This window comes from Clupea harengus, chromosome 22 (assembly GCF_900700415.2).
Source record: "Clupea harengus chromosome 22, Ch_v2.0.2, whole genome shotgun sequence".
In the NCBI taxonomy this organism is placed as follows: Eukaryota; Metazoa; Chordata; class Actinopteri; order Clupeiformes; family Clupeidae; genus Clupea; species Clupea harengus.
Window position 1 is genome coordinate 7,131,729 of NC_045173.1, and position 118,799 is coordinate 7,250,527.

A 118,799-nucleotide genomic window follows, 5' to 3' on the forward strand; every position below is an offset into this window, starting at 1 on the left:
ATGCCTCATTGGGTGCACATCATCTAACATGTGTGGAGGGTGGAGTGGTTAGAGATGTACGTAATTGTGTGTGCATGGGGGGAGGAGGGCAATATCCATGTGCTCTCTATTAAGACAACAAGTCTGCAGATTGAGACCAGAGGTTGGTGTGCATGCATTCAGGTTTCTGAGTGTATGTGTGTGTGTATCCCTGCCTGTGATCAGTTGACTGTGTGTGTGTGTGTGTGTGTGTATCCCTGCCTGTGATCAGTGGACTGTGTGTGTGTGTGTGTGTGTGTGTGTGTGTGTGTGTGTGTATCCCTGCATGTGATCAGTGGACTGTGTATGTGTGATGTCTAAGGCAGAGAACTCACAGAGGTGCAACTGACTGTCAAAATGAATAAACATGTTTAAAATTGTATGTATGCCACCATGCTCTACTGGAAACTCTACGGTGTCATTTGTCTTTAGGCTGTCTCTGTGTCTCTGTGTCCCCTTTTTATACTCAGTTCAATGCTGTTTATTCACGCAGCTATGAATTTTTAACTGTTTTGAGAGCAACACACCAACTTCATACCAATTGTTTTGTTGTACACATCCCCATTGATTGTATGCATTGATTCATGGTGATACCTAGAGAGGAAGACCTCACACCCAATACAGTAAGCCCTTTCAGCAGAGTTTGACCCAGAAAGGAGGAGGAATATGCTCAGACTATTATTGGGGAATATAAGTTCTTAGTTTTTAGTTCTTTGGTGATATGGGTGATATCTGAATGCAGATATGCTTGTTGCGTGCTGTGTCTGTGTATAGGGTGCAAGTGTTCAAATACGGTGCACACCTGCATAAACAAACATGACACCATAAATATGTCTTCCCATCCTACACATCCCTCATACCTACACCCTGACTGATGCTAATGAGACATGACAGCTAGCCAACCCTTTCATGCAAGCACACATAAATCATAATGTCATAAATCCACCCTGACAATTCCTTTGGTCCTCTCAGAACTAGTGGGAATGTGTGGGTGTGGGTATGGGTATGGGTATGTGTGTGTGTGTGTGTGTGTGTGTGTGTGTGTGTGTGCGTGTGTGTGTATGTGTGTGTGCGTGTGTGTGTGTGTGTGTGTGTGTGTGGGGGGGGGGTTGTGTGTGTGTCACAAGTCACAACTCTCCGGAGTGACAAAAATACCACTCTCCTGTTTCTTAGCAACAGTGTTCTCACTTCTGAGACATTAATCGTTCTTAACGTAACATTTTTAACATCTTTCTTAGGGTCGCTGTCAGGTATTTTTGTGCCCATGAGTGTCTGTGTTCTTATGTTTGTGGGTGCATGCCTGTCTTCTTGAATGCAGTTTCCATGGTTACTGGTACAGTAGGACAATTGCTGTGGTTACTCTAGGTTAGCGTTGGCATGGCTGGCGGCAGCTGTCAAAGCAGTTTAGCCTCACAGACAGATCATAGAGGTGACCAGAACGGCCTCTCTCTCTCTCTCTCTCTCTCTCTCTCTCTCTTTCTCTCTTTCTCTCTTTCTCTCTCTCTCTCTCTCGCTCTCTTTCTCTCAAACTCTTTAACTCCTCTGTATCTTTCATTCCTCCCTATCTTGCAACCTCTTCTTCTTCACCACCATGTGCTTTTTCTCCCTTACACAGAAAGGGTCCATGTGTGTCATATGTGTCCATGTGTGTCCAAGTATTTCATATGTGCATCTGTCTCTTGCTTATCTTATTGTATCATTTGGGTTTATCATCATTTTAGTCTTTCTGATGTGTTTGGGCGGTTTCTGCTTTACTGGAACACACACACACACACACACACACACTTACTCAGACACACACACACTTACTCAGACACACACACACACACACACACACACACACACACACACACACACTAACTCAGACACACACACACACGCACACACACACTAACTCAGACACACACACACACCCACACACTTACTCAGACACACACACACACACACACACACACACACACACACACACTAACTCAGACACACACACACACCCACACACTTACTCAGACACACACACACACACACAATTACTCAGGCACACACACACACACACACACACACTCACATACACACTTACTCAGACACACACACATACACACACACACACACACACACACACTTACTCAGACACACACACATACACACACACACACACACACACACTTACTCAGACACACACACACACACTTACTCAGACACACACACACAGGGAGAGGAGGGAGGTTGTTCAGAAGGGGGAGGCTGGCCACATTAATCTATTGGGCCTGGAACTGTCCAGGCTACTGACCCTGAGCTCTGATACTCTATCCACTGTGTGTCCCACTCCACTAGATTAGTGCACCCACTCTGCCACAGATGCTTAGAGCTTTAAAATGCTATTTAATCTCCTAAAAGTATAACTCATCTCTCTCCTTTTCTCTCTCACTTCTTTCTTTCTCTCTCTCTCTCTCTTTCTCCTTTAATCATTTATTCTTTTCTTCTTTCTCCCTGTTCCTTTTTCTTTCTATCTTCGTCTTCTGTTGCCACTCTCATTTACCCTCATGTACCAGAGTATGTGGGTTGTATTTCAGCTAGATATTTCTCATGCTTTTGTAATGTGTAAGGAGTGTTGTGTGCCTATAGTTTTCACAGGTATGTGTGGTAGTGTATATTTGTGTGTAGGTATGGTCATGTCCGGTCCACTGTGGCCTTACATTTGAACTTGCCTGAGCAAGAGTTTTGCTCCATTCAAAGAATGACTCTGAAAAGCTCTATATCCTCTTAACTGTAGCATTCAAACGAGTATCATGCAGAGTGGAGCAAACCCATGGAGTTTAAGTAATGCTGCAATTATTTCTGAAAAACGTTTCGGAAATCCTCCCGAGGCTCCAAATGCTCTCATTAGAGTTGGCGTGGGATGACAGGCCATTTCTGCTGCACATACTGTGAGCATGTACGTGTCTGAAAGGGAATTGATTGGTCTTATTTTAGCCGTTGACTGGTTGGTGTTAGAAGCAGCTTCAGACAGGGAAAAAGCACCTGTAATCAGATTTGACCAGCGGGACAGCTGTTAGTGCTGGCAAAAAAGCCTTTGAAGGGCCTCAGTAGAGATTCTCTCTCTCCTAACCATGCCATCTCAAATGTTTCTCCATTTGATTTATTTAATACAAGCTTGTGGGGAAAACATTATTCCGCAGAAGTAGTGAAACTAATGGAAGTAACAAATCTTATAAACTAAGGGCTATCATTCATGTAACTTGATAGTAGACGCTCTGATTTATAGTTGCAATTTGGATGTACCAGCTTTTGTACAAAGAGGCGCAGTAAGCGTAGATGGAAAAATAATAAATCGAATTTTTCTCTTTGATATTTGATTTATGACTGTGGAGGAGAGTCACATCAGCCAAGACCTCACAGAAGACTGAATCGGCTCCTACGAGAGGACTATGAGAGGGTTTAGAATTCATCAAATGAAGAGTATAAAGAACACTTGCATCTTCACTACTACACTACTACTAGTAGTGGTAGTAGAACTACTACTTCAATAACAGGAATATTATTAGATATTATTAGATATATAGATTAGATATTATTAGAAATAAATATAAAACAAAATATATATATATTTATGAGTGCAGCTGCTCTGCCACCTAGCATACTGTACGTAAATGTTTAATTCTCAACTGCATATAGATTTGGGCACCTGGACTAGCCCACTGACCTGCCAAAGTTATGATGACTGAAAAGGACTGGGCAGAGCCCACTGCATTAGCACACCGATTAGATATTTGACAAATGTGTCCTAAACTTTCAGAAGGTAAGCAGAAAGCAGGAGAAAAGGTTCCTTTGAAGGTTTGTTTGCCATGTTTCCTGGGGTTGTTTCAGGGGGATGTCATTTCCTTTGAAATATGGAGAGGGTGATATGATGGAAATGAGAACAGCTCAAAATGTCAGGGACAAGATGGGCACTGCATCACCGCAGAGGGCTGAGAGCATGATTTCTCCTCCGACTTTCACCTTTGAAGATCTCCAAGCTGTCACGCTAAACATGTCGGGTTAACGCTTTACTTGATCCTTGGCAGATGCCTTGTCCTGTCCTCAGTCATCATCACAGTTCATGTCCAGTGATTTGACAGTCATGTTACCCTTGTTATTGGGAATTATAATGATTGTTCTCAGAATTTGAGATACGATAACAGCTTATGTGTCTTGAGTTGCTACTAAGCGGGCATAGTGTCATACTGTCATATCAACAACCAACTATGGTGACATGACACTGTTGCATCACTGGACACTGGAGTGTTTTGAAGCAGGCCTCAAGTAAAGTGATGTCAAAAGTGAAATATTGCTGGTAGGAATGTGACAGCTAGACACAACTGAAATGAAGGTTTGTTGAAAACCACTGGTGCATTGATGGGTGTCATGACGTGCCAGGAAGGGTAAAGAGGTAGTATTACTTGTTTTAGCCACACTATGATATTTCAAAGAAAGTGTGTGCCATTAAGGTGCTGCTTGTTATGTGACTGCCAAGGGCCCAGACATACATCAAGAGCAGAATGGACACTTCAATGGTGAGAAGGGACTCAGAGGCTTTCAGGATAATGGAGCTTGTCGAGTCTAAGGAGAGGAGAGGCCTTTCAGGCAGGGCTGGACTGGGACACAAAAGGACCCTGGCATGTTGGCCCAGACAGCCTACACAGTTGATCACAGCACGCCCATTTGTGCTTCCCTCAGATATGTGACAGTGTAGGCTACCCACTGTACCATCTACCCAAACCACACAGCTCTGCAGTAATTAAGTAAAAGATCTAAGATTTTTAATTAGGGGAAAGATAATTGAATATTAACATATCGGGTCCAGAATTATTAGAGTCCCTGATTAGGATGTGCAAAGAGCATCTTTATCAAGAAGCTGCATTATTCAAATAATACCACTGTAGGTAATGGACAGGTTGTTGTGGAAGGTATCAATACTAGATATTCCCCAGTGTCCCTTTCCATGAGCAAACTAATCAAAGCTTAGAATGGGATGAAAGCGTAGCATGGGGCAATGTTACTTGTTTGTTTGGGATCTTGAACTCTTGAGGTTAAATAATGTTTAATGACTGTTATGCCCATGACACAATTTTCCCAGACACATATGTAGGTCGTAGAAGAAGAGGGAAAAGAGCTCTGCCACCCAACAGCCTAATAAATCAATGAACAAAGCATCAATGACTGCTGCCTATTTTGTTTATGCTAATGGTTAACAGTGGGCCAATTATGTTCTTCTATATATGACAATATATTATCGAAAATATTTTAAATCAATGAACAAAGCATCAATGACTGCTGCCTATTTTTTTATGCTAATAACGGTGGGCCATTACTGTTCTTCATACAACCATATATTAGATAAGCTATTTTGAGCCCATTGAAACACAGAGAGCCAACTCATAGCTAGCTGCCATGCTGCATTGTACAATAACCCACACACACATCTTCTACCCGCTCACCGAGCACAACAGCATCAGCGGTGGTGCTGCTGCTTCAGAGGATCCTGACACAAACATGACAGCAGGCAGCAGAGTCTGGCTTGTTTTGTGCACAATTTCTTAGCACCAAGCTTGCATTTCGCTCATACATTTTGTCACACTAATATTGTGACACCTAGTAGGACGTGATTGGATCAGCCAGTGTCAGTTATAAAAAAAACAACCAATGGGGCGCTCTATCTACTTTCTGGGCCAGTCAAAAAAATAAACGATTTCAAGAAAATGTAATTAAAGTCTGATTCTCTCATCCCAAAATGTGTACTGGCCCACCGGGAAAGTGCCCAGTATGCCAGATGGCTAGTCCGCCCATGCTTTTGGGTAATACTATGCCAAATCACCTAAAATCTGAAAGATTTCCCACATGACCCCATAGATTTTTTTTTCTCCCCCTCAGTTTTTTTTTATTTTTCTTTAGAAGTGGTCCTTTGAAATGTCAAGGTTTGTCCTGATCTAAATATAGTGTGATTGAATATAAAAATGTTATTCATTGAAGTCACCAGGCCACAAAGTTTAAATAGTTGGACATAACAAACGAACAACGAACATGTGAACTGAAATAAACTACATTTCAGTATCGTAGGTAATTGCCAACATTGACATTTCACCCTTTTTTTATACCCCTTAAGATTTGGGGCATTTGATTTCTTGTATTATTTTAGACGTTCACCATAGCTCCAAATACCAATGTTGTCCTTCTGCTGTAATAAAAACATGTAGATACTTAATACGATGTGTACTAATATTTATAGTTAGTGGAAGGAATTCCTACTACAATTGAGATCAGATTGCATGGACTCAACTTCACAATTCTTTGTAATTGTTGAAGATATGTTAATCTGCACTCAGTTAGTCACAGTAGAACATTTCATCCTGATATCCTCAACGGTCTGAAAACTCTACATCACACTTTAGACAGTGTGAGTGGGAACTTTCGCATGAGGGAACCTTCATTGAAATCCATATATTTTTGTTAAATTTTTGATATTGGGCTCTGTGCCCGTATGTGGAGTACGGGTATACATGATCATAATTTGGGGAGAAACTGAGGGGATCATGTGGGCACCTCTGATTTGAGTGTTTGGGCATGGAATGACCTTTTTGATCTGCCACCAACAAGCCTTGTAATGATGAAATATGTTCTATTCCTCCTTGAAGATTTTGGAAAGAATCCTGTAGGTTCTGTATCAGAGAGACTAAAAGAGACTAAAAAGAATCCTGTAGGTTTTGTATCAGAGATACTATAAGCGACTAAAAAGCGCCAAGTAGCCTGATGAAACATTTGACTGTGAGATAAAAGCATCAGATGGGAGTCTAATCTAAAGGGACTTGTCATTGCATAATAGTCACTGAATTTCCCTCACCAGGTCAGAGGGATTCTACAAGCTACAGTTTCCGCTCTTGCATAGAGATCATGGCCTGCAGAAGTGACCCATCAGTTGCCTGCACACAAAAATTTGACATATCATACATGACTCCGGTTCTTTGCCTTTATGATTCATGCTGCCTTGGTAGCAGTCTGGAGGACGATTATGTTTCCAGAGCAGAACTCAAGGAGTCATATACCTCTGGGAGCTGATATAAGACTACAGCAGGACCTGGTAAAGCAGAACTTTTCTGAACTCCCAAATTACAGCAATACATCATCACTGGGGAAAGGTCTACTTTGTGCTTTCTTTTTCCTCACTGGGGAAAGGTCTACTTTGTGCTTTCTTTTTCCTCACTGGGGTAAGGTCTACTATGTGCTGTCTTGTTTAAAGACATAATGAAGGTGAGCACCTCTGATGCAGGACGGGATGGAGTATAGGCCCAGCCCAGGCACTCTCATGATTAACCAATGGGTCTTAACGCTCGACCATCAGTGCAGACACCTCCTGCAGGCTGTGCAACACATTACAAATCAAGTACGCCACATCAGCACCACCTCAGGGAGATAAAAAAACATGGCAAACCTGCCAGCGCTGGGCAGGTGTGACTGCTCATGTGCTCTTAATAGGATGAACAAGATCCTAAGCTCATAAGACCCATTCTGGATTGTCTCAGAGACTGCTTCAGTAGGAAGGAAGCTGTGTAACCCTAAATATGCTACTAATCAATAAGAAACCTATTTGATCTAATCATGTAATGTCTGAAGTGTACCATTTAGGAGTGAACAGCTTCTTAAAGCTCCATCTGCGACATCTGCTGTAAAATGGCACCTTAGTAGGAAGGTTGAGCTGACATTTCACCAGCTCTCAGGAGATGGATCTGAGGAGGAGGAGGTAGGTGCGGTGAGGCTGGATGAATTGTGCCTGTGTTGAAAGAGTCACCACAGGAAATGTGAGGTATTTCACATCTCTACTGAAAGAAATCCATCATCGACTCCATGTGGAGCATAGAGCTGCTTTATGTGAGGGATTCCTCTTCCTTTGAATTTGTCACATTCCCTAAATGCAGTAAACCACAATTTAAACATTGTGGCAAAAACAGTCAAGTGTTACTATGGACTTAAGCACTCTGCCATGCAGGGTAAATGAAAACAGTAAATGTAACACACTCAAATGAAATAATAACATTATCATAGCATGTATTTTTAGTGTAATACTGAGCCTCTGATAGCAACAACATACAACTATGCATGTAAGCTTCTCATTTGGATTTGGATTCAAGGGTCTGTAAGCCTGTGTGGTTATTTGGCTGAGGCACGAGACATTAGACTCTCCAGACTGTAGAGTGGTTCCATGGCCTTGTGCATTCATTTCTCCTTGGGGCATAAATCCTCTTGGCAGTCTGTGTGGTGTGTGTATTTATGCGTTTACTTCACTTTGTTTGCAGCCCAGCATTTTTCACAGTTAATATATATTCATAAAGATGACGATTACACTTGAATAATCTGGATGTGATTTTCATGGGGGGCAGGGTGGGAAGGGTGCATTAAATATCTGTTGTGAAATCATGTTTTATTAAATCAAGCAGAAGGCAACAGAATCAGCTTCCCAGATTTCAAAATTAAAAATGGATATGGCACGAAAAAAATCAGTGGCTTATCAGCTGATGTTCAGGTGAGACTCGTCATCTCTTGTCACTTTATTGAACACGGGGATCCATGTAAACCAGCCTTTCATCTACATTTACAGCTCCCTACCACAAACTGAGACTTCCCCCACTGAACATCATTCAACACCTCAGCTCCTCTACATATTCAACGGAAGGAAACGGCATGAGAAGTATTGTGAGTGAAGGATAAATATAAATATGACAACAAATGTAATATGACAGGTTCAGGAAAACAAAAGAAGAGCCCATCTTCCTTTAACTGTTATGATTCAGTTGACATGGACAGCAATATCAAGCACCATTAATGCAGTGACGTAATGTTACATTTCCCATATAAAGGTCATTTGTAAATTTTGACTTTTTGTTTTATTCATTCTTAATTTCCTAATATTCATTCCTAATCCTTAATTTCCCATGTAGTGATGCACGGGCCATGGCTCAATGCACAAATGATTGCTTGAATAAGAGCAGTTTTTAATCCTCTTGGGCTAATCCAATGTAATCAGTGTAGTCCAAAACATTCATTAATGAAACTGACTTCAGGCTGTTGCAACAAGGTTTCGTATGAGCTGCCACTAATAGGCTCCAGCAAACAATAGCATAATACACTGATTGCAAGGCAAAGTCTATACCCTAGCAATAGCATCAAATTGTTCTCATAGCCTAAAGCCCGAATTATAGATCTGCGTCGGTGTCCGTCCGTTTTACGGATGGGCGGGGAAACGGATTCGGACGTACTGTTTTTGATTTATACTTCTCCGACGGCTGTGGGTGTTGAAAACAATTCACCGCCAGAACAGTAGGTGGAGCAGCGGTTTTTTGGTCGAGAGAGATAGAATTCGTTTGGTTTGAGAGATAGAATTCGTCGATTGTTGTATCTCCCTCCTCCCAGCCGTCACATCATCAAGAGCAACAGGGTCTTTGAGACACACTACATTACAATGGATGGTCTGTCTAACGCTATATATTCACTTGAAAAGGCAAACTCATCTCCATCATGGTAGGTATTATTTGTGTGAAAAATAGTAGCAATCTATAACAAAATGATATGCTTATCTTACATACACTATAGAAACTATTAAAAACGATTCAATGAAATGAATACTATCTTATTTTCTTTGGTATTTTTTGTCATATTCAGATTTGTAATGATGATTGCTGGGTAATATGTATGCTGTTGTCCAATGTCAAGTCTCTATTTGATCATGTGACGAGACGATATGATAGTTTAGGCGCAACATCTGAACGTCAAGACCAACAAGCTGACTGGGCAAATAAATATCTGTGACAACGTGATTACAGGAGGCAAACTGGTATCAGGGAAGAAGTTAAAAATAAACTGTCATCTGGAGACCCAAACTCTCTCTCTCCCTCTCTCTCTCTCACACACACACACAACATCATTCAATCCCTCACATTTCCAACAGTAAACTTTTAAATATTAATGTATTAAAATATTTCATTACCTACATCATCTTTGCATAGTCTTACTAGTGGTAGTCTCTTCTTGTTGACCAACAAAAAAGTTTTAGGGGTGTAATCTAAACAAACCCACGGTTACCACAGGGAAAACACTTGAAGGCTAAAACCGCAAAACCAATTTGATGATTAGATGGCTGATAGTCTGCACTATATAAGTTATAAATTATAGGCAATTATAAAAGCCTATCAGGTGCAGAGAGATGTGTGATACTTTATAGCTTAGTAATGCAGATTTTTGACAGCCAAGATGTGTGACAAGATCTGAGGACTGTACTCCGAAATGGAGTATAGCCTACTCAAATTTAACTCAAAGCTTATCAATGGAAGTCGGGGTTGACAAATTAGTCTAAAATTGCCTAAATTAGTCTTAAACAGTAGGTTACGATGGCGATTAAGATGTCAGTTAGTTGACTTGATGTTACTTAAAGCAACATTATGTAACAATTTAAAAATGTATTTATTATTTTTTTATTTTTTTTAAGTAACAGCTTTAAACTCATTTTGGTGGTACACTGACTTATAATACAGAGAATGACGCCTGTGCCACTGCCACAGCACACCTGGCACGCCTGATGGTGCACTATGTAACTTTGGTGGACAGGGCGCGACACCTCTCATGAGAACTTTGTAATGCTTTATGGCACCACCTCAACAACTAGATCCTTCTGCTAGCTATAAGAAGAAGCTAGCGCAGTATTTTCTGTATGGACATCATGGCAGAGCTGTCAAAGAAACTGAGGAAGACATTGTTGAAGGAAGCAAGGAAGAGAAAAAAAGAGAGTAACCAAGCAAGAGACCAAACAAGAGTCATTCTTGGACTGGCTTTTACTCATTCGCGAGAGCTAAAAGAGACAAAGTCTCGGATGCAAGTCATACCTGGCCTTCTTTCTGTTGGACCGGTAATAACTTATTAGCTGTCTTGCTATGTGTTGCGATTGCTTGAGGATTTGCTGTGTTAAGAAAGTTGTCGACTTGCACATTTTTCATCATAACCATCCCTGCCAATGTTATTTATGAAAGAATGGACATATGCTGTAACCTTATCTGTGTTATCCCTGTCTCATGGAGATTTGTAGTTCTTCCCAGAGGCCCAAAGTCATCAACCTCAGTCCTGTCAGATTAGCATCCAAATAAATGAATCTCACGTCAGTCTTTGTCAATCTCATACCAATAAGCCTGGGAAGTTTGCAACCTTAAAAACCTAACTCAGCTAGCTTGTAATACTATTCAATGTATGTTATGCACAATATGTGCCTTTATCATGTCGCCAACAACATTTTATTAGATTACACATACTCCACATTCAAACACTAAGAAAGCAATATGTATCGACTAAAAAAGGCACCAATATTTCAGCAAAACTAAAGTTTGTCATTCTTTGTTGGTGTTAATGTCTGATCACTTTATTAAAGTCATATTTGTGTAAAATCTTGTAATATTATTCTACCTCGTCAGTCGACATGCTTCTTTGGCTTCTGCTGTCGTCTTTTCCGGTTCCATATCCTTCTAATCCTAAACTGATTTTATAGTTGTCGTTCCCGTCCTCCCGCACAGTGGCGCTCGCCAAAAATTGCGCCATTGCTGCTGGTGCACTCTGGTGTCATTTCGGCACGTTGCGCAAAGTGAACAAGCAGGAGACACGAGTCATAGCTCTGTCTGTATCTGTGCATCTCTATGACCCTTCAATACAGGAGCATCGAGATTCCCAGACGGTACAGAGGGAGATTACTGCAACAATTGTACAAACGTTTGTGTGGTTTACTGTCATATATACCAATGTACCAATGGCTATTTTTCACTGTAGAAATGCACTATGATAATTCATGGCTATGAAGTGTTGAAATAAGCCTCAACACCACACAGCACATGCTGCCCAAAGCTGCCATAACACTGAAACCTGTAGATTGTTCTATGTGTCCAAAAGCTCACTCACATGAACTCACTCCAGAAGCTTTGAAACACCCAAAGGAAAGTCAGATTTAAAATAATGTCAGTATAGTTCACTATTACATGCTTAAATACCGTAATTTCCAGACTACCGTATTAATGTGGTTTATACATTGATTTTGTAACATTTCTGCAGCCCTACGATTAATACTTGGGTGCGGCCTATACATGGGAATGCATTTTTCCCCCTGGAAGTTAGTAACGTGCACAGTAACTCTGCCAGGTAAAATGGGTCTCTCTCCCTCTTTCACATTCGAATCCCATTAAAAACAACATGGAGTAGAGCTAATTTTCATTCACACTCAGTCTTCCATAACAATAAAGAAATGGGTGTGAGTATTCCCTCCTAACTGTAGCCTATCTAATCAGGTCTCTTCACAGTTGGCAGCTGCTAACGTGTGTTAAAATGAACTCATGCTAAATGCTGCATAGGCACCCCGAGGGTCTCTACCTTTTCCTATTATAATTTCCAGGACACTGTTTGTCATGCCAATGGACTTCTACCAAGTAACACCTTTTGCTGCATAACCTGAAGCAAAGTTTAATTTCTCAAAATCAGCTCACAAAAGGCAGTCTTGGGTTCAGAATGGGACATCAGTGGAGCAAGGGCTTACTCTGATGTCAATGTAGTGAATGAAGGCCCCCCTTTCCTTCTCGAACACGTTAATTCAGTGGTTGCCAGGAGATCTAGTAACGATTCGACTTAAACATTTAGTGTCCATTCCCACACAGCACTATAATAAACGCTTACTGAATACATAGTTTTCACTGTGAGTAGGAATGAGGTAGCCTATGTGTGCGTATGTGCGAGGATAGGGTGTAGCATCTTTGCTTGAAATGCAACTTCTAAATGGCTAGTAGCACTTGCACCACAACTACATGGCATTTAGTTTCACGTGACAGTATGATGTAACATTGAATAAACTGCAGTTAATACACGGATAAGGTCAAAACACTGGCTTATTTTATAAGATTGCATAAAATACTGTAATGTAATATGCAGTGTGGTTCATCATTTAACTTTAATTAATTATAAGAAGAATAATTACAACGTACTGCAATGTATCATTCGAATCAGACCCAGTGGCGTAGCGTGGGCTGTGCGGGGTGTGCGGACCGCACAGGGCGGCCAATTGAATGGGGGCGGCCAATACTATAATTGTATTACTTTCTTGTGATTTATTTTGTTGTAATTTTTTGATAATAGTTGTTTTCCCTAATGGCCGAATTTAGAATATGGTGCTGTTTTGTAGTGGCGCTAGTTAGCTAGCATAACTAGGTAACCATAGCAACCAGCTCAAAGTGGATACGTTTGTCCTCACCGCCTTCTTTACCATGCATTTAACAAATTAATAGCCCTCATTTGCTAACAGGTGGGTCGTTAGCAGCTGTTTTGTCACTCAGAAAATGAAATGTGCAAGATTTTACTTCTATTCTCCTTACAAAGTGCTAATTATTATTATTTTTCGAACTGTATATATCTGTACACAGAACAAGATTCAAGGTTTCTGGGGGTGTTCTTTTTATGACGCTAGGACAAAGACTTGCGGAGCTTCAAAGTCATATATTGACAACAATAACAAAAATTCGCACCAGTAGGAAATCCTCCTTGAAAGGGGGCAGCGAATTTGGCTACCGCACAGGGCGGCCAAAACACCCGCTACGCCACTGATTCAGACCTGCCAATATTGGAGAGGATGTAGCCAGCTAAAGTTTTGTCTATCATGGAATGGCCTGCCCAATCACCCAATTAAACTGCTCTGGAAGTAACTGGACCACATGTCCTGAAACAGTGTCCAACCAGTGAGAACCATCTTTGGATGAAAGCCTGACTGTTCAGATCTGTTTAGGAAAAGATACATCATTCTATTGAGGATACGGTTATAATAAGTAGGCCTACTTCATCTTTCCGGCAATGAATTCATGACAGGAATTTTTCTGTAATTCTATATCAGCTGAAGTGCTTTAAGATGCTTAACTGATGCCTGTGTAAAGCTATCCACTGACTTCTCTTCAGAAGCAGTTGGAAGGATATGCAGCCAGGTGTACTGATGTTGAGCTCTGTGCTGCGGATGGTCTGCAAAATGATACATCCGAATTTCAAGTATTTAGATGAATGTTTTGCCTTGGAGGACACCTACCACCTATTTTAGAAAAGTGTCCGTGAGCCGTTTTGACAACTTAAGACTATGTTGTCTTAGTAACTACTTGAGATACAAGTCTAATATTTGGTGTGCAAGCCGTCTGGGTATTTTACAGTGTCACCCATGTGAGACACCTCTGTCATACCTGTCAAATGACGGTGGCCAATTTTTATGACCTTCCTGGAGGGACAGCAGGAGGTGCAAACCCAATTTTTCTATTTGTTGCAATAGTCTGCCACCCTGTAGAGTGCTTAGAAGTGTTCAATCTAACTCTTCTCTTTTACTGTCTCCTCAGGACAAATAAATGAAAATGTCACTAACCTCAGGAGCTAAAATGGTCATGTGGGTCAGGTGCTACAGGGCTGAAAATGTAATAGGATAGACAGGAGGCATTGCCCTTACATGTATACAAACATTGGAATGGTAAAAAGAGAAATATTTTTGAAAATATATGTCATGTGTTTCCATACAAGCATGTGTACAGACAAGGTCTAAAATGGTAATCTTGTGTGGATCAAGCTTTAAGAAGACATGTATTTAATGTAATGGCATGCCTGTCCCAACTTAAATACCCCCATATAAATACCCCCATTTACACAGCATGTATATGATATTAACCCTAACATTATATTATAAATTATGATATTATATTATTTTTTATTATATGTATATATTTATTATCACAAATATGAGCCCAAAAAGTACCAACACAGAACTACCTTTTTTAGGGATGGGGTGGGGAGGCAAGGACAACCAACAGCCAAAATCAAATCTATTGTACACGTGGGGTCCTGCATATATTTTTCTTAGGATTTCATTTCTCTAGATTAAAATGAATATTGACTTTTATTTTCAAATGGTGAGGGCTCCTTTCTGGGTTTAAAAAAATTCACAAATGCTTCTTTCTCAAATCTACAGTCCAGTTTTGGCAAAATAAGCTTGCAGTCACCCGTGTCATTTAACAGGTATGACAGATGGCAGGTTTCTGAGACATGGATGACATTGGCAAGTACCCAGACTGCTTGCACACCAAATATTAGGCTTGTAACTCAAGTAGTTACTGAGACAACATAGTCTAAAGTCAAAATGGCTCATGGCCACATTTAAAAAAAATAGGGGCTAGGTGTACTTTGAGCTGTAGAAGCACACAGTATCAGGGAATGAAGACAATATGAGGGAGAAAAGCAGGAAGGTTTTCCTAAATTGGCTCATGTGACCAGGAATGGCTCTGTTTTTTTAGTAGGATACTCAATGTTTATTGTAGTGGAATAAAGCCACTATTTTTTCGCTTCAAACTGCCTATCTCAGTTGTAAAGTCTCTCCTATGTGTATGACTGTGTGTGTGTGTGTGTCGGTGTATGTGTGTGTGTGTGTGTATGTGTATGACTGTGTGTTCGTGTGTGTGTGTATGTGTGTGTCTGTGTGCGTGTCTATGTGTATGTGTGTGTGTCTCTGTGTGTGTGTGTGTGTGTCTGTCTGTGTCTGTGTGTGTGTGTGTGTTTGTGTGTGTCTGTGTGACATTTAAAGAACAGTGAGTAAAGAGGGCAGAAGTCATCCTGTAGTAAAAGGTCATGTGATCAAAAGACTGGTGACAGGAGAAGAGACTGCATTGAAGCAGCTGTTTTATGAGCATGTGTTTGTTCTGCCCAAGTGCTTTTGCAGGACCAACCTAGATCAGGGCATATTGTGACAAATCATTTTATTGGACATCAAGTGTAAAGTCTACAGTGTCAGGACCAGTGTAATTGGCACATAGACAAGTATACTAAAGAAATATTTTAAAAAAATCACAAGCAAATATTTTAATAGAAAATACTGACCAAGATACAATGTAAACAGACCACCATTCAATTTCTGATCTAATTGACTATGTATGTCTTCAAAGAGAGAAAAGACTTTGTAAATAGATACCTACCCCATAGTCCCTCTCCCTGATGGTAAAATAAGACATTTGATTAGAATTGTTTGCGCCAAGTATGGAGATCGGCTGTGTGTGTGTGTGCGTGTGTGTGTGTGCGTGCTGTCAGTTATTATTACATGTGTTTTGATATGTCTCCTGTCTGTGGTCTTTAGCATGTCCAGCGGCTTTTTGAGGAACATGAAAAAAAGCAGTCAGTACAAACACAAATTTGTGGATCATTCAAAACAGCACACAGCCCAGCATGACAAAAGCTAATAAAACAAAACAGCACAAAGCAAGTCATCAAAAAGAAACGCAGAAATGAAACATCAGCGGTAAGAGGGACAAAAAGAACGAAAATGAGAAGCATATGCAATCTTTGGTGGAATGTAAAAATGATGTACCTTTTCACTAGATCTATATACATTTTTTTTCACGAATAAGCCCAACTACTGTAGATACAAATATCTGAAATGATCTTGCTAAGTGTGTAAAAAAACGAGCACAGTCCAGTTTTACAAAACAATCTTGACTACTTCTCAAAGGCACAATCTGTGTTGTGTGCTCCTGCCAACCCCACCTCTCTGTGTCAATGGGTTGTGAGAAGATTGTGGGTAGCACCACCAGCACATCACATCCAAGATCAGTCTAGTCTGTCCAAACAGTAAATGATAGCCTTTGCTTTCTGCCTTAAACAGGGGATTGGGCCTCTTCACATGGAACTGCCCACCTAGACTCCAACTCTGATGCCGGCCGCTTCAAAAGAGCCGCTCTGTTATGTACTGTTTCATATCAAAGAAATGACCTCCGTTGACTCAGGATCCTACAACATTACTCACACAGACACACACACACACACACATACACACACACACACACACACACACACACACACACACACACAAAAACACTTCAAGCCCGGATCAGATCCTGGGTCATTTGCAAGCACAGCTTCTTAAAGAACTGGTTAATGCACAGTGACATTTTCCTCTACGGTGTTCTTCTGACATTTGAAAACTCAAACTATTGTATATATATATATATATGAATAATAACACATACATTTGCAAGCTTCAGTATTTTTTTGGCTAGGTGAACAGCACGTGACCACACTGTACAGAGAAACTAAGCTATGATCATCGTAGAGCTGCATGTTTCTATAACCCAGATGCTTAAATACTTGTTTACAACCATTTCAATATGATTATAATGCTTGCAGAGTCCAAACATCAGAAGCTGCATCATGAAAAGCATTTTTTTCAAGTCAAACAGTCTTCATGGGGGAAAGCACACACATTCACTTCTTTTTAAAGCTACATTATAGTTTCTGTCTGTTATGTCTTGGCAAGTAATGCATAACATCTCCAGAAGATCGACATTAAAACTCATATATTACCCTATACTTACACCTGGATGTGGTTATACAGTTTATGTATGCAGTTACACCGTTTTCTGTAATGCTTGTGTTGAGGTAATCACAGAAACCTTTAAGTGGTTTAAGTGAGAGCTAAACAATTTGGTTCTATTTCAGAATAAAAACACTGCTAACACACAACATACAAAACAATCTTAATATCTTCAATTTGACATTCAGCAAGCTGGTAAGTAAAAGAGCACTGTTGTTTTCCATGAGACGGCGGAAGGGAGACATTCCTGGCCTCCTCTCCACTACCCCTCATTTTTTTCTTTTCAGTGTCAAAACAAATTAAGTCAAGGGAACACAGAATAAGTGTTGACAGTAACATATTCACCACCACGTCTCACACTCATCTCTCTCTCACACACACACACACACACTCATACTCACACACACTCATGCAAGCAGACAGGCAAAGACAGGATGAGTGACATGAATCGCACAGCAGAAGTCATCAATGGCACTCACTCCCGCTGGTGGCAATTAACAGGAGAAATTCGCCTTCAATCAATGTATGCGCTGATGTGTTCCTGACAAACCTCATGTTCCTGACACAGAGTCAGAGTGAGGATGCTTCTGACTGACTCAATCTATCAACAACTCTCACGTCCATGCTGTTGTTCCATATCTATATCGCCCCCTAGATCTGAATGCTAGCACTTTCACTGATGTCTTGAGCCCTCTCTCCCCTCTCCTCACATGAAGTGTCTCGCACCTCCAATCAGACCACGTAATTATGAGTCATTCCGAGGTCAAAGTCTGATGTGGAGTTTACTAAGTTAATCTTTCTGAAGTGCTGCAACTCTCGCAACAAAAGTACACACACGCCTACCTGTACACACACAAACGGTCACCCAAAAAGTTTAAAAAGCGTAGTCTGTCTGGCCTCAGATGTCAAGGCTGCCGAGTTTGAGGGAGGTGCGGGAGACCTCGGTGTGCATGGTGGACATGGCCACCGTGTCGTACTCCTCCTGGGGCTGGCCCCGGCTCAGCCGACACAGAGAGAAGCCGCGGAGGTCCTTCTGGAAGTTGCGGTTGAGGAAGCCGTAGAAGACGGGGTTGACCCCGGCCGAGGCCATGGCCAGCAGGTGGCAGAGGGAGAAGAGCGGGTCGTGCGTGCAGTTCATGACCACCTCGTGGTGCCAGTCGATGATGGCGTTGAAGACGTTGAGTGGCAGCCAGCAGACGGCGAAGGCCACCACGATGCTGAAGAGCATGATGTTGATGCGCCGCATCTCGCTGTTGCGCTGCCGGCTCTCGCGGATGCGCTCCATCATGTTGCGCCGCCGTCGTAGACGTGCGTAGATCTGCAGGTGTGGACACACACACACACACACATGTAAAACAAATCTATCATGTGGAGAGGCATGTCCAGGACATCTTGTTTACCTGAGACACATAATACAGACAGATGCAGTGTCTGTGTCTTTTTCTGAACTGAACTAATACAAGGAGCATCGCCAGGAGGGCCCACATCAGAAATAACTCGCCATCTTTATTTGAATGATTAAGTGTGCCGATGTGTGTGTGTGTATTCTTCCATAACAGCATGTACAAAGGACCCAACCATACAGCCTTTTCCTCCCCCTCCCTCGCTCAATTTCTTTCACTCATCTCTCCTTCTCCATCGCTCTCCCTTCCAGATATGGAGTCGGATACGGTCTATGGTCAGATGGTGGAAAGAGAGGAAAATCTCTCAGTCTACACCCACTTTTAGAGAAAGCCAATCTCCTCTTGGGAGTCAGACTGACCATTGAATGTCAACTTAATGTCAGTGTGTATGCGCACATGTGTGTGTGTGTGTAGTAGTCTGTGTGTGTGAGTGAGTGAGTGTAAGTCTGTGTGTGCCTGTAAGTGACTATGATGTCGCGGATGTATTAATAGTCCTGAATGTGCCGTAGCACAGTGAGAAGGGAGATCTTGTCTCTGGTGTGCCTGTCACACAAATTGATTGACAAGCTGTATATCCTCTCCTGGTAGTCCCAGTGCGTTGACTCCTGCTGTGAGCATGAATATTCATGTTATGAGTATTTAAATAGATGAATATTCATCCATCTTGTTTTTAAGAGTTAACAAGTCCGCACCCAGCAGTTCCAAGCCCCACACAGACACACTCCGCTGCTGCTCTTGACTCTTTTACTACTCTTGTTGGATGATGTTGGTGTTCAACAACATTCTGATGACCTGGAAAATGTCCCTATAGCCCAAGCTTCACTCCCAAAAGAGAGAGACACACACACACACACACACATATATATTCACTACCTCTTTAACACCCCTACAAACCAACTCCTTTACATATCCATTTCCAGCAGGGCAAATTCAGAATGTGAATTTGTGTGAGTGTGTGTGAATACCCTTGGTAAACCCGTAACTGGTCATCTGTAAAATAATTGTTTCTCTTCCACTTACTTGAAACATTAAAATTCAGAGCGCTTTGCAGTCATAGAAACAGCACTGTGGACCCATTATACGGTATGGTTTATCTGATTTCACTGGACTCTATTGTGCCCTGTCCGTTTGTTCCAAGGAGGTGAAGTAGGAAGGGCGACTCCCCTCTAATGGATTTGAAGGTTGATTATCCAAGGGCTTAGAGATGTTTTCATCCTCTATCAGGGTCTCTCTGTCACTGCTGATTTGGGTTGGGATTGGTTTTCTGTGTCATTACAGCATCTTGTTCTGTGTTTTGTGTGTGTGGCGCTTGGTCAATGCTAAATGTATGTGACAGCTCATCCTAGCTGCTGGTCATCTGTGGTTACAATGCTACACCACCATGAAGTGTGTGTGTGTGTGTGTGTGTGTGTGTGTGTGTGTGTGTGTGTGTGTGTGTGTGTGTGTGTGTGCGTGTGTGTGTGTTTGTTTGTCTGGAGTGTGTGTAAGTGTGTGTTGAGCATGATTCCCTCCACGAGTTGCACCTGACTTAACCTTGTAAAACTAAATAAAACAGCCTAAGCCAAAGCTCCTACCTTAATAACATGTACCACTACTATTTGAGTAAGTGAATAAGTGAGTGGGTGAGCTACAGAGGGAGTGAGAGTTGTGGCTGTGTCTTGCTTAGGTTGTTTTCTGGTACATTCCACCATTATCATTATTATCCCCTGTGTTAAGAAGAGGTAAACAGAATAGACAGCTCCCTCTTATCTCCCCCACTGTCTGTCTGTTTCCCCTCTCCCACTACTGTCTTTTGCTTTTATAATTGGCAGCCATAGTGCAGTTTGTGTGTGTGTGTGTGTGTGTGTGTGTGTGTGTGTGTGAGAGAGAGAGAGAGAGAGAGAGAGAGGGAGAGAGAGACATGTTTGGCTCTCACTGTTCTCTTGAAGTAACAGAATGGAAAAGTTTTTTCATTCCTGTATAAAGGATAAGAGATATAGCCGTGTTTATCCTCAGGTTCAGGGCTGCGTATCTGTGTGTCTACGTGCTTACGGGAACAAAAAGTCAGCTCATAACAGATATTTGGTTTCATATGGGTTTCAAAGGAAACAAATGGAGGAATGTACAGTATCTCCCTGGTCTGAACTGCTACTCTAGCTTAGGTTGACCAATAATAGCATTGTTTCTCCTCTTCCTTCCTTTTGCACTCTCTCTTGTCATCATACTTTAGTTCTTTGTTCCTCTCTGTTGGCTTTCTATTCTAAATATTTACACTTTTTAATGCCCTTCCATCTTGTTGTAAAGGTCATGTGCGTGCACATGTGCGTGCGTGTGTGTGTGTGTGCGTGCGTGTGTGTGTGACTGTATAAACGAGAGTGAACGAGAGAGGCCGTTTGTGTTTCCATGTGTGAATGTGTAGTTCCGTAGTTACCTTGTAGTAGCAGACAAAAATGAACAGGAGTGGTGTGATGTACTGGAGGAAAAGCATGGAAGTGGTGTAAGACAGTTTGAAGCTTCTGGAAGGCCAGGCCTCCACACACACCACCTTCCCACGGAACTGTTCACTCATCTCCGGTGGCAGCTGAGTCAGTGGGGTGTCCGTTACCATGGAGAACAGCAGGAAGGGGGCGGCTGTTGCCAATCCCAGGGTCCAGATGGCAGCGATGCCAAAGCAGGCATGGCGTGTCGTGGGTCTCCAGCCGCGGGGATGCAGGATCAACTGATGCCTCTCCATGGCGATGAGAACCAGTGAGAAGATGGAGACGGTCACCGAGCAACACTGCACCAGTCCATTGAGCTTGCACAGAATCACACCGAACACCCAGTGGTCCATGAAGGTGTAGACAAAGGTAAAGGGCAGGCACACCAGCGCCATCAACAAGTCTGACAGTGACAGGTTCGCAATCAAAATGTTGGTAACATTGTGCATCTCTCGCTGTCGGATGATGGCAAGGATAAGAGCCAGGTTGCCCACCACACCCAGCAAAGCCACGGCACTGTAGGCTATTGCCATGATGACAAACAGGGTCTTGCTGCTGTCACACTCATCACTGCCATAAGCTGCGCTTGCTGACAGGTTAGCAAAGGAGCAGTTGCGCTCCTCTAAGGCTGTGGAGCAGTTGCGGGGAGGGGGTGGGAGAGGAGGGAGGAGAATAGGGTATGCCATGCTGGTAGCTGACTGGGTAATGCAGCTTGTGGATGGGGTCACGTCATGATCTTTCACCTCGCAATCTCAGCACGGCAAACTGTCAAAATAAAAATGCACATATCAGACCTCACCAACATGGAAATGACACTGCGGAGGAGACAAACACGCAGCACAGATCACAGGCAGTTCTAGAAGGATAGAGTGTCTCTTACTGATGACTAAACCTTCCTTCTGACAGTGCTACCACGGTCATAATTAGTTCACTATCACTAATGACATCATTATGCATGAGTAGGTGAATGAGTGGCAGATGCCCTAAAACTACAGAGGAACAAACATAAACACACACACGCACGCACACACACACACACACACACACACACACACACACACACACACACACACACACACACACACACACACACACACACACACACACACACACACACACACACACACACACACACAATCTTGTGCATTTTAGAGATGCTCTTGTGCTCTCTCTCCCATGTAATACACATATGCACACAAAGCAATCCCTGTGATAGCTTTCAAAAGCCTTTTCTAGTGGGCTTAGGAAGCTGTGTCATCAGAGCTCAGCATTTTTTATCACAGCACAATGCACTTAAACTGAGAGTTCCTCACCATGCTTCACAGTACTGCAGTCTTTTGCATTCCTCTTAAACCACACAGATTCTTTAACACGTCTAATTTTGCAGCAAATCATTCTACAGACGCCACACAGATAAGACACAAATAGAGAGAGAGCCTAATTTGGTTACATCCTATGTCATGCCACATCATACAAAAACATTCAATATTAATACTGGAGTCACTACTTTCCATGAGTCCCATACAGAGAATTGAGTGTCACTGGCATCAGGTGTGTCACCAACCTTGTTGTGGTCTTTGGAATAAAGACCACATTAGCAACATTGCGACAAACATAGTCCACTCTGGAGCCAATGAAACAAGAAGATTATTTTTCATGACATAATGCTCAGAATGAATGACATCCCTCTCCTGGCGGATAATTACAGACTGACTGTGCTATCTAGCTTGAATCCCTACACACATATGCACACCCCCACACACCCAGTTCCTCTCAGCTCAGTCATGCTGTTAGGGGACTGACTGGCTACATAATTCTTTGATGCTTCAGAGACTTTGCCTGCCATGAGCTAAACACACACACACACACACACACACACACACACACACACACACACACACACACACACACAGAGAGAGAGAGAGCGAGAGAGATATGATAACAGTCAATGACCACAGAGACAGATGGAAATGCAGACTATGTTTGCTGTGGTTTATTAATTAGCCATAATCATCATCAGTGATATTAGGCCAGTCATTGGGAGTGTTCACTTTCTCTTCTGCGCCTCTTTCTGTAGCTTGTGGGTGGTTTATGACTCCTCCAGTGGAAAAATAGGCATTAGCGCGCCAAGGAGATATGCACCTTGTTAAGTTTCAGATAGGAGCTGGGATGGGAAAGGGATGAGGGAAAGTGGTTCAAAGCTATGAACCATGTCCAAAAAGTCAACGGAATTGAGTGTTCGATGATAAGGAAAGGGGGACAGGACTCGTTAAAAAAAATATATATTATTATATCACTGCAGTCATAGTGGTAGAGACGAAACTGCATGTTCAATTGCTCCAGCTACTAAAAAACAAGAGCTCAGATTAGGCTTGACATGCTGAAACAGGGACTGTTGATGAGTTTGTGCCGTCATTGTCATTGTGCCGTTTGAAACACAGCGCTGGGAAACATCTAGGCATAAAGACTAATTGTGCGGTGTGATTCATTTAGGAAGTCTGTCGGAATAAAAGTCAAACGGTTTCTTATTGTTTAAACGTCTCGTTTCGGGGTCTCTATAGTGTCCGCTACCTTACTCACATTTTCATTTTGCATCAGTATGATACAAGTGTGAGAGAGAGAGAGCACAGCAGGTTCTGGGCTAACATTCAGCATTAAACAGGTCATGACTTTTTTGAAGCATATTTAAAGCTGCTTATACAGTCCCAGTGGAGCTGCACTAGTGAATCGCATACAGTGTATGAAGACATTATATACGAGCGCAAACAAACATTTTGTAATTTAGAACATGGTAAACATAACATACATGCAAGGTCTAAAAACTGGTTAAAAATGGTCGTGTTTGGTATGTCACCTCGGATGCATTTGGTATACTGTATGATGAAACACTGAAGTGGTGATTTGTAGCCAAGTTCATAATATTTTCACTCGGTTACGCGCAACTCATAAGACGCGCGTCTCCACGGTTCCTGATTCCATCTGAGCGTGAAATTCACCACTTTATCACACTTATGTCTGAACTCAACCTCTGGTTGAGTCGTAAAAGTTTAGAGCGAAATGTTCTCATTCATTCTCCATGTCCACTGGTAAACAGGTCAAAGTACAGAACACTTCCTTTTCTCCACCATCCTTTTCGTTGGTTTATTCCTAACTGGACATTCACCACAGTTTTAAACTGAAATGTCTATCTTTCGATTTACTACACACAGGCGAGATGTTTCCTCGGTTTAAATGAAGACAGTCTATGTATCCCAAACCATCCTGACAGAAAGAGTGCACATTCTTTGCGCTTACTGGTTTAACACTACCAGACATAAAGGGAGCAAGCTGGATGGAGCTACACTACTTTGACAATAGCCAGAAAGATTATAATAGATAGAGAGAAAACGAGAAAAAACGCACACCACCGCTTCATGTGACAAAGAGAGATCACTTCAGACTTACCTTTACGCACAGCGGCGCAGTCATCTCCCCGGAACAAATGCATAGACACCAGGACAGGCGTTGTGCATGTTCCAACCACACTGCACACACGAGCGCGCGCGCGCACGCAAACATACACAGAGAGAGAGAGAGAGGGGGGGGGGGGTGAAGAGAGCATCTACAGCTAAACTGAGTCCTCGTCACTCTTGTTATATGGCGTTATTCTCACCCTGACGATCTCGCAGCAGAAAGTCGTGATGGTTGCAGGAGTCGGAAAATAATAGCCTACCAGGAACTTTTGCGCTTCGCAATTAAGGTCGCTCACTTCCTCTACAAATCATAGATAATCAGCTGCACTAATGTATTAACCGTTGCCATTTTTATTGAGTCCACAGCGCCACTTACTGGTAACACTCCAGATAGCAAGCTTCTTGTCCGCTCTCGGACCACCATCATCTTTAGTATAACTGGGTGTGGATATTAAGAAAATAATATAAAATGTAGTGAAGTTCACGGTACTAGAAGGCTCTCAAGATGAAACATGACTTGCTCAATTAAAGACTTTCATTACGCACTGGTAACATCTATACAAATATTAGGTGTTGGTAAAAATGACAAAGTAGTATAAATGAGTAAAGAAAATTATTTTGAAAGCGAGTGCAAAACTGTGGGACGTTTATTTGTAACTCACAAGCAGACCTCCTGAAAATCGATGAGTAAAAAGCCAGCAGACCGCCAACAATATTTTCAGTAGACTAGCCTGTCTTCAAATAGACTGTGCACTGTAATTTTTACCACTCTTTGGCTAACTGAAATAGACCCAGATGAATCCCCATTAGTGTCAGAGTATAAAGTTAATACAAAATTATGAAAAGAGAAGAAGGTATGGCAACAGTTTGGAGGGATTTCTTTAATGTTAACAAACCTTATCTCTAGTCCAGCCAAATAAGTCTTGATTTACTGTCAATTCATTGTGTTCACTTGGTCTATTTTAACCTAAAGGGTTTCATAGGTTACAGCCAACTCACCATTTCAAATGTCAGCAAGCATCTTCTCGTCCCTGCAAGGCCCTATGTGCCACCACACACACAACAAAATTGTAACATTTTACTCAGACTTGCCGTGGTGTATATGGGCCATTCTACCAAATTGGTGCAAACTGCTGTCTCGCAAAAAAAAAAAAATTGTTGTCATGTGTGTTTCAATGTTCAGAACTGTGTTCACCACGTGTTAACAGGAATCTTTTTAGGTCGGCTCAACATGATCTGAAATGGTCACTACCAAAACAGTCTCAACTGAAACATGTGCGAGGTTATGACACAATTGTTTCAGTAGTGACAAAATATGTAATGTCCATTATTTTGTGAACATAAACTAAATTTCTGAATACGGTTAAGCAAATCAACAGTAATCTAGTATAAACTCAATGTCAGTAAAACATCTGTAATGTTTAAGTGAGCACGTAACATTACTGCAGATGGTAGACACAGGTTTGTCATTTCTGAGTGTAAAAGTACATTGAAATAAAAATACAAGTGGAAGGATTATCTGCAACTAGACTACATTGTAGCTGTCATTAATAAAAGGTTTTGAGCAGGTTTAGTCAGGCTCAGATTAGTACTGTTTTTGCCACCGCTTTCTAATTAGTATTATTGATTTCTTAAAACATATTAATAATGTTAAGTTATATGATTAACTTCTGGAGTTATACAGGAAAGACATAAGACATATTGTAGATCACCAACATGCCAAAGCAAAATTGAAAAACTTAAGCAGAGAGACTGAGAGAATATTGTATATGCTGTATTTCTAGTGGCATATAAAAAGTAAACTAGCATAAACGATGCACCATGAAAAGGTCTTTAAATGATTCTTGAAAATGTTAAGGTTTTTGTTAGAATGGACAGAAATAGGTATTTCATTCCACCACTAAGGACCCACAAGTGAAATAAAGTCTTGATTGAGATCTTTTACTGCATCTGAATGATAGAATAAAAACAGGTAGGTGCCAATCCAGTGCCTGTGGCAAGAGGCAGATATTAGAATTTAGCTTTAGCAGCAACCAGAAGGCAATAAAGGGTAATCAGCAGTACATGTGTCCTCTTTGGCTAATCAAAGACCAGGTGCACCTCCATATTCTGGATAACCAGCAATGGCTCTCACCACCCATGCAGGAAGGCCTGCTAGAATACCATTCATGACCTCGAGACGTAAGCCACATGCTCAGAGAAACTAATCCAGTCATCAATCATGACACCCAAGTTTCTTGCAGCTTTAGTTGGGGTCAATGATGTTGAGCCAAGTTGGATGCTAATATTATGTAGGATAGCCAGATTGGCTGGGAATGCCAGGATCTCAGCCAAAGATTAAGATGAAGGTAACGATCATTCATCCAAACTGAACTATCATCTGAGATATCATGCTGAGATTCAAGCCACAATTTGGAGTTATCTGGGATGAAGGACAAGTACAGTTAGGGGGTCATCTACATATCAATGGTAAGAGAACCAATAAGGAGTGGATAATCTCGCCCTAACAAGGTCGTGTAAAGAAAAGAAGGATTCCAAGGACCAAGACCTGAGGTACACCAGTGGAGAGGTGGTGGAATTTGGACACTTGTCCCTGCCAACACATATGAAATGATCATCCTGTGAGATAAGATGCCCACATGCTCCAAAATGGCCACATCAGACAGTGTAGACATGAGACTTTTGTGATTTACCGAGTCAAACACTGGTGAACAGTATAGTAATACAAGAACTGTTGACAGGGTGGAAGCTCTTGTCTGTAGAATGACCACACTTAAAACTAGGCCAATTAGGGTCCAGTAAATTACTCTGTGTGGTAATGAGATACTCACAATCTTTTCAAGAATCTTTGATAAAAAAGGGAGAAGGGGACAGGCCTGTAATTCTTCACATCAGACAGGTTAAGTGAAACTTTCTTAAGTAATGGAGTAACCCAAGCCGGTTTGAATGCGTAAAAATTGTAGGATTTGAGTAATCAACTCAAATGTTATGATAGTGTTTGGTGCAATGTATAGCCTATTTAATCTAATTAGTTAGTCTTATTTATCCCTCAGAAACTGTGAAATCAGTATGATCATCGTTATGCTCTGTATGAAGAAATATTGGACTATGGAATATGATGAAGCCTTTGCATTTAATTGAAAAATGTGTTAAAATGATAAATGTCCTTCACCTGTCAAAAACTTTTAATAAAGTAGCACAACATTTCATTATTGAATTTCAAAATTCATCATTATTTCATAGATGTTAAGAAAATCTTCATTATTATTGCCCTTCTTATAATATAGTCCAGCATTAGCCTACTGTATTTTGGTAGTGACACATTTTGGGAGGAGAAAAATATTCCAAAACCGTCAAAAAATGTAATATGAGTGTACGATTAGGCTACTAAAAATGAACTGTACGATTAGGCTACTAGAAATGTGTACCTTAGATATTATACAATGTAGGCATATCAAACTTTTTTCAAGTTGTTTCCAACTCTGAATTTGAACCAATTCTGTAGAATGGCCCATAAAACTACATTTTAGCCGTACGATGAGCTTTTACACATTTAATAATTATGTTGAAAATGTAGGCTGTTTTAATGTTTTTGGTAATTTGATAGCTAATTTATTTATTTATCGTAGGTATAAATACAGCTGGGCTAGGAACATTTGACTTAGAAGAGTGGACAACCCGGACCCTTTGAGGTGGTACTCCGAGATGTTGTTGTAGTTAAACTGTCTTGTAAAGAGAGCCATCAGTACGATTATGGTCTTTGACAAACGTTATTATTCTTTTGTTTGACCTTTGTCCTTCAGTTTGCAAGTCCATGCATTTGAAAGGAGCTATGGATTACAAAGGAGGCACACATCAAGTTGTGGGTATAAAGTTATTGTTTCTTCACTATGGCTAACCTGCTACAGCATAGACAGTCACGTCTTTTCTTATCAAGCCTTCTCAGTCATCTGACATTCTCATGTGACCATTAAGACTATTCCTTGATCGAATGCAGGAGCAGTAAGAACTTAAACCACTGAAAAGACAATATGAAGATTGTTACAGAACAGAATAGATCTGTCTTGCAGTAGCGGCGGCCGCATTGTATGAAGGTATTATTGTAGCAAAACAACTGAGCACCTGTGACAGTGGAATTTGTAGCTTCGTTGTAGAAAATAGTAACACATTTGTATCCGTAAAGGAGTCACAGAGAGACAATTATTTTCTCCCCCACAAACACAACAGATTCGCTTTTTTCAAATACTTCATTGCAGGTGCACAAATCCTAGCGCCTTTTCCAAACGACCCCCCCGTAACCTGAAATGTTCTTCAATTTCTAGAATGTTAGCAGGTATCCAGTTTTACACCAGATGTAACCATTCTAGCTTTCCCAGTCTGTTCTCAGTCCCCTCTAAAGGCATAACTAAATACCAAAAGTAATCAATGGACGTTTACCAATAACTTCTAACTAATAACTAGGTTGGGTCCTTCTCGGGGGCTTTTTTACTCCTCATATAAATGCTGTACTTGAGGCTGTGTGTCTTATGGCTTGTTATGGTTCCGTGCATTCTGGGGAATTCCCTGCCAAACTCTTTTGTCTGGGGCTAGATTCAGGCACTTCTGTGGTTCTGATATGCTGTGATCTTTTTGAAAATCTAGGCAAGTTTAAACTGTGCATAATTCAAACAAATAAACTTTGCAACCAGATGTTTAGGGACAGTTATATTGAAGTCATATATGCATGTCATTTGTATTTTTCTCTAAATCTTCTGCTGGAATACGTGCAAAAACATACTGAACCACACTGACACTGTTTTGGGCACTTGAGGTAATTCTCTAAGGCTACGTTTACACGGAGCCTGGATTGCCTGAATCCGGAAACATTTTTGGATCCGGTACCTTTTTTTTATCGCGTTCACGCAGAGCCCTGTTAAGAAAAATCTGCCTTCACACGGAAACGCTGGAGCGGAGCGGAGCGGAGTGGTTGAATCTGCTGTAAAGACGCTATGGAACATGTGCATAAAGTGACAGAAGTCGAGATCCAACTAGCAATCTTCCGATTGCTGAACGACTTCTCTACCACCTGAAATCACTGTTACCACAGCATTCAAACAGGCTTAGTTAGAATCGCGCACCTCCCCGCCCTCGTTTCAGTTAAGTTACCGTTTTGAAACTTCCGTCTATAATTTAAAAAAAAATCATGTCAGATTTGCCTCTATAGGCTATTGCTGACACTTTTAAAAAACGGTTTTGAACAATGGTCTGATGCAAATAGATTAAACAGTGATAGATTAAAGTGTGGCTTGTTAATGTCAACCCTTTCCTAACCAGCTTCTTAACAAAATCGATTTAGTTTATGTTGTTGCTGTTATGAAGTGACTCAGCGGGCTTCACGTGGGGCAATTAAGTCATCGGGTTAGAAAGTGTGCGGATCGGGCGTCTACACGAACACGGATCCGCTGGCGGGTTTGAATCTACCCACTCTGGAGACCTGATTCAAAAGGTTGCGGATTCAGTGACCCAATCCGCCGGGCTCGTGTAAACGAGAGGCCGATCCGACAACATTTCTTTCCGGATTCAGGCAATCCAGGCTCCGTGTAAAGGGCCTCTACGATCTTGGGTATGCTATAAGCATAAAAGTTCTTAATCAATCCATTCATATGATGAAATACGGCCATCTAACAATTAGGACCCTGTCATTGTAGTATCAGAAGGTATCAATGGTAGGGCTAATGGCCGTAAACCATTTATATGCAGAGGGCCTGTTAACACCCCGGCCCATCACACATCAACACAAAGTCAAAGCCAAGCCATGTCTTTAGGAGAAGAGAAGACTGCTATTTCACAGAAATCTCCACTCTGTTTGCCGTATACTTTATATATCTGCACATACAAACGTACATTTTTGAATCAAAATACTCTCCAGAACAGTCCAAATGCATTCTACTGTATGGAGTAGGCATAAAGTAGATAGATAGATAGATAGATAGATAGATGGATACTTTATTAATCCCGAGGGAAATTTAGGTCATCCAGTAGCTTATACACTTATACACCTCACCGACATACATACATAAATCACATATACATAGGGAAACATATATACATACACATAGGGAGAACATTTTCACACAAAGTGTTTCCAGATACAGGCCCTATTGTACTGAGTGCAATGATTTTGACAGTGTCTGTGTCCAGGAGGAAAGTGATCTTAAGTAAATAGCCCAAGGGCTCAAACTAGCACACAGGGAACTATCCTGACTTTTTTCCTGACTCCTGACGGGGCGTACGCCAAAGACCCTTTAAACCTTTCTACTGAAATGTTATCTTGCAACATGTAAAATTCCATCGAGGATTAAAATAGTTTATTTCACTCCTGCTTTCTGAGTATTTCTGCTGGAATGGTCATGGTGTGGAGGATTCAAGGTTGTCCAGCAAAACTTGATGTGAACTTTTGCATAGAACTTCTATACAAAGGGACAATGACAAGTAATGTCACTGGAAAATAAAAAGCAATGAGAATATGTACAAATGTTATTTGTCTTGTTTCGTAAAGCTATAGTAATAAGCAGTCGCTGTTTGATTTATTTTGTCTGCTTTCTGTTGGCAAAACACTAACACATTACCAGTATTTAAAATATTCAGAAGTCAGACTCGTTTATGGTTTTCATAAAATAGAGCATTTAACTTCATACAGGACTAATTGACTAAAAATATTCACTGCAAAATGAGTTTTAAAGTGTCAGATAAGGCAAGTCTGAATGATGGAAGGTAAAACTGAAAATAATAAATGCGCTCTGGGGGGTAGACATAGGCTATACTGTCAAAAATCTACACGTTTTTCTCTGTGAAAATGTAATGTACTGTCACACACGTGTAAATACAACTATAAATTCAAGGTGCACAGTTGCTTTGCTACAGTAATCAGTCCCCCCAAGGTTTTTGCAATCTTGCGTTTTCACAAATTCATGTAAAGGAGGGAGGGACTGCCTAATACCTTCATAGCATTGCCTTAGCTGCTATACAGACCCATTGCCTTAGCTGCTATACAGACCACACATACATGACCCATTTGATGGCTTAGACATATAAAGAGGCTGAATGTGCCATAATTTGCAAGGTTGTGATGGATATCCTGTCAGTCAGAGCTGTTAAATATTGTTTTGAAACCTGAACTCACTATTGAATCTTTTGGTTTGGGTAACATGACAATGTTCAGTTTTCTATGTTTTCAGCCTTTATGTCTTTGAACAGTAAAAACATTCCATGCGTTTCTTGACGTCTGTATGTGTCTTTGTTTTGGCTTGCGCATGAAGAATAACTCCTCTACAGACATCTCTCAAAGTGTGGAGGACGACCCACTGATTGAGGGACCTTTGATCTCTCAGGATACTCTCGAGTCAGCCATCAAGAGGGAATTTCTGAAGTTACCTACTTCCTGGACAGCTGGATTACTGCTTTTCTTACATGTGAGACATTCAGGCAATCAGTGATGCCCTTACTCTCTTTGTTAATGCATACCAGGCAACTCACACCAACAATGGTGCAAGACTTCTTGCAATTTCCCTTAACTGTTTCTCGCGTTTTTTCATCCCACAGTGGAATTGGTTCCAAATTAGTTCCCGTTATTGTCATGGTTGCTAATTTCTAATAAGTGTATACAGTTTCCCCTCATAGTGCCATAGGACCGTGTGAGCCCCCTGCTCCTGCCCTTAAATCTTCTTATCTGTGGTTGTGTGTTTGTTTGGCCTCCACAGGTAGCCTTTGTGTGTTTGTCCCTGGTGGTGTGTGTGTTGTGTGGACTGCTAGAGGGACATCGTGCAGAGTGTGCATCTTTGCTGCAGGGCGTGGACAGCAAGAAGGTGGTGCTGCTTAGTAAAGTGGCGTTATGGATGGTATCGTACATACACCAATGCTATGTGGAGCACCACAACACAGCGGCCAGACGCAGGGGCTACCTGCTCTTCTACCGACAGACACGTGCCATTGCTCTCCTGCCACTGCTCATACAGTCCTTAGGTAAGACACGGGCACACATAATCTTAAATGTTTTGTATCCAACAGCACTCATGAACATGACCCACACAGACACAAGTAAACAAGCCCACTTTTGGGCCTCTTTCCCTCGAAGGAAATTGTTCAATTGATTTTGTGTAATGTACATCTGCTGCCTGTGGACAAGGATCACATAGAGTTTGGGCCCGGTCTTTGACAGTTCTCATTGTGGTCCCTAGAGGGCGATATCCTACTACATAACAGCATAGCTTGATCAGGTTGTGACTAAGTAACATGTATAGCATTGAGTGAGGTAGACTTTCAGTGAAAATGGTTAACTGGTTTCAGGCATCTGAATATTTCTGGTTAGAATAAGGAGTGCCATAGCCAACAATCCTACAAATACATTTTAGTGGAAGTTACCATTAACAAAAGACTGACCCTCAAACACTCTGTCTGTGTCTTATCTTCTTTCTCTCTGTGTGTATGTGTAGGAAACGTGTTTCTGTTGCTGCTGCTGGCGCTGACCACAGTGCTGGATGGGGTCGAGAAGCAGCTGTCTGTGTATCTGCTGCTGGGAATTCTGAGTCTGGAGCTGTTGCTGTCAGTCACCTTTCTGATGGCTTATATAGGTACACACACATACACACACACACACACACACACACACACACACACACACACATATATACTCTCTCTCTCCCTTTCTCTCACAGGTAGTACATGCACACACAAACACTTTAGCTGCTATATCTAAGTGGCAGCTATGATGAGGGCTAATTTAATTCTCCAAACGCTGAAGGAAAGGTGCTTCAATGCTTCCTTTCCTTTCTTATCTCCTTTAGCATAGAGTACACTGGACCATCTTTTTTACGAATTATTATATATTATTAAATTATACATGGTAGATATAAGTGTGTGTGTTTCATATATCATTATTCAATAAAAAAAAACATCAAGGGCAGTTAATTTACTTATGGGAACTACACAACCTTCTCATTTAAATGTTGGTTTTGTGCAAAACCTCCTTCTAGAGGTTGTCTACAAAGGCGATTTGTTTATTACTGTACCCAGACAGTTAGCTTTACATTTGAATGGAGACCCAAAGTTTGTCTGTCTATCATTCTCACATACACCACCACTGTTTCCCTTCCCTCCTTTGGCATGCACTGATCCTTTAAGTCAAGCACAAGCCAGCTTTTGTTTTTCATTGGTCATTAGGCTCATCCTCGCCAAAGGCAAATTCAAGAGGTAACTCCACCCAGACACACACACACACACACAGTTCAACATATAACTCCGCCCTCAAATGCCATGCCATTGTCCTGTTGATGAGAAGGGATTCTATAACACACACACACACACACACACACACACTTCATATCTCTCTTTGGATTCTTAAGCAGATTAGTCAGGCTTGACAAGATACTCCCTTAGCATACACCTTTAAACTCTCTCTCTTTGTGTGTGTGTGTGTGTGTGTGTGTGTGTGTGTGTGTGTGTGTTGTTTTTTTTGTATACCAGAATCCCTTCCCGTGAAAAGTGCAAGAGATATCTTTAGAGCATTTGTGAGTGTAGGCACAGCTAGCATTCGGAAGCGGTCTCTAATGACCACTTAAATGAACTGAGTGGATTTGTTTCTGCTAGCTGTGTGACTAGTGTGATTATAGTGTCACCATGTGAATGTCTTATTGTGTGTGTTTTGGATTGGGAATCGCAGTAGTCTGTGAAGTTTGTCAAGAAGCAGCTCTGACCTGAGAACAGATCCTGCTGATTTGGAGCCTTTGTACTGGGACATTAGTCTGATCTGTGCCCAGCAGATGGAGAACTCTTCAGCCCATTGACTTGATTCTCTCCATCGTCCTTCATCCCCAATGCTTTACAGTATATGTTCCCTTGTCACTCTGCTCACAATTCTTTGAAGTTCTTTTGAGATTGTGTGTGTCTTTTGAAGAGGGAAGGTGATTTCTCCCTCTACTCTGCGTACTGCACTCATTTAAACATGAATGCCTCAGCTCTTTTGCCCCTCCACATCAAAGAGCTTTAGTGCCCATCAAAGGGTTAAACACAGGGAGGGAGAGAGAAGGACAGAAAGAGAGAAAGAGAGAGAGGAAGAAATGCATTGTGAACTAATTTGGAATGAAGCATCATTCTCATTGTCAGAGACCTGCCCCTGAACAAGGCAAGAAAAATCCACTGCAGTTGAGTTTGAATGCATACGCACACACACCCACACATACAAATGCAATCTCCATTCCACTGTATTAAGATGTGGATATGTAAGTACAAGTATGCATGTGTGTGTGTGTGTGTGTGTGTTTGTTTGCTCTGTCATTGATGGAGTAGTCTGGGTTCTTTGAGCTTCTTAGCAGGTGAGCACAGCTGTGGGGTGAGGGGGGGCAGAGACGAGAGGGAGGGAGGGAGGGAGGGAGGGAAGGGTGTGGAGGATGAGTGGGCATAGGGTTACTGAAACGGGAGAGAGGGCAAAACAAAGGGATGTAAGAGAGGAGAGGGATATAGCCCAGACATCACCATGATTCTGTCGCTCTTTTAGAGTAGAGCAGAAGATTGTAGAACATCCAGTGGAATGTCTGGCATGCCTTGATGTAAGCCCATGTAGAGCTGCTTTCTGACACCAGGTCTTGGAAACCAAAGACTTAGACCCCCAGCCTTTATTCCTTTTTACTTGATCTGCAACCGGCTCACCATTACTGGATTAAATGTAGCTAAATAATACAGTCAGGCTGTAGAACATCTTGCAATGGTGTTTAATTGGATAATGGGATGTATTACATTATATTTCATTTTTAACTGTGAAGAGTGATCCATCAGTCCATCCTGTAGTGTGTTAAGGGGATGAGTCTTGAGCCTCTGGAGCAGCGGATGCCATGATCAATTGTACGTGGACCAGCATTGCACTCAAACGTGTACATGGGTTGCTGACTGAAAGTATGGTGACTAAACACTTGAGGTGGCATTTTAGTAGAAAAAGAAGTACTGTAACCGGTATAGGTATGTTCTCTGGAATGTTTCAGGAACCACTAAAGAATCTATGTGATTGATGATGTGGGAGCATCTGTTTGGTTGACACACTAATGGGTGCAAGTCATAAGATCAATTACTACAACCCACTTCAGGATGAAGTTCAGGTAGCAAACTATTCTGATTCTACAAGACTATACTGAAAATACAGCAATGATAATCAATTGTTTGCCTTTGTGTGTGTCTGTGTGTGTGTGAGAGAGAGGCCGAGAGACCGAGAGAGAGGAAGAGGAGGAGAAATAGAGATTAGAGTTATTATCACTTTGTGTTTATGGTGTCATTGACTGAGTGAGGTGCCAATGTTTTTTAAAGATATGAGGAATGTAGCACATCCTCTTTAAACAACTCCCTCCAACCCTTTATCTCACCTGCTTGGTGGCTTGTTCTGTGCCCTCCTACCTCCCTGACACTAACATTCCACTTTCTCATGGTGTGGTGAAAAATCTACCAAATTACCCTCAATAACAGGATAACGCAACATTCTAAAGAAAACACAACAAATTAATCTACAACCAGTCAAACATGTTCTGGTGTATATGTAGATGTATACATATATACACACACACAATATGTTTCATTGGACTGCTCATCTCCTGTTGTTGACCTAAAATATTATATTATTTTTGCCTAATGTTAGGGTGTGTGTGAAGGATATGATCTGTCTTGTTTTGCTAAATAGTAAAGGGAGGGAGGGGGGGGGGGGGGCTGTATTAATGTGTAAAACAGAAGTCGAGTGGAGTGTGTGTGTTTGTGTATGCTTGTGAGAATGAGAGATAAAGACTTGAAGATAAAATGTGTGTCGAGATGGTGTGAGAATAGAACACTAGATGTGCAGGATGCTGCAGCTACGGTGCTGTTTTCCACACCTACTAAACACACACATCCACACTGCTAAAGCCCAGGGTGCCTCTGGCCTGGCCTGGCCACCACAAGAACACTTGAGTGTGTCTCCGGAGGAAGAGTGGGCAGTGTGAGGGGAGACATTAGGAGAGTGGCCCTTTACAACCTTCTGAGGACAGAAGGAAGGAGGGGGTCATCCTGTCATTCAAAATTAGTGTTTTGCATCAGGCCCTAGCATGCTTACTTCAAACGTTACACCATTAACTGCCAGCATTAATAGTCTTGACTTTGTCCTTACGTGGGGGAGAGAGACATTCCTTATGTCTATAATGTTTCTTTGTTTTCTCTTTTCTTGAATACATTTTTGTGTGTGTGTTTCGGTTGTAGTGAAGGTGGTGAGATTCAACACTGAGAAACTTAGTCCTGACATCAATCAAGAGGAGCACTTCCACAACTACCTGAGCAGTGGCAGCATTGCACACACAGAGACCGGCTTCAGGTAAAACACACTCACCACACTCACTAGCTGTCCAGCTGCAGGACCTTTACACACACACACACACACACACACACACACACAGGGGCTTCAGTATACAAACACATACTTTCTACAAGCTTCTAGCAGTGGCCTACATTCAGCAGCACAAGAACTCATACATATGAATCTATTAAATATTATTGAGAATGTGATCAAACTGATATTTTAATCATCATCCCATTAATATTATTAAAATCTCCATATTAAATTATACTTTATACCTGTACGTCATTATATCTGTAATTCTGATTCGACATCTCGTATTCTTACCCGGACATTCCTGGTTGACATCTGCATGACTCTGTCTCTGTAGCCACCTCTATCTGCCCTCCTCTATCTGCCCATCTCGGCGTCTTTGCTCTGCCATTAGCATCTGCAAAGAGGGCGCACACACATGCACACACTGTAAGCCCTTGGGTCTCACCGAAGGCCCTGTAACCAGAAGCCAGTGGGTCAGTTTCCTCAAAGAAACACCACATTTCCACCCACCACACTTGAGGCCCCTGGGTGTGTTTTTATCTGTTTTATCACAGTTTTTCTTAATCTTTATTGACTCTTCGTGTGTGTGACACAGGGATGGTTCGAGTCTTGAGGAGGTGGTAGAGAAGCAGGCGGATCTGATAGAGTACCTGAAGCAGCACAACACTCTGCTGAGCAAGAGAATCCTCTCACTCACTGCTCAGCAGATCAGAGACTGACACCAGGCCTCTCCACTGCCTGCTACTGCACCGCTTTTAGCTGACCGTGTGTGCGTGTGCGTGTGCGTGTGCGTGTGCGTGTGCGTGTGTGTCATTAAAGTGCGCATCCACGCCCGCATAATGTTTGCATGAAATAAAACTGCTTGTGTGTCAGTTGAGTAAGCACATTGTGTTTGTGTCGGGTGTGTGTGTTTGTATTGAGAGTGAGGGAGATAGTGAGAGCGAGAGTCAGGCCACTGCAGCCATGGCTGACTGATCAGAGGGGTCTTTAGTGGCAAATGACCCCAAGTAACCTTTCCTTAACGATACTCTCGCATTACTATGCCAACTGCTCCCTAACAACACAATGGTTGGAGCCAGGAAGGAATCATGTTCAATCAGCTAAATCAGTTCCATTACTCCTCTCTGGTCAGAGATTGGTATTGTGGTATGGGTCTAATGTTGTTTTTATTTTTCTATTTTACTAAAGTATACGATTTTGTTTCTACGATAATGGACTGTTGTTTGTCATGTATGTAAGATTTATCTGTGTGTGTGTGGAGAAGACCCCAAGAGCCTTGGGAGCAATCTTGATTGTAGTTTTCTTCCAGTTTCTGACCACTGTTAAACTGGTCTTATATAAGTATTCCATTGGATACTGAAGACTGGTTAAAATAATGTTGTGAGTGAATTAATGTGAATAAAGATCATTTGGGGTGTCTTTATGAAATGTCTATTTCATACTTGTGTCATTGGTGTTCATTATTTAAAGGGAAACTTTAGGATTTTTCAACCTGGGTCCTATTTTATTTATTTTTTTTAGATCTTTTGGGTCCAAACTTTTACTAGGGACAGAAACCATCATAATCGGTCCAGTATTTTGTTGAAACGCTTAAACTGACAACTGCAAAACGGTTATGCAATGGAAGCCTATGGAGAAAGCATGCACGTCAAAGTAAACCGCTTGTTGTAAACACTGACAGACTCGTAAATGTTATTTTATCTTCGATTGTCGAAGTGCACTCTACTCTGAGAACTCACTCCAGCAACACACGGTAGGCCAGTCGACTACGGGTAATGAATGGGGTGCAACGTCAGAGACCGTAAGAAGCTTGAGTTAAAGCACTGACTGTACGAAGTCATTTTCTACATTTTTTTTTTAAATTTTTTTTTTTTTACAGTTGTTGATGTAAACAGACACAGTTATGTCTCTATGGGGATCCTTTACATGTTGTCAGACCCTTATGATAATATTTACGAGCCTGTTGACTAAAACAAGCACTTTGATGCTTGCATGTTGTTCCATAGGATTCCATTGTTTAGCCTGTTGCGGTTTTTAACTCAATACTGGGCCAATTTTTATAGATTTTGTTCCTAGTCAAAAATGTTACCCAAAAAGATCGAAAATAGCGTTGAAAAATAAAAGTTTCTCTTTAAGTCCTTCAAATAGTTTAATGCGGGGGTTCTTAAACTTTTTGGGGCCAGGGACTGATTACAGGGTAGAAAATGTTCCAAGGACCACCCTCATAACACAGATTAAGCATATGCTTACTGCCATTTGTACTTTGTGTCATTGGAACTATTTGTATTCTAAAACTTTTCGACCTAAATATACCATACTTATTTATAGTGAAGAACACAATAATAATTTGGGTGCTTTGTAGATGTCGCTATAGCCTGGCTGATTTCATGCTTCCCTTGCCAGCACCTGAAGCCACATGACGTATTTAGGTCTCCTGTTGCTGTTCTCAATAAAACCAATCTTAGCGTGACTTGATGTGGACTGACTCAAATATTTCGCCATGCTCGCCAGTAGGCTAGCTATCTAATAAGCCAAGCTAAGCAGCAGCAGGAACAATGTGTTGTGCTATACGTGAAGTGAGTGATTCATCATGACAGATTGAGCTAATGTGTCTCAATCATATCCGTTTTTTATTGGCCAATGGACACAATAACCTTGTTCTATTGGTGCACATGGTCCCCATTTGTAGACATGCATTTTTCAATGATGTAGCACAATTTGATCATTTATAGCTAATTCTTTTTGGACCCAAAATGGTCCAAAAATAATTAGCTATAAATGATCAAATAATAAAAAAAAAAAAAGAATGGTTTAAGGGTTTACATGGACCTGGACTGGATGACTCTCTGAGGAGGTTGCAGTAAGACTACCACACTTTCTCCTGAGTTGGAAGTGGGGAAACGTAGAAACGTTTGAAAGCTAATTCTTGTGTATCATTCAAGTTTTTCTAAGTCTAAGCACCGTTTACTGCTCCAAGAGGCCATCAGTGAGCCTTAGCACTGCAATCAGCAGAGGACATCAATGGAGAACTCAGAGCACCTCCAGAGCCTAAGACTCAGGACAGGCAGCAGCCGGACCCAAATACACGTTCTAGTACATGACTGACAGTCTCTCTGTGCCACCCCCCATGGAGTCACTAACGAACACATTATTTTACTCTGCTGATACTGTGCTCTACATCCTATCACATGCTAAGGCTTTGATTACCACACAAATTCGGCTTACAGATGTTGTTGATGTTTGAACTATGAGAAGCTTAAAGAAGGAAACATTTCGTTTTCACAAAGTTCAGACTTCAGTATACACACTATTTAATATTCATTAATAAAACATTTGAAGTGCAGGACTAACAAATAAACACATTTCAAATAATACTTTACAAAATGTCATTCTCATGTTTAAAAGTATTTACAGCAGCTATGAGTAATGACAGCTTAAGAACACTGTATACTTATATGAGAGTACAGCTCGATACAGATGGTGGCAAAGGATCATTATCAGTAGAAACAGACATTTGAGAGACTGAGACAGACACACAGCAGTGCAGCTTCTTGGCATATCTCCTCTCAGCACAGGATTTCCTAGAAGCCGAGTGTGACAGTGGGTCTCGATATTCCATTGTTTCTAGAAGTTCGCTTTCCACAGATTGTCTCTTTTTTTTCCAGAAGTGTCACCTGGAAAAGAAAAAGATTAAGTTGTGGTAACAGCCATTCTGTGTTTGTGTGTGTGTTTGAATGTGCATCTAGTTAAGGTTGGCAGACCCTAACTCAGTGTGTGGGGTCAGAGCAGAGGTTAAAGGCCACGACTTCAGTGGGGGAGTATGGCAACAGTGCAGCGGCTCCACAGGGCTGCCGTCACAATTACGGTGATTTATTTCACACACTCACACACTCAGGCTCCCTAATCACTCACATACACCTTAGGCATTAAAACTGCCACTAGTCCCTCTTCCTCACATTGCCTTAGACTTCTGCCCCCACATCACCTCCTGTGTATGTGTGACCACTGCTTCACCTCATAACTCACATGTTTGTCTTTGTTTAAAGCTGGACTGAGGGAGTTTGTGTGTGTGTGTCTGGTCCCAGCTGCTGGTTTATGGCCGTGTAACCTTGATCTTTGCTCTCTACTGCATGGAAAGGCCCCCTTAAACAGCCAATGACTCCTTCACAGATGCCCATATACTTACAAACATTAGATCTAAAGAAACACACATTCACACACTAGTTGGAACTGATTGTTTATCATTAATTTAATAACTTCTAACAAAGCTACGGAGGCATACCAGCCCCCCTCAAGTCCTGCAATAAGGACCCATACTATGTGTGTCACTACAGTAACAAAGACATTCCTGCCATTGTGTGTCTGGGTTTTGTTTGTTTCTTATTAGCAGAAGGGCTTTAGGAATGTAACTCAGTTTACCACTCCAATGCAATTTGAAGTGTGTGTGTGTGCAAGTATGTTTACTCACTACCGCAGAGAAAGTCTCAGAGTGTAATTACCCAACATTGTGTGTGTGCGTGTGTGTGTGTGTGTGTATGTATGTGTGTGTGCATCTGAGGCTGGATGCTCAGTGAACTGAAACTTTTATTTATAAATCAGGCCTAATGTCTTTGGATACAGGCACTCCTGGAGAATGTACTTTGTATCGCCACACTGACACACGTTGCAGAAAAGGGTTGATGATTTTCAAAGAAAGCGGCAGCAATAAGTGAGTTAAATGACGCATCGCGTTACACACTATAAGCAACTTTCAGTGTCTTACCTCAGGGGAACGGCACACGTGAATGCAGTGGTAGGCACCGATTGTGCGGACAATGGTGTCGTCGGAATTTTCTGCGCATATTCAGGGTAACTGTAAAATGATCAGAATGAATAAGCGTTACATTCTGGAAAGCTACAAGACATTTAATACGGACAGGATTTAGGCTTAACAACCGTTATTTCTTAGGGGTTACTGGTGACCACATGGGTTGTCTGGGTGTGTGAGGATGGAATTCAAGAACCATAACCGGGTGGGACCGCTCTTCCCACAGGTAACAGGCAGTCTATAGCCTCCTCCAATATACCAATTACGTCTTGTGCTGATAACGAATTTTCAGCCACTCCCTGTGCAACTGGCAATTTAGCACTGTTCCTCCCTCTGAGCAAGATTTGAGCTACCGTGACCAACAGGAAACGATAAAATCGGATGACTTTATGACCGCCACCGCTCTGAAATTCCGCTCCTGGGACCACCTCTCCGTGCGTGCGCTCTCTCTCCCTCTCTCGGTCTTTCTCTCCGTAGCTGGAGCAGTATTATGCTAATGTAGACCGTAGCGCAACCTTCATTACCATTGTGTTAAACATCATGACTAACAAAAGGTTCTCACAGCCGGTCAGCCCGGGGGCAGAGATTACCGGTGGAGCCGTAAAGGTGGCGATGGTTTCAGATGTAGATTTTGATTTTGAAGCCTAAGGACACAATTTAAGGTCTCTTTTTAGCTCCATAGGTGCCGACTCTGTGCGTTGCATCGAGGCGCATCCGTCACCTGCGCTGTCCAGATATTGCCTATCGCGAGTTTGTAGTTCAGACCTCGAACTCTAGTCACGCTACACAACAAGCATTTAGCCTGGCACAATAAACACATAAAATGCATTAAGGTAATGCAGTGTGTTTTACCACAGCGAGTGGAGCGCGAGGCAAATATGTCTGGGCGTGAATTTAACAATATTAAACAATCTGGGCCTAACTGTAGGTTTCGAGAAAAATAACTCTATACATACAACTAGGCTATTTCGCAAGAGTATACTGCACTTAACAACTGTCACATAAATTAGGGGACTGTGAATCAGTCATGGTTTTCAAGATGCTTACCTTTTCTTTGTGGTCTCGCCGACAGCAACATCGACATCGACAGTAGCAGTAGAAGAAGAAGGATTGGGTTGAAAAGCCTCATCTTGATGCCGAAGGTCAGGTGTTCACCCGGTAAATCCCACAGTTGCTGTTACCACGAGAAAGGTAACTCAGATGGCAGAGTTTTTTGTCTCTTCAACAGGGGTAAATTCCAGAATTAGTTACTCTTGTATTAATTAACTGAATTCGATAACTCCCCTTTTTGTAAGTTTTGAGTTCAGTGTCTTCCCACGTTAATGCTCAGTAAAAAGATGACCAGCATTAGTACTCTGTCCCTCTTTCCTGGTTTGCAGCTTGGTCCTTGTCCCTCTTCTTATCTACTTCTTTGGTCTTGTATCCTCTCCTCTCTTTCTTTTTACCAGCTGACAGATGACCCAAACTGAGTATGAAAGACCAGAGTGGACAAAGCCGTTTTCCCCCCTCTTTAAATACCACTGAAGAGGGAGGGAGAGAGGTAGGAGGGGAAGAAGAGGCAGAGACAGGGAGGGGTATGTAAAATACCCCCCATTCATTCACTCACACACACACACACACACACACACACACACACACACACACACACACACACACACACACACACACACGCACACACACACAGACACACACACACAGTGAGAGAGAGAGAGACACTTTGCATTGCACATATTGACCCCACATGTAGCAGGCAATAGAGCAGGAAGCTTACTCTCTACTCCCCCACCCAAATGGCTGTTCCTTATGTGTCTCCATGAGGATTGTGTAGTGTGTGTCTGCATGCTTTTTGGCCTTTAGGACTTTTGGAGCCTCCTTCTTACTCAAATTCAGTCCCTCTCTCTCTGCATGTGTGTGGGTGTGCTTTGGTCCTTTATTCACCTGTGAGATGTTAAGTGGCTGTTAAGTGATGGCTGTTGTTGGTGCATCTGTGAACACTTGAACACTTTCAGCTAATGAGGTGATGCCTTTTGTGATCCACTACACTCCTGTGTATGTGTGTGTGCGCGTGTGTGTCTGTGTGTGCGTGTGTTTGTGCGTGTGTGTGTGCGCGCGTGTGTGTCGGTCAGCGTGCGTGTGTGTGAACCACAGGGGCTATCCAGGCTACTCTGGTGGTGATGATGGTTGGGAGTGAACATCTGGACTCTCTCTCTCTCTCTCTCTCTCTCTCTCTCTCTCACACACACAAAAAATATATATAGACACACATAACCAGTCCAAAGAGCTGGTTCACATTTGTTGACTTAATGAACTAAAGTCTGAGTATAAATGTTAATCCACACCCATCCTGTATTCACTGACATACTAACATACCAACTGTACAACCAAATACAGACACACACACACACACACACACACACACACAGACACACACACACAACTATTTCTACAAGTGTAGTAAAAAATGTTTAGCCTAATGTTTTGCCCATATAATCACATGGTCTTGCTGTCCATGAATGATTCAGTCTCAGCGAAACTGATAGTGTGTGGGTGTGTTTATCTGGAATAGAGAAAGACTGCAGGTAAGTGACTTTATGTTTTGTACACACACTAATGTGCACAAGTTGTGAATAGACTAATTAGGACCCACTATAAGACAATGAGTAAAACTAGCATACTATGCTAATTCTCCACAAAACCTGCCATACAGACTAACAAATAGTGCGGGTGTGTGTGCATATATGTTTGTATGTCAGAGAAAGAGAGAATATGTAAACCCACTCAGCACTGAAAGAATGCCAGTGAGAGAGTTAGTCTAAGCTCTTAGACTGCTTAAGTGTGAGTGGAAAGCCATGTGATGTGTGTATTTGTGTATGTTCGAATGCCATTGGAGAAGTGAAATACACGTATATACCTTCTGTTCGGTTCTATGTTATTGTATGAAGCCACCATTGTTGATGTGGTCATTGTTGGAGTGTTACTGCTCTGATTGGCATCTTCAGACTGCAGTGACGTCCAGCACGGCAGGTGTGCAGGATAATGAGGGCAGTTTGTCATTAGAGCCTGTTAGACTGAGTTTGATGAATAAACCATTAAGACATTTTTCAGCAAGTACCTGAAATATAAACATTTGTCTCATAACAAGCGGGTGCCCGTTGGCAGATAAGACTCCAGTGTTTTCTTGTAAAACAAATGCTTATTCAGGTATTTCAATGACTGGAGTTTGTTGTATCTACAGCAGAAGCTCCAACTCTTAAACCTGTGATTAAACCAATATGGAGTTTAGACGTATCTTGGCTCATACATTACAGTGTAGGGAATGAGATCTGCATTCATCTTTTTTAAACTTTTTTTTACAGAAGGGTCAGGGATTAAGGTAGAAGGGCATTCCATATTTGAAGACACACACACAAGCACACGCACACACACACACACACAGACACACACACATTCATTTATTTTCTATGCAGGATTACAAGCCCAGCAGGCAGCTAATGGATCACACACCACCAGTCTAATGCTTACAGCCCAGAATCTGCACTTAACCCCCTGAGTGTCTGAGCACTATGTGGCCTGGTGGAGAGGGAGGCCAGGACAGACAGAAGGGTGAGCCTGTGTGCTTATTATGGGTCTATGAGTCCCTTTTGTTACTTAGATGGGCGCACAAATGAGTTTCTGTCTTCTGTGTGTCTGGTTCTAGGTCTGTCTGCTGCCTCTATGTCTGTCTGTCTGTCTGTGTTTGTGTGTGTGTGTGTGTGTGTGTGTGTCTCTCTGTTTCTGTGTGAGGATGTCTGTGTGTGACAGAGAGATACTGCTCTCAGAGAGGTTATTTACTGCTTTATAATGTTTGCAGAAATGTTCTACCCTAACTTCACACATTTCACACATTCCTCGTGGATCTGGTGTCTTTGTGTGTGTTTTAGTGTGTGTGTGTATGTGTGTGTTAGAGAGAGGGAGAATGAGAGATTCTAATGCAGTAACTGTCTAAAAGCTTCATGTTAACATACATTGTTACCCTTTTGTGTCCTCTTTTATTTCTCACATTTAAATATGCTAATTTGCCACCATTGTCATTCACCACCTGGTATCCATGGCTACTAGTACCTATACACTCAATCCCCTTTATTTGTTACGTTGTTTTTCTGAGAGACAGAGAACTACACACGTCACATTTTGTGTCTCATATCTTTACTTCGTAGAGTGATGAAATAAGATGTTAGCTATACATTTGTGGCTTTGACATATGAAGTCTTGTAATGTTTGCCTTCTCTGGGATTAGACGTCATTACAGAGATTAACCTGCTTGCTCCAATAACCCTACTGCTCAAGAGCAAAGGTCTCTGGCTCACATACACACACATACACAGCACACGACAGCTGTTATATACACACGCATAAACAGCACACAACATACATGTTACATGTATTCCCTTGATCTGAATTGGCCTTGATCATCATTCATTGGTTTCTGGACACGGGTAAGAATTTAGGTCAGTGGTGTTGAAAATGGAGTGGACCACAGACCATAAAATGTGACACCTAAACAGCCCCCCTCCCATTCTTTGGTTCAATTAAGGGGTTTAATACCACATTCTAGCCAAAGAGGCCTCAAGACTAGTCATCGGTGGAGCAAGTGTTGCAAAACAGAATCTCTCTGTTTATCTATCTGACAAGTTAGAAATTGTCAGTTAAAATTCAGTAGATGTAATCCTTGAACATAGACAATATGTGCCACACACACATACACAGATGATGCCATCTAGTTCAAGACTAATAGACTGTAATGCTGGCTTTGGTTGATTTCTCCCAATTGCATTGACACATACCTGTACCTCTACCATTCTTTTGCACAGGTCCTTTCTTCCTTCAGTTTTATTGTTCTTTCCCCCTCTGGCAATGTGTATGTTTTGTGTATCTAATGATAGCCTAACATAAAGTTTATAGGTGTTATACTTATTGCCAAGTCCATTGGGTTATAAAGGCACGTTATTGCTGGTCAAGAGGAGGAAGCAGGAAGTGATGAGGGTTCACTTCCAGGTTGTAATGTCCTGAGAGAGATAAGGGGTGACCAGCCTCCTCGCCTCCTGTGACCGAGATAACAGCTCCACCCCCTTCCTGCTCATGGGCCAGAGTTTACAACTCTTTCAATCCCTCAGTCAGGAAGTTCTGCAACCCCCTACTATGCTATTAAAATCTGATCCACAACCTACAATGCATCACTCAAAACAGATCTCCCACCTCTAGCAACAACAGATTTAAACCAGTGTCTGCATTTCCAGCAAAACAGATTCAACCCACATGTCAAACTAAATCTGTATCTTATTCGTTGGCTGTGAAACAACTTCAGGTGGAATGTTAACAATTCGACTGAAAATGTCCCTTGCTTAGAAACATTGCCACCTCCTGGTCATCTTTGAAGAAATTGATGCACTGGAATGGCCAGCATTGCATTCCAGCAATGTATAGGTAGGTGGAGAGGCAGGTAAAGAGGTAAAATGCAAATTGTATCTTCTCTAAGAAAAATAATGTTTTGGATAAGTTTCCCTCTTCAGATGTACAAAAAAAAAGAATGAAATCTGGAAAAAGTTTGGGTTCACCACAGCAGACTGCTGTTAAGGTTTCAATAATGAGGGGAAACCGTGGATGTGCAATTATCTCCATGGGGGTTGAAAGTAGTTGTTACAACTTCCCTTGGGGTAATACTGTCTCCATAAATCTTTTTTTTAATCAGACATTTGATTTGTTCATTTATCAGGGCCTGATTTAGGATACACAGAAATAGAACCATATTCATTTGAACGTGACTCAGAATAAGCTACATTTCTCAGCTTGGTATTTTTTTTACCAAGAATGGCACACTTACCCTGTGTGGCCCACCTCTCACACAGTTAGCAAATATTTGTTGTCCTGTCCATGGCCTACTTTCATAAGGTTTCATGCGAACAGACCATAGATCTTTATTGGTTCACGATTTTCCATTCTATAAGCTAAAAAGGATACTAACTTGGCAATGATAGGACATTTTCCAAAGAATCCTCATTCCTGAGCACATATGTATGTATGGCTGCTAACAGGCAGGAATTTCAGAGTATCACAGGAATAAAGATATTTAATACTTATAATTCACAGTATCATACATTGAATATCAACGGCATTCAGCTGGAAAAATCCAGTAGACAAATTAGGTCATTCAAGTATCCATTTGTTTTAAGCTGCATGTGTTCCTTACCCCAAAGACTACATATTGTTATGGTCTTGAAAAGTTGTCATATAGTAGTTAAAAGTACGTTTCTCTGGTACGAACACCTGTTGAAGTCAGGAGCACATGCAGCCACATTTGTAGAGACTTCTGTGCAACTTCAAGTTCAGACATCATTCATCTGAGCCTGGCGTCTGAGGAGCTAGCGCGGTGAAATGTTTCTGTGCGGTTAGTCTTTTCCACAGTGGGTGGGTGGCAGATGGATCAGGATGCTCATTGTAGTTGTGGAAGCAGTTGTTTCCTCGCTGTCTGCTTTCGTTTTCGTCTTCTTTCTCCTGCTCTTCAGATGCGCCTTTGAAAACTCCTCACTCAGATATGGCTCTGAAAAACAATATATACTCTTTACTTACCAAAAACTTTGAGTTTGAAATCTCTGGAAGATATGGCATGACTACTTCATTCATGGCTATATGCACATGTGAGTATGTAGTGGAATTTTTTGTTTTTGAAACTACACACCTTCTTTCCTCAACGTAAACTGGCATATTACAGCAATGGTGAACATGGAGAACACAAAGAATGCGATGAAGATGAAGACCAACTCAAACTTGGTGAAAGGCAGCTCCATAACACATACAAATACACAAACGTACACACACACACATGCACATACACCCACACAGCAGGGACGCTGTACCTAGAAACAAAAAGTGTGCATGATTAGCCAAAGGAAGATCTTCAAAGTTTGACATGGGTCTACACATGAATAATAACTTGTGGATGTTATAATGGCCAATGTAATTACATGGGATCTTTACAGCTGAGTGCTGAAGTCACGGACAAACATGATTGTTATCTATATTTACTATAAAGATCATTCATTTGGAAGGTGTAGTGACTGCCATTCGAACTTGGAGAAAAACAAATCATAGATTAAGAGAATAAATAAACAGAAAATACAAACAACATCATAGTAATGGTGTGAGGTCTTAGTACAAAGATGCACCTACATCGCACTGCACCTTAATCTAAATTTCCGGAACCTCCATGGCTACTGAAATAAGATAAAATAAAAGAGCAAATTTCAAACATTTTCTTTCTAAGAAAGTAAGTCTTGCTAATCAAAATACGCAAAACAACATGTTATGCAACAATTCTTAATTTTGGTAAGGGTAGCTCTGTCACATAGCTTTCACTATGGAGCACTCAAAATTGTATATTTCATTTTCTGCAAATAGAGTATTTTTTGGGCTAACGGTGGAAACCCATGACACCGTTACGAGCGACGCGATATTCTAATCCCATGCATTTCAACGGGAGCCAATCCATTGTGACGTAGACCACCTTTTTGGGGCGACGCGACTGATAAAAGTTGAAAAATGTTGAATCCTATGCAAATGAGGAGCGATTTTTCCCGCAGCGGCCAATCAGAATGTTTGGTGTCGTCTCTGACAGTTTCAAAATGCTATTTCCACACGTTACAACACGCCCACTCAAAGTGATGGAAGCGTATCGCGTCGCTGTCATGGGTTTGCACCGTTATTATTCTCTCTTTAGCATTATGTTGCACACTTGGTAGTGACCTTGAATATATACCTTCTGGTAGAAAAACTAGAGAACGTTTGCACATCCAACCCAAGTTTGAATCAGGTGTTAGAGGAAACGTTACATAATAACGTTACATAACGTTCAAATCGCATCCTCACAGACCCTTCCCACCCTGCCCATTATCTGTTCCCGCTACTCCCGTCAGGGAAAAGGTTCAGATCAACAAAAGCGCGCACCTCCAGAATGGCAAAGAGCTTTTACCCTCGTGCAATAAGGCTTCTCAACAGCTCACCCAAAACCAACCCACCTCCCCCCCGGCCCGCCCTCATAGACTGCACTCTTAACACTCCACCCTGCAACTATTGATGCACCTCAATGTATATATTTTTTTTTTTTTTCTTTTTTTTTTTAATTTACTCAGGGATATTTATTTATCTATTCATTGATTGTTATTTATTATTATTTAGCTGTGGCAGTTAATGTCCACAGCAATTTAAATTTTTAGCTGTCTGTTGCTGCCTCTACTGTCTCGTTGTTTTTGTGACAATGACAAATAAAGTACTTTGAACTTTTGAACTTTGATAATAAACGTTTTGGGATCAAATAAAGTACAGTAGCCTATTAATCAATTTTGGGGCAGACACCTTAAAGTAACAGTATGTAGCAATTGTACTTTAGGGTTAGGGTTAGCAATTTTACCTTAAAATAACAGCTTAAATGACGTTTAATTTGGAGAATGGCCTCTGTGCCATTGCCATACCAGGACCATCTGGCATATTACTGCGCCATGTAAGTTTCTGGAAGCCGCCTGAGTACTACTCTCTGCTGGACTAGTAAGTAACTTATTTGCGGTCTTGCTTTGTCTTGTGTTGCACTTGCTTGATGTTTGACTGTGTTAGGAAAGTTGTTGACTCACTAGTTTGTCATAGTGTCAAAGTAAGCACATTTCAACAGGTTTCGCCGCTAGCATCTCGTTAGCGATTAGTAATTCCTGTTGTGCTGCTTTAAGATGCCTGCACAATGCGCCCTGCGTGTGTAATAACTTGTGCTACAAGATAATTATTTTCTGCATTCTGGCACTTCCGAGGCTCTATGCTAAACTCACCAAAGTTAAGAGCACCGTGGCTGAGTGTAACCTGACTTTCAAGATCTACAACCTGTCCAACTAGCTGAAGCAAACTAGCATGAAGAGCCGAAGGAATATGCTGTTGCCTATCTTTTCATTGACATTAGCACAAGAGCTAAATCCAGATGCACCGTGTAGATTCAAAATGAGTCGATAGACTGCAGAGGCTTTCCCCAATCGTGAGACAAGACATCCTGAGAACGAAGAGTGGAGTGTCCCTTGGGAAGTTATCTGACCCTGAATCAGTAGGCTGTGTTAAAGGTCACACATTACTATCAAGTAGCCCGCACAGTTGCTGCATTCAAGCTATCTTTAAAAAGGCTGAACGGAGTAGACAGAAATATATTTCTCCATCCTCACCTCCAACCCCATGGTGTCCATGCTGTAGCTTGCACTTGACTGCTCAGTTGCGCTGTGAGATTGCAAGCGAAATGAGGGTAGGAGGCCGACCAGCAAAGATAAGTGCTTTTTAAAATACTTGCTAGGTCAGACATACAGGTACGGAGTGATATATTTGAATATTGCAGGGAAAGGTTAGACGAACGTCCCCATTGACCTTTCAGAACTGTATGCTACTGTAAGCCTGAAACAAAGTTTTGACATATTTGTCACATGCAGATGATCCTGCCCCCTCCCTCCGTGACGAAATGTTGACATATTTTACACATGCAGATGTCATGTGCTGTTGTAAACAATGCAACTAGTGGAAGCGGCAGGATGCTCAGTGTTGCCAGATTGGAAATGGCGAAGTATTCGTGTATAATGAGACTCACCCTAAGATCACCTCAACTAGTAATGAATAGCAGCTTTGCTCAATAAAATGAAATGATATGAAGAATTATATATATGAATGAATATCTATCTATCTCTCTATCTATATATATAAATATACCTTGTAGGGTGACCAGACGTCCTCTTTTATCCGGACATCTTTTTGAGACCTAAAAAATGCCTCCGGCAGGGATTTCAAACACGTCCGGGATTTTGCCTCGTCGGATATTTGTGGTTCTCTGGGTCCTTCACAAACTAGTTTTACGCCCTTACAAGTTTTGGAAGGGGTATCTCCCTTACGTTCCACCTTCTTGCACGAGGTCTGACTGTAGACAGAACTGTCATTGGTCGACTGCCCTCTCAGTGTTGCCAGTTGCACGGTAATTATCCTCCAAAGACGACATTTTGAGCATTTGGTACGATACTTCGCTATTTCCAATCTGGCAACACTGAGCACCTTGCCGCTTCCACTAGTTGCATCGTTTACAACAGCACATGACATCTGCATGTGTAAAACATTTTGTCGCGGGGGGGGGGGGGGGCAGGGTCATCTGCATGTGAAAAATATGTCAAAACTTCGTTGCGGGGGGAGGGGGCGGGGTCATCTGTATGCTATACACTACCACGCCCCCCCGCGACGAAGTGTCCTCTTTTTCACAAACTCAAATATGATCACCCTACCTTACAGTCTACCCCAATAGTACTTCAGTGTACTTAATATAAGTACACCTTTTAGCACTAATACTTAAATTGATATTTAGTATATTCAGATAAAATATACTACCCCAAACATATCAAGAAGTATTTTATTAGTTATTTCACTCATGCTTTGAATACTTGGAATATAGCCTAAATTCATTTTGAAAGCATTTTCATGGGCCTATGCTATTATGAAGTTCAGTTGTAGTGGATTTTCAACACAGCCAGAGCTCACTTTGTCAGCTACTGCATCTCATGATGCAATGCCGTGATTCCAAATGTTTCACATTTTTCAAAAACATGGCGGACAGAAGCACTGGTTTCTGGTGATGTTTTACTGGAGTAACATATTTATTGCTTTCTGTCCATTAGCTCCTGCAAATAATTTAGCATATATTTTAAAATATTTGTTAATATTTATTAATTAAATTTTTTACTTGGGTGACTTGTCATAAGTTTGATATGGTAATTATACTGGGTCCTTATAGGAGTGTAGTAAAATAATAATAACAGGGTACCCTAATAAAACAGCCCAGATAATTTAAGTATACAGGGTTGCCATGGATGAACTTAATGCACGTATCAAATTCCAACGGGACATCAGGAACTGCTGTGTATTGGCATTCGTCGAGACGTGGCTCGTCCCGGAGATCTCCGATACGGCAGTTACACCGTCGGGATTCAGCATATACCGTCAGGACAGAACAGCTGATTCAGGCAAGCACAGGGGCAGTGTTGTGGTTAACTTTCTATGGGCTACGGATATAGCAGTTCTAGCATCTCAATGCTCTCCGGTCCTTGAGCTTCTAACTGTAAAAATCAGACCCTTCTATCTACCACGGGAGTTTACTGCAGTCATTGTTAGTGTAGTCTACATCCCCCCCTAGGCTGATAAGGCTACTGCTTTGGATGAACTGTATGGGATTATAAATGGTCTGGAGAATGTGCACCCGGAGGCAGCCTTCATTGTTGTTGGAGATTTCAACAGAGCCAACATGAAGAAAGTCATGCCTAAATACCATCAGCACATAGACTTCTTCACACGTGGAGACCAGACCCTCCACCACTGTTATACAGCATTCCGGGACAGTTAAACCCCTCCACCGTCCTGCTTTTGGAAAGGCTGACCACAGCTCCATTCTTCTCCTCCCCGCATATAGGCAAAAGCTCAAACAGGTCAGACCTGTTGCGAGGACAGACCATCAATGGAGTGACGAGAGTGTGGCTACTCTCCAGGACTGTTTTGACACCACTGACTGGCTGATGTTTCGGGAGGCAGCAGATGGGGACATAAATGAATATACGGATACTGTTTCCAGCTACATCCAACACTGCATCGATGATGTCTTTCCCCAATCAGAAGCCCTGGGTTGACGCCACGGTCCAGGCCAACCTGAGAGCCCGGTCTGCGGCCTTTAACTCCGGGGATCCTGATCTGTACTGGAAAGGCCAGATACAACCTTTTGAAGGCCATCAAAGCAGCAAAGAGGGCTTACAGAACTAAGGTGGAGTCCAGTTACTATGGCTCTGACCCCAGGCACATGTGGAATAGACTAAGAGCCATCACTGACTATAAAGGGAGGAGTTACAGTGAGATCCAGTCCTCTGTCCTACATCCAGACGAGCTGAATGCCTTTTACGCTCGCTTTGAGAGGGACAGTGACCCCCCTGCAGTGGAGTTACCTGAAGGCCTAGCCAGTGGTGTGCCTACATTAACTGTAGCTGAGGTGAGGCACTGCTTCAAAAAGATCAACCCTCGCAAGGCACCTGGCCCAGATGGCATATCAGGTAGGGCCCTCAGGGGTTGCGCTGACCAGCTAGCAGGGGTCTTCAGCGACATCTTTAACCTCTCCCTCAGCATGTCTGTACTCCCCACCTGCTTCAAAAGGACCAACATCGTCCCTGTGCCCAAGAAGACCAAGGCCATCTGCATGAATGACTATCGCCCGGTAGCACTGACCTCTGTCATAATGAAGTGCTTCGAGCGGCTAGTTAAATCATTTATCTGCTCCTTGCTGTCTCCCACCCTGGACCCTATGCAGTTTGCATACCGGTCCAATAGGTCTACAGATCGCCCTCACTATGCACACTGCTTTGTTTATTGTATGTGTAATTTATGTTCAGAGTACTTATATGTTATGCTATGTTATTTTATGTTATGCTATGCTATGGTAGGTTGTTGTGCGGTGTCTTGTCCTAAGAATTTCAGTGCCCAGTCTGACTCTGTTTTTCTGTGCATCTGACAAATAAATACTTGAACTACTTGAACTTGTACTTGCATGCACTTGTGGTAAATGTACTAAAGGTGTGCCATTTTAGAGTACTATTTATGTACTTAGTATACTATTGAGATGTCGTTAGTGCTATTAAAGATATACTTATATATAACTTTACACTAGTTCTGTACTGAACTGTACTTTGTTTCAGCTTGGAGTGTATTTGAATTCACTATAGTATATAGGAAATATATTTATAATTCAATCAGAATGTGTGGGTATCACATTATAAAGATATTTAACTTATAAAAGATTCAAATATACTCTAAGGTGAAATCAAGTACATTTATATAAAGTACAGAATTAGTCAAAAAAGATGTACTTAAGTATATTTAAGTGCATCTTAATGGTGTCTTAAAAGGTCTTCATCTTAAGTAGCACTAATGATATATGATTAGTATACTAAGTACATAATTAGTATTCAAAAATAGCACACTTTTAGTTCACTAATCATGAGTGCATGGAAGTATACTTTAGGTGTACTTCAGTGTACTTTTTTTTTACCTGGGTGTGTATGTATGAGTGTGAATAGAGTAAGTGTTATAGTCACATAGAAACACCACATGATCAGCGCTGTAATGATTCCGTCATGTTGACAGGATGCAGGTGCAGGTAGAATTTATTCCACACCTGTAGAAGTTGTTAGTGGAGGCATGACAAGCACATACAGATTCACAGACATCCAAGACCAAACATACATACACAAAAGGGCACAGAAACATACCTGAATGGTAGTCAATTATTTGGTAGTCAGCTTATTGCAGTTCCAGTCCTGAAGCTTTCCCCTATAATGAATGAGAGACATATTAAGGATATAGCTAGTAAAGGATATGTCTGTGTCTTGTTCCTAACACTGCGTCAACTGCTTTGTGGTGTGGTACGTGATCTACAGCCAAAGTACACTTACTACTCCCATACTCAAGGACAATCAACTACGTCACACCCAAAGATAAAAGCAACAGAAATAAAACAGCTCTGCCACGGGTACACATACTGTACACATGTTGTCTTAAGCATATAGACTCCAACAACTCCCTAATTGTGCAAACCACACATACACATTGTGCCCCCCCCCCCATTCATGAGCACTGGGAGCAGTCCAGGTTATGCCACCAGCAACACAGAACGCTAACACAGGTCGCTAACACAGGAACAATGACCAAGAAAGCCCCACCCCATGCTTCACCTACAGTAGCTCACACCTGCACTGGCTCCTCACACAGGTGCTCACAGTGGTCTGTGTGGGGAAAGAGAAACCGGAGGGAAGAGAGACTATCATATGGTATCATATAAACCTGATCAAACAAATGGGGTTTGGCTACAGCTTTATGACGATTTAACTCGTCAGACAGGAAAATAGACTCCGTGTCCGAGTACACATAAACATTTGGTTATTTGTACTTGGCTTTTATGCACACAGGACATGCAAGGCAACAGGATTTTGATGCATGATAGTCTAAGATGTATTGCCATATATGATTTATTTTGAGAATAATAACTTGTGGATATGTGTGTACAAACTCTCACCTGTGGAGTATGTGCAGTTTTCCTCTATAACTCCGACCAGTGTGAATAGGCTGAAGACCATCAAAGAAAACACTATGGTATAGAACTCCAGCTCAGTGGACAGAGAACCCATCTGTTACTACACACACACACACACACACACACACTCATCAGTCCCACTATAACTAGATCACTAACTCATTTTAAGACCACTAACCACACAGAGGTTTGAGAATACTAGATGAATCAGTGCCTTACTTACAATGTTTTTTTTCTCACTTTAGAGCTTTCTTGTCAGAGAAATACCCATCTGCGTCACTTTACATATTTGCCCCATACCACAAACCACATTTACTGTTTTCGGCAAAACATTCCATTTAGCGATGAGAGCATGCATACCTTAAATGTGCTGGACACTTAATACATCAGTAGATGCATCAGTAGTAGTACAATACTAGTATAGACTCCGCTGTGGCTCTAGTTCACACATGCACAGAAAAAAGTAACTTACATATGAACAATCAGCAACATTCCCATCCAGATGAAGTTCATGTAAAAAATACCTGTTCTTTCACAGAAGCACTTGTCTTTGAGTTTGTGTGTAACATGATATAGTCCACAAGTCATCCAAACTGGCAGAGCTCAAATTGCAATAGGGATTAGTTTCCGAATGATGAAGAGGTTTCTGGCATACTAACACTCCACTTTCCTAACCTCTCTGATGTCAGTAAGCCATCCACTGAGACACACATTGACTAAGTAAACCGTTGAACAATGCAAAGAAGTGGGTAGCAATATGACATGCGAGTAGGTTGTGGGTGAATGAGAGAAAATAAGGTTTAGAAAAGGGAATATATCAGCACAGAACAACAGACAAGGGGAGACAGGATAGTTATTCTTACACTGTACCTGTGAGTGCTGCTAGTTTGTCTGGAGATCCAAGTGCTTCTAACAGACAACACAGATTGCCCCCAGAGTCTCAACCATTGCAAGCAGACATGTGGTTTCACCACAGACACTGTGCGTCTGTTTGCTGGCTCACTTGTGACACGCAGTGGTTCCTGTTTTATTAGTAATGACTTTCATTTCCCTGTTCCCTACACTTTAAATCGGTTTCTCTGTAACATTGGTTATGCCGATGTTTTTATATATGGTAAATTCCCACTTTTTAAATGATATAATTGGAGTAAGATGTTGATGTAATTGGTTGGTAATACTGAGTAATCCCCAACAGAATTTTTGCAATGACTCTGGTGTTGCCTCTAAATTTTGTATTAAAATTTAGTTTCTAATCCCCGAATGATTAATCTGCAACAGAAGATCAAAATATGGCAGGGACATAAACACGCACACTAGCCGTGGGCTAAGGCTATATGTGGCACGGGCACATGCCTGAGACATCTAATGAAAGAAATTTTGACAAAATTACAAAAATGTTCAAAAAAACATTCACAGTAGAGAAGAGTCTGTAATAAGAAGGGGCCTTCCCCCACAGAGCTTTGGATTTGTTGCTTGACCCTTGTGGTGCATGTAACTTTCCCCGGTGCCATGAATAATGTTGCCTGAAAGTTTTTACCACAGTGGTAAAAACCTTCCCTGTCTCACAAATAGCCCCCGTTCACGTGCAAATGTACTCTGCTTCTGCTCAAAACTGTTGGTTTTCACTCAGATAAACTGTTGCTTGCACAAATGTCCTGTGCTTCCATTAAAAGTCCTCCTCGCACACAGTGCTGCGCCATGATTTTATATAGATATTTTTAACAAATAATCAAATACATCTATTTTGCCTCCCTGACCTTTTGAGGTCAAAACACGTAGCCTTTTCCATAGGTCATTTTGAACAGACAGCTTACAGCCCTTTGTTTACTTAGTCTCATCATTATGTGCTGAACATGGGACCTACTTTGGTCTCAGAATTCACTGGAGGGGTTGTAGGTAGTGACATCTGCTTTGCGCCTTCTGGCATTAGGTGTTTAGTGAGTAATAAAGTGAAACATAAGAGGCTACACTCATATCCTGAGTGCAATGCGTCTGTGTTAAAACATCTACCGTGCCCTTGAGGAACATACTTCACAAAGCTTCACAAAAGGTCAAAAGCAGTTAAAACACATCCCACATGGTTATGACCTAGTACAACCAGACAGACACTAGGTGCACTGCAGTGTGGATAGTATTATAGCTAATGTAGCATTGTGAATATAGGTCACTGGGACTTTAATTAATGTACTTCTACAGCTGTATAAATTGATATAATCAGGTTCCAGTAGGACACTTGGTAAGTTGGTAAGTAGGCCTAGTGTCTTGGTAACTCAGTCACAGAAGCATTTTCAATTCTCAGCTGGTAGCCTACCATCCTGCTTTTCAAATACATATATATAGAACAAAGTAGATTAGAACTCGTTCCTAGTGTCTTAGATTTAGAAATTCAACATGGTTTGAAGTTCAGATGGGCTACATGATCAAGTTGGACCTAATGGAACTAACTTTACCTTCCCTTCACCTGTTGCCAATTCCAGACAAGCTACGAATTCGTAAGTTACCATGGACTATTTTAGCTACTATCACACCACTGGAAAATCACCTGGCCTTATTTTAAACATGAAAACATAACAGTTAGGCGGGCCGCTGACCTATCTCTCTGTTACAAGACCGATGCACTCTTCTCATGCTCATTTCTCATGGCTGAACTGGTAAATGCGGCATATGGGCAATCTGCTGCCTGCGCTCATGGGACTTGAGACTAAGCACGGCAATAAATGGTAAGTCACACTTTTTCAGATGAGAAAAGCTACAACAGCTGCCTGTAAATGAACCGAATAGGCTAATCTTTCAGGCAGCAACTATAAAACAGTAGTTAATTATTTTCGAAACATCTCTGCGTTTATTGTCTTGTTTGCTGGCGAAGCCCTCATCAAGAAATAACTCAAGTTTGAAGCCCATTAGAGTCCATTATCACACCATCTCTCTTCAACCCTCTTCATTCTGTCAAGCCAACTCAAAATATTTCACTTCCTGCCTGGTATGCAAAGTCGAAGTGACTTAAAGATTTGCCTCTGAATGTGTAGATACATCTGTAAATGTGTGCATAGGTCTGTGAACGTATAGACAAATCTTGAAATGTGTAGGCGAGGACAACCCAATGCTAGTGACTGGAGTATGTAAATACAATGGGCCTCATTCTCGAACGCAGTTAAGAAGAATTTAAGAGGAATTTCTTCTGAATTGGATTTAGGACAACATTTGGCATTCATGAAAGTTTTCTCATCTGGGATTTGCTCTGAACTTCAGAAGACTTTCCGAACTCGAAATAGCAGTCGTAACTCGGCCAGAGTTTTCTCAAATGCGATTCCTTAAAAAACCACAAGATGGCCCCGTGGCCCCACACACTGTGTCGTCTGACAAAACACTCTGAAACATCAGGTCCACTGGCAGACGCGGTACACGTCCAAACATCAGATAAAAGGGAGCAAAGCCAGTTGTCTCATGGGAGGTGCAATTATAGACGAATGTCATGGTCTGGATCATCTGAGGCCACTTGAGCTTCTGTCTCGGAGGCAAGGAGCGGAGCATGCTACCTAACGTCCTGTTGAACCTCTCGGTCCCACCATTCCCCATAGGATGGTAGGGGGTGGTGTGAGACTTTGAGACGCCAGCAAGTCGGAGAAGCTCCGCAATCAGCTCACTCTCAAAGCTCGTCCCCTGGTCAGAGTGGATGCGGTCAGGGAAACCATAGACACAGAAAAACTTGTCCCACAGCGCCACTTTTTTTGCTGTCTGGTCCCGACAGGGAAACGCTTGGGCTAGCTTTGTGAAGTGGTCCGTGATCACGAGGACATCCACAGACTTGTTGTTATGATCTTCTGCAGACCAGAAGTCGATGCAGACGAGTTCGAGCGGGGCAGTGGTCTTTATGTTCTCTAATGGAGCTCGAGCAGCAGGCTCAGGCGTCTTGCTCAGGACACACCTGCCACACTTTCTGACGTAGTCACGGACCTCCCTCTCCATGTCATGCCAGAAGAATCTCTGACGTACGCGGTGGACTGTGCGAGCCTGACCCTGATGGCCGGCATGATCATGGACTCCAGCCAGAGCTTCAGGCAAGACATACTGAAAACGCCTGCGGTTGGTCAGGGGGTCTTTACAGATTCTATACAGCACACTGTTTCGCAAAACTAGTCTGTCCCATTGTCTAAGCAGCTGTCGAGTGGGCTGGCTCTCTCTGCATCGCTCGCGGAATGACGGTCTCTTTCTCCGCTCAACGTAAGGGATGACAGCTGCGATGTTCGGTTCATGATGCTGGTGCGTCTGCAGGTCTTGCAAGGACAAAACAGGCAGAGCAGGCTGGCCAACAGGGACAACATCAGACAAATGTTCTGCCACGGACATAGCTCTGAGCCGTGAGGCAGACCCCCAGTCACTGTGGCTGTCCAGCAGTGTAGACACCTCATGTTCTGAGAGAGACGCGCGAGAGCTGGCTGGAGACACATCCATGGAGCTGAGTGCCTGTGGCTGACTAGTCAAGCGGAAGACGTCTTGGATGAATCCGTCTCCAAGATCCTTTGCACACTCTATCAGACGGCTGTATGGCTCTGAAAGCAGGCGCTGGCTCATCGGCTTGACAAAAGGGTCCCTGCTCAGTGCATCAGCAACAACGTTCAATCTGCCTGGAACATGCTTGATCTTGAAGTTATATGGGGCCAATTTAGCGACCCAGCGCTGTTCACAGGCGTCCAGCTTGGGCTTTGTCATGATGTACGTGAGTGGATTGTTATCAGTCCATACCGTGAACTGGCTGCCTTTGAGCCAGTGGCTGAACTTATCACACACTGCCCATTTCAGTGCCAGAAATTCTAGTCTGTGTGCTGGGTAGTTGGCTTGGCAACGGCTGAGCGACTTGCTCGCAAACGCCACTGGTCTTGCTCTGTCTTCACCATCCTGGACTTGTGAGAGAACAGCGCCTATGCCGTCAAGAGATGCATCAGTGCAGAGGATAAAAGGCTTCTCAAAATCAGGATGGGCAAGGGCCACACACTCAACCAATGCAGACTTCAGGTCATCAAAGGCCTTGTCACATGCGGCCGTCCAGTCTTGTGGAACCAGTCGGCGGAAAGTGCCACTTTTACCAGCTTTAGGCGCTCTGCCCCTACGCTTACAGCCAGTGGTCAAACTAAACAGATGTTTTGTTATGGAAGAACAATTGGGAATGAAATGCTGGTAATATAAGACCATGCCCAAAAATGACCTTATCCTCTTCTGAGACGGGGTGCAGCCATCTGATTCCATCAAGTCACCCTTGGCAAAGGACGAGATTACAGCAACCTTCTCCAAATCCACAGAGACCCCATTGCTGTCTACTATATGTCCCAAAAACTTAACTGACTGCCTCAGGAAGTAGCACTTCTTTTGTGAAAGCTTGAGATTGTTGGCCCGGAGACGGCTGAACACAACTCTCAAACGGTCCAGTTGCACGTCAGCAGATGGGGCAAGGACGAGCAGGTCATCCAAATAACAAAGACTGGAAAAATTTAAATCACCAAAAATGCTAAGCATCATCCTCATAAAGGACGCAGGACTGTTACAGAGGCCCTGGGCTAAACGATTGTATTCATACAACCCCAGTGGCGTAGTAAAAGCAGTGAACTTCCTACTAGCTTCATGGAGGGGAACATTGTAAAATCCAGACGTCAAGTCCATTGTGCTAAAAAGAGCATTTCCTCCAAGCGCAGCAAGGCAGTCAGACTGATGGGGTAGAGGATGGGCATCTTTAACGGTTCTGGCATTCAACCACCTGAAGTCTGTGCAGATCCGCAGGTCCCCATTTTTCTTCCAGACCATGACTAGAGGGGAGGCATAATCACTAACAGATTTCCTGATGATTTCGCGCTCCTCCATCTCATTCAGCACCCGTCTCAGTTTGTGATAGTGTGCTGGTGGGACACGTCGATAGGGAAGTCGAAAAGGGCGGTCATCTGAAAGGTGGATTCTGTGAACAAAGTCTTTGGCCTCCCCACAGTCAAGGGAGTCTTTGGAGAAGATGTCACTATACTCCAAGAGTAGGGCGGCGAGCTTGGCCTTATCAACGGGGGAAACTTCACAACCCTCCAGGTCAATATCGCCCAAACCAGCCTCCTTCAACGCCTGGATAGGATCAGTGGGCTTGCTACCCGACAGCGTTTGAACAGGGGCTACGTCCTGAGTACGACACATTCCCTGGGTGATGTTCAAGTCTTCCATTGCCAGACAGGGGGAAACATCAGCTATCTTCGCGTTGCGACGTAGTGTGATGGGATCCAATGTCGGGTTGAGGATCTTCATCGGAACCCAACGATCACCCCACATAGCAGTGACAAGTTTGCCAACAAGAATGTTCTTCGGGGCAGAGCGTGCTGAAGTCGGCTCAACAATGATGGTACTCCCAGGGGACACAGGAACATCGGCAGGCAGCCTCCCCCACACCAGGTGCTCTTGTTGCGGGAGGAGTGTAACGCTACACGCAAGCTTCACTGTTCCAATTTTGTCGCACTCGCCTGGACCCTCCCACCTGGACACACTGCTCAGTAGCTCAAGAAAGCGGTCACATTCAGGGTCATCGTTCTTGGAGGAAAGGAGCCGCCAGTAGTCTTTTCTTTTTCTCATGTCACGTAGAACAGGCTTAATCACGTTAGTGCCAATTATGAAATCATCTCTCTGGCCCGGAACAACTAGAGTAGGTACAATGAACTTTGATTCATACACTTCAACTTCAAGGTCATAGAAGCACTTCGGGTAGGTCGTCTTGCCACCACAGCCCACAATCACCACATTACCAGGGATAGGCTGAGCACTGGGCAGAACACCAGCAGCTTGAAGTTTCTTCTCTGCCTCTTCACTGAGTGTACAAGACATGGACCCAGAATCTAACATTCCTCTCAAAGTGACCTTGCCACTCACCAGCACTGGTGCATAAAACAGCTCACTTGATCCTTCGAGTTTCTGCGAGCCAATGAGAATCGGCACCTGGTCTGCTGGCAAGAGTTGACAGTTGGCACTGTAGATTGAAAGTAGATCTGGTTTCCTGGTGAGGGCTTCGGCACTGCCACCCACGCTTTCCCTCTCACAGCGTGGGCTACCTAGTTTAACGGCTTGTGGCTGGGCTTTGCGGATGCTGCTGCCGGACGAGAGGCACTTGGACAGTTGTTTTTAAAGTGGCCAGCTTGGAAGCAATGACAACAGAGTTTCAGCAGTCTACAGTGGCTGAAGGTGGAGTGGTCAGTGCTGCTGCATACCTCACAGGCAGAGGACACAGAGGGCCGGGCGGGGCGCTGACGGTACAGGGGCTGAACATTTTGTGACAGCGACTGGGTGGAGCAGTGTGATGACTTTATTCAGCATGCCTACTACTTCACGCATACCTGGCTCCTCCTCTGCATGGTTCACAGCCATTGATACAGCTGCGGGCGGCTGGCGAAGCACAGGACCCATCAGCTCTTCCTTTTCGGACAGGATGTTGAACTGTGCAGGGGACTGACTGACTGCAACAGGGGGAGGACTGTAAATGGATGAAGAATGCTGGCTCACTGACGTCCCACGCCTCAAATCCCTCTGATGCTCGTCTAAGCGCTCCTGGATCTCTGAGGCTGTCCATTTTCTGGCTGATTTGTACTTGAAAGACATGGCCAAATGGGGGTCTGGACAATGAGTAACAAACATCATCACAACTTCAGCGCACACGTCTTCTACACATTTGCCCTGCCTGCGGAGGCACTCATCAGCAATATCGATAGCCTTGTTCAATCGCACCCAGTAGTCTAATGCACTCTCACGCATTCTTGGAAGTGTGCTATAAAAGTCAGCCATGGGCATGCTAGAGTATGGGAGATCGCTAAAATTCTGCTTCAGGATGTCAAAGACAGCAGTAGGGCAGCTGTAGGGGTCAACTTCTGCGTTGCTGCGCAGCGAAACCTTAACAATGTCCCTGGCTTTCCCCATAAGTCTGCTAGTTATCACATCATACTTTTCTGCAGTGTCGCATTTGCGTCTTCGCATGTAGCTTTGCATTAAATCCTCCCATTCATGGACAGTGCATGTGTCAGTGTGGTCACCTCTGAAGAACGGGGGCGGTCTGGCGTCTGCATGGACAACTACATTCAGTCTCGAGGCATCCAGACAGCCTCCTGAGCAAGTATGTGTAGGTGTGGCATTTGCTGGGCTTGTGCTGGGCATAAAGTTCTGCATTGTATCATTGGTGTCATGCGCCTGCGCTGTATGTCTGTGGGTAGGATAACTAACAGTATCAAGATCTGCTACCTGCTCCTGTGTGTTACTTACTTTGTGGGTGATAGGGGTTGAACATGCCACCGGGCCTCGACCTGACTGGCCTATCTTTCGATCACTGGCTTCTCCATCTAACCCCATATGGCATCCCCTCCCCAGCCCACTAGATACATAAACACCATTCATTCTTACAAATGACATTTCAGTACAATTCTATTAATTATGCAAGCACAGAAAAAAACGTTTTTTAAATGATAGCAAATTGTGATAATAGCACCAAATAACACTGGCTTATCATTCAGGTATATACATTCAATAGGCTACTATTATTATCATTGAAAACTTTCAGGACAATGAAGTTGAACAAAATCCCAATAAAGTAAAATTGCCCTCTATAACATGGTAAAATAAGCAGTCTGTCAACCTAAAGCAGCCTAGGATTACAACGTTTACGTCAGAATTCAGAATGTGCTTTTCTAAATCACAACACGCACGTTGCGTGAGACAGAGCATAAATACCAGAGCAGAGCTAGTCGACAGCAGACAGTAGCAGCTAGCAACGGTGGTAGCCGCAGCAGTGGGATAGCAGTAGCAACAGTCCCGGTGATCTAGCGAGCGTAGATCTGATGAACCGACGGTCACGGCACCAATGTAACCGGTGGTAACTTCTGCGTTGTGTTTTTTTTTAATACTTGTGACCCGTGGACAACAGTTGCTGAGATGTATCTTTATTTCTGTTAAAGCACACCAACAGAAACAGTATAATAAGTCTCCAGCTTGCTAGCTTCACTATAAATGCTCATTCCAAGCATATACCAAACAGGCAAAAAAATAAGAACCGACATGTAATATATACATTAAGAAAGATAAATAAAAACCGTTTCACACCTGTTAAAGCACACCAACAGAAACAGTATAATAAGTCTCCAGCTTGCTAGCTTCACTATAAATGCTAGCCCCCACATGTAACAAAAGGAAAAAACATATAAACAATATGTCAGAGGGATATTTCATATAAATAGTCCAGATATATAATACATATAATAATAATAAGTTATAAGAAGATATATAATAACATAGATGCCTATTTTTAAAGGCAATATTTATTAGATTATCCATCCCACTAAAACTCAACCACCTACCTCATTCCAAGCATATACCAAACAGGAAAGAGGAAGGGGGGAGAGAGGAACAAAACAGGGGGAGACAGGGGGGGCTTCCAGAGACCCCCAATACCAGTGTGCTTGTGATATCAAAATAAAAGATTAAAAAGAAACTGAAATACAGGTAACAGATTATCTTGTGCAATTATTTAAACCTGCTTTTCTAACCTGTTACACATATAAGCAGCCGTTCACATCGGTTCCTGTTCATATTCATGCTATTTAATCATCGATGGGCAGCAGATTGAATCCCATGCAGAATGGTTGTAGTTAACTCAAATGTACATTCCTGTCTGACACAGCTCGAGGTCAGCATAAAGACAGAGATTTTAACAATTTTTATTTTCTGATAAGATTCTACATGAAGCCAGATGAAACTGTAACACAGCTCTTTACGTCAGAGTCTTATCATTTATGTCTAAAAGGCACTATCAATCTTAAATGTATGGCATGTGTCACCCAATATCACACTAGACACAACAACCAGTTGCAAAAGAAGAATTCTATCGGGTGACATACAGTGGGGAAAATAAGTATTTGAACCCCTGCTGATTTCGCAAGTTTGGCCACTTGCAAAGAAATGTGTGATCTATAATTGTAATGGTAGGTGTATTTTAACAGTGAGAAATAGAATATCAACAAACAAATCCAGAAAACTGCATTTTATAACATTTATGACTTTATTTGTATTTGATGCAGAAAATAAGTATTTGTTTCTTTGTTGATATTCTGTTTCTCACTGTTGAAATACACCTACTATTACAATTATAGATCACACATTTCTTTGAAAGGTGTGGAGGTAGAAGCCAGTACTTGATAATGGCCACTTTCTGTGAGGCAATACAGTCTGAGGGCTTCCAGCAGCCCCCTTCCTGAAGCTCAGGATTCTCCTGTCGCACCACTTCCAGAGTCACTTGGCTACTGAACTGGACTTGAAAAGGGCCCACTGACAGAGAGAGAGAGAGAGAGAGTTACAAATCAAATGACCAATTCAAGGTATGGTCTAATGTCATTCCTGTCAACGTATGTTGTCATCATGTCTGTTCATGCTCCTTTGTTTCAAATCTCTGAAGCTTTCTTGTACAAAAACAAACTATTCTTGCAAAGTGCAATGTCAGGGCTTGGACAGTTCTCGCTCCTTCCCTTAATGGATTGTAAAAACAAATAATGCAATACTGGATGCTAGGTAGCCAACATATCTAAACAGCAACCGACACTAAGAAAACGTTACCAGTGCTGATGAAAGTGTTATCTAGCAAGTTTGCTGATGTTCCCCATATAGCTAGTGGCCATACGACCAAAACTAGCAATCCAATATCTTTGCTAACACAGTTAGATAAACAGCAAGCTAGTGTAGTGCAACAACACAAGACATAGCAACAGAATGGCACGTTAGCTTCTTCTTATAGCATATAGCATAGTACGTTAGCTTCTTCTTATAATGAGTAGCTAGCTGTAGTTCACATTGGTGATGTATGACATAGTTCCGTAAGTTCTTGCAGGGAGGGACGACCCTGTAATGATTATGTAACATAACATGTTAATCACAGACACAGGAAGGAGCTTCTTTAAATGTCTGTGATGTTACCTATTGATTTCATATAAGGATGTTAACTGAATCAGCTTTGGTCCTGCTAGCCATGAAGTCATAGTGACAAATCATCGTTATTGTAACCTTTCCATGAACCTGGCAATAAACTGATAGCTGGTAAGGGATGCATCCCCCTCCTCATACACACACACATACATACATATGAACTCTCTCTCTCTCTCTCTCACACACACACACACACACAACACAGATTCTTTAGTTCTGTATCAGTCACAATGTTGTGCAGTCTATCAGCACTGTCTGTGACTGAAAACCAAATGATTGTGGCAAAGATGTAACATTGTGTGTGTGTTTGTGACTGTGTGCGCCGTGTATGTGCAGTGCAGGTGCATTAGTAATGCTGTAGCATAAGGCAGCTCCAGAACTTTAATCAGATTAGGGAGCAGTGCCACTCCCAGTGTCTGCACACACACACTAACTCTTTCTCTCTCTCTCTCTCTCTCTCTCTCTCTCACACACACACACACACACACCACCGAGAGACGGACTGGATTTAATGCGAAAATAACCTAAGCTCCATCAGCCGTATGCTTACTTACCAGGCTGGCATGGCAGAACCAACTCACACCGACACACATGCGATGCACACACACACTCACACTGACCTGTCAATCTAAGGTGACAGAGACTTATTATCACTTCCTCTCGGTCCATCCATCTTGCTCTTTGTCTTCCGTCTTCCCACCACCCCTCCCCCTCCCCTCCCTATCCTCTTTCTCTCAGGGAGACGGAATCCTCAGGCGTAATGAAGGACTTACATACTGTCATGCAGCGGATGTGTCTCTGTGTCGTCGCCCTGGTTTAATTTTCCCCACTGGACACTATCTGAGCCTGCTGGAGTGAGTGTGTTTTGTCTAGAAACCTAAGAGTGGTTATGAGCTTGTGGCCTCCGTATGTAGAGGAATGAAGGCCTACTGAGTCCCGGAGGGACACGCGTGCCTCTAGAGAATGCCAGTTCATCAGATCTCTGTGGTTCCTGTCACCAAGGAGACAGGTAGCAATGGGCGTAATACCAGCCGGTCCAAAGAGAAGACTAAAGACCCTGAGGTAAGAATTACAATGGAAGATTTTTCTCTCTCTCTCTCATACACACATACACACAAACAAACACACACACACACACACACACACACACACACACACACACACACACACACACACACACACACACACACACACAGGCACACCATGTCTGCAGAAGACCTATCTCTCAGTTGTGCCATTTGATAGTTCTTGCTTGTTTTCACAATTTCAGTGTGTTCTGTTTGAGAGAAACCCCTGATGTACTGTTTCTGTAGGGAGGGGGTCATTTTCTGTGTTTTTTGTTGTGGTTGGCCAGCTTTGTTTCTTCTTGTAATCGAGCAACATTTTTCTTCTCATGCTAATGCTAATGATTTCTGCTGATTAAGTGGATTAAATACTTGTTGTGTAATTGATAGTAATTATACAAGTATTATGTAAATTTGGGGTCTAGAACTTTTCACAAAAATTGCTCTATTGTATTAGCAATAATCAGAGAATTGCATCTCATTTTTGTCTGTTTCAATGGGTCTGCTTAAGAAAGCACAGCAAGTGTTTTTAATTTGTAGCATATGAACAAAATGTTAAAGCTAAAGTTAAAGCTACGATTTACTGAAAACAAGGGTAATGTTCAGACTGTAGCATAGTTCCAGGCTGCCCTAATGCTGATGGGTTAATAGCTTAAGCTTGCTAACCTGACAGTGTCCTGGTTTTTGGGTTGTAAGAATTACTTTGAATTCGTTGTCCTGGTTTTGTTGGGGAAGTGAGCGCTTTGTGTGTTCTAAATCAGCATTCTGACTAACCTGACAGTTAGGTATAACACAGTGCTTGTTTTGTTCAGCCCTGTGAACAACTCTGTCAAGCTAAGTGACAGTGCAGTCTGCAACAGTCAACTACTTCTCATATCACTTAGGGGAAACAGTTCATATATCGGGATATAGAAACCACAACTGCTCAAAAACGCTAAATGAATAATGTAGGCCTAATGTACTGCAATATTTGGTTTTACCACAGATGTTCAGGAGTTGACCTGTTTTTTTTACTCGTGAATGACCAATGAACCAAGTTAACCTACCATCAGCCATCACTTTGTATGCTGGTGTCTTCATGTTAAGCATGTAGTTCAAGTGTACTCTCTTTCAGGAGTGAGGTTAGAATCACGTGTATCCTTGCTGTGACCTAGCTAGGTACTGTGACTTTTAATCTCCTGAGCTTTCTGCCCCCACTGTCACAAACAATCACTATCTACCATCACAGCACAGACACACACCATCACAAACACTGTTTGCAACTTACAACACCATCTAAGTACAAGGGTGAGTGTGTTATTACAGATAACACCTGGTTTCTTGGATGCAGACACAAGAAATGTGGACAAAATTAAATAACAGCATAATTAAGGGACTTCACAAGCAATCAGGTGTACTGGAAGTAACCATATTATAAACCCACATAGTCCCATTCCAGTCTGTTTCAGTTCTGTAAACACATACATTCAGAAACTGGTCATCCTGGCTTTGCTCTGGAGATAGGCGTATAGGTTCCCCCCCAAATGGATAAAATCAAAATGTCCCTTAGTCATACATTCAGTTTGATTTTCAAATGTTTTATATAAACCATAAAGCACCAGTACCAATGTTCTGAAACACAGAACAGAATCAGTAAGAGGCAGAGGATAAATTAATGCATTGTGAATTAGTGAAAAGAAAATATGAATGAGGAAGAGTGAGACACATCTTGGGAAGGAGATAGAAAGAAATGGTTGGGAAAACAGTTATTTCATAATTCAATCACCTGGCTATTGAAGAAGAATGACACTATGGCTGAACTTGTCTGGAAGGATATTTCATATTGCAGGTCAGGTCAGGTCAGTAATATAACAGCTCTTTGGATAGGTGAGGGCTGTTCTGTGAGAGACTGTCTAGAACAGGAGGAGCATGGTTCACTATAAGGTTACAATAAAACCACACCGCCCCTTTTCTTTAGGGACAAGTGTCTAATCTGAGATATTTAAATCTTGCCTCAATGACGTCAGTGTGACTCAGTGTGCTGCATTGGCGGTGTCCTCGTCCGAGTGTATAAAAGTCGTTGGTTCGTAGAACACATAAGCAAATCTTTGCTCCCTTGAATTCCTATACATAGGTTCAGAAGACCAAGAATCTAGTCCAAGAATCCTGGGAGAGAATGCCCTTTGGCGTGGGCCGTCCAAGGAAACTGATATATTCAAAGCTTTTTGAAGATAAAAGAAGATGAAAGATGCCATTTCTGAGTACAACATTACTTTGTATTTGAGGACACAGAACCTGGCTCCTGCAGTGCCATTCTTGCATTATGTGCCAATGCCTAATGCTGAAATCATTGTGCCTCTTTCCCAGGTGTTGTGACACCAAATGTGCTGGTATTTTGGTGTCAGTGTCTTGCCAGACATTTCGCTTGGTTTCTGATAGATTCTTTGGTTATTGTACTGTGATGTGTCCCCATGGAGATGGTGTGTTTTCTATTAGTGATGTGGAGAGTGTGCAGATGATGGATTGAGAGCTCCATGACCATGTCGGGGCCCATGAGAAAAAACAATCAGCCTTGGAAAAGGGATAACTCTTGATCTTACTATCAAAAATGTCAAATGTTTATAAAAATCGAATACAGTGTTTGTCCTGAAGGGTTAAACATCAGATGTCCAGTCTATAATCCAGACCAGCACACACACATGTGTATACACATGCCCACACCCCCACCCACACTGCCCTGAACTGAGCTTAAGACTCTCACACACACCTTTGCTGAGCTGTGGAAAGAGCACAGGCAACTGTTCTAACAGGTATGTTTATGTACGTGTGTGTGTTTATTTATTGTACTTTGGGTGTGTGTTGGGTCATGCATTAGGTATATGAAGTTTGTACTTGTTTGAAGCTGGAAATATGTGTATGCTATTTACACAGACACACATCTCTGTCTGTAGGAACAGTTAGTAGGAGTAGTAGGACTAACTGCAGATTGGTAATTGCACACTTGGCGTTATTGATTAAAAAAGCTTTTAAAGCACTATGTCGTAGTTAATTCCTATTCAGTTATGTAGTTGAAATAATGAGCCTTTTGTGTATATTTGTGCTACAATTAAAACTAGACTTAGTCAGTACCTCTATTTCCCTGGCATCTGAGCCCATGACCATGGCATTTTTAGGGTGTTGTCACTGAACTTGGGGAGGGACACTTTGTGACATGCTGAATAGCTCTGTTGTCTCTATGGCAGCTGATGTGATTATAGAGTTTCTAAACTCTGCGTGTTCCCATAAGGTTGCTTACATTGGTCGAGTAATATTGTGTGTGTGTTGGCATGGGTGTGTTTGGTGGCACGGGCACATAGCTTAGCAGCTGAGACGTGTGTTTGGGTGTGTGCCAGGGGCTCTGTGTGATAGAGGGTTGCATAACTTGAAGAGTACATTTGTCTAAATATTTCTGTGTGTGTGCGACACACGTGTTTGTGTAGGTGTAGATGTATGTACTTTAATGTGTTGGCCAAATGCAAGATTTTGATGTTAATACACAGGATATGACAGTGTTAATACACAGGATATGACAGTGTTAATACACATATGATGGCTCCTTCATGAAAGGCTGCTAACTCTTATCAAACTTGTTGTGCAAATAGTTCACCTGTTGCACTACATCATGACTTTATTCACATGTAGGTTCATAACAGAACAAAACTGATAAAGAGACAAAGCTGTGGACTTTATTTCATTTGAATACACTCACAAGTATGTATGTAAATATCTTACTGATACTTGGGCTTAACTGTGCAGTCTAGAAGAGGAGTCTAGGAAATGACTTTTCTGCCTGTTCTGTGCAAGAGATGAGATGTCGCACTTGTATGTATGTGTGAAAACACATGAATTTACAGTTCTTTGTTTTAGGAACTCACACGTCACCCACACAAGCGCTTCAAGTGCTGAATGATTTGACTTACTTATGTTTCCTTCTTCTCTTTTTCGTCTCTATACTTCTTTCCGTCTCTGTCTTTGTCGAGAAGTATCTAAACTATAAAGTAATCCGTCTTTAAAAAGGTTGCACATTCCCACACACTCGGTCAGCCGCACACCTCTTACATAGCGGTTATCTTAAGTAATAGGATTGGCTTGCCTTAGTGTTTGGCTCACATTAAATGTGTGTTCCACACATGTGACTCCCTTCTTTAGGCCCACAGCAGAGTCTATGTCTATTTCTGTGTGTTTCTGGGTGCGTATGCTTATAGAGTAGAGTATTAATGCTGGTGTATATTTCATGTTTTTCTTTGCTTTTTCAGGGAGAAAAAAGGCCAAGGCGATCTGGGAGTCGATCGAGCTCTAAGGTGCTGATCTCTGTATTCACATGTCCATTTCATATGCTATACTATAAAAACCTAGCCTGGTATGGCCAGACAGGCTCACATACAATATTATCATATGCTATACTATAATAACCTAGCCTGGTATGGCCAGACAGGCACACATACAATATTAGCCCAGTGTGATGATGATTAGTACAAATGATCTACCATTATCTACAAATTATTTATAAAGTTATGTTTGCAAGGAGACTTAATGTCAAGAAAATGGCTTCATGTAGACATTTAAAAGCAATTAGGACATATTGAGCTAAGTCAAGAGACAAAGTTAATTAGTGTGATATTTGAAGCTTTAAAAGGCATACTATATATTACATGTGATAGTTTTTCGGTGACTGACACATCATCATCTTAACCAGGCAAGCGGCTCCACTTCCGGGGCAGGGCTGAACAGTGTTCCCCGCACGTCTGCCACTCCCTCTGCTCAGGACGTTTGCAGGTCGGTGCAGTTCACACCTCTCAACTTTGCCTCACATCATGTGACCAATAACACCCCACATTTTGAAGTCGTCCGCTGTTTGTCTGTCAGCTATCTCATGATGACTCATGATATCTGCATCAGCCAGCAGTAATGCCCCAGATGACATTCATCACTGGCAACTCTGTTCAGATGTTGTAGACTGTTGGTCAGTAATAATGTTTAAAAAAGTATGATGAGGAACCAGAACTCCCATATTTATGTGGTGTCATTGTCAAGTTGCAATGTGAAACTGCAATTACCACCAATAATAAGACATAATCATTTTGACAAATGTCAGGTACCTAGCTGTTATCTTAATAACGGCAAATAAAAGCAATGCATTTCAACACTGTTACAGTATCAGTGTGATTTGTTGTGTCATGGTGTTCTAAACAGTGTTACCAAATCCTGTAATCCTGTTCAGCCTCAAATTCACAGTTTTTTGTTACCTGATCCCTCAAGATTGCAAAATTGCAGAGTGCTAAGCAGGCACTTTTATAAGCCTAAATTCAGAAATTTTGACAGCAATCTGGAAACCTTTCCCACTAAATGGGACCTCTTGGGGTTGCAGAGATTAAACAAGTATTTTTCTTTCTATCTGTTAGTCAGATCTATGTGTAGGTATCACTTTTCTGTATCACTGAATGATATATAAATCTATGACATTCAAACCCCATGTACCAATACCATATTCATGCTGTCAGGTTGTGCAATGGTATATTCCTCAGATGATGACCTCTGTTAGCCACGGTCAGTTTTTGTTGTTTAGTTATAATAAACATCCTTTCCCCCCTCAAATCCAAAATATCTCCAGGATAGGGAGGTTGGTCTATGTTAAGAAATCACATCTTTAATATGGATACAGTGACTGAAGCCAAACTTCTTCTGACTGTGTCAGTCATTACTTATCTGTTTAAATATCTGAACCAAACTGAAATTAACTAAATATTGAAGCAGGTATTCATAGAGTATTTTTAGTTATTTAGTATTTTTGGAAATGTTCAGATAAAACCATATGGCAATTCACTGGGCTGTTAACCTGTTACTACTGCAAATTATACAGTGATGTAGTATATACTCACTACATTAGAACCTCTTGCTGTAGTCTACGCATATTCATATTATTTAAGTGACTGTTCGTAAATTTCATGTTTCACAAATACTCATAGTCATATCATTCTGTGTTCTCCCATCCTTTATGTTTGCATGTTTGTGTATGCTTGGTGTGTTTGAATGTTTGTGTATGCATGTCTGTTTTTGTATGATGGCATCATGTTTATGTGTGTGTGTGTGTGTGTGTGTGTGTGTGTGTGTGTGTGTGTGTGTATGTGTGTGACAGCTCTGTCGCTCTGGCCAAGCTTGAGGAGGATGGTGCAGCACAGAACACACCCGTCATGCCCATAAGCCCGGCCTTGGAGTCCGCCCCCTCGGGGAAGCGGCAGGTGAAGCGCCGTCACCGGCGGCGACGTGAGAGCGTGGGTGTGGCCTGTGTGACGGACTGCGTCGAGGGCCAGAAGGGAGAGCGGGAGAAGGAGAAGGAGCATTCGAGACGCGTGCGCACACACACTGACTCGTCCGAGGAGGATGAGCAGCGCTGGAGGGAGTCTCGCTCCTGGAGCCGGGAGAAGGCCCGGAGACGCCGCAGCAGCAGCCGGCAAACTCAGCCGCAGGAGACGCGTGGGGCCGCGGACGCGGCAGAGCTGCTGTCGGTGGGGTCGGACGAGATGGGGAAGGAGAACCGCGCACCTGAGCCAGCCCCCACCAAGAGCTCCAAGAAATCATCCTCCCTGAAGAGGGAGGAGAGGAGCAGCAAGGTAGACATTCAGAGACGAGCCAGTGGTAGGGAGGGGCGGGCTAGCGAGGAGGAGCAGCCAATCAGGAAGAGCTATGAGGAGGATGCCGAGAGGGGTGACAACCTGGCTGTTCCTATTGGGCAAAAACCCATCATCCCCACCGAACCCAATGGGATAATACAAACAAAAGTACAGACCAATACACTTTTATCTGATGAGGAGCTGGAGGTCTGCAGGTCAGTTATGGAGATGAGAGTGTAGTTTTGTGTGACGGTTGTGTGTGTTGGGCTAGTTCTAGTCTAGTGTGTCATAAATACTTTTGAAGCTCTGAGGTATAACTGTCATTGTCCTTGTGTGCATGTATGTATGTGTGTGTGTGTGTGTGTGTATGTAGGATTTGTCACTGTGAGGGAGACGACGAGTGTCCACTCATCACCCCGTGCCGCTGTGACGGGAGTATGCGCTTTGTGCACGAGGACTGCCTCCACCAGTGGATCAAGAGCTCCGACACACGCTGCTGTGAGCTCTGCAACTACCAGTTCCTCATGGAGACACACCTCAAGCCTTTGCGAAAGGTGACACTCAAAAACACACACACACACACATACAAATACAAACACACACACATACAAACACAGATATAGCTGTAGTGTGCTGTCAATAAATACAAAATAACTCCCTCAAGACTCTTAGGACAATCCAAAATGAGTAAAACATCGCAACTATTTCAACACTGTCACCTTGTGGCCGTGATACAACTCTGCATGCAACCTCAGTAAGATCTAATTTGTTTGAGAACAGCATGGTTGTCTGTTGTTTATAAACTGCCCCCAACTATTCCACTTTTTTCTCAGTGGGAGAAGCTGCAAATGTCCACCGGTGAGCGCAGGAAGATCCTCTGCGCTGTGACCTTTCACCTCATCGCTGTAGCATGTGTGGTGTGGTCACTCTTCGTGCTCATTGAACGCACGTCAGTGGAGCTAAAGATGGGCATTAACCATGGTAACCATTTACACATGCAAACGCAGATTTACTAAGGTTTTGTCAAGGTTAAAGGTTAAAGACATTTAGCACATGTACAGGGGTAGTCTTTATGAGTTCATGAAAGACAGGCCCTGAAATGTAATGTAGTAGTCATCATCAGTAGATCAAACAGTAAAATCGAACTATGTGCTGAATTGTGATTGATTGTGTGCAGGATTATGTAGGCGGATATAAGTGTGTGTGTGTGTATGTGTAAGGCATTGTATATGATAAGAACTCTCATTCTTTTCACACACAGTTGCGGAGATGAAGTTCTCTCCTTTCAATGCCTCAGGTGTGGTGGAGTGGCCCTTTTGGACCAAGCTTATCGTGGTGTCTATTGGCCTCACGGGCGGCATCATCTTCATGTACATCCAGTGCACAGTCTACCTGCAGCTCTGGAGACGCCTCAAGGCTTTCAACCGCATCATCTTCGTGAAGAACTGCCCCGACACCGCCAGGACCACTGATGAGATCAAATCCACTGCAGCCACTCATACCAATGGCCGGCACGAGTCAGTCGAGATGTGCCCTTTACCTGCCCAGGCCCACACTCCCGGTCCCACTCACGGAGGCGGTGCGGGTGTGACTCCTGTGTGATAGATAGGTTGATAAGCCTATCGGGGTGTGAGGCTGTGGTGTATCTACCCCTCCAGATGACTGATGGGTGAGAGGTTAAAAGAAGTATAACGCTTGCTTTCAAATTACAACAAACCCAAGGTTGTTGGTCTACAGAACTAATGTGAAAAGGAGAGGAGAAAGAAGCCATACCCAAACAGACTGGGTAATATGTACTGATCCAGTGTTGTGAGGGCTCACCAACACCAAAATGTCAAATGTTTTAGATAATGAATGATGTGTGGAGTTATAAGTTTCAGACTAGCCAAATCTATGTCATTCACTTCGCAGGACATTACAAGATGCATCAGTATGCCACATTAAGCATTATTTTCCCCTTAATTTTGCATTGGGTCTGGATGTAACTGAAGAAGCTTGAAGACTGCTACTGTATGTGGGTATTGAGTGTGTTCAGGCCTTTGGGTCCCCATGGTAGGCAGAACTTTGGTGCTTTCTCTCTCCCCTCCCTGGGTCTGTCAGTTGTTCTCACCACCTTACGGTCATTGGAAGAGTGATCCTAACAGCTTCTGAGATCATACACAACAAACAGCAAAACAAACTGAGAACTATACAATAACAGAACTTAAAAAATATGTTTTAGTGAAGGACAACCTCAAAAGAAGCAAATCTAGCAAGACAACCAGGTCCTTTTTTAGAGCAAATTTATTTTCCTTAATAAACAGTAGTAACCACTTCAATTTTTTTTGATTGTGTAAGATTTGTTTTCTGTGGTTAGTCTTCATGTTTTCACACAATGCTAAAATCCTCATATGCAGCTCAAATGGGAGTCATGAAGCTGTGCATCAGATGGCGGTCTAACAGTGACCAGAGCGATGAGCCTATACTGTTTTAAGTGATCTACGGTTTTGTAATCATGTAGTCATGTTTCATCGACATCTTGCTTCATACAATGCAATACTTAATACAGCCATTTTCTTTTTTTCTCAATTGTGACTAAAATATTTACTTTTTGTAAAAAAAAAACATAGCATTTTCATTTTACTTGAAATGTATCATGATTTGTTACAGTTCAGGTTCAGAAAACAGAAATATTATATGTGATCATGTTTTCCCCTAGGTTTTACAGTTTAGCTATCCAACTACAATGCTGCAATAGACATGAATTGAGGCCATACAGAAATTAGGCAAACCAAAATACACTTTTGGCAGTAAATTGTAAACTGCCCAGTCTATTCCTTCTTGAATCTGCCACCCACGAGGGGTTCAGATGAAACATTGGTGCAATAAACTTGTCAGAGTATTAAACTGTTGTTACTGTGTTTATTGAGAGGAAAGGTACCTGGCGTAGGTTTAACTAGTCCTGGTTGCCACCATATTTACAGTACCAGTCAAAAGTTTGGACACACCTTTAATTTCTTTGAGAAGTGTTTTCTTTACTTTTATTATTTTCTACATTGCAGATTTATACTGAAGACATTTAAACTACGAAAGAACACATATGGAATGATGTACTAAACAAAAAAAGTTTTATCTACCATGTAGAAAATAATAAAATCAAAGAAAAATCCAAACTTTTGACTGGTACTGTATGTCCTACTGCAATCATGGCTATCCCCCCCCCCATCAGGAGACACAACCACAGAGAAGAGTGTGGCTTCACACACACACACGTGTCCAATTTTAATCCACATATGCACTCAGTGTCATAAATCTTCATCCTCAAAGTCAACATCCAACGCTTCCTGATCATCATCATCATCATCTTTCTGTCCAATATCCTCCTCTTCCTCTGTGGGTTTGTGAGTCCCCTGACTCGCTCCTCGAGCAGAGAGCTTCCTCATCTTAATGTTGGGCAGCTTTTTCAGGTCTCCATCCCACTCTCTGTACACCCATATACATGTACACAAGCACACAGGCAGAGAAAAGAGATGGGAACACCAGTTTTATACCCAAGCAGTTGTACAAAACATTATGTTGTTGATACTAGTAAATATGTATGGGTTGTTTTAGCTATTCTAAAATGGAGTGTAAATGTTTTGTTGTGGAAGGAAATACACACCGGAAAACTTTAAGATGTTTGGTGTTCATGATATCTGGAATTTCTATTAACACAAGGAAGAAAGAGAGACAATGAAGGAGCTGCACATAGTTTCAAACAGACCTGTAGACTTCTAGTAATACACTGAGAGTTATGTGTTTCTGTCTAACCAGCTGTCTAGAAATATAAGGCAATCTGCTGCAGGGGATCACGAGTCCTGAACAGCTTACTAGCAACAGCTTATGGAACTCTGTCCTACCTACTGAATCTATTTTCTGCAACAAAATCCCAACATGGTTCTTGGATAGGAGTAATGTGGTAGGCCACATCACAGGTCAAATAAAGGAGTGACAAAGGTCATCAGATACACCAGAGGGAAAGAGAAGTTAAGATTAAGGGTCAGGCCAGAGCATGTTTCCTTACCAAAACCATTCCCCTCATACTGCGCCCTCTCGCGCTCCATGATCTGTTTAATGACGGCCTCTCTAGACCCATGCTGTCGTCCCTGGCGACCTTTGATACTGTTCGCCAACTCAACCTGCTCCAACTCCGCATCAAAGCGGTGAAGATACCTGAGTAAATGACAGTGATTGTTAAATTAGGTTAATCGCCATTTCTGCTCAGAATCATCAGGTAGACCTGACAAACTTTCCTAACCTTTCAATTATGTTGCAGGTTTCTTGTTTGGCGTATTCTTTCGTCTCTGAATCCAGTTCATTCTGGAACCATAACAGCTTTTCTCCTGTAGACAAATGTACATATTATTTACTTGACAACCATTTTAAAGCAGCAATAAGTCGTTATTTTCCAAAAACTAGCGAGCTAACTACCTAAAAGGCATGAAAAAACCTTTCAGACACCATCAACAGCCCAATTGGCACTGATAGAAGCTTGCCAACACACTAACTGGTGTCTTTTGGCAGTATAGCTAGCAATGTCATGCTGTAAAAGCTTTTCTTCCATTTTCACAGGGCGTTCCAGCCCAGAACTACATAGTGCATATCCTGGATGGCTTGTGGGAAAGACACAGGTCTATATCTAAATATGTCCTTTACATGACCATATACTATCAAAATGAATTTGAGGTACGGTACCAAATCTAGTTGCCTATAAATCCATACCTCAAATTGTTGCATGTTGCTTTAACTAGACTACATTAGAGGTAGGAGGGATGCCTCCGCACATACAGTGCAGCCCATCTCGTCAACAGAAGGTGTAACAACAAAACTCCGCTGTTTAAATCGAAGTCGTAGCACACTGTTTTATTCTGCACGTCAGACCTGTGTACGTCCTTCATTTAGCCTACGATATTCTGACGTCTAACGTTTGCTTTTGCATGGTATTCTGAACGCATCTCGGGTTGAGTAGGCTGACCGGAGCTCAATATTCGGAACTAGCATTCTAAACACAGATGATTCAACGACTGGACTGAAGACCGTTTACGCGTCAGCTCCAGGGTTACAGACACAAATTAGCCTGTTAGAGGAAGGCAACACAGATAAAACAACAATCAGCTGACAATACGGCTATTAGGAAGGCAAGTGAACTTAAAGTCACCCTTCTGAATCTGAAATCAGGTCATCCACATTGCTCATATTCAAAACGTATTCCTATCCAGGCAGGGTAGGTCACTTACGAATTAAGTTCAGACGTTGCGCTTTTTCGCCCTTCTGTCTGAAAAACAATTACAAAACAACACAACGATTCAACAATTTCAGTGATTGCTGACATTAACAGCACCAAATCAACTGCTCTAACAGACGTGTATTTCAAACAAGTTAACTCAACGTTACCTCTCCTTCTTATCCGATTTTGCGGCCGCTCTGGCCATGTATCCTGCTTTCCGACTAAACGGATGAACAACTTTCTTCTCCACCGTCCCTTTTCCCCTTGCTGCCTTCGGCTGAACATATTGTATTAATCAAACGTTCAAAATGAACTGCTTAATGTAAATTATAGGAAAAAACTTACCATTTTTGCGTTTATGTACACCGGGATAAACGCACACGTGTTACCACAAGCAGGGCAGGCAGTCCAACTATGTTTTCGTTCCCCCCCCGACTGCTTTGGAGATTTTCGTTCCGGGACACTTCGGGAGCTCGATCAGCATACACGAACACATGTGGGTGTAAATGTAGTGTTATAATCTACACATATCCTTACAAACATATTTAAATATTATATTTGACTTCAGCTCAGTCTAAATGTAACTGTAGCCTATTGGAGCTTGGCCGGTTGGATGTAGATTCGCTTTCATTGGCAGTCCTAAAACAACTGTTATATGTCTTCCTGTAGTGTATGCTGACGTTAGCTTATTCTGTGTAGTGAGTCCCTAGATCACACCACACTACTAATATAGATATTGATGGGATCTTAATTGTTCGTTTAATCATTTAATAGAGGTGTAGGTGTGGAAGACGGAAAGGGAGAGAGGAGGGTCACACACGTATCTGATTACTTTTCTCATAGAGCTAGACTCACTTCAGGTGCACGGGCGTACAGCACGGGGTAACTTGAGTGGCTATTATGAGACTATGGAAAGCCATAGTGCCTTCACGTCGTAGCCTACTCTATGTGCAAGTCTTCCACAAGCAGAGGGAGCTACTGCGTTCTCCTCGCGCCTCCTTTCGCCACCGGGGAGCCGTCTTTGCGCACACATCCTTGTTTTTGCGTTTCAATCACTGAAGGAAAAATAACAAGTAACCTTAGTTCAGTTCAACGTTAAATACCTGACAGACGAGCTTCAGCTACAGTCTGATCGCAGAACATAGACTGTCAAGTGTTTAAACCAGAGAATAGAAGCGAAAGTGCCTGGCTGTGTTGAAACCGAAGACTTCGTGTATTGCCGCAGCTGTGCGACTGTGTGTGCAGTTGGTAAAGCGTTGGTAAAGCGATAGTAGCCTGTCCGTGATGGACTGGAGCGCGTTTCATCGCCACGGCATTACGGATCAGGTATTCGGTTTGTAAGAAGAGCGATGGAATGGTGGTGCAAGTTAATGCGTTCAGTGTCCACGGCCTGAAGAGAAACAACACAATGGAGATTCATCCAATGTAAGTCTCTCTCTGTCTGTCTCTCTCTCTCTCTCGTTCTCTCTCTCTCTCACACTCACACTCTCTCACTCTCACTCAGACACCTATGTGTCTTTCCACGAAGATTTCTCATTGTTTGGGTGTTTGAATGTACGGGATGTTATGAATTGACATTACTGTGACACTTATGCGGTGCTAGTGTACGTGGGTGTGGGTGAGATCCAGTGTGTGGGTGGAGGTAGGGAATTGTGTACCCATGATGGCCACATCTTACAAATCATGGTCATACACTGACAACCCTCGGAAATGCTCTCCCGAATGTGGTTGCTCTGACTGAACGTTATTAGCAATTACCGGTCCTGTCGTACGCACTAAGCTGTTGACCTGACCAGCCCAGTTAATACAAAGCCAGTCGTATATTATGTTAGTTGTTCTTAGGTAGAACAAGAACAATACATTTCTAAACCACTGCAACTTTATTTAGAAGGCAGGGCTCATCATGGTAAATAAATACACAAGAGCCATGAAGGTATCAGATTTTATATTTCTTAGGCAACCCAATAGTACAAACAAAGACATACACATCTAACATCCATAGCTTCTGTGTACACATAACTCAACCACATGGGGGTAATGAACAGAATTGCTATGGGGACACCAGTGGTGAAAGTTATGTATGAATCAAAACGTTCTTGTCAACAACTAGTCTTCACATCTTTCTCATCAATGCCAAATATAAATAAGATATACACAATACATTTCCAAGCAAACTTGTGGTGATGCTTTGAAAGTTTTAAAAATACACAACTGATACACTTTTCATTCAGCAATGCCACTAGTTTCTGAGTTTCTCAAATTATTCGTGTATGTTCTTCAGATGCACCAAGTTATGTGCACACAAACCCCAGGAGCTGAAGGATGACATCTCCGAGAAACAGTGCCCTATCACCATAAACCCACGCCACATGAAGAAAGCCTTTCGTGTCATGAATGAACTTCGCAGGTACAACACAACCACCCCCTCCAACAAACACACACACACACACACACACACACACACACACACACACACACACATGCACATAAAAAGTTTGGAATCACCCAGAAAATTCAATGTGTTTTTGTTTTTTTATTATAATTTCCATGTTTCTTGTATTCATTCTGGAAGCTTGATCAGAAATTAATCAATATGCGGAGAGTGAGCTTTTCATTGCATATCATTTTCTAGTAATCCAACATTCATCAAATTATTCCTCCTGTTTTTACTGTTACACTTTGCAGACATTTTACTTTCTATCTGTAAATTTGATGATATTCAGGCTTTCAGGCTGGAAAATGTGTTGGACATGAGGGTTCAAATCTGATGAATGTGCTTGCTAGTCCTTCAACAACTGTAATCTGGATTCCTACTTAATGTTTGCATAAAGTAGAAGCGTGCTTCAGATTATTGCAGTATACTGAAATCAGCACTAATCAAGCAATTAACACAGGTTAAGATGTATAATATAGTGGAATTAGCACTAATCAAGCAATGAACACAGGTTAAGATGTAAAATATAGTGGTAACGATTTCTTCCTTATTCTTTTTATTGTACTTAAATCTCCACCTTACTAGAGCCCATCCAATTGCATTTGCTCCATCGTGCATCAAACAGTCCTCTAGTATCTCATCAGCTGCTCCATGCCACTCATTGTTCTGTGCCTTGATCCAAGCACCCCAAACTCTGTCCGTAACTTTCAGGCATCCATAATTCAGTGTCTGTGTCCCTTTCCCAGTTTAGACCAAAGGATTTACATGTTTCGGTGAACAAAGCAGTGGGTCTTAGGTATGCTAACACAATTATAAAGGTGTATTCTTAAAACATGGTTAAGGATAAGTGAAGAGAGCTTATCAATAGGACTGTAATCATTCCTGAAAATGGCATGGAGTTCAAAATGAGTAATTCATCATAAATCAGTAATTTTTAGTAATATTATAATATTATCCATTTGTTACATTAGCAATATCTTGGGTATACATTTAAATCAATTTTCCACCATGATGGGAAATACAAATGTATATCTAACACATGATGTTAAAATGTATGTCTAACACATGATATTTGACACTTTCTACATGACTGGAAACATTAACATTAGTGTGATTTCTTGGTGTCCTCCTGAAACCTGTTGAGTTGATATTTGATATGTATGTCTTTCTGACAGTTCTGAATTTTTTTTTCTCTCTTTCTCTCCCCCCCCCCCCCCCCCCCCCTCAGTCAGAACCTCCTGTGTGATGTGGTGATAGTGGCTGAGGACGTGGAGATCTCCGCTCACAGGGTGGTGCTGGCTGCTGGGAGTCCATACTTCCATGCCATGTTCACAGGTTGGACACCTCTCTCTCTCATCTGTACTGACTGGCCTGTGCCCACGTTATGACACAGAACATGGTTCTCCAGCACCGAGTGAGTGAGTGTGTGTCCCAGGCTTTTGTTTGTGTTTGTTTCAGGGGAGATGAGTGAGAGCAAACAGAAGCGAGTGCGCATTAAGGAGATGGATGGCTGGACCTTGGGCATGCTCATAGACTATGTTTACACCGCTGAGATTCAGGTCACGGAGGAGAATGTACAGGTGCACAATCATACACACTCCAGACACACACACACCTTCCAGACACACACACACACACTTTTTAAAGTAGTGTTGGGTCAAGTCTGTTCAGTAGCTATTCGTGCTCTGCAGGTGTTGTTGCCAGCTGCCGGGCTGCTGCAGTTGTCTGATGTTAAGAAGGCGTGCTGTGAGTTCTTGAGCTCTCAGCTCCACCCGACCAACTGCCTGGGCATCAGGGCCTTTGCTGACCTACATGCCTGCACCGATCTGCTCACACAGGCCAACACATATGCTGGTACGTGGGTGTGGGTGTGGGTGTGTGTGTTGCACATAATATGAGAGGGAAAGAAAAAGGGAATTTAAGAGAGAGGCAATGAGATGGAGAGTAGACATTATGGAATTCTTTGTGTATGAGCAGAGTTCAGTGTGTTTATATCCCAAAATGTTTTGCGCGTGAGGGAGCGAAGGTGAGAAACTCTATGTGTAGCAGTTAAGGTCTGAATGTGATTAGTCAATCGGCCGTGAGTACGGTTTTTCTCTTCTTTGCTTACTCTAGTAGAGGCAGTTATCCCTCGGTAGTTTCCATGGCAACAACCAATTATTTCATAAATTATTTTGCCATTAATGTGTGTTGTTGTTGAAAGAAACTAAACAGAAACAAACTTATCAGGCTAGCAATGTTTTGGGCATTTGAGTGTTCCATTCCCCACTCCCTCTTCCCAGTCAAGCCCAAGGACTGCCATCTCGCATCTCAAATCTCTCTTCCCCCTTCTCTCTCTTCTCTCCATTTACCCTTCCCTGCCTACAGAACAGCATTTCTCTGAGGTAGTTCATTGTGAGGAGTTTCTCAATCTGGGGATGGATCAGGTGTGCAGTCTCATTGCCAGTGACAAACTCACCATTCCCTCTGAAGAGAAGGTATCAACACTCACCATCCAAACAAATACACACCTCCCACTCAAGCTCGCTATGGCAGGCTTATGCCCTGATGTTGGGTATCTTGGCTCCACTTAGAACTCTATCAAGCTAGTCAGTCCACTTTTGGGTCTTGGAATGTGTATGTGCATATGTCTTTCTGTTTGTGTGTCATAGTTCTCATACAAAGGCTCTGCAGTGACACACACATACACAGCACAGCTTAATGTTCTGTGTCCATATGGGAGCATATGCGTGTTCTGGAGCACATGCATGTGTTTGCTGCTCTTGACCTTTAATAATCCAGACCAGGAAACTGTTGTAACAGTAACTCAGTAATTTAAATTGTTGTCAAGGCAACAGCCAGGTGACTATCCGCTGTGAAGGACTTGGAAAAGTGTTGCTATGACAACCGGCAGGCCTTTTCCTTAGGTAGTGTTAAGAATTGTCCTTGTAACACGACTTTGTGTTTTTTTGTTTGTTTGTCTGTTTTTTTTGTTTTAGTTTTTTGTACAAAGCCTGTTATTAGATTCCATAGGATCTTAATTTTACAATTTTTAAAACTCTGATTTATTAAATATCGATTCATACATTAAGTGATCTCTCTCTCTCTCTGTACGTGTGTGTGTGTGTGTGTGTATATTTATGGGTGTTTGTAGGTGTTTGAGGCAGTCATAGCTTGGGTTACTCATGATAAGGACGTTCGGCAGGAACACATGGCTCATCTGATGGAACATGTTCGGCTGCCCCTGCTCTCTAAAGAGTACCTGGTGCAGGTAAGTGTGGGGCCTTAATCAGACAGTTCTAACAAGAGAAAACGAGACATATGTGTTCATCTTCTATCCATGGTATTAATGTTCATTTCCTTTCATTTGCTAAATGGAATCCAGTATACTGAAAATGGTAACGAAAAACCTTATGTACAAAATCTGCCAAAATGTATTTAATAAGGGAAAAAGCTTCCTCAATATTAATATCTCAGACATGAGAAATGCATATTAAAAGAATATAGACTATAGAAACTATTACTGCAACTTTGCAACTTTTCTAAAGATGCACTGAGCTATGGCCTTGTGAATATTGGCCCTCCTATTTCAGTGCACTCAAATTATACCACCATTATTCATGTAAAGTTTCAAAGAGGAAGTCCCAATGTATCCATATATGTATGGAGAAACAAGCTGCGGTTGAAATGCAAGCAGCCAGAGGCATCTGAAAAAGGCCTTTTTTAAAAGGCGCCCTGGTAGCACACCAGGCAAATTCCTAGAAGTTTTCATTAAACATCTAGGTCTGTGTCTTTCACGTGCTGCATCCAGTTTTTGTATTACCCCTTGACAGTCTGGGGGAAAGGGTCCCAAATTGACCCCTTTATGCATTTCTGTCTATGGGTTGGATTGCAGAGAGTGGAGGAGGAGAGCCTTGTGAAGAACAGCAGCGCATGTAAAGACTACCTGATTGAGGCCATGAAGTATCACCTGCTGCCAGCAGACCAGAGGTCCATGATGAAGACCATCAGAACCCGCATGAGGACTCCTGTCAGCTACCCCAAGGCATGTGTGGGGCCGGTGGTGTGCATGTGGATTCCCATGTTGGCAGTTTGTTGTGTTCTCTGTATATTAATATATCTCTTTGTTTGTTTGTTTGTTTGTTTGTTTGTTTGTGTGTGTGTGTTGGGTTTTTTATAGGTGATGGTCGTGGTGGGAGGCCAGGCTCCTAAAGCCATCCGCAGTGTGGAATGTTATGACTTTGAAGAGGATCGCTGGTACCAGGTGGCTGAGCTTCCATCCAGAAGATGTAGAGCAGGTGAACAACACATGGACTCACGTACATGCACACACACACACACACACACACACACACACACACAAATAGGAAAGATATTAAGTCAATGAGAATATATAGTTTAAATCCTTCAATGGCTATCCCTTACTAAACTAAAATGATGTCTCTCTCTTCCCCACCATTGGGCTGTTTGTGTGCGTGGTTGTGCGTGTGCATGTGCGTGCGTGTGTGTGTGTGCGTGCCTGCGTGTGTGTGTGTGTGTGTAGGGGTGGTATATATGGGGGGTATGGTGTATGCAGTGGGGGGCTTTAATGGCTCTCTGCGGGTGCGCACTGTGGACTCGTATGACCCAGTGAAGGATGAGTGGTGCTGTGTCAGCAGCATGCAGGACCGCCGCTCAACACTGGGGGCAGCAGTACTCAACGGGCTACTGTATGCTGTTGGGGGTTTCGATGGAAGCTCAGGTACACACAGCACAAAAATACATGTACACATACACACACATACACACACACACACACACACAATAACACTAATACATTCATAACCATAGGCTGACAAGGCATTAGGCCTAAATTACCTACCTAGCTTACACATTCAACTTTCACAGCATTTACAATTGGAAAAGACAGTGTTGAGAAGCGATGATGATGATGATGATGGATTGTGCTGGTGCCTTCCTCAGGTCTGGCTACGATTGAGGCCTATAACGCTAAAGCCAATGAGTGGTTCCACATCCAGCCCATGAACACACGCAGGAGCAGTGTTGGTGTGGGAGTGGTTGGAGGTATGAATGTATACACATGCACACTCTCGCACATACATATATACACACACACACATACATATCCATGCATACCAGTTCTGAAGCATGAGCTGTTCTTTTGTCTGGTTCAGGGATAGATTTAATTCTGTGGTGATGTTTAGACCATCCGTCTTACCAAGTGTCGGTCTGTCCCTGTCCGAGAGCAAGTTCTGTGACGTCTTTGTAGGCCCTTCTTTGTCTGTTTGGCTCTCTCATTGCAGGCGAGTTGACGGTGTTGGTGTGGCAGATGCACCTGAGCTTCATTAGGTCTCACTAGTGATATTATAAGGACTCCGTTCCTCTTGTTGGTGGCAGGGGGCTGTTGTTTTTCGGACCTCACTGGGGTTTTGGGACACCTGATTGTTTATTTTTCTAAATGTTTAAAACAGACCCTTCCGCATTGTCCTCCCTAGTTTTTATCGCGGCCTTTAATCCAGGCCGCAAAAAGATGGGGGCTCGTCTTAAAACGCAGAAAATGTTGTTAAATTTGGTGTGCGATTTGTTAAAGCAGGTAATTTGGTGTTACAGCTTCACTATGGTAGCTGGTGTTGCTGGGGTAACCCGATTGGGAGGACAATGAATGGTCGAGATGTTGGGTAGCCCAGTTTTGACATTATTGTTTGTGGCCCAAGTCAGAATTCAATTTGTGCTGTTCGCACGGCACCAGAGCATAAGTGTAACCATACGAGGGCTTCTTACCATATTTGCTTGTTTTTTCACCCCAATATATCAAGTACTGTTATTGACACCTACTGATTTTCCCGTTGAGCAAAATAGTTAGTCACCGAAAAATCTGTTAGAGTATGTACATGGGTTTCTTAGCTGTAGAAGTTCTTTTTGACGGTGGTAGGCGTATGCTGCCGTACTTACAGGCACTGTTCCCCTTACCACCTTAAATGTCTGCCTCCCTTGCCACCTGTCTATCTATCTATGCAGTATAGTACATGCAAACGTTTTGCCTTGGCAGGAATCCTGTATGCTATTGGAGGTTATGATGGAGCAACACGCCAGTGCCTAAGTACTGTAGAGGCCTACAACCCAAACACTAATGAGTGGACCTACATAGCAGAGATGGGGACCCGCCGCAGTGGTGCAGGTAGCTTCTCTCTCTCTCTCTCTCTCTCTCTCTCTCTCTCTCTCTCTCTCTCTCTCTCTCTCTCTCTCTCTCGCGCTTTCTCATCTATCTATCTATCTATCTATCTATCTATCTATCTATCTATCTATCTCATTCCCTCTCTCTTTCCCTCTCTCTCTCTCTCTCTCTCATTCCCTCTCTCATTCCCTCTCTCTCTCTCTCTCTCTCTTACACACACCCCTTCCACACATATTCACAAACTCTCAACTGAGACACATCTACTGTCTTTCTGTCCATGCTCAGACAAACATAGAACGACATACATGAGTTGTGTGTATGCATGCATGAATATATGTGTGTATGCAGGTGTGGCTGTGTTGAAGGGCTTGCTGTATGCAGTCGGCGGACATGATGGGCCACTGGTGCGTAAGAGCTGTGAGATGTACGACTCGGTCAGCAACACCTGGAAACAGGTGGCAGACATGAACATGTGCCGCAGGAATGCAGGTAAGATACACACACACACATTTGATTAATTTATTTGGAATGACCAATACTGATTACAACACCACAGTATCCAAATATTAGTAAAGAGCCTATTATGTCTCACACAACAACACAAACACTGTGCAAGTATTTACATCCAAGTGAATCAGTAGATGAATACAGTCATATCAGGGGTAGAGATGGCAGCGCCTTCTCCATATATGCAGACTGCCTATGATTGCTGACACAGAGCCGTATTTGGCTATTTGCTTGTGCATACACATATATACACACACACACACACACACACACACACACACACACACACACACACACACACACACACACAATGTTGGTCAAATATTTGACCAAACATTGTATCATCTGTTCAACTCACTTGCTATATGGCTCAATGGGTAAATGTGTCACTGCATACAGACACATTCTTTACTTACCCAGCAGATAATAGTACACGATGTCTGTCTCACATAGTTCACTGTGTGTGTTTAGGTGTGTGCGCGGTCAATAATGTGCTGTACGTGGTGGGAGGGGACGACGGCTCGTGTAATCTGGCCTCGGTGGAGTTCTACAACCCCAGCACTGATAAGTGGACCCTGCTGCCCACCTGCATGAGCACGGGACGCAGCTACGCTGGTGAGGGGGGCAGGAAGGGCTCCGACGCTGCAGATTGACAACCAAGGGAGGGGAATTAAGAACCTGTTAGTGCATTACAGATTAAAATACTAATCACATATCTATACCCACCCCCCCTCTGTGTGTGTGTGTGTGTGTGTGTGTGTGTGTGTGTGTGTGTGTGTGTGTGTGTGTGTGTGTGTGTGCTCTAGGTGTGTCGGTGATCGATAAGCCATTGTGAAGTAGCTGACGTCTGCTGCTGGTACTGTACTCACTCAGTTTGACTCAGTTTGGCTGAGGCTCACTTGGAGGCTGTAACTTCTTCCGGGAGCTGCCTCAACAGAGGACTGTGCAGAGATGATTGCTCTCTCGCTCTCTCGCTCTCTTTCTCTCTCTTCCTCTCTCTCCCCCTCCCCTTCTGTCTTACTCTTTCCCTAATTCTCAATATCTCCCTCTGTCCTCATGTTTTTCTTTTCATCGTGTAAATCACATTTCCTCCTCATCTCTTCCTTTCACCTTTTACCTCTCTCTTTATTTCCTATTTATTTTGGCTTCCTCTCTGTTCCCCTATCTCTTTCATTTCTTTCTCTCTATATCTGTTCTGGGAGTGTTGATGAGGATTATTGCACTTAGCAGGCGGAGCACTGAAGAAGGAGTTCTGACAGAACTCCGGTTGGTTGTTGAACATATTCCTAACTGCAGTTGAACTGTCACCTGAACACACTGAGCCTCAAGACCGTAGAGAGACCTTAGTCTGTGGTCTTTGGTCATCTTTTTTTTGTGCAGGATCGATGGACGCGAAGATCATTTTACTCAACGCTGATATGCTTTGCGTGTGTAATATAACGTGTAATCGAGCCGGATAACATTTGCACCAGTCAGATTCTGTATTTAACTGACACGGCCGTTGTCTGCTTTGGCAGAAAACCACTGGACACTGACGTGTAAATGATGTAACATTTCTGTGTTGCTGTTCTTTTTGCCTCCGAGTAAATAACCACTAGTGAAGGGGAATGAAACGAGCCAGCACATTTCAAGAGTTCGTTTGCCAAACTGACTTTGGTAGCAGGTCTTAATGCAGAATATTGCAGCCGCTGCTCTGTTAGCTTCTTATGATTATGCCATTGTTCCCTTCCAACCTGTGCCTGTACAGACGCTCCATTGGTGTGTTTTAAAAATGCGAATGTGTTTTGAGCATGCGGTAAACTGTGCCATACCTCCGGTTGCCCTGCATAGGAGATGCATCTGCATGGCCCTACACTGTGTGTTTGTGTACTTTCATTCCTACTTGTTTTAATGCTGCTGTAAAATCAGTGAAATTATGAATGTGATGTGAAGTATATGCCACCTCTGCTGAAAATGACCAAACCTCTATTAATGTCCTTTCTTCCTTTCTTTCTTGTCTAACTATCTATTTATCTACTATTGTTTTGTATTTTTAATGATAAATTGTTATGATAAGATAACTTGCAGTTCTATGTCTGTGTATAAAGGAATGTTTGTGTTTTGCTTTTTGAATTGTTTCATAACTTGTTTTTCTTTTTAAAATAATATAATAAATACGCTTCTGGTAAACAAATCTCATCTCTGTGTGAGTGAAATCTGAATAATTGTGTGAACGCCGTCTTGGGTTACTTCTAAAAGCAAAGATACTTTAATGGACCAAATGATTCAACCAAATCCATTGCAAGACTTTTTAGTGCCATAGTGTCCAACTATGCCTACTGCGTTCGTGCGCTAGTTAGCGTAGGCCTATATACGTGAGTGGTTTCCCAATGTCATGGTTTAGAGACATGGAAGTTGTTACAGAACAGTCAGTACAATACAAGACACCTCCCCTGCATATGGCCCGCCCAAACCACTCCACCGTCTTTTTCTCTGCGTTACCCTCTCCTTACAAAATGTGCAGGTTATGAAAGACTAACTCATTCCTGATTGGCTGTTGCTCCAGCAACTCACCGTCTTACTAGCATCACTCCATACAGCTCTCCAATCGACGCGCTTTTTCTGCTTCGTGACGTGTGTCTCCTCTTACCTCATCCAATCCCTTGCCTTGAAGTTATTCGTCATTAATCGCGCTGCTTGTATTGTTTTCAGGTAGATGTAACTGTGCAGAGGTAAGTACCGGTAATGATATTTTTTCTCCTTAGGAACTTACTCCAATGAATGTGGATATTAATTATAAAACAGTACTTCCGGGCAGTTTAGGCTTGCGCGTTGCGTGCAGAACGACGGCTGAAAACAAGGCAATATAGGTCGTTATTTTATACCATAATTTCCAATCAGAAGTTCAGTGTTTAGTATTCGTGGTGTACATAGCCAGCCTCCTTACGCAACCATGATCAAGATGTAGATATCTTAAACTGATACTGTACTATAATATACAAGCTATACAATACCACCTTCCAATCTTGCAGACATTTTAACTAAACGCAAGGAGGACGTTTCAAGAATCCATTAATTCAATATGATCTCAATATAATCTACTGGGTTGACGTTTTGTTCATAGTCTACATTAATTAGTAAAGTTCATCGCATCGCTTAGTTGATGGACAGCTTTCTTTACACGATGAGCTCCACCTCACCTTTTCATCTGTCGGTGAAAGATGCTTTCAGATCACCAGTATGAAGAACATTACTGTTATAAACATGATTGGATCTCGAAATGATGTGCTCAGACTGATAATTCGGCCCGAAATAAGTAATTTGTGGTTTGCATGTACACCCGAAAGATCAACTCTATTAACTCATGCTCAAATCACACACTCTTTCCCTATAGTTCTTGTTCCTCAGTCATGGAGGTGAATGAAACAGCAACAATCTTGTCCTCTGCACTTCTGGCGGTGGACTATGTGGACTCGGTTCTGCCAGAGAACCCTCTGCAGCTGCCACTAGAGCAGGCATGGAACCATATACTGCAGAGCTACACCAAGTTCCAGATTGCTACCTGGGGTTCGCTGATTGTGCATGAGTTCATCTATTTCTTTTTCTGCCTGCCTGGCTTCATCTTCCAGTTCCTCCCCTTCCTGCAGAAGTACAAGATTCAGCAGGTAAGCAGGACTGCAAATGCAGTGGACTAAATAGGCCTGTTGTCTTCTTCATAGCTCTTGGACCCTTGTGTGTCTAGAAATAATACAGTATTGTATTTACGTTATGCCAAAGTTACTGCATGCTGAAATTATACTTCTATAAATATATACTAAACATATACTTCTATTATATATAAATATATAACTTCTTATACAATGGCCATTAATAGAATTGTCACAAACTATTCAATGGCCTCTGTTACAGAACAGCTGGAACATTTCATCACCAGAAATGTTAGAATCCAGGAAACACATTTTTGTTACTTTTGTTGCACTGATTATCACACACACTTGCATTTTTCTGGGGCTTCTGGACTTAAATATGAAAATTAGATGGTTGGAAGATTTTATTTATTTATTAATACAGGTGCCATTTAGGAGTATATCTTTCCTGCACTGTGAAAATGAGTTGGTCTATGACTTTACAAACCCGTGACATGGCTCCTGTGTGTGTGTGTGTGTGTGTGTAGGATAAACCTGAGACATGGGAGAAACAGTGGAAGTGTTTCAAGATGCTGCTCTTCAATCACTTCTGCATCCAGCTGCCTCTGATCTGTGGAACTTACTACTTCACTGAGTTCTTCAACATCCCTTATGACTGGGACTCAATGCCCCGATGGTGAGAGCAGGCGCGTGCACACACACACATACACACACACACACACACACACACACACACACACACACACACACACACAATCTCACATAGGCAACCCAAGGCCTATATGATGGCCATGTCAAAACAATCAGGGTCTAATCTCACTTTGGAATCCCAACTCGGTATCATAGAAAGAGACACAAGTCCAATATTCATGAATAAAGATCTGTCCACGCCACCAATGATAACTATTACAACAACAGTAACTATAACGATATGGGCGTCCACACTGAACGGCGGTAAGGAAGACATCTCATTCGTGTTTTAAAGCAACATTATGTAACAATTTTACCTTAAAATAACAGCTTCAAAATCTTTTTGGTGGTACACAGACTTGTAATACGGAGATTGGCGTCTGTGCCACTGCCACTGCACGCCTGGTACATCTGGTATTGCAATGTAACTCTAGTGGACAGGGTGCGACACCTCTCGGGAGAACTACGTAATGCTTTATGGCACCAGCTCACACAACAACAACTAGACCTTTCTGCTAGCTATAAGAAGAAGCTAGCCTACGTCGCATTCTTTCATAAATACCATTGGCAGGTATTCTCTGTATGGACATCATGGCAGCGGTGATGAAGAAGTAAGACTTTGTTGGAGGAAGCAAGGAAAAGTGAAAGAGAGAATAACCGAGCAAGAGACAGAACAGCCTTTACTCGTTGGCCAGAGCTAAAAGAGAAAAAAAGTCAGATGCAGAGCTGGCCTTCCTTCTGTTGGACTAGTCAGTAATAACTTATTTGCTGTCTTGCTATGTCTTGTGTTGCGCTTGCTTTGGCTGTGTAAGGAAAGTTGACTCGCTAGTTTTTCATCATACCTGCCAATGTTATTTATGAAAGAATGCGACGTAGACTGTAACCTTATCAGTGTCATCCCTGTGTCACAGAGATTTGTAGTTTTTCGTAGTCATATTTGTGTAAAATCTTGTAATATTACTCCATTCTTCTTTGGCTTCTGGCGTTGTCTTTGCCAGTTCCATATCCTTCAGCTTGTCAACAAACTGCACGTGTACCACTGTTCATTAGGGGTTCTCAAAGCACAATTTCTTTTTACGCAGCAGTGTAAAAGTGAACTACACTACACAACTTAGGGGGAGCTCAGAAGTATAATATGGCTTTAATGTGACGCCTTTTAAATTCGATGGATTCTGATTGACTGTCAGTGTTTCTATACGTCACACAATTGCTCTGAAAGTGATGACCAACTATAACGTTTTTCATGTTGTTATTGTTATAATGTGATGTGTATATGTTGCCGTTCTTATGCACTGCAGCGATGATAAGTTTAAGTTTTTATAGTTATTGTCGGCTGTGTGAACGGGCCTTTAGGCATCATTTAAAGCAAGGATTCATGATTTAGACATGATTTAAAGCAACAGTAGGCCAGTTTTGATACCATCTTCATTTTGATATAGGCTTACTGTATTTGCTAGCAAGTTTCTATCCACACCAACTGTGCTGTTGTTGGTGTTTGCAAGGTGTTTGCATGCATTTCAGGTAGTCAGCTCACAAATTTTAGACAAAAAGTCCTTACTGCTGCTCTGAATAAAGAGGTCTAAAGTGATTGTTGAGCTTACTCTTCAAACTGGTAACAAATTTGTCCTTTTGAACTCTTTTGAAGGCCGCTCCTGCTAGCCCAGTGTTTTGGCTGTGCTGTGATTGAAGACACCTGGCATTACTTCCTCCACCGAGCTTTGCATCATCGTAGTATCTACAAATTCATCCATAAAGTCCACCATGAGTTCACTGTGAGTAACACACACACACACACACACACACACACACACACACACACACACACACACAAACCAGATTCACACACATACTGAGAGAGAGAGTAAAGATACTGTCCTAAAAAGAGAGTAGAAATTGGCAGAGTATCTCCTCTCTGTCGTAGACACAAAACAGAAGTAAATCCTAACCAACAGGCTTTGTGACCAAAACCTTGTAGTGGAAACAGGTACACATAGTACACATCCTCTAAAAGAGAGAGAGAAAGAGGGAGGGTGAAAATAGTCTCCTAAAAAGAGATTGAAAATTGATGTCTCTGTCTGAGATATGAAGCAGAGGCCAGTGCAGGCTTAGTGACCATAGCCTTGCAGTGGAAACAGGTAGACATATAGAAAAACCTGGCTGCCAAATTAGGATGTGGTCAGTTCCAGACAGGCAGGGAGATGGAGGAGAACTTTCTTCTTCACAGTGGGAAATATATACAGAAATTAAGCAAACCAATTTAAATCCAATTACCCAATCTTTGAACACCTTGACAAAAATATAATAAAAATGGCTGTCCTTTCAGGAGAGTGACCTTCACCTAAATGTTAACATGTTTCATATATATATATATATACAGTCATGGACAAAAAGATTGGCACCCCTGCACTTCTGTCAGATAATGCACCACTACTCCCAGAAAATTGTTGCAATTACAAATGCTTTTGTATTCACATGTTTATTTATTTAGTTTGCATTAGAAAAACACAAAAAATCTGAGAAAAAATGCCAAATCTGACTTGATTCCACACAAAACTCCAAAAATGGACTGGACAAAATTATTGGCACCCTCAACTTAATAATGGGTAGCACACCCTTAAAAATAAAAAAATTAAAATATCTGAAATCAATCGCTTCCTGTAACCATGAATGAGGTGTCTTACACCTCTCTACTTGAATTTTGGACCACTCTTCTTTTGCCAACTGCTCCAGGTCTCTCACATTTGATGGGTGCCTTCTCCCAACTACTGTTTTGAGATCATGCCACAGTTGTGCTATGGAATTAAGATCTGGACTTATCTTGGCCACTTCAGAACTCTCCAGTGCTTTGTCTTAACCATTTCTGGGTGCTTTTTTGAAGTGTGCCATGGGTCATTGTCCTGCTGGAAGACCCATGTCCTCTGACGGACACCCAGCTTTCTGACACTGGGCCCTACATTGCGCCCAAAAATGATTAGGTAGTCCTCAGATTTCCTGATGCCATGCACACAGTCAAGGCAGGGTTCCAGAAGCAGCAAAGCAGCCCCAAAACATCGGTCCAGCTCCACCATATTTGCCTGTAGGGACTGTGTTCTTTTCTTTGAAAGCCTCATTCCGTTTTCTGTAAACAGTAGAATGATGTGCTTTACCAAAAAGCTCGACTTTGGTCTCATCTGTCCACAGGACGTTCTCCCAAAATGATTTTGGCTTCCCCAGGAGGGTTTTGTCAAACTCCAGTCTGGCTTTTTTATGTCTCTGTGTCAGCAGTGGGGACCTCCTTGGTCTCCTACCATAGAGTCCCATTTCATTCAGATGGCGACGGGTAGTGCGAGCTGACACTGTTGTACCCTGTGTCTGCAGGGCAGCTTGAATTTTTTTGGAAGTTGTTCTAGGTTTTTTATCCACCATTCGAACAATCTTTTGTTGCATTCTGTCATCAATTTTTCTCTTCCTTCCACATCCAGGGAGATTAGTGACAATGCCATGGGCTGTAAACTTCTTGATGACACTGCACACAGTGGACACAGGAACATTAAGATCTCTGGAGATGGACTTGTAGCCTTAAGATTGTCCATGCTTTTCTACAATTTTGGTTCTCAAATCCTCAGACAATTCTTTGCTCTTCTTTCTTTTCTCCATGCTCAGTGTGGTACACACAGACACACAACACAAAGGTTGAGTCAACTTTGCTCCATTTTAATTCTATATTACCAGCATCCGTCACTTGCCACAGGTGAGTTTAAATACAAATTAAAGGAGCATTACATGCTTGAAATACAATTATTTCCTACAATTTTGAAAAGGTGCCAATAATTTTGTCCAGTCCACTTTTGGAGATGTGTCTGGAATCATGTCAGATTTGGCTTTTCTTCTCTGCTTTTTTGCGTTGCTCCAATGCAAACAATAGAAATCAACATGTGAATACCAAAGCATTTGTAATTGCGAATTTTTTTTGGGAGAATTGGTACATTATCTGACAGAAGTGCAGGGGTGCCAATATTTTTGTCCAAGACTGTATGTGTGTGTGTGTGTGTGTGTGTGTGTGTGTGTGTCTGTGTGCGTCACCTGAGGGACACTAAGGGACACTAGTGTAACCTAAATGTAAACATGTTTCATATATGTGTGTGTGTGTGTGTGTGTGTGTGTGTGTGTGTCACCTGAGGGACACCAGTGTAACCTAAATGTAAACATGTTTCATATATGTGTGTGTGTGTGTGTGTGTGCGTCACCTGAGGCACACTAGTGTAACCTAAATGTAAACTTTTTTTCTTGTGTGTGTGTGTTTGTGTGTGTATATTGTGTGTATGTTCAGTCTCCTTTCGGGATGCAGGCTGAATATGCCCACCCTCTGGAGACTCTGATTCTGGGCTCTGGATTCTTCATTGGCATTATGGTGTTCTGCAACCATGTGGTGCTGCTCTGGGCCTGGGTCACCTTCAGACTGCTGGAGACCATTGATGTACACAGGTAAATACCATTTCTCTCGCATTCTTTTTAAGTGTAAATGGATGTTGCAGTGCTACCAGACTGGAAATTGTCACTATGTCCTGCATTCATAAAGTAGCAGTTAGACTTATAAAGGCCTGGGAGAATTTGAAAAAAGAAACTGCAGTACTGCCATCTTATGGAGATTTAAAAAATTACAATGTTGTACATTTTTTGCAGCTCTGGTGTGTGAGGTTATATCTATGCCATATGTGTTAATTTTAATCTGTTTGGTTTATGTATTGATTTATGCAGTAAAATGGGTATTGAGTATAAATAATGATATATATATATAATATAATAAATGAGTATATATACAGTTGGTCTGTTGATGCATTCATGTAGCTGTTTATTAACAAAATGTTCCTTATTTCTAAGAATAGTTTTTCATCAATTAATTAATTGTTCTGTGTAGATATGCTGGTCTTGGACATCTTTTTCTTGAAAATGGTCCATGTCTCAAGGACCTGAGCATTTGCGTATAATTCATTTGTAATTTTGTGGAGTGTCACACATTTTACTGAGTTTTTCTGTACCAGCACCAAAGTTGTGTCCCAACCAGTTATGTGTTATTGTTAAATCCTGCTACGCAGGATCGATGGTTGGGCAGTTGTTATATTGGTTAGGTTGCTGGCTATGAGTACTTGCATGTGACAGTGACAGGATTGGCCTCTGTGGGAAGTTAACATATTTTCCTGCGTATAACTACAAAAAATGTATTCCTGTATATGATTAGGACAAAATTAACATTGCACAAAATTATAGTAACATATATTTCTTGAACTTTGTATTCACATTTTTGCATGAGATCATGAATCTTTATATCTGTCTGGTTTGTGTCTGTGGCGAGGTGGGTGATATTGTCAGAAGCTCATGCCATGACGTTTTGATTCAGAATATCTTTCAGTCAGTCACTTTGGTACATTTCTAAGATCAGAATTAAAATCCTCAAAACTGTTTGTTAAACGTTCACATCATCTATTCACTTGTGCACAGCAATTTCTCATTATGTAGAACATTTTTTGTACACCTTTGCACATTTGTGCAAAAGGATATGTACATTGGCCCTCATTCTCGAACATTTTCTGAAGTTTCTTCTGAAATGTTTCTTACGGGCTTCGGAAAAACAACGTAAGCAAAAGACATCCGCCAAATTCATGCACGCTTGAAAATGCGGTCCTACGCAGCAGAAGTTGTCTGGGCTGTGCTCCCCCGGAAGAGTTTTCTTAAATTGAAAGCGCGTTCTCGTGCTCCTGAATTTGCATACATACACGCCCTGCCAGCTCCTTATAAGGGCACGCAACCGTAGTGACGTGTGCAGTCGGAATCGACCGAATCTACACGAAAGCAACTCGTAAACGAGTCATGTCAAAGCGGTTTCGTGTACATTACATTTAGTCATTTAGCAGACACTTTTGTCCAAAGCGACGTACAAGGGATAGAACAGTCAAGCTACGAGCAATAGAGACCTAGTGTAACAATAAATACTACTTTACATAAGAAATAGAAAAACGAAATAGGAAATAAAAACGAAGTGCAGGAATGTAACTGCTATAAGTGCAAGTTAAGCACTAGTCGAAGTGCCAGTTAGGAAGGGAGGTGCTCTCTGAAGAGTTGGGTCTTCAAAAGCTTCTTAAAGGTAGAGAGGGACGCGCCTGCTCTGGTAGTGCTAGGCAGTTCGTTCCACCAACGTGGAACTACTTGAAAATTCTGGATTGCCGTACTTGCACAGACGGCAGTGCCAAACGACGCTCACTAGACGAGCGCAGCATTCCGGTGTAGTCCTTTTATTTATTTTATGACATCACGGTGCCTCGTAGAATCATGACTATAGGCCTACATGTGAAACGTAATTGTTAATGATACTTTAATCCGAGGATCTGTAGAGTTGATGTGAACGCAATCACCAACGATTTCTCACAAATTCATTAACACGGAGAGTTTTCTTAAATGCGATTCCTCAAAAAACCACAAGATGGCCCACGGGGCCATCTTGTGGTTTTTTAAGGAATCGCATTTGAGAAAACTCTGGCCGAGTTACGACTGCTATTTCGAGTTCGGAAAGTCTTCTGAAGTTCAGAGCAAATCCCAGATGAGAGAACTTTCATGAATGCCGAATGTTGTCCTAAATCCAATTCCTCTTAAATTCTTCTTAACTGCGTTCGAGAATGAGGCCCATGATCTTACCCCCAAAACTTCTAGGAATCGATTAAATGTGTATCCCAGGACATGCAAATGGGTTACCATAGTTACCATTATGTGGTTACCATATGCTTCATCAGTATCTATTTTATTTTTTAACTTCATCCAATGGCAAAGTTATTTTATAAATGAAGGTGAAATGTCTGTGATCATCATGATTGGATAACATTACTTAGTTCTCCAAGAATTTATGGAGCATGCAAGATTGTTCCATTGTTTCTCAGCCCAGAAATGAGCATGTTTGCAGATATCTCTATATCTATGCAAATGTGTGTGTGTGTTTGTGTGTGTGTGTTTGCTCTTTCCTGTTTCTAACAGTGTTATTCCTTTGCAGTGGTTATGACATTCCTCTGAACCCTCTGCACCTGATCCCCTTCTACGCTGGGGCTCGTTTCCATGACTTCCACCACATGAACTTCGTTGGGAACTATGGGTCCACCTTCACCTGGTGGGACAAGCTCTTCAACACAGATGCCCAGTTCCACAAACATCAGCAGAAACAGAAACAGCAGTGAGGGTGTTTGAGTGGAAGTGAGTGGAAAGATGGCGAGACTTGTGAGTGAATGAATGAGTGAGTGAGTGAGTGAGTGAGTGAATGAGGGAAAATACAACGGGACAAGTGTATGTGAGTAAATGGAAGAGTATGACGATACGAGCAGAGAAGGTTCACAAATGCAAGTTTGTATTATTGTGAGGCTTAACTGATTCCTGGATTTGTGTGATCCTAACACCACCTAACACTATGTCATTAACCCACTGAGGCATGCTAACAGCTGAGAAGCATGGGCACAGAAGCTTGCAGTGGTGTGATTTCTGAGCACTTTACATTCCATCTATTATTTCTTTTACCTCGCCCCTTGAGAAAATAAAACAAGATGGTGATTTTTAGATTGAAGTTTTTGCATTATAGGACTTTTTGCATTTTGAGTTTGACTCCACATAGGCCTTACAATCTTTCAGAAGGTACGAGATATAACCCGTTTGAAACGTGGTTGTAATCTTCAAATGTTACTGACTGAGATAATGTGGAAGGACTGGCCACATTTTCATTTAAATGTCCAATTTGTAGTTTTCCTTGCGCTGGAATGAAAATAAAGACTTGATACCAATTGTATTTCAGCCTCTGTATTTGTATCCTGGTCTTCTAAGCTGACGACTACATCATACTTCGGTTGTTCACCATATTCCGAATTTTGATGTCACCTTATTTGCACAGGCCATGGAAACGGTTTACGTACTTTTTTAACATCTAAATAAAAAAAAAAACAGTAAGAAAGTAACTGACTGTACATTAAACGCACATGCAACCATGTATTTCTTTTTAGTATTCTTGATTTTACTGTATTTTCCTGATTATGATCCCGAGCTGTCTACCTTTTCTTCAGTATCTTTCCTCCGTGCCATCCCTTGCCGACGGCAGACCACGCCCCTGCATGCAGTGTCACTCCTTACGGGATTGCGCACTAGCAAGGATTTTAGTCAGTGGTGACGCGCTTCTGCAGTCGGCACTGGGATCTTCTATAGAAGCAGACAGGTAGCGTCAAACGCGGGCACGCGCATTGTCATCATCTCTGATCCGCTCATACTGCTGCTACGCACGACTACTGACACGACGCACATTAGTAGTAAAACGGTGGGGAAAACAAACCATTTCAGACGACGAGAAAAACCTTCATAAAAAAGGCAAACAACGGAGTAGACGGTGAGACGACATGAGATTGGTCCTGTCGGTGGTGTTTTGCGGAGCTCTTGCTGGGCTGGCAGCGTTCACAGATGCAGCCCCAAGTAGCTCGGGTGGAGATGGCGGCATCTCGTTCGAGTACCATCGCTACGACGAGATGCGAAAGGCGCTTGTGTCCGTTTGGTTGCAGTGTCCTTCCATCTCGCGTATCTACACTATCGGTGAAAGCTTTGAGGGGCGCGAGCTGCTGGTCCTGGAGATGTCTGACAACCCCGGAGTTCACGAACCAGGTCGGTCAATCCACCTACACTCCTGAGAATCTTCTGGTGCGATCCACCAGCGCATTATGGTAGACTGTTCATCTGGTCGGTCAAATTAAAGCCCTGCCCAAATAATTACAATTAACTCCTACTGCCTGTTTTTTTTGTTGTTGTTGTTGTTTTTTGTCAAAACCACAATTCCACCATTATTGCTAATGGAGGTTTAAAGTCAGTCACGCATTTACAGCTGTCAGGTAGCAGTGACAGTGTAGGTTACCTTAATAAGATGGATTCCGGTTTTTGGTGTTCCTCTGTGCGTATTAAGGTCATACTTTCAAAAAATGGGCGAGAAAATCTTTATCTCAAAACAATAGAGGGAGGAATATCTACAGGTAACATTAGATGTTGAAGCGCAGGATAGAGAGTGATCTGTCAGTATGGTCGCCATTTTGCGTGGTAGAAATAACTGGCTTGCACTAAATAACTAAAAGATTAATAGATCGCATCCGCTTGTTTAAACCACACATCACATCCAATTTATATTTATAAATAAATAGACGTTAAGTGACGATAGCGAACATATGTTGTTTACACATTAGAGGATGTGAGTGTTTATGTGCCAGAGATCAATAGAGGGCCTTGATTGCTCACTCCCCCCACCCCACTCCCTAGATCCCAAGCCTGGAGGTAGGGGGCAGAGGTAGGGGACATTGAAAAGCTATAGGCCTTTTGAACAGAGTTGGTGTAGTTAATTCTGTGCTCAATCAGCCCCCAGAATGACATTATGTTGATGGGTGTTTGGTCCGTAAAGAATGCAGTTCATTGAGAGAATGCAGTTCATAGTTTCAGATCTTTCTAGAACTTCAAACTACAAATTGCAGGCCCAGTGAAATCAAAGTTTTCCCAGTTCTGTTAGTCATCATTAATGACCAGAGGACAAAAAGGAACTGCTCAGGGGACAAAAAAAGAGGTTCAGCCTCTGGCCTGAGGAGTTGCATGTTCCCAAATACAGCGCTGCAGACTAATCGATTCATTATTTGATATCCACTTAGTTGATGTTCACTAGTTGACTAATAGGCATTGGGTAGAGTTCCCTTACGGTCATGTTTGTTTGTGTGTGTGTGTGTGTGTGTGTGTGTGTGTGTGTGTGTGTGTGTGTGTGTGTGTGTGTGTGTGTGTGTGTGTTAATTAGGGGGTGCCGTAGAGGGGTAAGTGTAACTAAAATAGCACAGTTAGTACCCCATTTGAGAGTGTGTGTGCATTGGGAGTGAGTCACTGGTAGGATGGAGCCTTTATTGCTACCAGATGACTTTCAGCAAGCGCCCCCGCCTTGTTACCAGGAGCAACCAGCTGCTCCCCAGTGGTGGCGGCACACAAAAGAAAAATAGGTAGAGATGTCCATGATGAAAGAACCAACCGAAGGATGGCTAATATTGTGACGTATTAATACTGCATGTAATTTCACAGTGTTTTGACCCATCGCAGACAATGTAGTGGAGAAATCTGAGGTGAGGCAGGAATAGTCGTTTCCGTGGTGACAGATCGGCTTATGCTGGGGGCTGTGCAGTGCACTCGTGTGGTTGGCTGAGGGTGAGGAGGACTTAAGCGCGCAGTGCCTTGTGTCTCGCACAGGCCATCTGTTCCCACTGTGTAACCACACACGCAAACAAACACACACACACACACACTCATTTAATTGTGTATATATGTATATAAGCAAAGGCCTTAATTCTTTATCCACGTAAACTTGTATTGCACAGTGTTATTTTGATTTGGCCTCGCTTAACAGAGTGTTTAAAATATCTCATGGTGGCAGAATGGATATTAAGTATATTCAGCTGGAGGTGAATGATTCTCATATTTTCACAGGACATGGATAGCTTGGCTTTATGTGTGTTTTGAGTTTGGGTTTCATTGCTTGGAACCTGATACAGCCTTTTGGGAAACACCTGACATTTCACTAGCCAGAAGAGTGAGAATGTAGAAACATGCAGCCCTAGCCTGGGGTAAGAGGTGTGGAAGGTGAGCTAAGTGTGTTCTAACAAAGAATGTACATATCAACATATATGGGTCTGAAAAAAAACTGGTTTTGCTAACTGAAGCCTGGTGATAGTACACATGAGCGTGTAAACTGAAATGAATTTAAGGCTCATAGTGGATGGCTCATTTTAAATATTCATCTCTGTCATTCTTTCATGAAAAATATGAAAATCATAGGATTTCCTTTCATTGAGTTAGACATGGCACATTCTTTATGGTGATGTTTCACACTTTGACGCATCAATTTCTTTTAAATAAAGGATAACCCTCTTGTTGGGGACCATCATTATGCCTTAGGTATAACTTAGTATTGAGATGGAGTAAGTTTAGGCAATATAGACAAAAATGTTGATCACAGTATTTTCAACTGTGTGGATGGTATCAGTATTATATCAAGTATTTATCGTCGGAAGTTCATACACTTAATGCTATTTTATCTTTCTAGTAGCAAAAGCAGCAACATTTTGCATTTCAAAAGTATTATTATTTAAACAAGAAGGTAAAGAAGATTAAGATATCAAAACTATTTTTAATTAACATTATAAACATGAAACATAGCTTAAAGAGTTTTTCTAATTGAACAGTTACGATAAAACAATTATCATGATGAGGCCCCTAATTACTAGCTCAATTACCATCTGTTCCTCTGGATGACTGAAAGCAAAAAAACAGGAAACTAAAACTTCAATGAAAAGTCATCAAAATCGCCCTCAAAGTTCGTAGTCAGGAAGACCAGCCTGTTGACATTTTCAGGCTTGAGGGATGTTCTGGTGCATGTCATGCCATTGTGAAGGCAAGTTAGGCTACTGTGTGGGTGTGTGTCACCTACTGGTGTTTGCTAGGCAGTTTTGTTTTGTCGAGCTTTCCATAGTTTACAATGGCAAGCTGGGAACATCGCCAACATTTCCACCAGCCAAAAATATGTTCCATTCCACTTTAAATCTAGGCACTGTTGTAATTAATCAGATTAAATTAAAACGATTTCACGGTTTACTAGTTACATAGTTAACTCATTCAGTAATTGTAAGCAAGATATTTAGGCAGACTACCAGTAATTGATGTGGAATTCTCTGACAGCTGAAGTTTGTATGCTTTATTTATAAATTATCCCAGTATTATGTTTAAAAAATATCCCAGTATTGGCGGTATTGCAAAATTCTTGTGGTAGCATGAAGTAATATAGACAACTATAATGCCAAAATACTACTCACTCCTAAAATGAACACACACACTGCTGGTCCAGGGCAGCAGTACAATTATTGAAGTTTAATGTTGAAATGAAATTACACAACATTCAATGAAACAACATTAACGTTTAATGTTACAGTGCATTATGACCGGGATTAAGCATCTCTGTGTCTTATAGGCTATGTCTTTTATAAGAGAATGAACATGCAGTGCATTCAGAAGGTATTCAGACCTCTTCACTTTTTTTGTATGGGGTATTGAGTGTAAGTTGATAAGGGAAAAATAAATGTAAAAGATTTTTAAATAAACATGACAAAATGTGAAAAAAGTGAGGGGGTCTGAATACTTTACTAAATCTATTGTTCTCTTTCTGAGGTAGTTTGGGAGTCTTTTGTCCTTGAACTATCCTGCTTCATTAAAATGAAAATCCAAGCCATACTGCTTTCCCAGCTCCAGGGAAGCAAACAACAGATGTAGGACTATCTGTGATGGTGAAGCGTGTGCATGTTTGTGACCGTTTGAACTGAATGTGAAAAGTCATGCTTAATGAGGAACTTCCCCAGCTACATTCATTAGGAAGTGCAGCTCTCTCTCTCTCTCTCTCTCTCTCTCTCTCTCTCTCTCTGTGTCTGTGAGAGAGAGAGAGCTGTTTTTCAGTCTTATGTAAGATGATTTATTTTGGGGATTCATTTTACATTCTCTCTCTCTCTCTCTCTATCCCTCTCTCTCTCCCTGTTTGTGCTTGGGAATCTCTGTTAATGCATTAATATAATGTACTCCATCTAGTGTTGTAGGCCCAAGGATAGCTGTGTGTTCCAATCACAGGGCGGTATGTGTTTGTTTGGAAAAAGACCCTATTGACGTCAGAGAAATGAATGATTCACCATATCGCTGTGTGTGTGTGTGTGTGTGTGTGTGTGAGTGTGTGAGTGTGTGTGTGTGTGTGTGTGTGTGTGTGGGTGTGCACGTCATTGGTTTGAAATAAGGGTGGTCTCTATTACCTGAAGTAGTATCATGATATTTGTTATAAAAATATTTATGACAATTTGATAAAATACTAGGGATGCACGATACCACTTTTTTACAAACCGATACGAGTACGAGTATTTTTATTTGTGTACTTGCCGGTACCGATACCGATACTTCTTAGATTTGGTCTCCATGAAAGTGCAATTCATTTGGAGGCAGATTTTATTTTATCCTCTGCAGATTATGTCAAGCCTATAGTACAAAATTAACAGAAGGCTATCCCAAGCCAAAAATAAACAGAGCTTTCTGGTTTTAACACACAAAAAAAGCCTTCAAACAGACAATATCATCACATTAGACAAAATGCAAATATAACCAGATAAAGGCAATTCAATTTGCTGCATAGTTAACAACACAGTCTGCTTAACAAAAAGTGAACAGAACTATTACTGGATTAGCACAAGAGCACATTTCAGTTACAAAAGGATCAGAAGAATCTCCTGCTCAAGTACACAAACAATCACTTAACCTATGTGGCACAGTCTTTCTCTCTACCTCTCTCTCTCTGTGTGTGCGTGCGCGTTTTTTTCTTTTGCAAGAGGTCAGTTAAGATTGGTTGCTTCGGTCTTGCGCCACTAGCATCAGTGAACTCTGTGTACTTAGCACTATGGTGCGTCTTCAGATGTTTAATCAAATTGCTTGTGTTAAACAGAGTACTTTCCTTTCCGCCCCTCGACACCGTAGCAGTGCAGATCTTACACTGTGCCTTACTCCTGTCGTCGTCATTTATCTTAAAATGAGCCCAAATCGCCGTTAAGGCAGCACAACGGAATTGCTAATCGCTAACGAGATGCTAGCAGCTAAATTTAGCGAAACCTGTATACTGAAATACTTTGACACTATGACAAACTTTCCTAACACAGTCAAACATCAAGCAAATGCAACACAAGACGGCAAATAAGCTACTTACTAGTCTGGCAGAGAATGGTGGGACAGGTAGGACAATAAATCACATTTTGTGTCAGCATAGCCCGGCCAGTTTGATGCAGTGAAATACTGATGAGTGGTATCGGTGCTTGGTATCGGCAATTCAACTACGAGTACGAGTACGAGTATTTTAACGAAGTATCGGCACCGATACTGGTATCGGTATCGGTGCATCCCTATAAAATACCAAAACACTGCAGCGGTGGCCATATACATTTTTTTTTGTCTGTCTGTCTGTCTGTCTAAATTCAACAAATGATACCAACTGTATCAGATTGCATTGTATCGCATCACATTTAATTGCGTGGAATTGCACTGAATTGTGCCGTATTAAAATGTATAGTCCCGGAATGATATCGTAGCCATTTTACACGTTAGGGATCATCTTATAAGGGTGAGATGCACAGCCCTATTAAGAATACAAAAGATTGGTTCTTGGTGTATTTTAAGGCATACATGGGTTTTTTTTTTCTTTTGTGTCACACATTCTAGAGCTGGGCTCATTACTGCTGTTTATGGCTGGTCAATTAGGTGCTTCAGCCTCATTGAATCATGGGAAATGTATATGTATTGTCCACGTCCTCCCCTGGCTTCAACTGTGTGCATGGAAACGACCCATCTATCACTGTGTGTGTGTTTGTGTATGCAAACACATGTCGCTAGAGGTTTGCATGTCCAACTTCCACATAAATGTAAAAAAGAGCCACGCTGACAGTGGGAGAGACACATATAACGCTACCCTGGGCCGTGATGTCCCCTGCAGTACAACGCCTCCATCTGCTCTGCAGCTGGCTTTTTCAGCTCTTTGAGTTGATTGCCCTGTGTGCATATGTGTGCGTGTGTGTGTGTGTGTGTGTGTGTGAGTGAGTGATGGCAAGATGTTGGTTTTGCATTGCTTTATGTGCAGAAGACCACATCCCTCCCATCTTAATTAAAGGAGGGCAACAGATTATTTACAGAACAGAAAGAGTAAGTAAATGATGGAAACAACACATTCACATATTAGTATGCAGTAGTAATGTAACAGGCAGTAATGTCTTCATGTTTTCCATCATTCCATCTTTCTAGGATGGAATTCTGAAAGAGGCTATTCAACAAAATGGTGAACCACTCATGTAATGGAAGAACACAGAATGTAACATGTCATATGCCTTTTCAAAGCCAGAGTTCTTGAAATCTACGTATCTTTATCTTTTTATCCAACAAAATGCACTGTGAGAGAGACAGATTGTCCTAAGCCCAGGTACCTGGAGGGGAAGAGGTGTGTGTTATACGTGTGTTTGAGAGAGAGAGAGGGAAATAAAGAGCATGACTATCTGTGTGAAACAGGTCAGGAGTGATTAACAGCAAGACAAGACAGGATAGGATCAACCATACGCTTACACATCCGACACCACAGATAAGAAATCTGCCTGCACAGTACGCAGAGCATCCTGTCTGTTAATGCGTTGTGGTGTTATATGTTTACAACATGAGGTGGTCTGCATGCGTTTCCACACCCACGGTATTTTCTTCACAGAGAAAATGTGAAATTATTACTCACCTCTCGGGAGAAGAAAAAAGACAGTTGATGACTAACAATTCCATAAATGATCAGAGATTACCATTCCAATCATAATTCAGTTTTGGACGTAGAGTAGCACATTCTATTGGTTTAATATGACTCTTTCATGTGATGAAGAACAGCCCACAAAAGGTGTTCTGCACCATCAAATCAAGAGGCGAGAGCGAGGATAACATGTAAAAAAGTTTATTGTGATAACTGCAAAGAGTCTCAAAACAGACTTGAAAAATATTTAAAAATTGGAACAAATCTGTAATGAAAAATGAAGATCACAAATCTATAACACATAAAATAATCATATAAGGCCGGCACTGGTTAGAAAGAAATCTTGGTCACTATATCAAAAATAAATAATCACATGAAAATGCTCAACGCTCAACAACTTATAGGTGTATATGGAAAACATTAGGGTCACCCTACTCTCAGAATATCCTCCTTGACCTCTGCCATTTTAAGCCAGATTGGAACCCTCTAGACTCCTGATTGCCTTAACACTTCCTGGCTGCTTACTCCACAGACCTAATGCCATGTCCAGAGGACTGCAGGCCCTAACACAGACACTCTTACATCAGGCAAATAATACTTCTGTGATGACTGTCATCAAAGGCATTGAGCATGGTCTTGGCCAAACCTGAGCCTATGCTTTTAAAATAACTCCTGCGTCGCTCACAGTTATGTTTTTATGTGTGATTTCAGATTTCTACTGAAACTTTATTGTCATTTTATAGCTCTGCATACAACGTAATGTAGAATGCTGCTCCTCTTGGTGACATGAAGAACAACGTATAACAACAACAAAAATATAATAAAGTAAATAAAAGATTAAGAATAAAAAAAAAGAGAACTGTCATTCCAATTTCCACGTGCAATGGTAGGGAGTATAAGTAGCCCTGAGGTACTATGTAATATTACTCAGTCCTTACATATCCTCCGAGCATAAATAGAAGTAACATTATTGTCTTACACACAAGAATAAAGTGACTGAAATGGAATAAAGTGACTGAACTAGTAGTATTGCACATTTGATATTCTACATTTTAGTGCATTTGTGAGTATATCGTGCTGATAGCCGTTGGGAAAAAACTGTCCTTTAGACATGTGGTCATTGCTCCTGAGGACCTGTACCGCCTGCCAGAGGGCAGGAGATTAAACAGGTGATGGCCTGGGAGTAATGTGTCTTTGATGTGTTTGGCCCTGCTGAGGTAGCGGGAGCAGGCAATGTTTTTCCAGAGAGAGTAGTGAGAAGCAAGTGATTTTTTTTTTGGCTGTTGTAATTAGTCTTTGGAGGCCTCACTTGTCTGCCGCAGTGCAACTGGGTTACCATGCCGATATGGTAGTTTGGTCATTTCGATGGTAGAGCGGTAAAAGCCCACCAGCAGCTTACACTCCAGGTTGTTTTTCCTGAGCACTCTCAGGAAGTGCAACCGCTGCTGTGCCTGTTTGATGACTGCTGAGACCAGGAGAGGTCACCACATATGTGGGCTTTCCACATAGTCCCCATTGATGTGAGGTGGGGCTGGGTGTACACGTCGCCTCCTGAGGTCCAAAATATTGTCTTTTGTTTTTGTGGTCATATTGTTGTCTGAGCACCACACTGACAGTTTCTGTACCTCAGCTTTGTAAGCTGATTCATCATCTCCTTAGATGATTCCGATCACAGGAGTATCATCAGCAGATTTGATGATGTGTTGGGGGGGATGGGGGTAGGAGTACAGGGAGTGTACAAGGAATTAGAGTAGTGGGCTCCGTACACAGCTGTGTGGACATCTGGTTCTGAGCGTGATGGGGGAGGAGAGGTGAGGGGCCAAGTCTAACAGTTTGGGAGGAAGTCCTTGATCCAGGTGCAGATGGGGGCCTAGTGCCGCTAGTTTTCTGACTAGTATGCCTGGGATGATTCAGTTGTAGCTTGGTGTGTGTGTGTGTGTGTGTGTGTGAGCGTGTCTGTGTGCGTTACTGCATGTGTGTGTGGGTATATGTGTCTGTGTGTGGTCTACAGTGGTGAAAAAACGTTTTCTAAGTGTGTTTTGCATCTGTGTTTGTGTATTGCAGGCGAGGCAGAGTTTAAGTACATTGGGAACATGCATGGGAACGAGGCCGTGGGCCGAGAGCTGCTGATCTACCTGGCTCAGTACATGTGCAATGAGTACCAGAAGGGCAACGACACCATCATCAACCTCATCCACTCCACACGCATACACATCATGCCCTCCATGAACCCTGACGGCTTCGAGAAGGCTGCCTCCCAGGTAACTCTCACACACACACGCACACACACACACACACACACACACACACACACACACACACACACACACACACACACACACACACACACACACACACACACATTTACACATTTGCACATTTGCATGTGTATACACACACATGCCCATAGACACACATGCGCACACCCACAGACACTCATGACAATATGCATACAAGCACAATATGGACCTGATTTGCTGATAATTCATATGAAATGTAGTGTCTTTGATGGAGATAATTTCGAAACACTGTTAATGACTTCAGAATATATTAATCAAGTGCCTTGTATTAATATATACCTTTTCTGTGTTTCTGTGTGTGTGTGTAACTTAGATTATTAGGTGCCACTTAGTCTGCATTTGTACAAAAGCATGTTTAGACCAGAGGTGATATACTTATATGCAACTCTGGAGTCCTGAGATAACAAGAGTGAATTTTCACCTATCAGTCTTAACTGCCTGAACTTAACAAGAAAACCAACAACTTCCACATACAACAGCACTATGTGCCCTTCTGCCTGACCTTGATTTCCCCTCTCCCTGTGTGTGTGTGTGTGTGTGTGTGTGTGTGTGTGTGTGTGTGTGTGTGTGTGTGCAGCCAGGTGAGATGAAGGACTGGTTTGTGGGCCGAAGTAATGCTCAGGGGATTGATCTGAATCGCAACTTCCCTGACCTGGACCGCATTGTCTACATGAACGAGAGGGACGGAGGACCCAACAACCACCTGCTGGAGAACATGAAGAAGGCTGTAGATGAGAACACCAAGGTGAGGGGAAGAATGAAGGAGCAGAGAAAGATGCCCTGGGTTTGAGATGCCATGTCTTAATGTCATGTGGTGTGTGTATGTGTGTGTGTGTGTGTGTGTGTGTGTGTGTGTGTGTGTGTGTGTGTGTGTGTTTCAGCTGGCTCCTGAGACCAAATCTGTCATTCACTGGATCATGGACATTCCCTTTGTCCTGTCTGCTAACCTGCATGGAGGAGATGTAGTGGCCAACTACCCCTATGATGAGACACGCAGTGGTATGTTCAGACAGACATCACCCATCAACTAAAGCACAATCTTCTGTGTGTGTGTGTGTGTGTGTGTGTGTGCACGTTTGTGTGTATGTGCGTGCGTGTGGTTGTGTTTATTTGTGAGTGTGTGTATGTGCATACGTGTGTGTGTTTGTGTGTATGTGCACAACATTTCTATGGAGTTTTACACTGGCTTATTACAGATTTCTTAACAGCATGTTGTGGCTTGATGACTCACTGCCCCCACACACAGCTTTATAGAGAAGTAATAATGGACAGCAGATGCTGGCGCAGGTGGATGAGGTCTTAACACAAAGTGTGTGTGTGTGTGTGTGTGTGTGTGTGTGTGTGTGTGTGTGTGTGTGTGTGTGTGTGTGTGTGTGATTTAATGTTTCTCCACATGTTTTGTTAGTCTTGTTAAAATGAGAGATACCAAGACCCAGGTGAGTTGTGTAAATGTGCTCTCCCAGTAATTTATGACTTTCTCCTTTCTGTTTTCCTTTCCTTTCCTCCCTTCCTTCCTTCCGTTCTTTCTTTCTTTCTTTCTTCCTTTGTTTTTCTCTCAGGTTCTACACACGAGTACAGCGCGAGCCCCGATGATATTACTTTCAAGAGTTTGGCTCATGCTTACTCCGGCCTTAACCCAGTGATGTCGGACCCCAACCGCGCCCCATGCAGGAAGAACGACGACGACTCCAGCTTCAAGGAGGGCATCACTAATGGAGGGGCCTGGTACAGTGTGCCTGGAGGTACGAACTATTTTAATCACACTCACACTCACACTCACACATTTGAATTGATTCAATTGTGAGATCACACATTTGAATTGATTCAATTGTGAGATCTCACAATTGATTGGTCTTCCTTGAAGCTCATACTACCCATGTGACAGGAAGCTATTATGACATGACATGCCATGACATTGATTCAAACCATAAGTGATCCATTCTATCTGTATGTGACTGCAGGCATGCAGGACTTTAACTACCTGAGCAGTAACTGCTTTGAGATCACCCTGGAGCTGAGCTGTGACAAGTTCCCTCCTGAGGACACACTCAAGCTTTACTGGGAGCAGAACAAGGACTCACTAGTCAGCTACGTACAGCAGGTGTGTGTGCTGATGTTTGTATGAGTATGAGTATGTATATGTCTCTGTGTGTGTGTGTGTGTGTGTGTGTGTGTGTGTGTGTGTGTGTGTGTGTGTGTGTGTGAGCCTCTGTTTCATATGCATATGTACATTTTCTCTGCAGGTCCACCGTGGGGTGGCTGGCTTCGTGAGGGACCTCCAGGGTAACCCAATCTCCAATGCCTCAGTGTCTGTGGAGGGCATTGATCATGACCTCGCCACAGGTGGATATTCACAGCATACCACACTCCTACTGAAGTACACTTCACATTCATCAAATGCCATTCATCTGTACAAACTAGTCCACTATTGCCAGTCAGTGTATATTACTAGCATAGACCTTTTTGACAGGACATAAAGTAAATTGAGTGTCTTCTTTAGCTTTTGCATTCCCACCCATAAATAGCCATTATTCTTTGAAACATCCCATATTTTCCCAAACAAAGGTGATCCTTAGTCTTAATAAATAGTGGCCATGGCTTAATTGTTATCAACAAGATTGATCTCTCTTACTTCAAAACGGGCTCACATGAATGAAAGTGTATTTAGCCCTCTAGTGGACAATACAGGTATTATATTATATGTCAGTGACACAATGCTAACTAATGCCATTTCTGTTGGTGTTCATATACTAAATAACTATACTAATACTAACTAACTCTGTCCCCTCTCCCTTTCAGCAAAGGACGGTGATTACTGGCGTCTTCTGGCTCCTGGAAACTACAAGGTATCAGCCTCGGCTCCCGGCTACCTCTCAGTCATCAAGAAAGTGGCCGTTCCCTACAGTCCTGCTGCACGGGTAAACTATCAACTTACATGCAGGCGACGCCTGGTGACAAAAATAAATAAGGAAATTAATTGAAAAAAAAAACCAGTGGCAGTTTGAATCTTGTTTTCATTCTGTATCGTCTACACTCTCTCTTTCTTCTTGTTCCTGTTTCAGGTGGACTTTGAGCTGGAGTCTCTCGAGGAGAGGAAAGAGGAGGAGAAGGAAGAGCTTATGGACTGGTGGAAGATGATGTCAGAGACACTGAACTTCTAATTGGGCTTGGTCCGCATATCTCGCGTCTGATTGGCTGCTGCGGTGTGAGCCATTGAGATGTAAAATACTTAGTCTCCTGGATGTCTGCTCACTTGCTGTAAAGAATGCACCGTTTTTCTTTGGCTTTTCATTTCTATTTTTAATGATTATCTTTAATGTTATTGTACTAAGTATAAGCTGCCTATGTGTGTTTTGTGGGATCGCACACCAGCCTCAGCCCTAAACTAGGCAAACACATTAACCAACACACAACTGTGGTTATAAAAACTGATGTTACACACACACACACACACACACACACACACACACACACAGGCAGACACACACACACACACAAACACACTTATAGGCAGTATGTGGTGCAGACTGTCCTCCTTTGTGAAGTTGTGTTCTTCCTTGTTCATGTGAGGTTTTCTGTAATCATGGTCACCACATCTATAATCAATCAGGACACTGTGTTGTGTTGAATGTATGCTATAGAGATGATAATAATTATGAATGATGCTTGTACAAAAGACACTACATACACACTCCGATACACATACAGAGTATGACCAATACTTGCATATCTCCTACATTCTGTGCAGTACAAACACACAAACACACACACACCTTCTTTCTACCTATTAGGAAAACAAAACTTATTAAAAGTGAATTTAGAATTTAAAGTTAAATATATTATAGACATTAATGTTGTATTATGACACTGTAAACTTAACAGTATCTTTCCAATTTGAATACAGCAGCACAAATGTAATTCATGTTATTTTATTACAGTAGCAAGTAGGCTAAGCCTCAACACTCTGTACGTAGGGTTGGTGGTTGTTGGTTATATCAGTTGCACAAGCAATGTAACATAGAGCCATGACATGCACACAGTTTTACACACATGGACATGCACAATTATATACCAACAGTTTTTATCAATTCCATTATACCCAAGTTTCCGAGTATTCAAGTATTAAATATTTACAATCATACACACATGGGAGCACCGCACTAAGCACACACTTCCACGCATACAGACATGTTTTCCACTGCTCCCCGCAGTTGATGTTACTCCAAATGGTCCTATCACCTGAACTGTTGCCATGGATATCCATCACTGACGTCTGCACTTGGATTCAGTGACCCAGTCAAGTGATCATGAATGTAAATTAAATGAGCTGAGATGATTTGAACAATAAAGTCCTCCCTTTCTGTTGTCACTCTGCCCTGTGGTGTGGTCATCCTTCTGGGCCGGAGAGGCCTGACGGTGGAGCTGCCCGTGAGGAGAACCAGCTCTCCAGTTGGTTGGGGCGTTTCTCTACCGTGTCTCTGTATATTCAGTAAAGGGTTAGAGGAACTCCCGGACAGATACTTCATTTTTTTTAACCTTTTGCATAGTAGGGTAGAATGGCAGTTTAGATCACTTATATAAAACACACCCCTGCCTTAGTCTGTTCAAATGCTCTGACTATGAAATTTACTGAAAGTCAACCAGGTCATATGTAGGATGGTAATAGTGATGAAGATGAGGTCATTCTAATGGTGATCGGGGCCTAGCTCTGATCTTGTGCGACTATGTCATTACTGTGTTCATAAGTGGCATGTGTGCTATACCTCTGGGTTGCTAAGTGACATGTGTGCTATACCTCTGGGTTGCTAAGAAGAATTCAGGAATGACACTGGGTGCAGGGAGCTATGATGGAGGGGTGGTAAATACCCTTGCCGTTCGCCGTTGCTGTCATAGGTTTGTCAAAAAAGGATGAAAATTATATATAATCTCTTAAAATATTGTGATACGCCATAATGCTGATGCCATCCAGAGGGTCATTTGATTTCCAAAGGCTTCACTGAGGCGCAAATTTGGAATCCCTGCCATAAACCAGCGAAAAAGGCACAGCTTAAAAGTTCTGTACTCATTCCCACACACAAGCAGAGTCTTCTGTAATAGAAGTCCCCTGAGAGGCTCTGTGCTAAACTAACATAACTGCTTATTCTGCAGATCAATACTACCACCCTTTACTGCTCCAATTAGCAATAAATATTTATCAGGTCACTTTTTGTGATCAATATGTTATAAGCTTTGTAGTGGTCAACTCCAAAATCGCTTACGAGACGCCTAAAAATCCACTATGTCTTTTTTGTCGTTTTTGTCCGATTATGTTTCAGGTTTTTTCTTGTGTATTTGTTTAGATTTTTAGTGCAGGAAAAAAGTTAACAAATTCAATTAAAGGTATGAACCAGGCAGAAAATGAGCACCGAAAGACCAAGCATATTGGTGAACACTGCATTTCCTTCTTCCCCACAGAATTAAAGTATTGTAACCACAAGCATTTCGTCTTGGTTTATAACACAAGAATACTGGCTGTGCACAATGTAAACAATATACAGCACAAACTGGGAAGGAACAGCGAATAGCTAAAGAAAACAATATTTCTGTCTCTGTTCAGGCTGTGAGAGAGGTGCTAATTACATTTATACACTAGAGGGCAGTGACCAGCTTCGAAAAAATGAAGACAATTTACTGTAACCTGCTAAGGCTAGAGCAGTTGGTTTAATGGTGTGCTTGTGTGTGTGTGTATGTGTGTGTGTGTGTGTGTGCGCGCGTACACACACACGCAACATCTCCCCATACACCCACAAAGTCCATCTTTTCATGAAAGCCTGCCTCTTCCCAACAGTGCATTAGTATTCTAGCATTCATCAGAGTAATTAAGGCACTCTGACTCACATGTGCGTCCGCTCCACTCTGGCCCACATGTGGGTGTGATTTCATCATCTGTTTGTCTTCTGGTCCGGAGGGCATCTTGCTGTCATCTCACAAGAGGGCATGTGGGTCCAGCCCGCCTCCGACGGCCGGGCCATCAGTGCATTTCATCTCTAGTTTCATCTCTGTGCCAAGCCTGAAGAGAGGAGAACTTCCCCTCTAGGAGGAAAACGATAGCATTCGAAAAACAAAAAGAAAGAGGTCACCACTAATGAAGGAGAGGGGGTCTCTGCCAGAGTTCTTGCACATCATGTGTTTGTGTGTGTTTGTGTGTGTGTGAAGGGGAGAAAGGTTTGCTTTGACTGAAGGCCTGTTTCAAATCTCTCTCTCTCCTTCTCTATCTCTCTCTCTCCTTCTCTATATCTCTCTCTCTCTCATCTCTCTCTCTCTCTCATCTCTATTGCTGCTCTGTTCTTACGGGTGGTCCTCCTCTCCGCTCTTTCATCAGACCCCATGCCATCACGCTAGCCTCTCTGTGTGCATGAGAGGAAGAATGTCATTCCGTTCAGTGAATTAAGCTGACTTTACAGTGTGTAACAAAAGGTGACAAAACTGTGTGTGTGTATATCTGTGTGTGTGTGTGTGTGTGTCTCTCTGTGCACCCAAGCATTTTGTCTGTTCTACACTGAGCTGGCTTTTGTCTTGCCAGTGTTAACCTCTGATGCAGGACTGCCCTTGGCAACAGAGCCAGTTGGTCTGATTTTCAGCAGGCTGAGTTTGACTCTCATCCTACTGAACACCTGCTCCCTGAAATCACCTCATGCACACAGACACACACAGACACACACAGACACACACACACACACACACACACACACACACACACACACACACACACACACACACACACACACACACACACACACACACACACACACACACACACACACACACACACACACACACACACACACACACACACACACACACGCACCCACAAACAAACATCCTCTGCATTAAACCTTCACAATCCATTATTGTGGAAGGACACAAACTTTTCCAACCAACCTAAGGTATAATTTCCTATCTTAGAATATATTCACCTTTGTAAACATCATTAAAAGACTTCTGTAGTTATTGCATACGCACAGAGTTGTAAGAACTAAGTTTCACTCAGTTATTGATTTCTGTTCTCTGCTGAGAACTGGTTCCCTCTCTTGTCTTGTCTTCCCTGACAGTGGGCAGATTAATCAATGGTGAGGTCATCTGGAGATATGTCGAAGTGACAGGGACAGTCAGTCTCATTCAGTACCTCACTTTAATGCCATACAAGGAAATTATTTTATGAAAAAGAAAAACAACAGACTTAAATACTTAAATACTAATAATTACTAAACAACAAATATTTGGATGTTTTTACATTTAGTGTGATAAAATATAAACAATACCATGTCTGACAAAACAAATGCAGGCAGGAGAATATTCTTCCCTGGTCTTCTCTCTACTGCAGAGATGAACACTGAAGTGGCACAAAAAGGGCTTGAAATCGCCCTCCTTTTTAAGGAAGTAACCAGGGCTGGAATTGTTGTCCTAAACAAGTGCTAAACAAGAGCTCGTAGATTGAAGCTCGAAGAGATCCCCATTGCTGGTGTGGTCTTCATGGAACTCCTCATTTTCCACTCAGGTTGCAAAGTCTTACAATCTGCCAACACAGATTCAATACAACTTAGAGTATAGATATCAGCCGATGATCACTTAAATGTAAGATATACAGTACATAAGATGGGAGAGAATACAGTGACGACACACAGTGTACAAAAATACAGAGTTTCTTTTTTCTTCCTAACCCTTCAGCCTTTCTACC

At 42.2% G+C, this 118,799-nt stretch overlaps 8 protein-coding genes and 1 long non-coding RNA gene across 14 annotated transcripts; 5 read left to right on the forward strand and 4 right to left on the reverse strand.

Annotated features, from left to right (window-relative positions):
* Nucleotides 1-15,819: 15,819 nt before the first annotated feature.
* npy1r (neuropeptide Y receptor Y1) lies at nucleotides 15,820-24,868 on the reverse strand. Of its 2 annotated transcripts, XM_031560194.2 has the most exons (3): nucleotides 24,750-24,868; nucleotides 21,257-22,070; nucleotides 15,820-18,761 (listed from the first exon to the last, which is right to left on the reverse strand). In XM_031560194.2, the coding sequence occupies exons 2-3, from the start codon at nucleotides 21,989-21,991 to the stop codon at nucleotides 18,342-18,344; spliced, it is 1,155 nt and encodes a 384-aa protein (XP_031416054.1). In that variant the 5' UTR covers nucleotides 21,992-22,070; nucleotides 24,750-24,868; the 3' UTR covers nucleotides 15,820-18,341. The 2 variants fall into 2 exon arrangements, with proteins under 2 accessions (XP_031416054.1, XP_012686736.1); XM_012831282.2 differs by lacking the exon at nucleotides 24,750-24,868 and having other exon boundaries at nucleotides 21,257-22,359.
* A 3,550-nt stretch (nucleotides 24,869-28,418) lies between these two features.
* tmem192 (transmembrane protein 192) lies at nucleotides 28,419-38,556 on the forward strand. Its single transcript, XM_012831293.3, has 7 exons — nucleotides 28,419-28,449; nucleotides 28,561-28,619; nucleotides 32,056-32,208; nucleotides 32,497-32,758; nucleotides 33,229-33,366; nucleotides 37,004-37,115; nucleotides 37,729-38,556. Exons 2-7 carry the CDS (start codon nucleotides 28,572-28,574, stop codon nucleotides 37,850-37,852), a joined length of 837 nt encoding a protein of 278 aa, XP_012686747.1. The 5' UTR covers nucleotides 28,419-28,449; nucleotides 28,561-28,571; the 3' UTR covers nucleotides 37,853-38,556.
* Nucleotides 38,557-38,601: 45 nt separating this feature from the next.
* On the reverse strand, nucleotides 38,602-43,393 carry apela (apelin receptor early endogenous ligand). The gene is made up of 3 exons (XM_042703039.1): nucleotides 42,988-43,393; nucleotides 41,896-41,985; nucleotides 38,602-40,807 (listed from the first exon to the last, which is right to left on the reverse strand). Exons 1-2 carry the CDS (start codon nucleotides 43,067-43,069, stop codon nucleotides 41,897-41,899), a joined length of 171 nt encoding a protein of 56 aa, XP_042558973.1. The 5' UTR covers nucleotides 43,070-43,393; the 3' UTR covers nucleotides 38,602-40,807; nucleotide 41,896.
* Nucleotides 43,394-48,469: 5,076 nt separating this feature from the next.
* LOC116218411 lies at nucleotides 48,470-59,250 on the reverse strand. The gene is made up of 4 exons (XR_004162835.2): nucleotides 56,084-59,250; nucleotides 55,747-55,793; nucleotides 55,281-55,341; nucleotides 48,470-48,517 (listed from the first exon to the last, which is right to left on the reverse strand). It is a non-coding gene; the product is annotated as an uncharacterized LOC116218411 (long non-coding RNA).
* Nucleotides 59,251-66,263: 7,013 nt separating this feature from the next.
* Nucleotides 66,264-77,091, forward strand: march1 (membrane-associated ring finger (C3HC4) 1). Of its 4 annotated transcripts, XM_042703056.1 has the most exons (8): nucleotides 66,264-66,474; nucleotides 67,814-68,137; nucleotides 72,414-72,458; nucleotides 72,854-72,933; nucleotides 74,294-74,983; nucleotides 75,142-75,322; nucleotides 75,602-75,749; nucleotides 76,030-77,091. In XM_042703056.1, the coding sequence occupies exons 2-8, from the start codon at nucleotides 68,039-68,041 to the stop codon at nucleotides 76,368-76,370; spliced, it is 1,584 nt and encodes a 527-aa protein (XP_042558990.1). In that variant the 5' UTR covers nucleotides 66,264-66,474; nucleotides 67,814-68,038; the 3' UTR covers nucleotides 76,371-77,091. The 4 variants fall into 4 exon arrangements, with proteins under 4 accessions (XP_042558990.1, XP_031415954.1, XP_031415953.1 ...); XM_031560094.2 differs by lacking the exon at nucleotides 66,264-66,474 and having other exon boundaries at nucleotides 66,514-68,137; nucleotides 76,066-77,091; XM_031560093.2 differs by lacking the exon at nucleotides 66,264-66,474 and having other exon boundaries at nucleotides 66,515-68,137.
* A 909-nt stretch (nucleotides 77,092-78,000) lies between these two features.
* Nucleotides 78,001-80,466, reverse strand: tma16 (translation machinery associated 16 homolog). The gene is made up of 7 exons (XM_012831307.3): nucleotides 80,359-80,466; nucleotides 80,181-80,290; nucleotides 80,024-80,061; nucleotides 79,045-79,129; nucleotides 78,811-78,959; nucleotides 78,409-78,451; nucleotides 78,001-78,230 (listed from the first exon to the last, which is right to left on the reverse strand). Exons 1-7 carry the CDS (start codon nucleotides 80,359-80,361, stop codon nucleotides 78,053-78,055), a joined length of 606 nt encoding a protein of 201 aa, XP_012686761.1. The 5' UTR covers nucleotides 80,362-80,466; the 3' UTR covers nucleotides 78,001-78,052.
* A 133-nt stretch (nucleotides 80,467-80,599) lies between these two features.
* Nucleotides 80,600-91,443, forward strand: klhl2 (kelch-like family member 2). Its single transcript, XM_012831334.3, has 15 exons — nucleotides 80,600-81,438; nucleotides 82,295-82,420; nucleotides 83,676-83,782; nucleotides 83,906-84,027; nucleotides 84,139-84,301; nucleotides 84,815-84,924; nucleotides 85,581-85,697; nucleotides 86,322-86,471; nucleotides 86,607-86,724; nucleotides 86,970-87,167; nucleotides 87,389-87,490; nucleotides 88,476-88,604; nucleotides 88,950-89,090; nucleotides 89,580-89,723; nucleotides 89,915-91,443. The coding sequence occupies exons 1-15, from the start codon at nucleotides 81,368-81,370 to the stop codon at nucleotides 89,941-89,943; spliced, it is 1,827 nt and encodes a 608-aa protein (XP_012686788.2). The 5' UTR covers nucleotides 80,600-81,367; the 3' UTR covers nucleotides 89,944-91,443.
* A 263-nt stretch (nucleotides 91,444-91,706) lies between these two features.
* msmo1 (methylsterol monooxygenase 1) lies at nucleotides 91,707-101,222 on the forward strand. Of its 2 annotated transcripts, XM_031559631.2 has the most exons (6): nucleotides 91,707-91,819; nucleotides 92,482-92,752; nucleotides 93,262-93,410; nucleotides 95,070-95,196; nucleotides 97,734-97,888; nucleotides 100,443-101,222. In XM_031559631.2, the coding sequence occupies exons 2-6, from the start codon at nucleotides 92,498-92,500 to the stop codon at nucleotides 100,621-100,623; spliced, it is 867 nt and encodes a 288-aa protein (XP_031415491.1). In that variant the 5' UTR covers nucleotides 91,707-91,819; nucleotides 92,482-92,497; the 3' UTR covers nucleotides 100,624-101,222. The 2 variants fall into 2 exon arrangements, with proteins under 2 accessions (XP_031415491.1, XP_012686787.2); XM_012831333.3 differs by lacking the exon at nucleotides 91,707-91,819 and having other exon boundaries at nucleotides 92,014-92,752.
* Nucleotides 101,223-101,609: 387 nt separating this feature from the next.
* cpe (carboxypeptidase E) lies at nucleotides 101,610-115,451 on the forward strand. The gene is made up of 9 exons (XM_012831332.3): nucleotides 101,610-102,079; nucleotides 110,847-111,043; nucleotides 111,660-111,827; nucleotides 111,964-112,081; nucleotides 112,642-112,824; nucleotides 113,044-113,183; nucleotides 113,326-113,425; nucleotides 113,882-114,000; nucleotides 114,145-115,451. Exons 1-9 carry the CDS (start codon nucleotides 101,821-101,823, stop codon nucleotides 114,241-114,243), a joined length of 1,383 nt encoding a protein of 460 aa, XP_012686786.1. The 5' UTR covers nucleotides 101,610-101,820; the 3' UTR covers nucleotides 114,244-115,451.
* The last annotated feature ends 3,348 nt before the right edge of the window (nucleotides 115,452-118,799 follow it).

Bases quoted from the DNA above. Each gene is read 5' to 3' on its own strand.
- tma16 (XM_012831307.3), bottom strand. The intron at 80,062-80,180 runs GTAACGTTGAGT...ATTGTTTTTCAG, and splicing joins AAATCGGATAAGAAGGAGAG to ACAGAAGGGCGAAAAAGCGC. The intron at 78,452-78,810 runs GTAAGGAAACAT...TTGTGTTAATAG, and splicing joins GTATGAGGGGAATGGTTTTG to AAATTCCAGATATCATGAAC.
- march1 (XM_042703056.1), top strand. From the start codon at position 68,039: ATGCCAGTTCATCAGATCTCTGTGGTTCCTGTCACCAAGGAGACAGGT. The intron at 72,459-72,853 runs GTGCTGATCTCT...CATCTTAACCAG, and splicing joins GGAGTCGATCGAGCTCTAAG to GCAAGCGGCTCCACTTCCGG. The intron at 75,750-76,029 runs GTAACCATTTAC...TTTCACACACAG, and splicing joins AAAGATGGGCATTAACCATG to TTGCGGAGATGAAGTTCTCT.
- apela (XM_042703039.1), bottom strand. From the start codon at position 43,069: ATGAGGCTTTTCAACCCAATCCTTCTTCTTCTACTGCTACTGTCGATG. The intron at 41,986-42,987 runs GTAAGCATCTTG...ATCATTTTACAG, and splicing joins GGCGAGACCACAAAGAAAAG to TTACCCTGAATATGCGCAGA.
- tmem192 (XM_012831293.3), top strand. From the start codon at position 28,572: ATGCATTTGAAAGGAGCTATGGATTACAAAGGAGGCACACATCAAGTT. The intron at 32,759-33,228 runs GTAAGACACGGG...GTGTATGTGTAG, and splicing joins ACTGCTCATACAGTCCTTAG to GAAACGTGTTTCTGTTGCTG. The intron at 33,367-37,003 runs GTACACACACAT...TTTCGGTTGTAG, and splicing joins CTTTCTGATGGCTTATATAG to TGAAGGTGGTGAGATTCAAC.
- cpe (XM_012831332.3), top strand. From the start codon at position 101,821: ATGAGATTGGTCCTGTCGGTGGTGTTTTGCGGAGCTCTTGCTGGGCTG. The intron at 111,044-111,659 runs GTAACTCTCACA...GTGTGTGTGCAG, and splicing joins TCGAGAAGGCTGCCTCCCAG to CCAGGTGAGATGAAGGACTG. The intron at 113,426-113,881 runs GTGGATATTCAC...TCTCCCTTTCAG, and splicing joins TGATCATGACCTCGCCACAG to CAAAGGACGGTGATTACTGG.
- npy1r (XM_031560194.2), bottom strand. From the start codon at position 21,991: ATGGCATACCCTATTCTCCTCCCTCCTCTCCCACCCCCTCCCCGCAAC. The intron at 18,762-21,256 runs GTAACTACGGAA...CCACACCTGCAG, and splicing joins TTTTTGTCTGCTACTACAAG to ATCTACGCACGTCTACGACG.
- msmo1 (XM_012831333.3), top strand. From the start codon at position 92,420: ATGTACACCCGAAAGATCAACTCTATTAACTCATGCTCAAATCACACA. The intron at 92,753-93,261 runs GTAAGCAGGACT...GTGTGTGTGTAG, and splicing joins AGAAGTACAAGATTCAGCAG to GATAAACCTGAGACATGGGA. The intron at 97,889-100,442 runs GTAAATACCATT...ATTCCTTTGCAG, and splicing joins GAGACCATTGATGTACACAG to TGGTTATGACATTCCTCTGA.
- klhl2 (XM_012831334.3), top strand. From the start codon at position 81,368: ATGGTGGTGCAAGTTAATGCGTTCAGTGTCCACGGCCTGAAGAGAAAC. The intron at 85,698-86,321 runs GTAAGTGTGGGG...GTTGGATTGCAG, and splicing joins CTAAAGAGTACCTGGTGCAG to AGAGTGGAGGAGGAGAGCCT. The intron at 88,605-88,949 runs GTAGCTTCTCTC...GTGTGTATGCAG, and splicing joins GACCCGCCGCAGTGGTGCAG to GTGTGGCTGTGTTGAAGGGC.